Source organism: Peromyscus leucopus, chromosome 6, assembly GCF_004664715.2.
Source record: "Peromyscus leucopus breed LL Stock chromosome 6, UCI_PerLeu_2.1, whole genome shotgun sequence".
Lineage (NCBI taxonomy): Eukaryota > Metazoa > Chordata > Mammalia > Rodentia > Cricetidae > Peromyscus > Peromyscus leucopus.
In genome coordinates, this window is record NC_051068.1 from 128,850,972 (window position 1) to 128,995,150 (window position 144,179).

The 144,179-nt window shown below is 42.1% G+C and overlaps 2 protein-coding genes across 3 annotated transcripts; one reads left to right on the top strand and one right to left on the bottom strand.

The window, feature by feature from the left end:
* Window positions 1-11,578: 11,578 nt before the first annotated feature.
* Window positions 11,579-12,199, bottom strand: LOC114707612 (ubiquitin-conjugating enzyme E2 variant 2-like). Its single transcript, XM_037207249.1, has one exon. It carries the CDS (start codon window positions 12,136-12,138, stop codon window positions 11,701-11,703), a length of 438 nt encoding a protein of 145 aa, XP_037063144.1. The 5' UTR covers window positions 12,139-12,199; the 3' UTR covers window positions 11,579-11,700.
* A 6,898-nt stretch (window positions 12,200-19,097) lies between these two features.
* On the top strand, window positions 19,098-87,504 carry Ptger3 (prostaglandin E receptor 3). Of its 2 annotated transcripts, XM_028890370.2 has the most exons (5): window positions 19,098-20,104; window positions 49,420-49,599; window positions 81,118-81,206; window positions 81,996-82,120; window positions 84,566-87,504. In XM_028890370.2, the coding sequence occupies exons 1-4, from the start codon at window positions 19,286-19,288 to the stop codon at window positions 82,072-82,074; spliced, it is 1,167 nt and encodes a 388-aa protein (XP_028746203.1). In that variant the 5' UTR covers window positions 19,098-19,285; the 3' UTR covers window positions 82,075-82,120; window positions 84,566-87,504. The 2 variants fall into 2 exon arrangements, with proteins under 2 accessions (XP_028746203.1, XP_037063146.1); XM_037207251.1 differs by lacking the exon at window positions 81,996-82,120 and having other exon boundaries at window positions 19,101-20,104.
* Window positions 87,505-144,179: the final 56,675 nt, after the last annotated feature.

Sequence of the window (144,179 nt, forward strand, 5' to 3'; positions counted from 1 at the left end):
CTTCAATATGCTGAGCATTTAACTGTTCTTCTACCAGCTCTTCTAAAGCCTGGAGTTTCTCTGCTGTTAAAGGCCATTGTTGGACCCATACAGGCTTGTCTGTTAACCATTTTAAAGGTAGAGCTGTTGGTGTCTTTGGAAGATCATCAGTTATTGTGCCCTGTTCTTGTATAATATGGATGGCTGGTGACCACTCATTAGAATAATATCTTCTAATATTTCTCTCAGTAACATGTGCTAGTTTATGATTTGTTTCTGAGATTGGAGGGATGTTAATCTGAGTATTCCATTGTTGCAACAAGTCTCGACCCCACAGGTTCATAGTTATGTTAGCCACATATGGTTTTAATTTTCCTCTCTGTCCTTCTGGACCTATACATTCGAGCCATCTTGCACTCTGTTTCACCTGAGATAATGTCCCAATTCCTAACAGTTGAACGTTTACCTCCTGAAGAGGCCAAGTTGGATGCCAAAATTCTGGTGCAATTATGGTAACGTCCGCACCTGTGTCTACCAGACCAGACAACAAAACACCATTTATTTTTATCGTTAATTTTGGTCTTTGTTCATTAATAGAAGTTTGCCAAAAAATTTTCTTTATGTTTTCTCCTGAATTTTCTATTCTCTCTGTTTCATCAACCTGACCAGCATGATTTATTCCAATAGGCATTTGGTTATTTAATTGCTCAGAGCAGGGATTTCCTCTATGGCTGCAGGAAAGGTTTGAACTGGATTTGCAATGGGGGCCTGCGCGAGGCCCCTCTGGGAGTTTCCCGAAGACTGAGGCAAAGGATTACCCTGTCTGTCCTTTGTTGATCTACATTCGTTGGTCCAGTGTTTTCCCTTACCACACCTTCTGCATACTCCAGAAGGAAGGGGCATTCTGTTGCCATTGTTCCTTGAAGAAACATTGTTTCTATGAATGACCTGTCTACAGTCCCTTTTCAAATGTCCTTGCTTTCCACATCCAAAACATCTAACACTCCTCAAACCTTTTGAAATTACTTCTCCTACCCACGTATCATCATGCTCATCAGCCTCAACATTAATTGTTTCTCTAATCCAATCTTCCATAGGTGCAGATCTTGCCCTTAATGGCCTGATTATTCTTTTGCATGCTGCATTCGCATTCTCAAAGGCCAAAGATTCAATTATTGCCTTACCAGCTTCTGAATCCGAGACCATTCTCTTTACTGCTGAAGCCAGTCTTTGTAAAAAATCTGTAAAAGACTCTTTTGGGCCTTGCATCACCTTTGTAAATGACTCAGATTTTTTTCCTGGTTCCTCAACTCTGTCCCATGCATTCAAGGCTGCCGTTCGACATAAAATTAGGGTTTGGACATCATATAAACATTGTGTTTGTACTGAAGCATATTGGCCTTCTCCAATAAGCTGATCCTGGCAAACTTGTATTCCTTTATCCCTCCATTGTTTTTCTATGTTTTTAGCCTCCTCCTTAAACCAGGTCAGAAATTGAAGTCTCTGGCTGGGTTCCAGAACACCTTGTGCAAGGTCCCGCCAGTCCTGTGGTACTATCCTATTATATGTTGACCAAGAGTTTAACATTTGCTTTACATATGGGGAATGCATGCCATAAGATACTATTGCCTCCTTAAACCTTTTTAAATCCAACATTTCAATTGGAGCCCAAATATTTTGTGTAGCCATTTGATCAGGCATCTGCTGTACGGTTACAGGATAAATTAAGGGTGACTGTGTGAAAACAGGCTTTCTTTCTGTAACCTTATGATCCAGACTTGAAACAACTTCACTGTTAGTTTCTTCTGTCTGAATTTTTGCAGGTTTAACAAGTTCTTCTAAAGCTGTTATCCTGGCACTTAAATTGACTATCTTTTTAAATATTAAAATGAGGATTAGCATAGTGATAAGGTGCATAATTCCACCAATACTAATATTATATAGTTGTTCCATTGTCAGACTGCCTAAAATTTTGAACAAAAACCAATTTTCTTCCAATGTACACATAAAACCCATTTTTTTAATGTGGAAAAAAATTCTCTTTTAGATAGTTTCCTTTAAAATATCTGATATGTTATGACTTACCAAATCTGCGTAGAACAGTAGAAATCCGAGGGGATTTTCAAAACAGCCACCTAGTGTCCCAGGTGTAAATCCAAAGAGAAAGAGAGAGAGAGAGAGAGAGAGAGAGAGAGAGAGAGAGAGAGAACAAGAAAGCGTAGCTGGCTAAAGTTTAAATGCAGCCACGTGTTCCCTCTTGTGCCGAGTCAAGGCTTGGGTCTGGCTTCCTTAAGCTCTGACCACGTGTGTTGGCTTTACAGGCAGGGCCCTGTTCGGCAGGGCAGGTCTGAGTTGTTTGTAGCACCGGCTTTAAGCAAGCAGGATTTAAGCAAGCAGCTCACTGATAGTCCAGCCTGAGGTCAAGCAGACCTAGACCCAGGCTAAGAAGCTGACCACCGCCTGCCGCACCCTGCCGCCGGCTACGCGGCCGCCTGCCGCCCTTGCGGGGAAAGCAGACCTGCCGCCAAGCCAAGTGGTTTTTAATGGATTCTTGTCACGTTGGGCGCCAGATGTTGATGTAACTAACCATCTTATTAAATAAGAAACACAGAAACAATGTAAAAGAGAAAGCCGAGAGGTCAGAGCTCAGAGCTAAAATCTCACCCTTCCGCCTGCGGTGTCCCAGCTTCCCGAAAGAGGGCTACTTCCTGTCTGTAGTCCTTTTTTATAGTATTATTGTTCTGCCTTCTCATTGGTTGTAAACCCAAACACGTGACTGCCTCGTCACTGTCTGAATGTACAGCCCCCTAGGTCTTAAAGGCATATGTCTCCAATGCTGGCTGTATCCCTGAACACACAGAGATCTATGGGATTAAAGGTGTGTGCCACCACCGCCACACTCTGTCTATGGCTCTAATAGCTCTGACCCCCGGGCAACTTTATTTATTAACATACAATCAAAATCACATTTCAGTACAATTAGAATACCACCACAGTCCAACATTCTCTCAGGATAAGATTGGTGCTGTCAGGAGCAATCATGTTGCAGGTCAACAGAATTCTAATTTATCAAAACATTTAAATGCCATATTCTCTAGGTCTATGAAATATTTGAAGATTACCTGTTTATCTAACATATGTTTCTATAAATCTAGACAACCTATCATAACTATAGAAATGACAAGCATGAGTGACTATATGTCAGTAAGTCTTCTCTACTAAAATAACTTAAGGACTAAGGCTTCATAATAACAAGATAAACAGTTTGTAAGTAGATGTACTGTAAAGGACAATGGCCTCAAAACTGTGACAATATACAAAATAGCTTAAACAGAGGTAGGCATGTATAGTGCAATATGCAATATGACAATAATCCTAAATATGTATCAATATACAAAATATCCTAAACAGAGGTAGAACATACATACAGTATGAAAAATATAATATTACATTTGTATCAATATACAAAATATTTCAAACAGGAGTAGGAATGTGTGTACAATATAATAAATATATTTTTAAATTTGTATTTTGCATTTTGAATAGGAATATAAGAATAGTTTACATTTGTATCAATATACAAGAATCCATATCAGTGCAAATTGTCTAAGGCTGATATTTTACTGAATAAGTTTACTAGTAAATACAAAAATCTACCTTAATATCCTATACCTATCCATTCCTCTTTTTCTTTTCTAAAAAAGAATACTGAGTTCAAATTTTATTGTTCTATCCCCAACCCTACAACCATCCATCCATAACCCTGAGAAAAATGAAACATTTGGGAAAGGGGTGTTGTTTTCTTATAATTACTTCCTGACGTTTAGGGGACAACAGTATCTCTGTGGGGTCTTGTAAGAAAGCTTAGATTGTTAGTCTCAATAGGGCTAGCCATAGAGTCTGCAGCAAGTCTCAGAAATGGATAGATTGTCTGAGATGCTGGCTAGAAGTGTAGTATAATGAACCATCTCACCTTAGAACTGTCCGGAAGAGTTTTTAGTCCAAAACTGATCATTGAGTAGTGTTCTTAGGTACCATGGCATCTTCCTAGACTGAGTAGAGTAATTGTTGTGGGGTCCCATCTTCCTTTTGGAGACTTCAGAGATTGCTATTGGAAAAACTTATTTTTTATTGTGGAAACAAACATTTTTAATATCAAAATGGAAAGTTTGGATTTATTCTGGGAAGAGAAAGGATCCTCTGAAAGCAAAGACACGCATGGAAAGAAATAGAATCTTGATGACAATGGTCTCTTTTTATTGGTTCTCTTCTGTACCACACCAGGCAGCACTTCTGATATGAGACGGAATCTCTTAACTTTTTCTTTTAGCAATATGCTTGGGTTTAGAGAAGGAGGGAGCCAAATTCCAACTCCAAAGCCAGCTTGATTTATAATTGAATTTGGACCACAACTATTCTAGAGTTAAATAGATACTGATATTAGGCAGTGAGATATTACCTTGTAGAGTATATTAGTACCAATAAGTTCTTCTCTTCTGCTGTAGACTTCTGGGTGTCTAAGGCCTTATGATTTCTTGAAGATGGGTATTCCTATTATCCTGAAAAGACAAAAAAAAACCCAGAACCCTGCCCCAACCCTTGCTTGTTAAATATTTCTTAACAACTTGTAAAGATGTTACATCAGTGGTTGAGCTTTTCTCTTCATCAAGGAGTTTCTCCTGTTCAAATAGAATTTTTATTAATTTTTATTGGTATCCATAGCTTTTCTTCTCCTGCAGAAACAAAAACAAAACCCCTTCCCCTGTGGTGGTATTGTGTTCCCCAAAATATTGTGCATGCTAATAAACTTATCTGGGGTCAGAGACAGAACAGCAACAATATTAAACATAGAGGATAGGCAGTGGTAGCACATGCCTTTAATCCTAACATTCCAGAGGCAGAAATCCATGTGTTCAAGGATACAGCCAAGCATGACACACACCTTTAATCCCAGGGAGTGATGGTAGAAAGCAGAAAGGTATATAAGGCATGAGTACAATAAACTAGAAACATTTGGCTGGTTAAGCTTTTAGGTTTTGAACAGCACAGTTCAGCTGAGATTTATTCTGGATGAGGACTCAGAAGCTTCCTGTCTGAGGAAACAGGATCAGCTGAGGCATTGTTGAGGTGAGGTAGCTGTGGCTTGTTCTGTTTCTCTGATCTTCCAGCATTCACCCCAATAATTGGCCTCAGGTTTGTTTTTATTAATAAAACCTTTTAAGATTCATGCTACATTCCCCAATATAGGACATATCCTGGTTTCCATTCTGAGGTCAACACATCTTTAAAATAAACCAGTTGGTTTAGCTCAGAAGTTTTTTTCTATTGTCCAGTGTCTCTCCACAGCTGTTGTTCTTTTCTAATCAGCATTGAGAAATTTCAAGGTTAATAAAGCATTATACAATCTATTTCTAGGAGTCATTGTTACCTGTTGCTGTTTATTTAGCATATCCTTTAAAGTTCAAATTGGATCTTTCTATGACTGCTTGGCCTGTGGGATTGTGTGGTATACCTGTAACATGCTTTATATTGTAATAAGCAAAAAATTGTCTCATTTTATTTGAGACATATGCTGGGGCATTATCAGTCTTAATTTGTACAGGTATTCCCATGGTGGTCATAACTTCTAATAGGTGTGTTATCACAGAATCAGCCTTTTCAGATCTCATAGGAATTGCCCACTGAAATCCTGAATAGGTGTTAATGGTATGGTATACATACTTTAATCTTTCAAATTCTGTGAAATGAAATACATCCATCTACCTAATTTCATTTCTTTGTATACCTTTTGGATTGCTTCCTGTGGGTAATGGAGTTTGGTTTTAGAAGGAACAAGTAGGACATTTTCTTGCAATTTTCTTGTCTTGTTGCCAAGTGATGGAGAAATCCTTCTTCAAACCCCTGCTATTTACATGATGTTTCTTATGAAATTCTGAGGCTTGTAGCATGTTTCCAGGCAGACACATATGAGATCTAATGTGTGTTAAATATATAGGATGTTCCCTATTTCTGATGATTTCTTGTAATTGTGTAAACAATGAGGTTAATTATGTATTATCAGGAATTAATTCAGCACCTTCAATATACAAAACAACTCTGCATATTGAGAGTCAGTGACTATATTGAGGGGTTCTGTGAAGTCCATCAGTACCATAAGCATGGCATACAGTTCTGCTTTTTGTGCAGAGCTGTATGGACTTTGAACCACTTTACTTAAGTCTCCTGATTTCTATCCTGCTTTCCCTGATTTATTTGCATCAGTCCAGAATGTGGGAACTTCAGAAATTGGCTTTTGTCATACAATGTGAAGAAGGACCCATTAACTCCTCTTTAAGAATGCTATTCTCTTGCTTTTGGGATAATGGTTGTTAATCTCTCCCAAAAAGTCATTGCAGGCTCTTTTCCAGTATTCATTATCTTTTCATAGTGTGGAAATTTCCTCATTAGTTACTACAATTTCTACTGGGTACATTCCTGTCAACTGGTGAAGTCTTAATTTTCCTTTTTGAATCAAATCAGAGATCTTTTCTACATAATTCTTTAATTTCTTACTTGGTTTACATGGTAGAAATATCCATTCTAATATAATATCTTCCCTCTGCATCAAAATCTCTGTGGGGAAGTGTCTGGAGATGAGTATGACCAGAATGCAGTTAAGTTCTGGATTTACATGATCCATGTGTGCTTCTTGTATTGTCTCTTCTACTAGAACCAATTCCTTCTCATCTTTGATAATTCTCTTGGACTGTTTAAGTCCTTGTCCCCTTTTAGGGTATTAGCCATTATTTTTAGTCCATCTTTAGGTATTCCAATGATACTCTGTAAGTTGGAAATGGTTCCTAACAATTTTTGAAAATCATTAAGAGTCTGCAATTGATCTCTCCTGAGTTGTACCTTTTGGAGTCTAACTTTTTGTAGCTCTATCTTATATCCTAAGTATTTAATAGAATCTCCTTTTTGTATTTTTTCAGGAGCAATTTGTAGTACCCAGGGAGGCAAAACGTTTTTTTTAACTTCTTCAAACACACTTTCTAAGGTACCTAACTTTGGATCAGCTAATAAAATATCATCCACATAATGATAAATTATGGGTTGTAGAAATTTCGCACAAATTATCTGCAATAGTTTTTGCACAAAATATTGGCACAGGGTAGAGCTGTTTAACATTCCCTATGGGAGGACCTTCCATTGATATCTCTTGACTGGCTGGGAATTGATATAATTAGGTACTGTGAAGGCAAATTTTTCTCTATCCTTTTCTTGTAAAGGCATGGTAAAGAAACAATCTTTTAAGTCAATAACTATTATAGACCATTCTTTGGGTAGCATCCCATTCTGTAGGGAGCCCATAGGTCAAATTACTTTATTAATAGCTCTCAGACCTGTCAGTATTCTTTAATTACTGGACTTTTTTCTAGTAACAAATACAGGAGAATTCCAAGGGCTGATAGATTCTTCAATATGTTGAGCATTTAACTACTCTTGAACCAGCTGTTCTAAAGCTTGTAGCTTTCCTGTTATCAAAGGCCATTGTCTAACCCAGACAATGTTATCAGTTAGCCATTTTAAAGGTGAGGCTGTTGGTACTTCTGAGAGTTCAACAGCAGTTGTGCTTTGTTCATGTACAGCCTGAATGGTTAGTGGCTGTTTTTTTTATAGCATGTTATGATATTATTCCTAGAAACATGCATTGGTCTGCATTCTCTTTCTGAGATTTTGGGAATTTTAATCTGGGCATTCCACTACTGTAACAGCCCCAAAGAGTCTTTGTTACATTTGCCACATGTGGCTTCAGCCTTTCTCTCTGTCCTTCTGGCCCTATGCATTCAATCCATTTCAAACTCTGTTTTACCTGAGATAGGGTTCCAATCCCTAGAAACTGGACATCTACCTCTTGAAGAGGCCAATTTGAATGCCATGATTTTGGTGTAATTATAGTCACATCCACACCTGTGTCTACCAGGCCCTCTAGAGCAATGCCATTAATTTGAAGTCTGAGCTTTGGTCTTTGTTCATTTATGGAAGTCTGCCAAACTTTGTTTTATTGTGTTCTTTGAAACTTTTGATTCATCTATCAGGGCTGTTCTATATTCCAGTGTAGTATTATTCTTTACATTAGTCACTGGGCTATCTAATTGTCCTGAAGAGGAATTTCTTCCACAGTGGCTGGAAATGTTTGTACCGTGTTTGATTTGGGGGCCTACAAGAGGCCCCTTAAGGTGTTTCCCACTGGTAAAGGGTTGCCTTAGATATCAATTGTTGATCTGCACTCATTGGTCCAATGTTGGCCTTAGCCAAATCTTCTACATAATCCAGAAGGTTGGGGGTCTCCTGTTTGGGTTATTTCTATAATGAATACTGCTTCTAGGAGTACCCATGTACAGTTTCTACTTATATGGCTTGGTGTACCACAGTTAAAACATTTGGTACCCTGAAGCCTTCTTCTACTTCTGAAAATTATCTCTCCTATGCAAGCCTCATTACTATAGTTAAGAGACTCAACACCATTAGTATACTGAATTCATTCTTCCAAAGGAGTTGATCTGACTTTTAATGGCATAAGTATTCTTTTGCATTCTGTATTAGCATTGTTAAATGCCAGGGACTCAGTTAATACTTGACTTATTTGTTATCTGACACAGCTTTTTTTGTAGCTGTGGTCAGCCTTTGTAAAAAAAAAATCAGTGAAAGGTTCTTATGGTCCTTGGAATTTCTTTGTGTATAACTCAGTTGGTTTTCCTGGTTCTGGAATTTTTCCCAAGCATTTAGAGCTGCTATATGGCATAGGGATACTGTATGTATATCATAAGTGGCTTGTATATTTCTATCAGCAAATCATCCCTCACCAAGAATCTGGTCTTGGGAGATCTCAAAACCTCTGGTCTTACCCTGTTGTTCTAGAACCCTTACTTCCTCTCTCAACCAGCTTTTCCATTGTAACTGCTGGCTATATTCTAGAACAGCTGAGATTAACTGATTTCAATGATCTGGTATGATTCTATTTGTAGTAGACCACATATTTAACATCTGTTTTACATATGTTGAGTGTATACCATAGGTGACCACCCATTCCTTATTTTTTTTTTTAAATCTCTCATAGGAATAGATTGCAACATATATTTCACATAGGGCTCAGGATGCCTATCATCTGCTGGCCTCTCACAGATGATGATAGGATAAGCCATTGTATGAGAGCCATCTGGAGATGTTATGACTTATATAGCCTTTCCCTTCTGCCTATAAGTCCCTTGTCATCTTTACTGAGAGTTTTTTCTAGGGCTTGCAGAACTTGTAAGAAATTCCAGAGATTTCATGGAATCATGCAACCTTTTATGTTCTTATGAAACACATGATTCCATAGACTTTTTTTTTCAGTTAATGATAATCTTTCTTCCTTATAAAGTGTCTGAGTAGCGACTTCACCCTGGAGAGAGCTATTGTTCAATTCATTAAGTATTCATATTTATTATCAATAAAATCAAATGTTTGTACATTTATTATTATTGGACTGAAGTTCTTGTAGTAAGTTAGCATATTCCAAACTAAGGAGCCTGTTATGTAAGTCTTTATTCCTACCTTATAAATCCTGGTTAGCAGATTCCAGAGAAAGAATCTTTTTATGTAAGTCTTTATTGCTACCTTGTAAAGCCTGTATCAGTCCCAATAATGACTCATCTTTGTTATTACTATCAAACTAGTTTTTCAATGCTATGTGAATTATATCCCAGGAAGGTCGTATATGTCCTGTAAAAGCAAAAAAGTTTTTAAATCCATGTGAAGTAATATTTTCTACCATGTTTTGAGAAATATTCAAAATTTATAAGGACAATTTTATTAATTTGTTTATTTATTAATCAATATTAAGGTGTAAAATTATTAAGTACTCTTACCTGGAATGAAATTCTTGCTTGCTTGTGTTTCAGTCCTTGTGATTTTTTTGGGGGGGGTGTGTAGTAGTGCTGTTAGCCAGTAGGTGTTCCTGGCGTAGCTCTCAAGCAGGTCTGGTGCAAGATGACTGAGATCTCTGAATGGCTCCTATGAATTAAACACTTACCCAGCCACTAGGTAGGGTTGCTGGGAGCACAGCACATTGTATACAACAATGAGGCAATAAAGCAACAGGCTGGAAGTGCTCAGGCACACACCTGGCAGAAGCTGCCTGTCTGGTTGGTGCTATAGGGTTGGTGATGGCAGGTGAGGGCATGGTGCTGAAGTCAACTGGAGTGGTGGAAGCTGGTGGGCAGGTGGGTGGGCAGGTGCACTCTCAAAGGCATGGCATGGCATCCCAGGGTGTCTGTCCTGGAATTGGCAGCTGTTACACTGAACAATTTTAAAGGTAAAGGAACAGTATGCTGGTGATCTCTAAACGAGTGGAAAGCTGTGACTCGATCCTGTTGCTAATAGCATGGAACTAAAAGGCACCTAGTGCTGCCTTACAATTCACATGGCCAGAATGATTGACCCCTGTGCTGCATGAGCTGCCTCATCTACTGGCTCCCCACTGGGCTGCTATATGCAGCTGGTCACCTGTGCAAGGGTCAGGCCCTTCCTGGGGGGTTTGGGCTGTCTGGGCTCTGCAGCATGGATAAACTCACCAGCAGCCTCTTGCGTGTGTTACAGTTTGGTCGCGAAAGTAGTGGGTATGTGGGGCTCAGATCCATGTGGTTGGGACCGAGTGGCTGGGGGTGCTAGCAAGGCTGACCTGCAGCAAGCACACAAGCCTCTGAGCCAACCTGCTGCCACTGCTGCCAACGCTGCGGGCAGGAGCTACAGGGAGTGTGGGGTCTTTTTGTCATGTGGGCACTATTTATTCTGATCAATCCACATGAATCTATTAAATGGGTAACAGAATTCATTAAGATATAAATTGAAAAAATACACTCACAATTACAGAACACAGTAGACAACAGACCTCTGATCTGACTGTGAGTGAATCCACCTTGCAGGAAGAAGCATGAAGAAGGGTCATGTGACCGTTCTCCAATCTTTTTTTTTTTTTTGAGGACACATTCCGTATTTTATTTACATTTCAAGACTAACTTTAATCTCAAAATCACATATCCATACACCTATTTCTTTTTTGTTGACTTCACTTAAAACTTCTAAGCATGTTTTATTAAACAAAGACTGTAAACAAATATTTATCAGGTCTGTTACATGTAACAAACGGGAACAGCTTTTAACAGAGATTCATCAATACCCCCCAAACATCTTTTTATTATAAATATAGGTATCAAAACAATCCTGAAGCTATTTTTGATGCTATAGCAGTCAGCACCCACACCCGCACCGCTTCAAGAGTGAACACAATTGTGACTACTCATTATACCTGCTACTTTAAACAGTTCACTGTGGTCTAAGGACGATGGATAAAGCATGCCAGTTCTGTTCCTCCTTCTTGAGACAAAGGTTTCACTGCCATCTGACACTCCTTTGTCATGCTTTTGTCTTGAAAACCTGAATTCATTTTGAATACTTCAGGCTCATGTTTAAATGACAGTGCTTTAAGAAGAGAAAGAAAAATTGTGCTGCACTTCTCTTGTTACCTGAAAACATAATAGGTGTACATATATTAAATATATTCTTACAACTGTCCAGGTCATGTTTACCAGCTGGAATTCTTTTACTTAATGTGTGGGTATTTTGCATGGTGATATTTAATCAAGACATTAACATGAGTAGAAGGTTGTTGATTTAAGACAAGTTTGAGATCCACTAAAATCAGTTGTTGTACGTCTGTCCTTCCGGTGGCTGTAGAAGCTTCATATTTTCTTTGGACATCATTAGACATCTTAGCTCTTGGAGTACAACTTTAATGCTATAGGAATTTTGCCATTTTGCTAAAACTGGTATGCTTCGTGCATCCACCATTCCACTAGAATTATTGATTCCATTCATATTAATTTTTGTTACAAATCTAACTGATGGAGGAGCTTCTGAGTATTTAGATCCACATTCTACTTTCAGGCTATATATTCTGTTTTCATAGTTTGTCCTTGGTGGCCCAATAATCATGCCTGTCCACCTTGTAAGTGTCATGTTTTCATCATCTTCAAGGCCCCAGCTAACCGTACCATCACCTACTCCTTTCTGTCCTTCTTCAAGTTCTTCCAACAAGCGAAAATTCTGAGGAACTTTAACTCCTGTGGAAACCGCCATCTTCTCCTGCTACCAGACACAGCCGCCGTATGCAGCCATTCTCCAATCCTTATAAGAGGTCACATGCAACGGCAGGAAGCACAGCCTCCTTTAGGTTGTATAGCCTAAAGTCATGGGCATAGCAAATACCACTACAGGATACTAAGGCAAGACACTTGGAAATTCAAAGCCTGCCTGGAGAGCTTAGGGATACAGATAGCTCAGCAACAGACCACTTGCCTGATGTTTGAGATTTGAGGCTCCAAGTTCATTCCTAATACTTGGGGATTAAGACGTGAATATTGGAGAAAAAATCAAAAGTAAGTTTCATATAAAAATTCAGGCATCACCTTACATAGGAATCCTCAAAATCACAAAGGAAAAGGTGAAGAGCAGGGCAGGTAGATGAGAAACAGGCATTTCTCTATTGCAGAATTTCTACAGATAAGGACAGTGACAGTCCCATGAGGAATTCCTCAGGGAGCAAAGGAAAACCTCTTTTAGCTCAAAGCCACCATAAAGTATACTTCACAGATTAAAGTTAGTGTTTTCAACACTAGAAAAGCAGAAGCATAATTTTTTGTTTGTTTGTTTTTCAAGACAGGGTTTCTCTTTGTAGCTTTATGCCTTTCCTGGAACTCACTTGATAGCCCAGGCTGGCCTCGAACTCACAGAGATCCACCTGGCTCTGCCTCCCGAGTGCTGGGATTAAAGGCATGCGCCACCACCGCCCATTTTAAAGGAGAAATATCTTCATAATGAAAAGGAAATGACCCAATCTCTTCATGTTAATTTGGAAGTGAAATACAGGTTGAAAAATTTAAATTCCCTTTAGGTTTGCTTAATTTGTTTAAATGGTTTTAATAAAATCAAGACAATTTTTAAAACAATAAGATTCTGAAATTATTTAAACCAGGGTGGTGGCTAAAGAGATTGAGACAAGTGAATGTGTGTGAGATCTGTTTTGAACTTAGAATTAATATTACTGGATGATGGAAGAGTAAAGAATGACCACTGGATATATGGTTATTAACATTCACTGAAACAGGGACATCTCAAACACAGGACTGCAAAAGAATCTTAAAGGTCTATTTGAGCACTGTCAGTGTTAAAGGCAAAGCAGATGCTGTAAAGACTAATCTAGGAGACATTAGCCCAGAGCAGCCTACTCACTAGTGGAAGTTGACCACATGAGACAATCCCACGAATACACCAGTGTGTATTGCTGAAACATTGTTTTCCTTAGCAAAATGAAGAAATAACCTTTATTGTTTTTCTCATTGCTGTTACAAAACAATTAACAAAAGGAACTTAAGGAAGGAAGGGTTTGTTTTGGCTGACAGTTTGAGGGGATACAGTATCATGGAAGTTAAGGCAACAGGACTTAAGGTATCTGGTCACATTGCAGCCAGAGAGATGAATGCTGATGCTCAGCTGGCTTTCTTTTCTCTTACTCCAGACCCCTGGCCCATGAAACAATACTGCCAACACTCATCATGGGGTTTCTTTGCCCATACTTCTCTGGAAGCACCCCCATAGACACACCCAGAGGTACTTTTCCTAGGTGATTCTACATGAAGTCAAGTTGACAAGATTAACCATAACGAGTCCACCCCTTGTCATCTTGACATCCAAATACATAAAACACCCCCTGTCTCCTCATGTTCATCTCATAATGTAAAGTGCATTTAGTTTTTAAAAGTCCCCAGTCTCAACTGTTGTTGGGTTGTTCCGATGTTCTTTCTGTCTGCTCTGAGATTCAATACAATGTCTTGACTGTGATCTGCTATGTCTTAGAGTTTCTGTTGCTGCGAAGAGATACTATGACTACAGCAACTCTTTGTGGTGATGTATTGTGTCCCCCTATATACTGTGTCTCCCAATAAAACTTGCCTGGAGATCAGAGAAAAAAGCCACCTACTATATAGAAGTCAAGCAATGTTAGCATACACCTTTAATCCTATCACTTGGCAGGCAGGGATCTTTCTGGATCTCTGTGAGTTCAAGGCCACACTGGGAACAGAGCCAGGTGTGGTGGCACACACCTTAAATTCCAACACTAGTTAACCATGGAGGTCTGTAGGTCTGTACAGACAGACAGGAAGTGACAGAGCAGGGCAGCAAGAGGAAGTGATGTAGCTGGACAGAGAGAGCAAGTCAGATGGCAGAACAACAAGGCATATAGACATGGGTAGACAGGAAGTAAATTGCTTTTGAAAGCTGTGGAGTTGGTGAGGTGAGGTTAGCTGTGGCTATTCCTATTTCCCTGATCTCTCAGGTTTTCACCCCTATTTCTGGCTCCATGTTTTTATTTATTTATTATTTATTTATTTATTTATTCATTTATTTATTTAATAAGACCATTTAGAAATTCATCTAAACACTTATAAAGGTAAACATTTAATTGGGGCTTACCTACAGTTTCAGAGGTCTAGTCCATTATCATCATGGCAGCATGTAGGCAGACATGGTTCTGGAGAAGGAACTATGAGTTTTATATCTTGATCCACAGGCAGCAGAGGTGAAAGTGACACTAGGCCTAGCTTGAGTATCTCGGACCTCAAAGCTTGGCCCCACAGTAACACATTTCCTCCAACAAGGCCACACCTCCTAATAGGGCTGCTTCCTATGGACCAAACATTCAAACATGAGTCTATTAGAGCCATTCCTATTCAAATCACCATACCCTACAAAAATCAAAATGTAAGTGTAATATTTCTAATATTCAGCACAGAATAAACATTCATATTCTAAAAGGGAGGAATGGGACATATCATGGGAAAACTGGGAAAAAGTGGGACCAAAACCCAGCAGGGTAAACAGCAAATCTTAGCATCTAGAATCTGAGGGATTTGTCTTATCTGGCCTCCAACAGGATTGGACAGACCCACCCTCCAGTTCTGCCACCCCAGCACACAACAGCTTTGGGCCTGTAGATAGTCATGGTAATGTCCCCACTTCTCAGTACCAATTTTCTGTATCAGTTACTTTTCATTGTTATAACAAATTACTTGACAAAAGCAACTCAAGTGTTTACTTTGTTTTACAGTTTGGGGTGGGGTGAGGAAACAGCCCATTGTGCAATGCAGTCATCATGGCAGATGTGCAAGGCAGTTGGTCACATTGGATCCACAGTCAGGAAACAGACTATGCTGGTGATCTCCTGGCTCCCTCCTTTCCCTTTTCTGTCAGGGTCCTAAGCCCAGTAGGTGGAGCTGCCCACACTCAGAGTCTGTGTTCCTTCCCTAGTTAATTCTCTGGAAACACCCTACAGACCAAAGGTGTTTCTCCTAGGCAACTAAATACAGCCAATTGGCAGTAAAGATAAACTACCAAACAATCCAAACATTCAGAAATAACTGATTAGATTACTAGCATTCAAGAAGGATGAAAGATTTCCATGTGTGTTGACCAAAAATGGTGATCATGTTACTAAACAAAATATGCTGCAGTGATATTCCTAGTAGAGTCAGAGAAAAATGTTCTATTTTAGTCTAGATTTATAGTTCAAACATACATCTAAATCTTTATTCACTCTATGTGTGGTGAGGGTCATGTTTATTTCAGACATGATCTGTCATGTGGCCTTCACAAGGGTCCTCAAACTCAAGGAAATTTTCCTATCTCAGCCTCACAAGTGCTAAGATTACAATTATGTAGCACCATAATCAGCTTCATAACAGCATTTGTTGGAGACTCTTCTTTTTAGCATCTGTGACAAAAACAATTGAATTTGCAAATATGTACTGTGGTGTGTGTATATTAATAAATAGTTCATACATATCTACTTCATATGTATAATTCTAGAACATTCTCTTTCATTGACTTTTGTATTAATCTTAGTTCTTTCCATGTACCTGTGATAGAATAGAAGAGGTTGAAGGATATACATACAAGCTCTACTTCTAAAACCATCACAAGAAATTTTGATGCTTGAATTTTCAAAAGGACACTTTAAAAACAGCAATGCCTATGTATGCCGATATCACACTGCCAATAAATGTTAGTCTTTAAATACCAAAAACATTTAAATTTTGTTAAAGTATTAATCTCAGTAGAAAACATTAAAAAGCATGAAGAAACCAAAGGGGTTAATTTTAAAAGAAAAAGGGAAACCTGGAACTGAGAGCTGTTATTGGAATGAGGCTACTACTCAACCTTCAGAAAAACACTAAAAAGCAGGGATGAGGAAGGCACAGAGTTACAGATGAAAAGTGCCAGTGATTGAAGTCAAGTGTGGAAAGTCACAGGTCAACAAGAGATTCTCACAAATGGGCCCACAGTAGAGGTGCAAAAGAATCAACCCTGATCCACGTTTCACAGCTGAACTTTGCCCAAGGAGCAGAGATCCTGTGAAGAAGAAACACAAGTACTGAGCAGATAGAAGTCAGTTCCAAAATGGTTAAATTGTTGAATATGTCTATAGCATGAATGCTTCTAAAGGAGTGCCTACCCACCATGGGCAATTCAGGACACAGCAGGAGCTTGAAAGAAGTACCCTTAGAATCAGAACCAGGGAGTGTGATCCCCATCACTGACCAGCAAATTACAGAAGCACAGAGGAAGTCCATGTACAGTGAACACAGCCATAAAAGCAGGCCTGAGAGAGGGAAAGAAATAGCAACAGGTGTGACCCTCAGGACAGGAATTGTCTAGTGGGACAGTCAAGTGTCAGGTGGGGGGAATGCAATCCAGAGTCACCACAGTGTATAATTTTCACTAAGTTATAGGATGCCACCTCCAAAGCAAATCATTCTACAAAGACAAAGCCTCTGGGATCTGTATCCTTCCCTCTATGGGGCTTTTGAAAATCAAAGGTTTAATATTAAATTCAATAACTGTAGAGACTTCAATGTGTTAATTGGTATCTCTAAGGCTAAGACAATGTCTAACAGACGAGGTGCCCAGTGAGTGCTCAGCAAATGGGTGAAGAATGAAAAACACACTTCACAACTAATTGCAGGTTCTTCACAAGGCAACAATGGGTCTAGTTCTGAGACTAGAGTCCCTGCGGAAGTTCAACACAGTGAAATAAATTCCTATGCATTAGCTAAATATTGAAATGTGGTGAATTGAGCCGGGCAGTGGTGGCGCACGCCTTTAATCCCAGCACTCGGGAGGCAGAAGCAGGCAGGTGGATCTCTGTGAGTTCAAAGCCAGCCTGTGCTACAGAGTGAGTTCCAGGACAGGCTCCAAAGCTACACAGAGAAACCCTGTCTCGAAAAACCAAAAAAAAAAAAAAAAAAAAAAAAAAAAAAAAAGAAAGAAAGAAAAGAAAGAAATAGAAATAAATGTGGTGAATTGAAAACCACATTACAAGTGAGATAAATTAGTTGTATATTAAAATATTTTAGAGCAGAATTTAAAATATGAAGGTAGGTGAATATAAGCTTTAAACTTTTTGAAACTTGACATGGCCCTTTAATTTCAGTTTCTACTGGTTTATTAGCTAATCAGAGATGCAAGTTTGTGAACTCAAGTAGGGGGCAGTGATTATTGTTACTAATGACTGTATTTCTAAGAAAGAAATCATATTCCCTAAGCAAAGCAGAGAGTGACCATTGGGAAACTGTCTTTAATGAGGAAAGGGGGATGGTTTTCTTTCAAGTACAGGGCTGAACTCAATCCCCAAAGCCCATGTGGAAATGCTCTGTCTAGTGGTGTAGGGTTATAATCCCAGCATTGGGGGATGGGAGACAAGAATCCCTGAGGCTCACTGACTAGTCATTCTAGCCCAATTGGTGAGCTCCAGGCAATGAGAGACCCAGTTTCAAAGGAAGTGAACAGCATTCCTAGGGATGATACCCCAGATTGTCCCTAAGCCTCCACAATCATGGGCATCCACACACACATGAACACATTCACACACATACCCACACAAGGTTAAAATTTTTAAAAGAGAAATTCTGTTTAGTACGAGATAGTGCATGTTAGCCTTTTAGTCACTAGAGGGGAGTGTTGTTTCAGACCAAGTCTTGGAGCTAGAAAAAACTGCCAACAGGAAACCAACCATTCCAGCCTCAAAGTTTCTTATTTGCAAGGTGAACAGCTAAAAAGTAGATAACTAGGGATGGAAAAATTCTGTAACAGGAAAGGGTTACTGAAACTCAGTTAAGGTGAGGAAGAGACTAATCACCTTGGCCAACACATATTCTCACTGTAAGCTTTAGGGTCTGGGAAAATGGCTCAGTGAATTGAGGGCTACCATGCAAACATGAAGACCTGAGTCGGGATTCCCAACACACACACACACACAAACACAGAGTGGGGTGGGGTATAGAGAGGGAGATGTTGATATAAATATTATAGATAGTAAATATTATAAATTAATAATAGAATTTAATTTATAATATATCAATTATCCATGAATAGAAAATTTTGATACAACTATAGGGTGGCATTATTTTCTTTGATGAATGAATTCTGAAATGCTCTTAAAATTTTTATACTAGAATTTCTCTCATTGCTAAAACGTGAATTTAGTATGTACTCTCATCCATGTACTTGCTTGCTTTTACATCCTAGAATGAATGTCAACTGTTGTTAAACTTTTAAACTGACATTATCCTAGAAATACACTTTCCCAATATGAATTTGGAATTAGTTCAAAGTAAAGAAGGAAATAATTTGAAGAAGATTTAAAATACAAGCTCATCCTTATTCTTTCCCAGCTGTGGGTCTCATTGTAAGTATTATATCTTTTTCCTAAATAAAACAAATACAAAAAAAAAAATTCAATGGCAGCCAAACATGATCAGAAATCAGCATTGTGATTCACGCAGATAATAATATGTGCAATTTCGCCTTTACTTTTCCTAGTTGTCACACATGGAATCCGTCGAGCACTTTACAGAGTCCGACGCGGGAAGTGCCCCAGAGTTAGTGAGTGCGGGCCGAGGGGGGCGCTGCACCAGGTGATCCCGGCCGACCCCGCCCTTAGCCTTCCCACGCCCGGCACCGCCCCTCGGGCTCCCAGCTGCGGGAGGAGCCTCGCGCGGCGTCGGGCGGCGCCTGCCGGGACCCCGCAGCCTGGCGCGGGCAGCGGCGGCGGGCGATGGAGAGCAGAACCCAGACCCGCGCCATCCTTCCGCGCACGAAGCTGCCCAACACCTGAGTCGGAAGGCCTCCGCCCCGCGCGCCTTTCCGCGGCACTGCCACTCTGGCCGGCATGTGGGCGCCGGGGCGCTCCGCTGAAGCGCGCAGCAACCTGTCGAGCGCAGCGGAGGACTGCGGCTCGGTGTCCGTGGCCTTCCCCATCACCATGATGGTTACCGGCTTCGTGGGCAACGCGCTGGCCATGCTGCTTGTATCGCGCAGCTACCGGCGCCGTGAGAGCAAGCGCAAGAAGTCTTTCTTGCTGTGCATTGGCTGGCTGGCCCTTACTGACTTGGTGGGGCAGCTCTTGACCAGCCCGGTGGTCATCCTCGTGTACCTGTCTCAGCGGCGCTGGGAGCAGCTCGACCCATCGGGGCGCCTATGCACCTTCTTCGGACTGGCCATGACGGTGTTCGGTCTGTCCTCGCTCCTGGTGGCCAGTGCCATGGCCGTGGAGCGCGCGCTGGCCATTCGCGCGCCTCACTGGTATGCTAGCCACATGAAGACTCGCGCCACGCGCGCTGTGCTGCTAGGCGTGTGGCTGGCAGTGCTTGCCTTCGCACTGCTGCCGGTGCTGGGGGTGGGCCGCTACAGCGTGCAGTGGCCCGGCACGTGGTGCTTCATCAGCACCGGGCCCGCGGGCAACGAGACCGACCCTGCGCGAGAGCCGGGCAGCGTGGCTTTTGCCTCCGCCTTCGCCTGCCTGGGGTTGCTGGCTCTGGTGGTCACCTTTGCTTGCAACCTGGCTACCATCAAAGCCCTAGTGTCCCGCTGCCGCGCCAAGGCCGCCGCCTCTCAGTCTAGCGCCCAGTGGGGTCGGATCACCACCGAGACAGCCATCCAACTCATGGGGATCATGTGTGTGCTGTCTGTCTGCTGGTCTCCGCTATTGGTAAGTAATTGTGAGGGTGGGGCATTTGTAGCTAGCGATAAATGGAAACTTTTTGGAAGTGTCTGGCACCCGAGTGCTCAGCAGGCCGCTGCTCCTGCAGCTTCGGGTTGCAGCCTCCAGCTGAACTTCTCAGCCGCTTGTGGATCTTGCAAGAACCAGCCTGACAGGGCCTGCCAGGTGCAGGTGAAAGTGTGGACAGCCTGGGGGCGAAAGTTCGGTACCCAAGAGCCTGACAGATCCCAGCTCTTAAGGCTTCAGCCACCCTGCAGTGGCTTCACTCCACAGCTAACCTTGACACCTTGTTGCCCTGCTCAGAGGCTAAAGGTTCTCAGCTAGCTACTGTCTGAGGGAAGAGCAGGAAGGCACAGTTGCCTCAGCCCCTGGAAAGCTAGTAGATAATGTGCACACTGCAGTGGAAGTCTCAGCCCAGTGACACCCTCCATAGTAACAGCACCACCCTTTGGCGAGCGATCACTGGGGTCTTGTTGCCCTCCATAAGGGCAAGTCCATGCGATTCTGGAGGCAGGAGGTAAGGCTACCCCAGTCCCTGGCTCCCCACACCATCCATCAAAGAACTACCCAGAGGAAGCAGAGCTTCCGCATGATCCCTATCCCCTACTCTCACATGGTGTTTTTGAGGTTTTCTTCTGTGGCACTTGTAGCTAGAAACTTCTGTGGTTAAATGCGGTTTGCTAATTTTCGAAAAATGGATGCTTACTTAGGATGCAGGCAGCTTGGCTTAATAGATGTTCAGAGCAGCAGCCCCACGGTGTGGGCAGTTGCCGCCCATTATACACACATACGCACAGCTTTTAACAAATTTTAGCATGTCAACCATTTAATATGTACAGTTCAGTGAAGTCAGGAACATCATATTGCTGTGTGACCTGAGGTTAGCTTTCCCTTGAAACAGTTGTGTGGTTCTTCTTTTCCTCCACCCTCTCCTCATCCGTGATCATGACAAAGCAAGCCTTTGAGAACCCCATGGTGACTGTCCTGGGGCTGTGCAGACAAGACAGTGCTGCTGGGACCTAACTGGCCACAAGTGACGGAGTGGTCAGTGTTCTCTAGGAGCTGGAACACAGGCTGATGTCATCATCATGTTTACCAGAACCAGCACCAATTTTAGACATTTACTGCCTTGGTTGAGGAATGAGGTGTAGGTGGCCAAGAAGAGGGAAATGAAGCTCTCAGAATAAACACTTCACTGAACTAGCATGGCTTTAAAGGCAAACAGTTTCCCAACCTATCACAATGGTCAGGAATCAGGAATCCCGCTGCCCTATGGTCCAGAGCATAGAGAGATGCCCTTAAAACACAAGAATGGGATGACTGACCACTGGATGATTCTAATTTGCTGCATTTAACTAACACTTTATAAGTTCATTTCTCAACATGATTAAAGTGAATTCAACATGAGATCGTACCAGAGGGGAAATTCAGTTTCAAAATACGTAATTTTGTTTATTTCTGCATGTGTATGTGTGCTATTTTTCACGTGTATGTGAGTGAGAGCACACATGTGGTGGTGTACACATGCACTGTTGGGTGCCTTTGCATGTGGAGACTATAGACTGATGTCTTCTTTGGTCTTGTTTCACCTTATGTATGAGGCAAGGTCTTCTACTAGAACTCAGAGCTCTCTTATTCCATTAGTTAAGCTTGCTGGCTTGCTCCAGGGATCCCCTTCTCTGCTTCCCATGCACTTGGGTTACCATGGCCACCACACCTGCCCAACACATTGTCTGGATGCTGGTGATCCAAACTCTGGTCCCCATACTGTGACTAGTACTTTACCCATAGAATCATCCTCCCAGCCCCAGAATAGGCACATTAAAAAATCGGTTTCAATTTCTTTGGTGTACCATCAAAATACATATCAACACATTGTCAGAAAGAGCTATGGTGTAAACAGAATTTTTTTGGCAGGTTAGAAGGTTACAAGAACCCCATGAATTATGTTTTCACCTGTAAATGTCAACATGAGAAATTGTCTGCATATTTTCTAACTAGGAGTACAGTGGAGATTTCCTACTGTCTTTGGAGAAGTTGGGCATAGGATACTGACCTAGTTACCCATATTCTGCTTGGCTGTAAATTTACCTTGTTTCAAAGTTTCTCTTATAATAATTATTACTGTTACAAAATGTAGTAGAACCAACATCTGTAAAAAAAAAAAAAAAAAAAAAAAAAAGAACACCCTGTTTCTCCCCATAGAATAAATTACAGCTTCTGTTCCTTACCATCACACATGTACTGTGTGTGTGTGTGTGTGTGTTATAGAGCTTCTCTCTCCTAGAAGCCTTGCAGATTACAAGATGTGAAGCTGTCAAGATGATGAGATCAGTAAGAAGTGGCCTGCTGGGTAACTGGTCTGTGTTTAGTCTGTGTTATTAGATATCAAATTGCCATTTCATTGACATCAGCCAGTTGACTCCACAACCTACTGACTTATGGTTTTTTTTTTTTTAAATCTCTCCAGGCCCACCAAATAGTCCAGTGATTTGACATAATCATCAGATTCCTAGACACAGGAACCCTTAGGATGCTGTTTAGACAAGGCCAGGAAGACACTTTGTATTTGTGTAGCCTGGTACCCCCAAAGAGATGTGACTGATACTATAGCCACTAAAGAACAATAAATCTGAAGCTATGGATACTATGAAGGGTGAGGTCTGATGGGCAGGCCACTGCTCATCCTCAGCCTTGGGACTCGACACAAGAGCCTGGAAGAATTTGTCCTCATTCCTGAGATAGCCACATCCCTGCTCAGTGCCCACACATCCTCATAGGGATACTTCAGTGGAAATATATTTTAAGTGGCATTTGCTTTAATAAGACACATGAGATAGATAGACTTGGTAGATTATTTTAGGGGGCAATGTGATTCTACAGCATGTAAAATATTTTGCCCCAACCCCTAATTATCTCTAACTGTAGCTCCTGCCATGTTTGGATGGTGCTCAAGGAGAAATTAAAATTCAGATATGCACCTTAGGAAGATTTGGCTATAACTTGTTTTATGAAGCAAGAGTATTCAGAATTCATTACATTTTAGAGTTTACTTCAATATAATATATTGTGTAGCGTGAATCTTAAAAGTTCTTTTAAAATCAAACCGAGCGAGTTATCGGTCCATGCTGTAATCAGAAGACAGCCACAGCTATCTCACCTCGAGCTCAGCTGGTCTTGCTCAGAACTGGAGGGTCCTCATGCACTATAATACTCTCAAAGCTGCTAAACCAGATCTTCTATCACGCAATAACCTGAGTCAAAGAGGTGGCTGGGATTAAGCGTGTTCACCATGCTGCTGTCAATGTGCTTGAACTCACAGAGACCAGAGGATTCTATCTCGAATGCTAGATTAAAGGTGAGTGCACCATTTTAGCCTGTATCTAGTGTCTGCTCTGACCCAGAAATATAGAGTACACAATATTTGGAACACAATACACCAAATATGTTTCCTTTCCTCCGTCCTCTTTCTTATTCTGAGCACTGTTAGAACTGAGGCCATGCACTAAATCAACTCTAAATAACTTATAGAAAATGAGTCAAAGACTAGAGGTGGTCAGCAGGAGCATAGCTGCTCGCAGCACTGGTGCTACCACAGCACTCAGTGTCTGTGATCGTTCAGTGCTTCTGATATATGACGCAGGCATGCACATGCTACACAGGTGTGTGTGTGTGTGTATGTGTGTGTGTGTATGTTTACAGACAGAATACCCATACACATAAGAAGTTGTTTTTTGTTTTTATTCAGAACAGTAGAACTTCCACACTTATGTGTGAAACAATTAAAAAAAAAACACAATGCAAGATAGGCTGGAACTCATGCCTTTGACTCTCAGAGGAATTCCCTCCTGAAAGAGGTCCCATGGCATGGCTTAACCTCGTGACTGACTTTAGTGTGTCCAGAAGCACAGCCAGTGAGGACAGTGTGAACAGTGAATCACAGAGATGCATGTGAAATCTCCATAGAGCCAAACGTACTAATTTGTCCCCAAATGGCAGAATGAAGACTTCTCTTTGGGTGGCAGGCAGCAGAACCCTCTGTATAGAGATTGAGAAAACAATCATTAGGAGGACTCTGGTGTATGCGGGCTGGGAAATGGTGAGGCTGGCTGCTACTTTATTTTGAGGTCAGTTTGTTGTTAGGGACGCTGGTTATCGAAAAGGAAGGAAGAGTCTGCTATCTGGGTGGAATCCTGTGTTGTTGCAGTGCTTTACGAGCAGCCTCTCATTTACCTGAGTCCTCTAAGACTGTCACCAGCACCCACAACACCAAAATTCAATCTTCCATGGAATTAGAACCAGAGTTGTGACCCAGGACACCCACGTCTGACTTTACTTTCAGTTTTGGTTGTGGTTTGCTTGCTACTTACTTTGCCTAAAGGCTGGGAATTCTAGCTTTAATCACAGCATGGGAAGCCTTGTGCCTTCTGATCTGCAGTGCACAGAGGTGGTACTTCTACTGGGATAGTGTCATTGGATATCACCTGACATCACCATTCAGTGCATTCAAGCCTGCAATTTGGACAAGGGACAGTTTGGTCCATGCTGTGTACTGATGGGGCTGAGTATGTAGGTGGGAGTGGAGTTACTGACTGATACAGCTGAAAGTCAATATAACCTAAAGATTAATGAGATAAATCATAACTAAAAGATGTAGACATTTAAATTTGGGGTCTGTGAGAATGCAAATAATTCAGCACTTCTTGAGCATTTGAAGGGAGTCAGCTTGTCTACAGAATAACAGAACTGTGAGCCACCGGCCTTTCTCATTTTGAAAAGCAGCAAAAGTCACCCACACCGGACTAATACTTGGGAACATGTATCACAAACATTTATAACAGCCTGTAACTGCCCTTCAGTACTGCAGGGTGTTGTGGAATCATCCAGGGCAGAGCTTCCCTTCTTGGCCCTTACACTGTCCTCCAGGGCAGTAGGAAGCCACCCAGACTCTCAGCAGGTATAGTGTCTTTAACCATGCAAGGTTCTGCTATGTCTCCATCTTGGCCCTGAGGCCCATAGCTGCAGTGTGTTGGAAGCTTCCTCCTCCCTCATCATGGAGGTAAGAGGGCAGATTAGACTTACCTCCCACCAGCCACAACTCTTAAACTCTCACTTTCTCCCAGAGATGACAACTTCCATAGATAAAGATGGGAAGTGGTTTTCCTGAGTTCTCTGCCTAGGTGTACCACAATAATGCAGATAAATACAGTCATTCATTCTTTGAAGATGTGGCAGATGGACAGCATGCGGCGGCTTCTTCGGTGAGGAGAACATCGGGGTAGCAGGACAGCTTGAAAACTTACTGTGACCCAGACCTGCTGTTGTCTTCCCACAGAACCCTGTCCTCTCTGTTCTTGCACTTGTCACTCACCCCTCAACTCCACAGCCCCTCTTGGGCTGCTAAGCCAGCCAGTGAGAGGCCCACTGTCAAAAGAGCTCTCCCTTATCTTGGTTTCATGCTCCATCCTCTGCCCCCTTCAGGCAAGTGATTGACACCTACCTGTGAGACTATTTTCTTTTTTACCATGAAACAGTGATTAAAAAATGCCAGCCCATCTCACAGGGTCCTAATGAAAAGCTAGGCAGGTGCATGTGAAAGTAACAGGCATACAGTGCTTGATGCTTTACTTCTGAGCTTGGCAAGCTGGTGGCTTTCCTCCATAAAGGAATATCACCACAATGCCTTGTGAATGGCAGTATTCACTTTAATCTGCCTTCTAGGACATCATCATCATCATCATCATCATCATTATTACAAAACTGAAAAGATGGAAGTCATGTTTTACAGCTCAAAACAAAACAGAAAACATGGTGAAAAATCTACCATTTCCAAAAAGAGACAAAAGTAAGAAAAGCACCAAATTATATGTACACATGTTGCATTTATAATTCATCGTCCCTTTCCTCTCACCACATCCAGGGCTGCTAGCCACTTTAATACTCTCATCCTTGGACAGCTGTCAGGGGCTGCCTTTCTTTAAAGCTTGCTAGATTCCACTCCCCTCTCTTGTGGGACAGGGGTAGCCACAGCCTTGTGCTCTGGAGCCTGCCCAGCGCCTGTGACAGCAGGAAGACTCATCATCTGTAGCCAGCCCCCTGCTTCAGCAGTCCCTCTCTGGGCTGGAGGTGAGCTTCCGTGTCCTCTGCTCCCACACCTTGTAGGGCTCTTTTCTAGTCTGGATTCTTTACACACACAGAGCAGACTTCACTTTTTACAGTTGTTGTCTAGGCCAGGTTCTTCTGCAGACTTCACAAGGTGGATCCTATAGAATTATCTCTTCAGGTAGTCACAGACAGCAGGGCCACACTGAGCCTCCACCATTGACGCAAACCAGAACTGAGTTTGCATGAGCCTTAAATCCAACCAAGTGTGGGGAGCTCAAGTTTTACAGTTTCTTGTGCTGACCAGGCACTTGCAGCACAGGATATTATTTTCAGAGTGGAGATAGCATGTTCTGTGGTGTGCCCAGATAGTCCCTGGATGATGACCTGGAGGAGAGATTCTTAGGGATGGGTCCCTGCACTTACTCAAAGTTCACACATTGCTTCAGCAATGCAAACTTCATGGCCGTTAACTGAAGGACTAAGAATGAAAGATAGAAGCAGACACAGAAAGGGAAACATGACCATTCACCACCTAATTCTGCAAGAAAAAAAGAAAGGTGGTTATTAATTTAGGCAAAAGCCATGTCATAAAACACGGGTTATGTTTGAGTTGGAAGCCCATTGTGTTCAATAATTATTAATGGAAAAAAAACAAGTATAGTTTTAAAAATACACCCTCTGTTATTTTGTAATGTTTCTTAAAAGTAGATTTCATATGATTGTCATGTTTTATGTGTCTTCCTGAACACTAAATAAATTTCACAGTTAAGGATATATTGCTGTTACTGGCGTGAGGCATCAAAACTTAAAGCAGATATCTTGGCTCACACTTGGGAGGTGAAGGCAAGAATGGTACTGTGAGTTCCAAACCAGCCTGAGCTAAGGAGATAAAATAAAGACAAGAAAACTCTCAAAATCAATAAATAAGAAACAAATAGAAAGTTTTTTTTTTTTTTGGTCGGGGGTGGGAGAGGGGGGAGAGGCACATTGTTCAAGTTGAGAATGAGAGATTTGAAAGGCAAGATGCCTTGATGGGAGTTATCACAATAAAGACTATCTTGGACTATGGAATTCCCTGGTAGCTCTTGTTGCCTGCTACTTTATCTGAGCTAGGCTCCTGGCAGATCACAGAGTTCTCATCTCCCCTGCAGCCCCCCAGGCCAGTGTCCAATGTAGGGCCACTCATCTGATTCCTTTGTCATGTGTCGGAAGTCACTTTATCTTGCTGCTCTTCCCTCTTCTCCTCAGTAAGACAAAATCGCTGCCCATTCTAACCTTTTCAGTTCTGACTTCCTGTGGCACTAAACAGACAAATGTGTCCCTGCTTTGGACACAGTGTTGGGCACAAAGGAGAAGGCGTCTGGCAAATTCCTGAGGGAGAAGCACTGAAGCCTACATGTAATGGACAGGACTGCACATTCTTTTATCTAGTCTCTCTGTAAGTATTCATGAATACTTACTACCATCCCCCCACACTGATGGTTCTGGTGATACACAGCCAGGAGGCCTCCTCATATAGGCAATGGTGAGGCAGCCACACAGCTCTAGGGGACATTATTATCTTGTATTCCACACAAAGACACTATGGTGTTTAAGTGCAACCTGCCCAGCTTCTTCATAGCCATGATGGTAAAGCTAAGTAGGCACATCATCTTCCTTCATGAAGCTTTTGGTAGACAGTATACTTATTCCCATACCTTTCATACCCAGCCTTGTAGGCAGTGATGTGATCTGAGGACTGAGAAGACCCTGGTGGATTAGAGGCTGACATAAGAGCCCTTGAGTCTGATGACAGAGAGATGTAGACAAACCAATTAGAGGAATCCCTTTCCCCTTAAGAGTTTCTGTAAAAGATGAGAGGCAAGTCAGTTAGCACAGTATTGATGACAGGGAGGCTGGCAGTGGGGAAACCAAGTTATGAAATGTGGTCAAGTTGGACTAAAGAGGCAGGTACCTTGGCAGGTGGCTGTAGAGTTAGGAATAAGAATTCCCATTGCTTCCTGGGTAAGCTATCCACAAACGGCTTTCCCCACTCCCTGAAAGGGAAGTGGCTGCTCTCAGTTCTAGCTCATGGGTGCAAAGTCTTTGGGTATTTGGTGGGGGGGATGATGTTCCCCTTCGGAGACCTGACTCAGAACAGTCCCACAGAGACACATAGGCTAGCAAAGTTTACTTATAAAACATACCCTGTCTATGACACTTGTTCCTCCACATAAGGTCCAGACTGAGCTCATCTGCAAGCCAGACCTCAGTGGAGGAAGCTGCTCATTGCGTTTGTGATTAAACTAGCTCTCAGGATCATCCACTTTCTTCCAAATGGGAAGCAATTCACAAGTTCATATTCCATACATTCAAATCAGGATTGTCACACAACAGAAGCTTATTTAAATCCACGTTAGGCAAAAATGACAAACTTAGGGGCCAGGGCACATGCTTGGCTCCGGTAACAGCCAGGGTTGTCAGTTGCTGAAGTGGCTGGAGACAGCCTTCCTCTTGTATCTCTGACTTTGGTGTCCTGCCAAGTGTCCAAATCCCCAGTTCAGGCCCTGCTTCTCAGAAGCCAACTTCAGCTTTGCTTACAGCTTCAAGTCGCTAGGTTTATATTTACAGTCTGCAAGTGGGGCTTTTTTTTTTTTCCACAGCAATACAATATTTCAGTAACGATGTCATCTTTAGGCACCATTTAAACACCATAGATCTCTCTCTTCTGTTTTGCTCTTTTACAAGGAACAGCTAGAGATGACAAAAAGTCTCACTACCCTGCGTCATCTTCAAAGACTTATGGGAGTTTTTGCAAAGCTGTGATGAAGGAGTTCAGCTTGAGAATCTTCCTGAAGTGAATGGAGAGTATATTGAGAGGTCTGCAGCAAGACTCTAAATGCTCAAAACTGATCCTTAAGTGCCATGGGGAGGAGGTCATTAAAAGAGAGAAGTTCTTGATTTTTCCACAAAAGGAAACCTGTAGTCTTTATTCTCTTATTAAGTTAGCGGTTGTGCTGAGGCCTACATTCAATAATTTAAAATTATTTAAGGATAGTGGCCTCCTCTAAGATTAACCCGGATCCAAAAGTAAATTTCTTAACATTAGCTTTTGTTTTACAAAAGACAGGAGGGAAATTCTGAATCCCTTTCCTCTGGCATCCACTTCTAATTAAATTAAGCTATTGATCAATGTCAGGAAACAGAAGAATGTTCTGACTTCAGAGCTCTAGTCTCCTTCCTAGATTTGGCTTTAGCTAGCAAACAGCAGAATCTTGAGACAATGTGGAACTCGGGGCTCAGTGAGAAGCTGGAGGCTTGACTGCTGTCGGCCATGTAGGCTCCCTTGGCAGAAAACGTTTTCTGCACACTGCTGATGAACAAGCGTTCCTGAAGATTTGGGGTAGACATACCTGTGTTAAGGGGTCAGGAGAAGCACCAGGCACCCTGCCTCTGTTTTTGGAATGGAGAAAAAGGAAATCTCCTAGAGGTTGTTTATTAAAATAAAAGACAGAGTTCATTTCTTCCATCGAATCCATGCTCAGAAACGTTAGCACATAGTATGGATGTCTTTGAGCTGTGTGTTGCTGGGGACATTAAGTAGCAGAGGACAGTGAAGACACACAGCCAGGAAAAAAATGGACTCCTGTGTGGTGAGTGACTCTGTCAGTCTTAAGAGAGTTTCCCTTCATGGTATCTGATTTAACCTTCACAAAGACAAGTTCAGAGTTTCCATTCCCATGGTTTTCAGCTGACTTCATGAAGTTTCAGATTACAGACCTTTCTGGATCAAACTTCTAATAGTTAGTAGACCAGACCCTTCTACACACTCTGTCTCATCAGTCCATTTTTGATTAGCTTGCTTAAACCCTTTCAAATCACTTCATCAAGAAGAATAAAGTGAAATAAAATCACAAATCCTGTGCAGCCCAGCAAACCACCGTGATTAAAGACCTCATGGGATATGCAGCAATTTATTAATCAACTAGTATTCTTAGCAACACAGGTTTCTCAGGAACATATTTTGAAAATCCCTGTAGAGGGTGATAGAAGTTTTATCTATCTACCAGTAGTCTGTTAAAAGGTTCCATTTCCCCATGATACCTCACAATGTAGAGAGACTTCTCCACGTGTGCTTTAGGCTTCGGACAGTCACAGAGTGACAAAGTCTTGCTAGGCCAGTACTTTTCAGCTGGTGGAGTCTCCAGTATTCTTCTCACTAAAATATGCATAAAGCTGGTTACTGGGGGGACCCTTTGGTTAGTGGGAAGGTATTTGACTATAGTCAAAATTAGGATGGCTTTTTGATACGTATGGTCTTCGAGCATGATGCAGCACAGCTGGCATTCCATTGTTTTCTTTTGTTGTGGAGAAGAGAAACTGTCAGAGAACCCCAGGGTGATCCCAGTGACTGCAGCTGGGGATCTGGGCATGTTGTTTTTAGCACCCTCTTAGCCACAGTAAGAAGCTTTTGGATTCTTTAACCCCAGAGCCTTGGCCACACCATGTCCCCTGCTTCTCTTGCACACCCACTACATTCATAAGACTTGGAATTCCAAGAATGACTCACACATCTTCACACACAGACATATGGACTCTTCCTCTTCCAAAATTTTCCAAACCATCAGCTGTTTTCCTCCCTTCTGTAAGCAGGGCACTTTCCTAAACCTGGGGAATGATTGGCGTGCCCTCCCCCTCTACTCCTTAGATGCAGGTTTATTTACTTTGACAATGAGGAGAGTGCCTTGCACTGACTCTAAAACACTCACTTTAGAGGGCCAGAACTATGCATGTTGGACACTGTTTCACTTGTCTTGCCAACCACACCATGTATACAGATGAAGATACAGCTTTTTGATACTAAGTCACTTTTCCATGTTACAAAGCTAAAAAAAAAAATGCAAATCCAGCCTCTATACCAAATCTGTCTGGCTTTATTGCCTGTGCAATTAACAAGCAACCTATATAGTCTCCCTCTTGTCAATATTCTTGTGTTTATCTGGCTCATTATAAAGTATAAATTGCTTAAGAGTGAAGATCATGCATAATTGATAATGTATCTGTGTGGCCATAGCAGCCACTCCATAAACAACTGTGGAATAAATGAAGAAGGGGGTTGTAATATATTGAAAGGAGGCAAGGGTTTAGAATCAGAGATTATCCACAAATCCCCATTTAAAGTTTTACATGTACTAGGTGGTTTTTAATATTGGTATTAATCCTGAAACATGGTTGGTAGCAATACTTTGATTTTTTTTAAAATTTTCTTACTAAACAACATGCCTTAAGGCCTACACCCAATAAATGGTATTTAGTGAACCAAACCAAAATTTTTATTCCAAAGCAATAATTGGACTTGCACTAATGAATGACTGTCCAATTGCCACAGCAAGGCTCATGAGCTCTTTAACAATATTATACCTTTTTTGTAGTGGTTAATAGTGTTTCCAATTTGTTGCATGTAATAGAAACTCTTAGAAAGACAAAAATACCTTTAGGATAGATAAGAAGGGTAGAAACAACGTTGCTTTTGTAATAGAGAGCACTTAATTAGAAGCAGCTGTGAGAACAATAGAAAGCAGCTGTTCCAATGCCTGGAATCCACAGAATGAAAAATGAAGAGATCTGGGAAGGTGCTCTGGGGATAACCAAATAATGGGAGACTCAGTAACAGAGAAACAGTGAAGATAGCAAACGGAGAACAGTGCTGGGAGGACACTGCTGAGATTCTCTGTATGCTGCTCCCTTCACAATCTGCTTCATCCGCGGCCTTCCGTGGGCAGAAGGTTGCTAGCACAGGCTTCTCGGTTAACCTCCCCAACTGAATAATCTGTGCTGGAAAGATGGTTCATGGCACAAGAACATTGCTGTGCAAGCTTGGGGATCTGCGGTCAGCTCCTCAGAACTCTGTGAAAGGCCCAATGTGACTGTATCTGTGACCCCAGGGCTAGGGGAGGGGTTGGGAGACAGGAGGATGGCTGAGGCTCTCCGGACACCAGCCCAGCAGAAATTAGCAAACTTCAGGGTTGGTGAAGGACATTATCTCCATGGATAAGGTGGAGACACACCCATGATCATGCAAGCAGCCCTAATAAAACTCGGAGGGCCATTTAAAAAACGACATGAAGCCAGGTGGTGGTGGCACACACTGTTAATCTCAGCACTTGGGAGGCAGAGGCAGGCAGATCTCTGTGAGTTCAAGGCCAGCTTGGTCTACAGAGCAAGTTCTGGGGCAGCCAGGGCTACAGAGAAACTCTGTCTCAAAAAATCAAAAACTAAAATAAAATAACAAGACATGAAATCAGGACAGAGACTTGTTGGAATGAAGGCTCGGAATGAGTTTGTAGCTGAGAGAGGACAATGGGGTGAATACAATAAAATGCATTAAGTACATATATGAATTGTCAAAGAATGAATTAAACTATTTTTTTAAAGTTTTGAAAGGTAAGGGGTTCTTTCTTTCATTTTCCTCTCCCTTTTTAGACAGGGTCTATTCTGACTTTCCTAGAGCTTGCTACATATTAGATCAGAGTGGCCTCTAACCCACAGGAGTCTTCCTGCCTCTGCCTGCCAAGTGCTGCAATTCAAGGCATGAACCATGACAGCTCACCACTTAAGAGGATTTTGTTGTTAATGTTCATTCCTGACCTAAATACATTCCCATGACCAGGATACAAAAAAGCAGAATGTAAAACATCTCGGTACATTTTAAAATCAACATTTAGGTACATTGAATAAAATTACATATTTTTCAAGATCAAATCTATGAGTTTTTTTTTTTATCATTTGAAAATGAGTCTACTAGAAGGCTGAAATGCATAATATGGCTCACATTTGTTGCTTGAATTCTATTCCTATTTCCATAGTACTGCATTAGGCTGATGGTTTTGTACTTACTTTATTTTAACAGAGAAAACTTCTTTAATAAGTCTCTTTAGAGAAACAAAATTCTGCTTGAATAGGATCTTCTAGTCCTGCAAATTCCTGAAAATACTGACATTACAACTTAAAACAAATTCACCAAAAGCATTTTCCTTGAGATAATAGTGAGAATAACTTTGTAATTGCATACTTAAGCTCTGTCCTGGGAGGCTAAGTGCTGTGGTGAGAATTGGTTGCACAGTTCACCTTTAAGGAGAGACAGAGATAATGCATCCGAGTGATGAATCTTTGCTTTCATGGGAGCCTTAGGAAGTCAGAGTTTGGGAGACTAGGTTTCTCCCTCTTGTGCCTCCTTCTGTGGCTATGTTGCTGTTGAACAAATTATATTAATTCCTGAAAATCAATGGACCAGAGAGAGACTCACCAAGACAGCAAACTTAGATGAAGAATCATTGAAAATGTCCATCTTCTAATGTTTTAATCTTTCTTGAGTATCTCAAGACTGGTATAAAATCACTAAGTGCTGACCACAATTTAAGTGCCAAATGACACTTGGCTTCCACCTGCCACCCGTGTAGTGAACAGAAGGAAAGAGTGATCGTAAGGCCACTTAGAGGAGGATGACTGGAAAAGCACGGGCACCCATGAGGAACACAGCAATGTTCATTCATTGTGTGTCATGGCCCTCTCCCTCCTCACTTGGGTTTGTACACCTAAATGATGACAATGAAGAGATGTTTGTGCATTTCTCATAATATACAAGCACAATGAAACAGCAACCAGCACGTGGGTCTTACCCAAAGTCTATGACTGAGACTCAATTTACCAAATACTCCCAACCTATAAGTAAAGCAGGTTGAAAAATTGGCATCTTTGAGGCTTGTATCCCCAAAGGACTGTCTTCATTTCTGATGTCCCCAAAAGGAGACAGGGCACTAGAAACATTTGTCAGCAGCTATGGTATGGGTGAGAACTCCATTCAATTAACAGAGTGAGGGAAGCACTAGAAAGTGAGTGTCCCCTCGTGTCATACAGCCACTGAGACACTTTCAGCCCCTTAAGCTGTGGATTTGACCTTGAAGGATAACTCAGCCCCTGCTTACAGTCAACAGGACTGAAGTTAATATGAGCAAAGTGGTGAACTCCACAAGGGTGTTTGGTGTTGGGAAAAAGAAAATTAATTAACATGGAGTCTAGAAGTTCTGATACCTTTGATGACTATAAGCCTAACTCTGGCAGGAAGATTTGCAAGCCAGTTGCATTGTGAGGGTGGATATTGTGGTATGAATGCCCCTCTAAAGTCTGTGTTCAGGTGGGATTACAGGGGATGAGGTCTGAGGGGACCACCCTCCTATGGATTAAAGCTGTATCATGTCATTAGCGTTCCTGATGAAAAGGAACAGGGCAGCTGGTTTCCTCTCTGACTGGAATGACTTCATTTGCCTTTCTGCCATCTTCCCTAGATTTTCGCCCAGTGCTCTTGAACTTCCTAGCCCCAAAGCACAGGCCAGCAGGCTAGTGCTTATGAGTGGCCGTTTTGGTTACTTTTCTTTTGCTGTGATGAAACACCATGACCAAGGCAAGTTATGAAAGGAAGAACTTAACTGGGGACTTGCTTACAGTTTCAGTGTTCTAGTCCATGGTCATCACAGTGAGGAGCACAGCAGCATACAAGCAGGCATGATGCTAGAGCAGCAGCTGAGAGCTCACATCTGATCCACAAGCAGGGGGCAGGGGTGGGTGGAGATTGAGAGAGAGACTGGGACTCTTGATGTGGGGTTTTAAACCTTAAGGCCTCCCCCCAGTGAAACACCTCCACAGCCATAGTTCCTAACCTTCCCTTAACAGCTCCACCAACTGGGAACCGAACATTCAAACACATGAGCCTTTGAGGTCCATTGACATTCAAACCACCCCAATGACCCAAGCTGTGAGATTTCTGTTTAGTAACAGAAAACAGACAGAGGCAATGTGGCACTTCTCAGATTCTGTGGGCACGTCACTATTTGTTGTAACACTGGTCTTGTTTGAAGTGGGGAGTGTTGTGACTCATGCCTGGCACGCTCGTGGCAATAGGATGCTGTCATGGAGTACTAAGATTTGACAGCAAGTATCCATAGCAAGGACAGTATCATACTCACTGTGTCTTCTGCTTTTTCCTGGGGGGGGTGTGTTTTGGAGAAAATGCTAATAAATAAGCAGAATATAGAAATTTTTCTAATGACTCAAGATATTTTATTTTAAGCATACACTTTTTTCTTATTCTTCAAGCTGAACCCATCAGGTTCAAGTCAAATCACAGTTGCTGTGATTTGAATTTCAGAAAATTCTATTTAAAATTATGAGTGATAGGAAGAGGTGCTTATAGTCCATCTGAATCTTGATTAAATGCCACTCAGAAAGAAAGGAGGAAGGGAAAAAGAGAGAGGGAAGCTAAATTTGAGATTGGTTCTTAGACTAAAGACTCCAGGCTCTTTACCACAAAATGGAGAACACACACTGTGCCCTTGGTTATCATTCATTTGTAAATTTAAAGGTATTTATTGTTTACAAAGTATGCTGTTGTGTGGGTCCTTGCCATGATACATGTACAAGGTGGCGTTTTCTCCCTCTCCTTCTCCTCCTCCTCCTCTTCCTCTTCCTCCTCCTCCCTCCTCCTCTCCCCACCCCTCCTTCTTCCCCCTCCTCCTTTTCGATTTTTGTTTGTTTGTTTTTCTTTCTTTTTTTATTTTTTTTTTTCGAGACAGGGTTTCTCTGTATAGCTTTGCGCCTTTTCCTGGAACTCACTTGGTAGCCCAGGCTGGCCTCGAACTCACAGAGATCTGCCTGGCTCTGCCTCCCGAGTGCTGGGATTAAAGGCGTGCGCCACCATCGCCCGGTTTGTTTGTTTTTCAAGACAGGGTTTTTCTGTGTATCCCAGGCTGTTCTGGAACTTGCTTTGTAGATCAGGTTGGCCTCGAACTCACAGAAATTCAACTGCTTCTGCCTCCCTGGGATTAACATCGTGAACCACTACCACTTGCCTAAGGCTTCTAAATATTGTATTTCATTCCTTAAGCAGGGATTTAGCTATTCAAAGTATAGAGAGTGAAGACTGTCAGGAGAATATGTAAAGTGTCATAATTTTGAAAACTGTGAGAACTCTTGAAAATACTGAATCATTGTTCCTTAATCTCAAAGACTCACATGCCAGGAATCTGTAAACATTGTTGATGAACAAATGTTTTTAAAATTAAAATAGACAAGTTTAAAAAAAAAAGCAAGCAACATCAGAAAATGTTAAAAGTGGAAAGGGAAATAGAGTTAAAGGGATTTATATCAGACTATGCCTGGGTTATAGCAAGGCTGGCTTTTGACCTACCAGATAAATTGGTGTTTCACATCCTTACAAAAATGAGGCAAAATTAGTCAAGCAAATCAGGAGGATGGACTTCCCAGAATTAGGGACCCATGCTTGTAAAGGTCCAAAGACAAGAAAAAGCCAGCAGAAATTTAGACATGTTGAAATGGTAGCTAAAACCCCAAAATAGAGTGAAATTGTTTGTAACTGAGAGACTTAGAAAGTTGGATGAAATGTTCTGAAATTCCAGATGGAGTTGTTCCAGAGGCAAAGACAGGAAACTGGCCCTGCAGGGGAAACAGGGTCACAGATGCTGTGTCTTCTGAGAGGGGATTTAAAGCTGTGAACAGCATGTGAAACGCCCTGGAGAATGGGCATGGAGAAGCTGAAGGGGTCGTGGGGTGCAGGTGGGACTGTGAACGTACAGGTGACTCTGTGTCAGTCTACATCGTCCTATAAGATGAAGGTGTTCCACAGTGCAGACCCAGAGCTGTCTTTTTGACACACTGCAAAGTTAAATAATGATATTGTCCAAATCAGGTTAGAAAAAACAGTTTTGGAAAATGCCATAAGGAAACTTATTGTTTTCTATGCTAACTTAAAAAGTCAATTAAAAAGCAGTACCAAAGGCTGAGAAGACAGCTCAAGTTGGTAAAACGCTTGCTGTCCCAGCAAGAGGACCTGAGTTCAGATCTCCAACACTTACATAACAGCTGGGCACAGCAGCCTGGGCCTGTATGTGGCTCCAGTGCTGGGGAGGGAGAGACAGGAGGATCTCTGGAACTTGCTGACCAGCCAGCCTAGCCTAAACAATTTATAAAGTAAAAGAAATCTGATCATTAATCTATACTGTGTGCTGACTACAGTACAGGAAAAGATGTATTAGTATGCTGTGACAGTAACAGAAGCCAACATTTACCACAAAAGTCCTTTGCCTTTAGTGAACCCTAATGAATATGTTGGTTAAGCCAATTTTTTTTTTGACAAACTAAAAACTGTTTTCCTGTTAGTTGTTAAATTATACAGACATTGGTTGAATAGAATTCAAACCCAAATGATCACATGAGGGTTTTATGCTGGATCGAGCATTAATATTTCACCAGGTTACTAGACTGTTTTGAAGAGCTAAGTAATCCAACAATATTCTAAATTGAATGCTTCTATTCTAAATATAAAACTAATATGTTTGTGGTGGAGAATTTGGGAAACAGAAAAGATAATAGAAATTGTCTTTATTCTTGCTCACTGGTAACTGCTTCTAATATTCTGCATATATACACAGAAATTTATTTTTATTTATTTTGTTTTCTTTTTATTTTATAATACCATTCAGTTCTACATATCAGCCACGGATTCCCTTGTTCTCTCCCCTCCTGCCCCCCTCCCCTTTCCCGCAGCCCACCCCCCATTCCCACCTCCTCCAGGGCAAAGCCTTCCCCGAGGACTGAGATCAACCTGGTAGACTCAGTCCAGGCAGGTCCAGTTCCCTCCTTCCAGACTGAGCCAAGTGTCCCTGCATAAGTTCCAGGTTTCAAACAGCCAACTCATACACTGAGCACAGGACCTGGTACCACTGCCTAGATGCCTCCCAAACAGATCAAGCCAATCAACTATCTCACCTATTCAGAGGGTCTGATCCAGTTGGGGGTCCCTCAGCCTTTGGTTCATAGTTCATGTGTTTCCATTTGTTTGGCTATTTGTCCCTGTGCTTTATCCAACCTTAGTTTCAACAATTCTCACCCATATAAACCCTCCTCTTTCTCGCTAATCAGACTCCCAGAGCTCCACCCGGGGCCTAGCCGTGGATCTCTGCATCCAGATCCCTCAGTTGTTGGATGGGGTTTCTAGCACGACTATTAGGGTGTTTGGCCATCCCATCACCAGAGTAGGTCAGGTCAGGCTGTCTCTCGACCATTGCCAGCAGTCTATCGTGGGGCTATCTTTGTGGATTTCTGTGGGCCTCAATATGGCGCTTTCTTAGAAAATTGGGAATTAATCTCCCCGAAGATCCAGCTATACCATTCTTGGGCATATACCCAAGGAATGCTCAATCATACCACAAGAGCACTTGCTCAGCTATGTTCATATCAGCATTGTTTGTAATAGCCAAAACCTGGAAACAACCTAGATGCCCTTCAACTGAAGAATGGATAAATAAAATGTGGCACATATACACAATGGAATACTACTCAGCAGAGAAAAACAATGACATCATGAGGTTTGCAGGCAAATGGATGGATCTAGAAAACATCATCCTGAGTGAGGTAACCCAGACTCAGAAAGACAAATATGGTATGTACTCACTCATAGGAGGATACTAGATGTGGAACAAGGATGACTGGACTGCTACTCACATCACCAGGGAGGCTACCTGGAAAACAGGACCCCAAGAAAGACACAGGGATTGCCCAATGATGGAGAAATGGCTGAGATCTACATGAACAGCCTGGACATGAGTGGGAGTAATGAAGGGCGAGGGTCGAGGGAAAGAGAGTCTGTGGGAGCGGGAGATCCCAGCTGGATCAAGAACAGAGAGGGAGAACAAGGAATAGGAGACCATGGTAAATGAAGACCACATGAGAATAGGAAGAAGCAAAGAGCTAGAGAGGCCCACAGAAATTATTTTTAATTAATTACATTTGCAGTATTTCTTTTGTTTCCACACCCTGGATATTTCTTCATGTTATTTGTTCTTCAAAAGTATGATTTTATGTATCCCACTTCTGACAACACTTACTTTGCCAAGCGGTGGTGGCACACGCCTTTAATCCCAGCCCTCGGGAGGCAGAGGCAGGCGGATCTCTATGAGTTCGAGGCCAGCCTGGACTACCAAGTGAGTCCCAGGAAAGGTGCAAAGCTACACAGAGAAACCCTGTCTCGAAACCTGCCCCCCCCCCAAAAAAAGTATGATTTTAAATGGCAGTGTTGGAATACATATACATTATGTAGTCAATGAAAGCCATTTTTAGGACTGGAGAGATGGCTCATGGGCCTTCTAAGCATGGGAACTTGAGTTCAATTTCCCAGAATCCATGTAAAGGCAAGCACCATAGCCTGTGGGCTCAACCCCAGTACTCCCACGGTGAGATGGGAGGCAGAGATGGAGAATTTCTGGAAGCTCACAAGAAGCTGGCCTGGGATACATAATGTTTATCAACAAAGAGCCCTGTCTGAAACAAGATAGGAAGAAAGGACCAATGCCCAGAGTTGTCCTCTGACCTCCACATGCACACCATGACATATCTGAACCTACACACACACACACACACACACACACACACACACGTCCATTTTTTACAAAGTTAGGCTTTTAAATTATGTATTTTTATGTTGATATTAACACTTCAAATATTAAATTAACCCATATTTCAATTCTTTCCTTTAAGCTCAACTTAAGGTTCTTCCAGTGGGCAGTGGTAGAGTTGAACAATTTTTGGTTTTATTTAAATTATATTTAAAGAAATGAAAAAGCAAGAACCTGGAGGCAGGACCTGAAGTGGTGGCCACAGAAGAGAATTGCATGGATTTCTGCCTTGAGCTCCTCTTCTGGTTTCCCTTGATGATGGGCTGGGACCTGTAAGCCAGATAAACCCTTTCCTCCCCAAGCCAGTTTTGGTCAGTGTTTTGTCACAGCAATAAAAAAGGAACTAGGACATGAGGACATGTTTGTTCCTGTGTGGAAGACCCACTCCCACTTTTACCCCAGGGCACTCTTGAGGAGGGAGGAGTGAGAAATGTTTAGATAGAAATATAGAGGGGAGAAAGACAGAAACATATGATAGCTCGGGAGGGCCTGGATCCTTATCCACTGGTCCTCCTGTCTCTTCTATAGGGCTATTTATAGGAATGCCAAGGGGTGGAGCAAAAACCTCCCCCTAGCTCAGCCAGGTGTAGACCTTTCCAATCACCTAGTAACCATGCACATGGTCAAGTAATCCTCTAATACAGCTCAGATCCCACTAGCAAACCTTTGTTGGCCTCCACATTCCTGCACTGTCCTGTCTGTGAATGTCAAGGATTCTGCTGTGGAAGCCTGTGCTGTTGAGGGACAGATCCAGGGCTGGAAGCAGGTGCCTTGTGCAGACTGAAGGTCAGTACTCGTCCCTGCTGTCACCTTTGCAAGTTTACTACCAGGAGACGATGTCAGCCCTGCTTCAGAGAAGGGAATTGTGAGATTCAAATTAATTGCCTGTCTCAAACTGCTATCAGAACTGAGTCCAACTTATAAAAGGACTTTAACTCTTGGGCAGCCTACAGCCTACATTTTTGCTCATGAGACCTCCTTTCCCTGAGCTTCCTGAATCCTCATGCATGAATCTCCGAACTTCGTATTTTTTCTTTATTTACACCAAAGATGTGAAGTTTCCCTTGTGAGGAATGACTTTCACTTCATAGCTTCTTCCTTTGTGCTTATTTTATTTTCCTCCTTTGTCTTCCAACTTTATTCCAGAATTAACCAGAGAAAGCTCAACCATATGGCTGTACACAGGGCCTCTAGTCCAGCTGGTGGTTGGCAAAACCCAAAGAACAGGGGATGCCCCTGAAGCTATGAGTGATGCCAAAGCTGGCAGGAGGAGAGGGCCATGGCCAGCCTTGTTTTCAGTGTTTTTCAGCTGTGTGTCACCTTGTGTGTATATCAGATAAGCAAGGGGAGCCTCAGAAACAGCAGAGTGGGACCCAGCAGTGACCTGATAACTAACTACAGAACAGAGCAGCAGTTTGGAGAGGCAGCCATCCTTCCCTAATCCTCTAGCAATCCCTCACATCATGCAATTATGTGCTCGAAAGGGCCCAAACTGGTTTCAGTGTATTATAGTGCAATGTGTTCATCAAAGGACTGGGACTTCCAGTGGAGCAGGTTGCTCTGCTGCAGCCCAACGGAATCCAGAGCAAAACATCATAGATAAAATTTGGCTTATGAAGAAATTTCTCTTAAAGAATTACATTAGGAATGAAGTAAGGATGTGTAAATGTCTCATCATGGCGCCTGAGAGCAGCTTGTCAGTTTTAATCTCTGCTACACAAATTAGTTTGTCTGGCTGTACTCATCTGTCATCTTCAGTGGTACAATTGGCCAACAACTCAAGGCAAGGCACTATTGAACCACAAAGGTTAGTTCTGAAATTTTCTAAGTGTGTGAAGTCCAAGTTTGCTGCCACAGAGGAAAATCCAAGTGCAGAATATGAAAACTTGCTCTTGTGTTCACATACATAGAAGAGCAGGGCCATGGGGTAAGAGGATTTGCTTTCCCTTGAGAATGCTGTAAGGCTCTCACCTGGCTGTGGCCAGGGAGAACATAAAAGCCACTGTTTCATTCCATTCTGTTCCTGTTTACCTGTAGTGTAGTGATTTCTCCTTCCAGCTGACATTTGGGAGAGGCAAAACACTCGGGATGCTGTCTCATGAGTCTCTTGACTAGATCCCGTGTTTTATGTAGCTGCTCAGAAGGAACAATAATCAATAATCATGGTATATATACACATTTGGTTAAAAACAAAGAGAAAATCCCTTCTATACAAGCTGGATATGCTTTCTGTGTTCCTTCTCCCCTGTACAAAGAGCAGAACTGCATCAATTCATTCTACCAGAAGTTGTAGACTCATGCTCAAAGTTTTCTTTCAAAGTCTGAACAGCTTGAGAAAAATATTTGCAGACTCACACAAAAATCATCATCACAGATTAGCTTCTTGAGTATAAGGAAATCCACAGGCAGATGCCAACTTGCATTCATATTCAGGACAAGATGGCAATCTGAGATCCACAGGCAGATGCCAACTTGCATTCTTACTCAAGATGAGATGGCAGGCTGAGGCCCTGCTTCCTTGTCTGCAGTCAGTGGAAATGGAGCATTATGGGTGCTTCCTCCAACTCCAATTATCTGTGTGTGTTCCAGCTCATGATTTCTGGGAAGAGCTGGTGTGGCAGCCTGGGTGCCAGCTATTACTTAGAGAGCTTATTCATAATTTTATAATCACTGCACTGCCAGTGGGAAATTACCAACCACTAACCAGTTTAAGGCACATGGAACCTATGTTAGCTTTATGAAAATAATTTAAAATTATTAGTCTCATAAAATTAATTTAAAAATAATCAAAGACTTTGCAAAAATGACTAAAATCTCATTTTAATAAGTCATCTTGTGAATATTCATGGCTATGAAGAATTAAAGAAATGCAATATTCACTTTTATAAATGAAAATGAAAATATAATTGCAAGCAATTTTAAGTAACATGGCCAGAACAATTTCTGAAAGACAGATAGTGGCCAAATACATTTGGATTTTAGATGATTATACTTTAGAAGATTCTTTAAGAAGTAGGTAAAAGTTTTGCAAGTGCTTAAAATAAGGGGAAAGAGGATTGATTAGCATGTTTGTCACAAAAATCCCTGAGCTTAAAAGAACAGTTTTAAAGCTTTTAATCAAATACAGTGAGTACCCACACACCATTGAATAGCACACATTCATCTATGTCTGTTGTCAACACAGAAGCCGAGGTCACTCAGGCAGGTGTTGCTGGATGTTTTACCTTTGTAGTTCTTAAAAATGGTCCCAAGAAAGTGAAGACTGTAAACAAGCTTTATCCTTGAATGAGAATAGCATTTTTACTCCCCAGTTTCCTTATCTGTTATTGGAGCTCAGTCTGGTGGAGGTATTAATTTTCTACTGTGACTATAACAAATTATTAGACACTCGGTAGCTCAAAAGCCACAGAACTTTGTCTCAGAGCTCTGCAGGTTAATCTGACATGGGCATCCCAGGACTGCAGCCAGTGTGTCCGGGAGGCCACATTGTTGCCTGATTTTTCCATGCGCAGTGACCAAAGCAAGTGGTATCCTCATCAATAAGCTCTTATCCTCAAGCTTTTCTGGATAACCAGGGGATAGCAATTGTTTGGGGGTTTCTGGGACACCCCTTCCCCAGCAACAACTCAAAGGGAAGTATCCTGCACTTGGTGCAGGACTCTTTGTTTGGTAACTGTGGCTTCTGGGACCAGTATTGTACCCTGGCCCCTCGTGTAGGTAGCTCTGATTACACCCTTTCCTCTATACATACATATTTTAGGAAACTTTGTTGTAGAATATTATTTTAAGATGTGTTGCTTTTGTTTATGTTGCATTTGTTAAACTCTGTGAAGCTGTTACTGTGCTTATTTAAAACACCTGATCATCTAATAAAGAACTGAACAGCCAATAGCAAGGCAGGAGAAAGGACAGACAGGGCTGTCAGGCATAGAAATAAAATAGAAGAAGAAATCTGGGAGAAGGAGAAAGGAGATCTAGGAGCGAGAGAAGGAGGAGGAACCAGGGGCCAGCCAGCCACACAGCAAGCCATGGAGTAAGAGTAAGATGTACAGAAGTAAAAAAATGGGAAAAGCCCAGAGGCAAAAGATAGACAGGGTAATTTAAGTTAAGGAAAGCTAGCAAGAAACTAAACAAAGCTAAGGCCGGTCATTCATAATTAGGAATAAGCCTCTGTGTGTGATTTATTTGGGAGCTGGGTGGTGGGTCCCCCAAAAGAGCAGAAATTGAACAACAAAACTTACAGTTTTTCCCAAACATCCTTAGTTTGTGTATCCCCCCCCTTCCTTTGCCCTGCCTTCCCATCCTCCTCCGCAAGCCTTCCCTCCACATTATTCCCTTCTCCTGTTCATATCACTTGTGTTTTAGTCCCTGCTCCCTCCGTGGCTCCTTTCCAGTTACTGGTACTTACCGACACTCCATGTTAAACACATAAACATAAAGATTCGAACCTGGGACCCTCATGTAAGATAGAAGATGCATCATTTGCCTTTCTGGGCCTGGTTGACCTCACTTGATATGTTTTCCATTTCAATCCATTTACCTGCAAATTTAATAACTTACTCATTATAGCTAAATAAAATTCCATCATGTGTATTTAACACGTTTTCACTGTATGTTCATCAGTTGATGGACACATAGGCTGTTTTTATTCCCTTGCTATTGTGAGTAGAACAGTAATGAACACAGATAAGTAGGTGTCTGCAGGTGTCTATATAGCAGGATACTGAGTCCTTTGGGTGCATGCCTAGGCTTGGTACAGCTGGGCCATAAGGCAAAAGTATTAATGACTTATTGAAGAATCTCCACACTTATTTCCTAATTCAAGAAATCCACAGGATCAAATTCCCATAACAATTTCTAATGTCTGCACCAGTTTTCATTCCCATCAACAGTGAAGAATGAGGGTCCGCTTTTCTGGTATTCGAACTAGCATTTGTTACCATTTGTTTTCTTACTCTTACTGATGCTGACTACATTAAGATGAAATCTTAAAGTTTTGATTTGCATTTCTCTGGTTAATAGGATGTAGAACACTTTAAAAAACATTTTCTTGGCCTATTTGTAAACTCCGTTTAACTTTCAAGCCCACATTTTTGTTGAGTTGTTTGTTTTCTCGATGCTTTGGTTTTTGAGTTCTCTGTGTTTTCTAGTTATTAATCTGCCATGGGATCTACCATGGGATCTACCATGGGATCTGCCGTGGGATCTGCCATGGAGCTATATCTGCCAAAGATCTCCTCTCATTCCTTTGACTCTTTCTTCCACAATATGGATACTTTTAGGTTCAATCAGAGATTTATTTTTAATCCCAAACATTATAACACAGTTCAGAACCAAAGATATAGTTACCTACCAGGAGAGGCAGTCAGAAAACAGTAAAAGTCTATTTCTGTAAGAAAACTGTATGTGCAGGAAAAACCCTGTAGTTCCCAACACAGTAGTCCCAAGTCTGAGCTGAGGTGTTTTAAGACACTGTGTGTAGGCCTCACGTGGTGTGACAGTGTACATAGTCTAGAGCACATCTGTTACATGTTCCAAGCCAAGGCTGCAACCCAGTACTAGAGACAACCCGGGCCAGCACATTTGGAAATACCTGGAACTCACTCATTTTTGGTCATTGCACATGCAACAGCCTTTTACTATTGCTGTATTTTTATTTTAATACTTTTTTTTACAATTTCTACATTCAGTGACACAACCTCATATGGGGTCACAACCGCACAGTTTAAGATGCTTCCCCTTAAATGTCAGGCATGTATTTCCACAGTTCTGGAGACTGGTGACTCCAAGGTCCAGGGGCTGCCTGGCTTAGTTCCTCCTGAAAGTCAGTTTTCTGTCTTACAGATGGCTGTCTTCAGGCTGCATCCTCACAGCTAGGACAGGACCTGGTATCTCTCACTCTCCTTATAAAGACCCTAATCCCATCCCAGGGGCTCCACCCTCTTGATTTCATCTAAGAACTGAGTTACCTCTCAGGTCCAGCAACATAACAGCAGGTGTTAGGGCTTCAGACATGAGGTCTAGAAAACATGAACATTCACTGCATGGCGGGACCAGACTTGGTGACTGTTGCTGCTCCAACTCAAAAGTGTGTGGGAGGGTCTGGACCAGGGTGAGACTGTGGCCAGAGTGAAAGGCACGGCACAGGGTGAGGCAACAGTGTATGGTGACTCTGAAGTGTTGTGAAAGAGAATGTATGGCTAGGAGTCTTTTGATTTTTAAGGAATGTTGAATTAAATCTGGGACGTTTCAGCAGAACACCCACAGGAAGATGAACCTCAAGAGAGGTTGTTTCCACAGACTTGTCCTGTTAGCAGAAAACACAAGCCACATGTTTATGATTTCCACAGGCACATTTTAAATTTTTTTTATTCTTTGTATCTTTTACATCATGCATTTCTATCCCATTCATTTCCTTATCCCTTTGTATAACCCTCTCTCCTTGTGACCTCTCTCCCCACCACCAAATAAAATGAAATTTAAGAGAAAAAGAAAAAAAGAGAAGGAAAAAAATCAATCTCATCATGGAATCTGTAGAGTGACACAGTGAGTCATGCTATAAACCATTCTGTCCACACATCTTTACTTGCAAGTGTTCATTGCAGAGTCATTGGTCTAGTTCAAGGCCTCTAGTTTCTGCTACACTGTTGATGCTGGTCCCTCACTGGAACTCCTCTTGGATATCCTGATGTTACCCTGTGTTATAGAAATCCTGTGGCTTTGGGTCTACAGGACTGGTCCCTTCACATGCTCCAGCAGATCACAGATGGGGTGGATGTTGGGGTGGGCCAACACACAGCCTGGTTCTGGGCCTGGGTAGTTGCAGGGTTGGTCAGCTTGCCAGCTCCCTTGTCCTCACTACCAGGGTGGGCTCTCCCGAATTGTCCTGGCTGGTTCACCCCTTGCAGCAATGAGCAAGGGGCGGGTCCAGTTCTTCTTCTTTCATGTCCTTAGGGTCAGATCTCCCACACATACACCTTCACGATCAGCTCTACTGTGTTGTGCAGGCATGGGTACTGCAGCTGATGAGGGGCAAGGCCAGCTCTCCAACCTGCCTCAGGTGTTGGTCCCCGCCCATGCTGCCATATGTCCACATCCACATTTTATGATGCCAAAAGAAGGGCCAGCTAGATGGCTCAGTGGGTAAAGATGCTTGCCACGAAACCTGATGACCTGAGTTTGATTCCTGGAACCCATGTGATCCTCTGACCACTGCACATATGCTGTAGCATATCCTCACCCACAAAATTAATAAAAATTCCTTAAAAGAATATAAGAAAAAAAGTGACAATTTTTTCTTTATTTTATTAATTAATTTTTTTTCATTTATTTTACATCCCGACCATAGTTTCCCCTCCTTCCCCCACCTCCCATCTGCCCCCATCTGCTCCTCCTCTGTTTCTGTCCAGAAAGGGGCAGGTCTCCCATGGGTGTCAACAAAGCATGGCATATCAAGTTGAGGTAGGACTAAGCTCCTCCCTTTGAATTAAGGCTGGGCAAGGCAACCCAGTATGGGGAACAATGACAATTTTAATAGTGTTTTATGTAACACAGTTTATCCATGGTTCTATCCTCTATCAAAGAGTCAGCATAGCTCAGTCTAACCTCTCCAGGTGCATGCCTTGTGTGCTGGCTAATATTATGTCAACTTGACACAGACTATAGTCATCTGGGAGGAGGGAACCCCAATTGAGAAAATGCTTCCATAAGATTGAGCTGCACTCAAGCAAGCCTGTAAAGCATTTTCTTCATTAGTGATTGATGTGGGAGGGCCCAGACCATTGTTAGTGGGGTCATCCCTGTGCTGGTGGTTCTGAGTTCTATAAGAAAGTAGGCTGAGCAAGCCATGGGGGGAAAAAGCCGATAAGCAGCATGGCTCTGTGTGTGTGTGTGTTGTGTGTGTGTGTGTGTTGTGTGTGTGTGTGTGTGTGTTGTAAAAAAATGAATGTTGGCTTATGTGTGCTACCACTCAAATGTGGATGTCAGAGGCCTCTGCATCAGCTCCAGCCTCCAGGTTCTTGCCCTGTTTGAGTTCCTTCAATGACGTACTATGAGGTGGAAGTGTAGGCCAAATTAACCCTTTCCGCTCCAGCTTTTGGTCATGGTGTTTTATTAAAGCAATAGAAATCCTAACTAAGACACCTTGTGAGGACATGATCAGTAGTTATATAGGCCTAGGTAGGTGAAGTCAGCCCTTGTCTTTGCCTATGTTAATAAACTGGAGTCTGGGTCATTCCTGCCTCTCATTATCATTTGAATGTAAACAGCACTGTCAGGGATGGTGACACACACCACTTGTGCTCAGAAAGACCCAATGGTGAGGTTAGTATTGCTGGGATGTAGAAATGAAGCAAATTGCATTCTCTGTGCTTGCTCCAAAGTTCATTCCTGATACCCCTGTGTGGGGCTCCCCTTTGCCCCACCTCTCAGTAACACTTCTGGTGGCCACAGTTCCTCATTTACATCTTGTGGATATGAAATGTTTTCCCCCTCTGTTTGTGTTTTTCTGATGATCAATGATTTTGAAGATCTTTTCATGTGCCTAAGAACCCTTATATTTTTCTTCATATGAAAATAACAGATACTCACCCATGTATACCTAATTCAAATATAAATATATTTGCATATGCCACATAGTGTTGTATTCATGTATGTATCATATAATATAGCCCTTCAAATATAAACATTTGCTAGATGTCTGTCTGCTATGTGCTAAATATTTGTCTAGACTCTAGTCACTGGGACTATACTAGTCAAGAAATAGCCCCAAATGCCCACTATCCTGGAGTTTGTTTTAACATGTAGACTGACCATCCCCCACCTCCACCCCCCATGCCCCCCCCAAAGAAAAAAAAACAGATACCATGTATCATGAAGTTTTTTTTTATATCTACTTTATGTGAACAAGTCTCTTGTCTGCATATATGTATGTACACCACATGTGTGTAGTGCCTGCAGAGACCAGAAAAAAGAACATTGAATTCTCTAGAACTGGAGTTACAGATGGTTATGAGCTGCTATATGGGTGCTGGGAATCAAACCCAAGTCTTCTGGAAGAGCAGCCAGCATTCTTAACCTCTGAGCCATCTCTGCAACCCCATAGCGAGTAGTTTTCTGAAACTTAAATTTGAGTTTGGCTCAGCCACTTCACATCATTAAATCATGTTTTTTGTAATTGTAAAAGGGAAGTGGTAATAATCACAGCTTTATAAGTTTACTAAGTGCATATGAATAACTTCACACAGTATCTATATTAGAGAAACAAAAACAATGATGGAAATCACAATAATGTGGTTGCATTTTTCCCTTCTGCTTTTTTTTCAATGATAGATTTTAGTTAGAATTATTGGAATTTATACTTAATGTGTCTTCATTATTGCTAAAGTATTAGGTCTCATTTGGCTGCCAGCCTACTGTGATTTTGGCTGATTTTGAGATGTGTTATATCCAGATTTTTTAAATTTCAAAAGCCAAGAGCCCAAGATCCCACATGTTTTACAAAACTACATTGTGACAAATTGCCCAAAATGTGGGAAAATCCACAGAACAGTCTGAACTCAGTGTTATGTTACTGTGTCTGGACTGACACTCAGTTTAGCAGTGTGGTTATGAAGACAGTCTAAGCCTGGTCCTCGGCAAAGATGCCTGTGACTTTGTCAAGCTTTGCAACAACTGTTTGTCCTTCTTTCTTAGATAATGATGTTGAAAATGATCTTCAATCAGACATCCGTTGAGCAATGCAAAACACAGATGGGAAAGGAGAAGGAGTGCAACTCCTTCCTGATTGCAGTTCGCCTGGCTTCGCTGAACCAGATCTTGGACCCCTGGGTTTATCTGCTGCTAAGAAAGATCCTTCTTCGGAAGTTCTGTCAGGTAGCAAATGCTGTCTCCAGCTGCTCTAGTGGTGAACAGAAAGGGCAGCCCATCTCATTATCTAACGAAATAGTACAGCCAGGGCCGTGAATGTGAACATAACCAATGAGCATACTCAAGCTTTTGCAGCCAATATCCCTTACGGTCTGAGGCATCTCTGGTATGCTGCTGTTTATGCATTGGAATGGAATTTTGTGATATAAAGCTAGAGGGTCTGAGAAGCATAGATAATCCCTTCTGTGCCAAAATCCTGAAATACAAACAGAGGAAAATCTGTTACTAACAGTCTAGCAGTTTGAGTCTCTGCCATTTGTAGCTGTATATGGAGTTATTTATGTGATGAAACACTTATGATAAATGACCTTGAGCTACTTGGAGTATGGATGGTTGCTGTCCCAGCACACTGTGTGTGTGGGGCGTTTGGAGTTTAAACCCTCGGGCAAGGGACCAGGCCATAGAGATTTGTTTTGTCCAAGGACATTGGTTGTGTTTTCTTTCATCGTTTCTGTTACTTTTGCTTCCTCCTTTTTTTCCACTCAAAATTTAAAGAATCTACTTGAGTTTTTAAAAATGTATAAGCTATCCACATATTTGTTGTCTTGATGCTATTTAAATATTAAATATTGCTCAATAGATTGCTAACTCATAACCTCACAAACTTAACTTTTGGTTGGGTTGGTAAGGAAGTTTACTCCTTAACTAAATAAGATCCAATTCCACTTTTTTCAAATATGACAGTTTATGTCTACCCACTGCTGCTAAATGTTCTTTCCTTAGAATACATGTTGCCTTCTTAGAAGCCTTGGGGAGAAGCATAACTGAGCTATGGGAGTCATGAAGCAGTGTTTCTGAATGCTACCTAAAGACTGGATTGAGAACTGTGGGCAGTCCTGTTCCCACCAGTGTTCTCTGGTCTTTAAATGCCAATTCTGACTCTAGAACAAACAGAAATTTAGAAATTGAATAAAGATTTTCCATGTTTGGCTTTCTTATAAGATAGGGATAGTAATGATGACTTCTCTTCAGCCTTTGTCCTGCCCTTGGGTGAGCGCTTTTACACAGCTCTGCTGCTTGATTGGCTTTTCACAGCCTATAAGGGCACAAGACTTGAGGCTTTGGTTTAATGTCTTCTTGTGGCACAGATAAATTACAACCAGAAGCTTTGGGATTTGAGGGGTTAAAAGTTACCCCACAAAAACTGTGCTCCTTCAGGACCATCCCAAATAATGCCCTTATTCTTTGGCACCCCATTCTGTCAGTTCATTAATATTTAATGTGAAGATTTTGATTTGTACTTTATGGCTCCCTAGTTCCTTCAAAGCTTGAGATTTCTTTCTGCTTCTTGCATAATGACATTTTCTTTGTGATTTAGTATCAGTTTGGGTGAGAGTAGATTGTAACTGTTACACTGTATCTGTTAGGTTAATTATGCTCACTGACCTAGGTGAGTTAGGATAATCAGTTTAAATGATCACATCAAAGTGAGTCAGAATATAAGGTCTAGCGCAGGTGCTGACACCATCCAGGATGGCTTCATAATCCAGATGTTAAAATAAAGACAATAATATAGGGCTATATTATACTAGCCCTGTTACAAAAATTTCCTACTGATATGTTTCATAGAGTATAAGACAACATTGTCCTCCCTCATACTTAAACAAGTTATCAAAAAGAGGCTTTGCTTTTGGGGTGCTTCCTGAGCCCTTCTGTGATCAGGTAGACACACACTGCTGGATTTGAGTGGCGAAGGATAATTTTGTTACTTCTTCCCACACTTACTGTAGCATCTGGAATATAGGACTTTCCAATAAACATTGTACCCTGGACAAGTAAATGAGATTCAGCCCAAACTTCTGTTCTCTCCTGGGGCAGTTGACAAATCTGTTACAGTTCGTCCAGCCCATAAGGCAAATGACTTCTTACTTAGTTGATTAAACAGAGCTCTGCCTTTAGAGAAGTTTGCCATGTTGTTGTACAGTATGGTGTAATCTGTATTAATAGTCTAGAGGATGTATCTTCAGCTGGTAAGAGAGGTTACTATAAAAAAGATATCACTTTTCATCAAGATGCAAAAACAGAACAGGCTAAAACGTATCCTTGACTACAAAACCAGTTCCTGCCCAGGGGTTCCGTGGTAGGAGTGAATGAATGGCTGTTTTTGAACAAGCTTGAAAAGGAGCCAGAAAGGGAAGAAACTGTGAGTTTGTTACCTCAGAAGCCATTGGTTAGTCGGGCAAAACATGGTAGGAAGTAAAAGTTCCCCACAGTCTCAGCTTGGGAATGGTGGGAGTTCAGTTGTGTGCTGTGGAGAAAGTGGACTACTACAAACAGAAGGGGGCATCTCCATTTCTGAGTTTGATTCACTGGCCTTGAATTTCACTCCCAGACAGCTGATTTATCCATGCATACACATGCACAAGAAGCAGAATGCATGCATAGATTATAGCCCTTTCCTGAACTTGAAAGTAACGTGGAAAGAACAAGTAAAAAAGATGTAGAAATACATGTAAAATTAGTAAGTGTCTATGGTTTTCAAATGAATCTAGGCTTCATGTTATGCCATAGATGGAAGAGATAATAAGTTGTCAAAAACAGAGAGTTGATGTTTCAAATAAAATAGACTTAGTGAATATCTTAAAAATACTTTTCATTTGGAGAAACAAAATGTGTCACTTTTACTTCAGAGCAAGGCACGGTAGTTCCCAGACTACAAAGTAGAGGCCACTCCGACTTACAGAGTGTTTTTCCAACAGCCAGGTAACACAGAACAATAACAACAACAGAACAGTAAGCTTTATCAAATTTGCCTAATGTTGTATACCAAGATATTTTAAATAAATACGTTTAATCACAATAGTTTAAACTATTCTGAAATGAAAGGGATACATATATTTCTGCTTAATTCTTCTTTATCTTATAAAGGATCTCTTGACAGAGTTACAGAAAAATATTATAAAATGTCCCATATGTGAAGGGCCAGACTGTAGCTGAAAGTTTTCCTGTGTCCTGCCTGGCCCACAGTCAGGACAAATCTCCCAAGTAAATACACAAGAGGCCTATATTATTTTTAAACTGTGGCCCTGGCAGGCTTTCTGTTAGCTAGCTCTTATATCTTAAATTAGCCCATAACTATTAATCAATGTATCACCACATGTTCCATGGCTTTACCTGCCTCCCATTACATGTTGCTCACTGGCGTCTCTCCCTGCCTTCTTCCTGTCTCTCTCTTTGTTTGCTGCCTGCCTCTACGCTGCCTTGGCATAGGCCAAACGGCTTTATTTATCAACCAATCAGAACAACACATATTTGCAGCGTACAGAAAGATATCCCCCATCACCAGACTAAAATCTCACAGGCAGGACCCAAAGTGGTGGCACCTTGGCTATATCCTGATGCTTGAACTTTAGATGGATTTGATCCTTTATTTTATCAATGGTTTTCACAGTGTTATTGGTTGGGGCCCAAAATTAGTGACTGGCTTTCAGGCTCCCCAGCATAAAAATTATCCAATTATTCAATAGTTCTTTGGGGTTGAGATCATATCAGAGCTGGAAATAGAAAAACTTTGCTCTTCTGTTTGTTGGTGTGTTGTTGCCAGTTACTCCAAAAGTACCTCAAGCTGCACACAATGTAGGGAAATGTGTCAAGACTCCTTGCAAAGTATTTGTTGTGTAAATATAGAAAAAACTTAACTAGAGTAATTAAAATGTTAGTGTTTTATCTACCCAGTCACAGGCTGTGACAGATTTTCACAGGTCCTTATTTAATATTTATTTTCTGATTTTTATTTTGGTTCTAATATGTCAAAATTGAAATCTAAATAAATGTAAAAAAAAATGTGCATCTTTGGTTAAACCCAGAGATTTTTGTTGTTGTTGCAATGAAGAGTTAAACTTCAGCTGACATTTTCACAGTATTGTGTATGAAAGTATTTCAAAATTTAAAAGCCATTGTAAGGAAACAGTTGCAATGGCAAAAGAAGCATGAACCAGGGAATTAAGGAAACTTTTTACTTTATGTATCATGTTTTTGGTCCCTAAGGTAAAGATCATGTGACTACCCATGAACATTTAACTCCCACCATTACACTGTGACACCATAAGCAGAGAACATTCTCTGCAAAGACAACTCCACCACATACATCATAATCACCTACATGTCTGAGTTCCACTGAGTCAAAGACCATTATTTTCAGGGGTTTCTCACTGGCCAGGTATGTGTTCTAAACATTAAACAGCAGGTGCCCCGGCTTCTCCTCTATCTTTGGAACTAATTTACCAATACCGCCTGCCTCATCCTGCTTGTCTGTCCTCTCCGGTAGAGCAGGGGACAGAAACATTTGCTGTCAGTGAGGCTTTGGTTGTTTCTAGTTAGCTTCAACGGATCAATTTTACTATGGAAGTAAAGAGAGAGAGGAAAGAAAAAAATCTCCCAGAACAAAATTAGCCTTTGTGTGTGTGTGGTTTTGTTTTTGTTTTTTTGTTTTGTTTTGTTTTTTTGTTTTTTAGTATCTTGGAGATAATTCCATATCTAATGTCCTTTTTAAATGTGAAGCTTTAGATTCTGGTATGAAATACTTTAGATTTAAAGTATATTGCTCTTTTAAAGTAATCAGGACTTGGGACAGTGTGTAGCCAGTCACAAGAATTGAGCAATCATTTAAAAATAGTTTCCTTGTATAGTTTTCAGATTCTGGGGGAAAAAAATCAAGATTTATTGAGAATGGAGGGGAGATGTATGCAGTTTACATACTCTTCAAGATTCTTGGTGCTTTAGAAAGAATAGTCAGTGGGAGGGGGCTGGAGAACATGGGAACAGCAGAGAGACTTGTCCACTGCAACCCATTGAAATCCTTGGTCTTCTAAGGCAGAATTCAGAAGCAGAGACAGGGAGGGACTTCATTTAACTTTACACATTGCTCATTCTGAAGACAGAGAGGTGTGGCCTGGGCTTGCTTTTTTAAAAGAAAATGATAAACTCATTCACTCAGATAATCAGTAAATGAGAGGAGGGGGAACTTAACCTATTGCCACATAATTACTGTGGTCTGCTCACAGCCAACAGACACAATGCCCACTATCTGGCATGGCGTACTGGCTACATTGCACTTTGAGCCCCACTGAAGAGCTCAGACAGGGGGTTCCCCACCTCTCCTCACTGCCTCCTCCCCACATGCTTGGCAATGCAAAAACAATGTGTTCTACCACCTTATGTAAAGCTTTTTGGGTATTTCTCTGCATTGTGTTTAAATCTACATACCGTGTGTTTTATAGCTGATACTTGAGACTGTGTAGATAGAAAACGAATGTATGAGATGTACATCAGAATTCTGACTGCGTTCAAGGACAGCTTGTCTGTGTATTTAATAAATGTCTGTTATTTGTGTAGTCTGTCAATGGAAAATAAAGCAAATGATCTGAAATGTCCCTGTCTTTATTTCCTAATCTCAGCAATGTTTTCTTGTCGGGGATATCTTCTTGACTGTAGTATCTTGCTGATTTCCTACTTGCTCTGCTTGATCAAATAAAAGCCCAGTGTCCTGAAACAGCCATGTCCTGATGGAACAACTGGACTGTTTGGGTTCTGATTCCATAACCCTGTGTAGAACGTCACCAATTCTTTCCATGTTGGAGAGGTGCTCTGTCCGCATTTTCAGCATGCTGCTTCTCCCTGTTATAATCCCCAGATTGCTGTTTTTAACACAAAACCTCATTCATAAATTAAAGTCCTTCCTTGATCTTGTAGATTGCAGTGTAAACACTGGCCCCTGACATGAGAATGGTCCTTGTGCATATCACAGCCTTTTTACCAACAGTACCCAGTGTTGGTCAGAACTGGATTCCTCAAGGGGACCGTGACCAGGCCCCACCTTTCCCCTGCTCTGGAAATTCAGACATATTACAACTAGTGCCCTGAACTCTCTGCCTTCCTCCTAAGAAAAGGCTTCTAAGATGCTCTGTCCCCCGTTTCTCCCACACAGAGGTTGTAGGGCCAGGTCCCTTACTCTTCACTATGCACAGCCTCGGGGAACATCTATATGGCCACAGTGGGTATGGTTGGCTAGAAATCCCTGGCACAGTGATGGGGAACATGCTGGCCATGGGAAGTGATGCCCCTGTGTTTGTGTTCTGGGCATGCAGGGACCACGTGTTCTTAGTCCTCTGGTGCTTGTTAATAACTGTCAACCATTTCATGCTTTTTGTGAATCTGGCACAGGGTGTAAAGGGTCTGAGCCAGTTTCTCAAGTCCGTTCTTCTCTCTGCAACTTTGTGTACCTGTCTCATATTAAGCCTGTTGGTAATAAAATACCAGGATTAATTTTTTAAAAACTCAAGTTGGGAGGTGGGCAGTGGGATGACTGAGCAGGTGGAGGCACCTGCTGCTAAGCTTAATAACCTGAGTTGGGTCCTGGAGATCCACATGATAGATGGAGGAACCAACTCCAGGAGGTTGTCCTCAGATCTCCACATGCAGCCCTGTACACACACATACACACACACACACATACACACACACACACACACAGACATAGACACAGAGAACATACACAGATACACACACATAGACTCACAGACATATACATAGAAACACACAGAGACACCTACACAGACATCCACACAAGACACTCATGCATGGACACAGAGACATGTTTATACATACACAGAGACATACATACATACACACACAGAGACTCATACACAGACACACACACACACACACACACATACTCACACATAGACACACACACAAAAGCACACATACAAAGACACAGACACCCACACACAGACACTCATGCATAGACACACACGGAGACTCACACACAGAGATGCACATACACATACACACATATACTAAACAAATAATATGTAGTTCAGACTTTGCAGTTATAATCTGGTGGGAGGAAGGGAGTGAATTTGACCAGAGTGACAAAAATCAGTGACATGTGAGCACTGTGAACCAATGGGCAATGTTTCATTGTGTTTGTAGAAGGAGACTGCTAACCTGGAGAGAAGATTTAGAGAACTTTTCACCTCACTTTCCCCAGAACCTTACAGCTTTTAACTAGTCCCACCCACTTCTCTCCAACTCTCACACAGAAGTGACCAGGCCACCCAGCCTGGGCACGGCAGACACTGGGGCAGATTACTACACAGCATCCCTGGCCTTTACTCACTCCATGTCAGCAAAATGTCCCTAAGAAGACAAGAAAAATTATTCCCAGACTATGCCAGTTAGACCATGAGGACATGTTGGTCCTCAGTAGAAACCTGTGCCTTGAGGAAGGGGCCGTGGATGCAGGTGGGTCTGTGTCCCTGGTAGTGGTGTTTTCTGAAGCCAGGCAGCACTGGAATATGTGCGTGTGACTGCACAAAAATGCAGCACCACCATGTCAACAATGCCTGGGTCATAGTGGTCTGACCGGCTTCTGTAAGCTCACAAGCCTACTCACAGAAGAAGAGGTGCACGTTCTCAGGAGTATTGTCTTTCTATTGACGCCCCAACATCTATTCTGACATCTTACAAGGGATTGCTAATGTGAGTCTCTGTAATTAAGGACACATTTCCTGACAGGTCCTTGTAGAGCCATTCTTTAAGGGGTCTTTCATCTGCTGGTGCACATGACAGAACTACAGAACATGCATTTCCTCAGAAGATGATTTCATCACAGGCAGTGAATATTGAGGAAATGTCTGTAAGTGAGTTAACCAGTCTGGGTCCCTCAGACACAGAATTATTACCAAATGCTTTGATTGCAAGTTTGATGCCCTCCTTGTGCACAGTAAGAGGATTTCTGAGATGTGTCATATAAAATGCAGCCCTCACCCTACCACCACAGCCAAGTCTGCTCATGGACTTCTTTGGGAGTTAGTGGGTACAGGTTAAAGAGTATCCCTGAGTTACTCATGAGTCAGGGGCTGAGTGAGCATCCCTGTTTCATAAAGAAGCTGAAAGCTAAAGCTGTAATCAAGTCAACATGTTTACTTCCCGGTTAACACAGACACCCTGACCTCTCCATCCGTACCCATGGGAGCAGATAGGAGCACACGGGGTAAAGTGACTTCCCCACACTACTGTCACTTTAAAAACTGCCACTGTGTGAGGACAAGACAGAATGTGACCCAACCAAGGGAGTGGTAACATGCACTTCTCACTATGAACAGGACCACGTTTCCTCTCTTTCTTGTTTCTGGTGCCGGGAACCAAACACAGGGCCCTGGGCTCATCTGGCAAGCATTGCACTAAATTGGTAATTCCTTGAAACAATTTTTTGAAATAAAAATTATCCAGTGACTAATTTGCCTTAACACAAAGATAATTATTTTGCTTCACCTTGTGTTGATCCAGCAAGAATGACTTAAAACAATATTCAGAATTCAACAAGAAGCCCAGTTCTAATCCTGAGTACAGTCTACATACAAGCTAATGACTAGAATGCAACTTCATGTTACTAAGATGTAGAAGTAGACACAAAGCTATTTATAGCTCTGTGTGAACCCTGGCTGTACATTGCTGTTTAAAATGCTGGCAGCAGGGATGACCTAGCTGCTTGAATCTTTGCATAGGCACATACCCACAGATTTCCTTGCAAATGTAAAATGGATCATGCTCTGAGCCGACTTTTCACACTGAGCTGTTTCCTTCAGTAGAGTGTTGCACCATAGTTTATGGTCTGAGTTTCTCTGGGGAAAAGCATGGAGTGCTTTGTGAAATTTATCTCTGCATTGCTCTTGTTTCATAAATGAAAATGGAAATGAAATCTTAGAACTTTAAAAAATCCATCAATTAGAAATTGCTCTCTAATATGGAAGTGGGCTGCATTCAGGATGTGTGTGCAGACTTGTACAGCTGTAGAAGTATGTGTACGTCATCACATGGGAATTCTCAAGGGTCGGTGGTTTCCAAAAGATTCACCAAAGGTAATTTTTGGAGAAAAATGATTGCCTGTTGTGACCCATTTTTTCCATTTCATGGCCATTTAAAAATATCCCCTAACATGATAATTTTCCAAATTATAGCGACATGGTAACAAAAGTAATTCTTACTGAAAATCATTGTGGAAATGTTAATATGTGGCCAAGAGTGATTACTAACTTAAGTGCTGTACATCCTTAATTAGGGCTTGTTCATCAGCAGGTTTTCCTGTGCCATGGTTGTTTTGGTATTCCTAATACAATCTGTTTAGAAGATTAATAATTTAAAGTATTCTATTCTTCAAATAAAGCCATTTCACAAAAATGCTTTCTAAGTTTTTGTGAACAGTAGTAAAAGAGGAAGTCTTCCACACTGGGCAGGAGTTAGAGTCAAGTCTAATCACTGGACTTGTTATTTACTTATTGATAACAAATCTTTCTGAACCCGAGTTTTCCAGCCACCCCAGCATTACTAGGGTAAGTGAAATGCTAAAGTCTCAGGTACCAGTGAGAGTGGTACCCTGGTGGCTGCTGCTGCTGGGTCATCCTCATCTCACTGTAGAGCACCATCCGAGAACTAACTGCAGCCGTTCCCATCTCAAGCTAGCCAGACAGCTTCTCCTGTCAGTGTTATGCACTCACACTGTCATCCGAACACTCAAGTGCTCTTCGGAGGCTGGCCCTGACCCAGATGAATCACATGGTTTAGGAAAGATGCTTCATTTCTTTTGGATTTATCTGTAAAATTGGGGCTTGATACATGTATGAACCATATTCACACCAAAAAATTAGGAATCTCTTAGGGTGTGTGTGTGTGTGTGTGTGTGTGTGTGTGTGTGTGTGTGTGTGTATGTGTTTATGCCTGAAGAAATGCTGTCTCAAAGACTAGGTCATGGAGATTTTCATGCACCACATTTGTCTGTGTGTATCTCTCTCTGTGTGATCTGTCAATCATAACTCAATTGAGTACCTTTTCTAGATAAGTTTTTCTTAAACAAGTTTTTAGTAAATGTATAAATTCTTAAAAAAAAACAAAGAGAAAAGGGAGGATGTTGTGAGATAAATATGATCAAAGTACATGATGTACCTGAAATTATGTTTCTAAAGCTCTTCACTGTGTGCAACAAATGTGTCAATAAAATATTGTTTCCAAAAGTCAAATAATGCCAAAGGCTCACCACAAGACCCGAGGTCCTCACTCTAACCATGTAACTCTACACCACTTGGGGGCTGTTGCCCTCAGCTTCCTTTTTGAACTCTGTGCTGGCATATTTCTAACTGATGTGTATGTTGCTTGCCTTGTTCTGACATTATCAAGTGCCACATGCTGACCTAGGCTCTCTCCTAATCCATTCTCTCTTTGTAGTACAGTTTTAATCCATCCTTTTATCTTTCTTTTTAAGAATACAATTTTAATCCATCCTTTCATCTCCCTTTATTGAATTTCCTGTTCTCTAGACCACATGTCTTAATTTTTTAATTATTCGCTATTTTAATCAATCACATTTGCTTTCAAAATGGGCTTCTTATTAGGAAAATGTGTCAAGAGCCAAACTCTCAGCTGGGTGTTGTGGCATATGAGTGTCATCCCAACATTTGGAAGGCTAAGGTATGTGGATTTGAAGTTAAAGCCAGCCTGGACTGTGAGATTCTGTCACAAAGCTAAACATGAGTGAGCAAAATTTAGGACTCCTGGGAATCTTTAAATGAATGTGAGCAAATCAATCACCAGTGATAATGGTAGTGTAGACTTTATTTCATGATCCTGTTATTCATGGGCCTACATACCCTGTGCCTATACTACAAGGTAAGTCTATTACCAGGATTTGTTGAAGGGGACTCTGAGGGTCACTAGAGGTGAATCTCCAACCATGACCACAGATGGAATGTAAGCAATGCTGGGGTCCACATCTATTCTCAGCTTAAATATCACATAATCCCTCACCAAAAATTTGCAGGTGTAGGCATTTTCTGAAGCTCTGAATTCACCTCAGAAGCTCTGCTGAAGGAAGGCTTTGGCTCTTTTGAGGCTGAGACATTTTGAAAAGTCAGACCCATCTTCTGCAGCCACAAGGAGCCAGCTTTTCCAACAGGTTGATTAGACTAACAAGATTCTCATAAAAAATTGGTATGCCAATATGTCTAATCTGTTCTGTGCATAGCGCTGCAAACTGCCAGACCCTTTCTTGCCAGACGAGTGAGCAGTGGAGGGGAGCCCTGCTCCGAGGTGTCGGGTGGTTGGCAGAAGTGGCAGGCATTTCCTGCCTAGGCCTGTGGGTTTTGCGGAAGCAAAAGTTTGTCACATCATTTGTCACATTATTCAGGATCACATCTCCCAACCCCTTTGTTCTTTGCTTCTCCAGTTTTTAGCATGGGAGCAGGCTTGCTGAGGAGCTGAAAAGCAAAGGGCTTTGGCTCCCATTTGCAGGGTGACTCTGGGGAAAACTTGTAGCTTTCAGGATTGAAGATGGGTGAGCAGGTCCCTGTAAGCAGTAAAATTCTCTTCTGCCTAATTTTGAAACTTGCTCTAGCTTCTTCCTGCAAGATGCACTTTTGGATGCAGACTGTACTTAGTCTTTGAGAAAGAAAAGTAACCCCTGACTCTCTTTTTGGGGTTTTCTTCTCCTGTTGCTTAACAGGGAAAATTTACTTGGTACATTTAGCTTTTTATTCTCCAGCACTGCTCTCTGGTCCCTGGTCAGACTGACTAGACCAGTGGCAAACATTTTTTCTTCTCAAGGGAATAAAATTTTAACATCTCCAAACTCAGATTCTGCTGTTATTGCTAAGTGAATTCTGAAGGCAATCCATCCAGAGTGTAGGGAGTTGAAAATTGGTACATATTGGAATCTATATTTGATCTCATTTTTGTGATATCTTTTGGCTATTTCAACATAAATGTAGTTCTCAGACATCTTGGAAATCCAGTGAAGTTTATTCAGAATGGCTTGAACACATTTCTTATTTTTATTTAAAAGTTTGTTTTTACTAGCCTAGAGTTAATTAAACCAAATTAAATGAATTGCTTAGGGAGAAATGAGTGATGATTTCCCTCTGCTGGCCAGCTTCTATACAGTTTGCATTGGATGTGGCGTCTAGAAGTCTTCATAATAGTTATCAGTAATTATATAATTTTAAAATTATATAATAATTGATGGACTTCATCTTATGGGAGCAGGGTTTAATAAGACGATGGTTAAAAAGTTGAAGAGGCAAGGAAAGACTGAATCTCATGCTTTCGCTGCAGAAAGTACAGTCTTCCATCTCTCCGACTGAAGAAAGGCCCACTCAGAGTTGACATTGTTCACATTTTCCCATCACAACCATTGGAAAGAGAAGGATATCCTAGAGATAAGAGGCAAGCAGGATACCAACTTGATTGGTAGGATTGGTAGGGACTGTGTTTGGAAGGGAAGTGTCTTGACCAGAGAACCTTCATGGCTATGAGAACATGTGTTTAGGAGTAACCTAGGATCCAGCTTTGAGTTGATAACAGTGGGATTTGAAAGAAACTGTAAATGCTCATAAGATTTTTGTATGAAAAAGTGAGATACTTACATTTACCTTATAGGACATCCATGATGGTTAAAGAAAACATTATAAACCTTTCAAAAGAGTGAGGGGCCAACATGTGTGCCAACAGATTTGCCTCTCCAAAATATTTACAGTCCTATAAACTAGAATTCATGAACCTAGTGGCCCTTGGCAGGAGAGGAGGTTGAAGTGTGTGTAGGGGTGTCATGCCAGTCTACCCAGCTATTATTGAGAAAAAGTGAACCAACCGGACAGGAGAGATCAGTGTGTCTCAGACGGGAAAGGCCAACCTGAGTTCTGCAAAGGGAAGCTGATACAGGGACTTCTTAAATGACCACTTTTGAATTGCTACATAGTTTCTTATCTCACAAAGACAGATTGAAATTAATTATAGACCAAGCATGGTGGTTCATGTTCAGCACTTAGGAGGCTGAGTGGGAGGGCCACCAGTACCAGTCAGCCTGGTTTAGATAGCAATGGACTGTTAAGTAAAATAAAATAAAGATATCAGATATGCATGTTTTGCTGTTTTCTATAATTTCTCCTACTTCCTATAGAGCTGGCCTACATCCTTCCTCTCCTCTCTTATCCTGAGGTGGGCTGTTAGGACAGATTTTATATAGTGGTGACACAGGAGTGTCACATGGAATCAGGTGTGTTTCAACACCAAGGTGGAAAGAAGCTACAGAGAGTTTGACTTGATGATAAAAGAAAAGAAAAAGGAAAAGCCATACCAATGCGGCCCGAGGACACATCTGAAGACACAGTGAACCTCTGCCCCATCTGTGTCCTGCAAACACTGGGCAAATAGAGGGGATCCAGGATGGGATGTAAGCACTTCTCTAAGGTTTCTTCCAAATCAGAACTCTGGGATCCTAGGAAACAAACCAGTTATAGAGTGGCTGCCAAATCTGAATTGGTATGAATGAAAAAGATTTATCAGAGTTTAACTGTTGAACTTAGCAGTGCTTTTCACCAAACCTCTTCACCCAAGGCACAACTTCTGCTCTGTGTAATGCTAAACTCATTGTATTGGGGCCAAATCTTAAAGCTAGTCTAGCCACATGGCTATGATTGTTTCTTCAGTTTGTAGTTTTGTTTGAAAACTTTATTCATACAAACAGGAGAGAAAAAATTTTAAAGAGCCACATGATTATTTTCCAGCAGTTAATGAGAACATCTAGTGATCATCAATTTAAGGAATAAATTCTCTTCCCTAAAAAATGCCCATAACAATATGGACTTGGTCCTACCCAGTTAATTGTCTATTCTGATCATTTTTATTATACATGTTATTCATATAGTTAATAGAATAAACCCATTGGGAACATTTCTCACCAAATTTTTGTACAGTATTACCAAGTCTGTGAAGCGTTTTTAAGTTTGAAAAATAAGAAAAAAGAGAAATAGGTTTTAAATATAGAAAGATATGAATCATTAGATTTAAATCTTTGGGGAAGCACTGGAAGTTTGAAATAATATAAGGAACCGATACCATTACATAATCAGAGTGGGTTTTTGTCTTTGTTTTTCAAATCAGCAATAGGATTGTTCTCTTTCTGTGCATATGTGGGTGTGCATGTGCATATATCCTGTTGCATCTGTGTGGGGCATGCATTCACATACATCTGCACGTGCAATCTCAGCTGTTGTCTTCAGATGCTGTCAACTTTGGTTTTGATAGAAGGTCTTTCACTTGGCATGGATCTTGCTGATTTGGCAAGGATCTGCCTACCTCCCCAAGTGCTGGGGTTAAAGGTGCCATCAGCTCTTTCATGTGAGCCCTGAGATCGAACTGAGATCCTCATACTTAGAGAGGTGAAATAAGCCTTTATTTTCAGATTAGTCAAGCCTCAGAAGCAATTCTACTTAACTATTCAACATCTCATTACACCACAGAATCTGGTGCTGATGGCCACGTTAAGTGTTGATGTCTGTGGTGTCACTAAGCATTCCCTGAAGACAGCATCTCCATGCAGTGTGCCATGCACTCTGTGAGGTCCTAACATCAGCAAAGAAAGCAAAGGAGCCCCCTCACTCTTTTGAAAGACTTATAATGCTTTCTTTAACCATCATGGCTGTCCTATAAGGTAAACATAAGTATCTCACTTTTTCATACAAAAATCTTATGAGCATTTACAGTTTCTTTCAAATCCCACTGTTATCAACTCAAAGCTGGATCCTAGGTTACTCCTAAACACATGTTCTCATAGCCATGAAGGTTCTCTGGTCAAGACACTTCCCTTCCAAACACAATACAATATATATTGGCACATGCATATGAAGGATTTTTTTTAAATAAATGTACTATTTGTTATTAATTCTTTCAGTATGTCATTCATGTACACAATATATTGTCATTATAATCACCCTATTCCCTCTAACTCCTCCAAGATCAAGCACTCACACTCTCATTCCTTCCAAACTTCATCACACACACACACACACACACACACACACACACACACACACACACACTATCCAACATGGGTGTGGACTCATGAACCACTTCTCAGTCCATGCTATAATATTAGCTGGGTAGATCTTGTTTAGATCTTGTTCAGGCAACCACAGCTGCTGGGAGTTCATGAGGACAATGGTTCTGATTCAATCTTTCTGCCCTCTTTTCCCAGATGGTCCCCTGAGCCTGAGAGGAGTATGTGTATAGATGTTCCATTTGTGGCTAAGCATCCAATAGACACTGATTCTCTGTACTTTGATTTGTGAGTTTCTGTGTTAACCACTGTGGGAGGCCAGCTGGGAGACCAGCTTCCACATTTTACCCCAGGGTACTCTTGAGGAGAGAGGGATAAGAGATTTAAATAGGAGGATAGAGAGGAGAGAAACAGATAGAAACACAGGATAGCCTCAAGAGGGCCTGGATCCTTATCTACCAGCCCCTCTGTTTCTTCTAAAGGGCTATTTATAGCAATGCCCAGGGGTGGAACAAAAGACCTCCTCCCCCTACTACAGCCAAGTGCAGACCCTTTCCAGTCACCTGGTAACCACACATGTGGTCAACCAATCCTCTAATGCAGTCCTGCTGGATGAAGCAAGCTCAGATCTCACTAGGAAACCTTTATGGACTCCACAAACCACCATCTACTACACAGAGATGTCACTGATGATGTCTGTGGGCTGCACTAATCTGTGGGCAGAGAGGTGAGAATTTAGAGGGCAGTTTGATGTTACGCCTGTTTACCAGAATAATCATAGTAGATTCAACCCTGGAGCCTGTGAGCCCCCGAGCCATGGGTTCTTGACCAGATTTGCAGTACCCACAGAGAGGACCTTAAATCTAATCAGGATGTATTTGTTTACTCCCATGATATTTGTGTGTCTATGGGCACATCTTGCCACACCAGTCATTGTTTTAGCTACAGGGTCTACATCCAGGTAAGACTGCTGATAACTTTCCACTTAGCAGTCTTCATAGTACCATTGGTTATGAAAGATAGATATATATATATATATATCTATAGACTATATATATATAGTGCGACTGGGTAACTGTCAGCCTCCACTTGTGGCTATATGTTAGAGATAATAATCTATTTCCCAAGGTTGTCAAAGGAATGAGCTAATACATGTGGGAAGCTTGGTAAGACCCCAATTCCTTATGACCAGCGTTCACACTAAATAACACCAATACCTTTGCTGAAATGCCCTCATGGTAATTTCAGGAGTAATGTTAGTGAATTATGAATTATGATAATAGTGAAATAACAAGGTACTAATCATTTTTGGTCATAGAACTCATAGTTTTAAGATATTTAAACATCTATAATTTCATTTCATCAGATGTTTTAGGTAAATAGAAAAAATTATTCTGAATTTTAGAGATAAATAAATTAAGAGGAAGATTAATATATCAATCCACTGAATATACCATACATATGTAACATTATTACTTGACCATTAAAATAAATCAGTTATAAAGGAGAATCCCACCAACAGAGGGTGAAGTGTTTGAGTCAGACTTTCCTCAAATCCCTCTCCCCATTTGCTGGAGTGAGTGTCTCTCCCCTCTCAGCCTCTTTTCTCATCTGGAGAGAAGAGATAGTAGTTCCCTCAAAAGCCTTTGTTGTTTCCCCTATGCCCCAAACTGGAATGTTGTATTTTATCCAAAGCTACCAGGACTTGGGCTCAACCTCCCACTCCTGGGGTGTCCAGAAGTAGGAGTCCCAACCTCTCTAGAATCTTGGCAAACTCAATGTTCCTTCATTTACATGTTCCCCTCGACTGGAGACTCTTTCCTTTTTCATGAAGATGCAGGTCATCAATGCTTGGGCTAAGAGTTCTCTTCCTTCTGACTGATTCAGAGTCAATGGCTCTCCCCTCTGTGCTCAGTCTCTTAGTTGTGTCTGTGATGGTTTCTTATTACCTTCACATGGATACCACAGCTGTACCTGCCTCTCACCCACCTCTCTCTAGCCTCTCGAATGACAAACTACATCTTTAAGTTTGCTGTTCAGGCCTGTCCTCCTTCCTCTCCTCCCCACACTCCCAGCATCTATGTCAGTGATGACTTTGAAGTAGAAATTCTTAGCAGATATAGAAAATTTCACTGAATCGAAGGATCACAATAGTGTTACCCATCAATAAGTACAAGAATATTTGAGATGCTTAGCAGAAAAAATTAGAGTTCACAGCAGTTACTAGTGCTGGGAAGAATCCTAGCCTATTCAACAAGTAACTGCTAAGAAGAACAGCTATGAGTCGTAACAACAGACCCCCAATGGTATGGCTGTCACCCAGGACGTCTTCCAGTCCTGCTCATGGCACTGCCATTGACAGAAGTTTAAATTGAATGAGCACAGCTATGCTCAAACCTTCAAATCACATTTCTGAGGTAGGGTTAGGGGAGAACGCTGTCAGGACTGACTCAGTGTCCATAAAAGAGCCTCAGATGGGAAGTAGATGACTAGCAGGAGAGTGACCCGTCAGGCAGAGAAGGGTGCTGGTGGTGAGTTAGAACCTTGGCTACACTGTCTCTGCCCACTGAGCTCTGAACTCAGTATCCTTGCTTCTCACCCACACAGTGGCTCAGGTGTGAAGACAAGTCTGATAAGGGTTGAGAAGTCATTTCCCTTCCAGGAACCAAGAGCCATTTATGAAAATACCCATGTGGTGAGGCTGTGATAGGCAGACACTGAGGGGTTTCCTGATTCTGTTGATAATGGCTCCCATCAGTTCCCAGATCTTAGTCCTTCATTCACAGATCCAGTTCACACTGGGCGTCATACTGCCTACCACTTACTGCTCTACAAAGCATACAGGTAACATGCACCAGATTGCAAAGCCTGGAAGCCACCTGAACAGCCGCCCCCCCCCGCCCCCCGCCCCCAGTCCTCAGCCACAGGCTTTCCTGTACTCCTCAGCCTTGACCTTATACAGGGGCTGTAGCCATGAAGAGTCGGACATGGCTGATGTCATAGCCTAGCTGCACAAAACGTTACCAGTTCACTCTTCAGCACATAGTAGATTCCTCAGAGAAGAGGTGTAGCACAAGGGTCTCCTGCCCAAGTATCACTTTATACAACAGACTTCCCTTGTGCCCCTTGGAGCTTCCCTTTTAGAAGGACTGTCAGCGACACACAGGTGAGCTTGACACAAGCAAGGCGAAGATACAGTAAAGATATCAGAAGCCAAGTAAATTCAAGATGTGTGCCACGATGGAGAAAGGGAGGGTGGGGATCTTAAAGAATATTTGGTTTGGGGAAGAAAAAGTATATCTAGAGCTAAGATCCACATTCAATGTTAGAAGAGGAAAGTATTCAATTTGGGGGCCTCTGGTGTCCTTAGTTAAGTAAGGACAGACAAGGCTGATCCGCCATGCAGGGTGGAAACTGGTGAAAAAAAATGAAGCAAGTTTCCTTACTCACTGAAAGGTTGTCTCTTTTCTGAGGACTTCAGATCTTTTTCACTTCAGTGTAGTGTGGAGAGGAGGGCAGACCTTGGGATCTTGCTGTGGGATGTGTCCACAGGGTTAAACACAGACTTCTGCAGCTGCATGGGGCACTGGAAATTCCCAGGTGAAGGATGCTGTGCTCGAGTCATCTATAGGATTGCGGCAAGCTCGTGCTCTTTAGAGTTGAGTTTTCCTAAGTCATATTGGCGAGGGGAGTGTGTGTGTGTGTGTGTGTGTGTGTGTGTGTGTGTGTGTGTGTGTCTGTGTCTGTGTGTGTGTGTGTGTATGTATTTATGTATGTGTTTCTATGTGTCTCTGTGTGTGTGCACTTGTCTGTGTGTATCTATGTGTGTGTGCCTCTGTGTGTGTTTGTGTACATATCTGTATGTCTTTGTATATATATGTGTGTGTGTATTTATGTATGTGTTTCTATGTGTTTCTGTGTGTGTGCACTTGTCTGTGTGTATCTATGTGTGTGTGCCTCTGTGTGTGTTTGTGTACATATCTGTATGTCTTTGTATATATGTGTGTGTGTGTGTGTGTGTGTGTGTGTGTGTGTGCCTATGTATGTGCATGTGTATATCTGTGTGTGTGTGCCTGTGTGTGTGTGTCTGAGTGGGTATGAGTGAGTAGATAGAGGGGATTAAGTAGAGTTTCAGTTAGGTGACTTTCATAATTAAGGTCAATTCCAAGGCAGTTGGGCCACCTAGGTGCCTGTTGGAAGGGAGAGGTCTCCATCATAGACTTCAATATTCTGCTTCCTACTGAGTCAGATTTTCTTCTTACCTTCACTGTCTGTGGAGGGGAATTGCATTATGACTTGTTCTGCTAGAGGCAAACTCCTCAGGGACAAAGGATTGTGTGTCCTCACCAGCTCCCTATTGACTGACTGTGGGTGGTACCTATCAATGGTTTCAGTAATTCAGATCCATTCACTGGCAACAGAAGGCCCTTCAAGATTTCATAGGTCTAGATCTTTTTAATAACAGTTGATAATTACTCAATGCTACAAAATGAATTCTGTTCTCTGAAATGCCTGGATGTTTGATTCTGAGTTGAAAGGAATTTTTTATGTCTGGTATCACTAAGTCACATATTTCAATTAAGTAATTTTTCATTTGTCTAAATAAATGATTGTGTGAGACAACTATTCGTTGCCAACCATAATATCTCAGTTTAGATAGTTCTACACACACTACTCTTAAAAACACATCCTACAAACGAAACTTCTCTACAAATTCATAAAAGTGAGAGAGGAAGGAAAAAAATGACTGAACTATGTTTCCCTGATGCACAGATCAATGCTGGTTATACGTAGCCCAGGACTGATCTGGCCCTCCCCTGGTCATCGAGGATGACAGCGGTTTCTGCGCCATTCTCAGTCACTGCCTCACGGTCTGAACAGCTGCTCGAGTGCCAGCCATCAGTCTACCGCCTTGTGGGGAGGAGGAAGTGAAGGAAAGCATGCCTCTTCTCTTTAGGATTTCGCAGAAGTCTCACCACTTCTGCTTACATATAATTGGCCAGAATTTCCTCACATGGCCACACCTAATACAGCGAGATCTGGGAATGCAATGTGTCAACTGGTGTCCAGCTAGTAATGGGCAGTTACAGGAGCCACAGTCCCTACATGCTGTGCGGGATTGGGAGTGGCCTTGTGATGTCTGTTCTCTGTGTGAGTTATATAATGTCAAGGAATCTGCTCAGACTCTGCCTGAGGGTTATAGTTATTGTGACATTCAGACTAGGATATGCCAGGCAATGATGATTTACTGCATTGTTTTGTATTTAAATCTGATAAATTACTCTTCTGGGCCAGATTCCAGACATCCATGCTGGAGCTGATGCTGTGTTGGTCATTCTTTGGCTGACTCTGTCACCCTGGAGAAATGGGGTGCACCAAGTTTAGATTCATCATAACCATTCAACCCATAGGATGTATATTGCATAATGATCACTTTAAATCATGTACAGTTTATAGCAATTTTCTTGTTATTGAGTCAAGATGTTTTTACAGCTTGAACAACATCTTTTGCATAAAGTACATTATCAGCAAGAGCTGATTGAGTTGACCTTCATCATGAGGCTGAAGTAATTTGTCTTGTGCATAAAAGAGAGCATCTGCTGGGATCCACACATTGTCCCAGTGTGTCAACTTAATCTGGTCGTTGAATGGCTGTGGGTAATTGTGATGCACGGGGAGTCACTTCTTCAGTGGAAATATTTTGTAGACAGCAGTGCCTACATCAGGGACTAGGAAACCCTCCAGCATACAGAAGTGCCTAGGTATTAATCGAACCTTCTCCGACCTAAAGATAAGGATTGATTTATCATGAAATCAATGGCTCTCACACATTACCACGTTCACAGCAGCCTTTAATCTTCCTGGAGCCTCTCAGCTACCGATTTGGTGATAAGTAAGAGCCTTCAACTCTTACTTGTTGTTTACTTTTTGTCTGAGCTGAATTTCCTGTCATCTATTTGCCATAGGAAATTGCAACGAGATCCTCAATCAATACTTGGATGACAATTGATTCAAAAAAGCAGAATGTATACCTTCTGTCAGACTTAATTTGTCTTTATATCTACATTCCCAGCTTATTTGGAAATAGGATGGCCTTTTTTTATTTTTCATTTAGTGCAGAATATTTCCATTATGTTTTAGATTTCTTTCTGATCATTTTTGTGATGTATTAGATTGGAGCAGAAAGGCCAATGTTCACATATTTATAAGGGCAGCTGCTGTATTTATTCAGAGTTGATGGCATATGTTTCTCCCTTTTTGCTAACTGAGGGAGGCAGGGTGATGCGTGAATCTTCCACAACTTAGAGTTTACTGGGACTGTAACAACACTATAAAATTTGTGTGATTTTAGGACTTTTTAAATGTCTGTTTTAATGTTTGTTGTGTAGAACACAGCACCACCACTAATCACCACTAATCCTTGTTCTCTGCTGATATGGTAGGGCCCAGGAGGCAGGAAAGCAGCACAGCGGGTCCCCAAACTTACAGTTGAAGGTTCTGTCTCCCTCTCTCCTCCTTGTTTCTCCCATTCTTCCCTTCCCTTACTAGATGGTACCAGTGTGAAGGAGCAGGTTATTACATACTCTACACTACCTGGTATAAGAGAGAAAGCTACCCACATGTAGACTGGGTGCAGCTAGTCAGACCAGCACAACCTACTCACAGGTGATTCCTGTTTGTGAAAACAAGGGAGTTGCTGGTAAACTGAGGGACACTTCCTCACACATCGGGAGTCCCTGGTCCTGAGGATTCAGCCCTGACTACTATCCTCCTTTTAGCATAGAAGACAATACAGGCATGGTCATTTCCTTCTAGAATCTAGATACTGCTTTGGGTTCTTTACCTGTAGCAACTACAGCCTCTGCTGGGACAAGTCCTTGACCCTAACCGCAGCATCTCTATGCTGGTCTCTCTATCAACCAGCTTTCTGTCCCTTCCCTTAATCCCAAAGGAGTCCAAGGAAGCCAGAAGAAATAAGAACATCCTCACCAGCTTCCCCTTTACATCACACACATGCACCAAGACACCTTGCTGTGTGTCCTCAGTGGCTTAGCCCCTTCCTTCCTCTTCTTTGGGGTCCCTGTTCTTGCCTCCCCCACATATTCATGTAGTTGATGTTGAGGCACCCGTACTGAATGGAGGACATCACTGCCCTGATTCTCACTCAGCATGATCTCCTTGAATCATGAGCAGGTCTTCTGCAATCTCTCCCTTCCCACACCAGCTGCACTCACTTTCTCATTTCCCACTGGTTACAATCCAAAAGTGTTTACATGTGGGAGAGCAGGGAACAGTAATTTTCTTCTTTTTTTAATTGAAAAAATTTTCCATACAGTATATTCTGATCATGATTTCTCCTCACCCAGCTCCTCCCAGATCCTACCCACCCACCCAACTCCATGTCTTTTCTTTCTCTCTCTCTTTAGAAAACAAATAAGCAGACAAACAGAACAGAATTTAAAAAGCAAAAACAAGAAACACACAAAAAACAAAACCCATAGAAATACAAAAATGGAAAACATAAAAGCAAAAGACCAGTAAGACCAAAAAGAAAAAAAAAATCCAAACAAAGCACCATAAGACAAAATTACAAAAAAAAAAAAAAAAAAATGGAGTTTGTTTTGTGTTGGCGTCTACTGCTGACATGAGGTCTACTCTTAAGTGTGGTTTATATACCCCGTGTGACTCCATTGGAGAAAGTTAATTTTTCTCCTTCGCAAGCTGTTGTCGGTTAGAGATAGGTTCTTGGTTAAGCAGTCACATCCACTTCCTCCTCCAGCACTGGCACCGTCTGGCTCGAACCTGTGCAGGCCCTGTGTATGCTGCCAGTCTCTCTGTCAGTTCACACATGTGTCGTCCTGTTGTGTCCTTGGCGTCACCCATCATCGCTGGCTCTTACAGTCTTTCTCCCTCCTCTTCTGTAAGGGGAGAAGTTTACTGAAGACATCCCATTTGGGCCAAGTGCTCCAAAGTCTCTCCCTCTCTGCACACTTTTGTGGGTCTCTGTATCAATTGCCATCTGCTGTAGGAGACTGATGATGTCTAAGTAAGACACTGATCTATAAGTATAGCACAATGTCCTTAGGAGTCATCTTATCCTATGTCCCTTTAGCAGAAAAAGAGAATTCCGTGTTAGGGGGACAGTATTTTTGCCGATCCCAGAAAGCAATTTTTCCTAATATATTTCATGTATTTGTAGATTTATTTAAAGATATGGAAGTATTTGTGTTGTCACCAAAACCTTTCCAACTTTTTTAATCTGTACAACTTCTTTTTTAGCTATCTTTTACAAAAAAAAAAAAATACTTCCTTTTAAAAATAGTTTTCCATTTAAGTGAATGTTATTAAATGGGAAGTATCCCAAACAGCTCCTGTATTTGAAAAAGTGGTCCTTGATTTGTGGCACTGTTATAGAAGGCTATATAACCTTTTGGGCCAGGTACTTACTTGCAGATTGGGGCGTTGGGCCAACAAGGCATATCCCCATTTCCAGCCTGAGTCCTTTACTTCCTGGTTTGCCAAGAAAAGTAACTCATAAAGTTGATAGCCAGGCTGTGAATCCCAGGCACTCTCATCAGTTACTTCCCTTGTTTTGTGACCAAAACCTAATAGAAGCAGCTCATGGAAAGGAGTAGTTTGGGCTCATGGTTTGAGAGGACTTGACACCTACCTCCATGACATGCCTTCCTCCTAAAGGTTCCTCAGGCTCCCAAAACCGATGCTGGGACCAAAGATTCTAACACCTGAGCCCCAGGTAGACATTTCACATCCAAACCATGACAGTACCCTTCCAGGCTCAGATCTTCAAGACAGGAAATCTTGGCCTTGTCAGCTGTGTTAGTCTCTTGCCTCCTGGCTGTGTCAGAGTGCCTGACATGGACAGTGTTAGCAATGCAGGGTTGATTTTGGCTCACAGTCCAAGGGTATAATCCACTATGGCAAAAAAGTCACAGTGGCGGGGATCTGAGGTCACATTGCATCCACAGTCAGCTTGCTTTTTTCTTGTCATTCATTCCTGTACCCCAGCCCATGGATGGCACCACTCACAGCCAAAATGGGTCCCCCCACCTTAATTTATCTGATCTAGAAACTCCCCCATAGACCTGACAGAGTTTGATTTCTTTGTTCAAGTTGACAATCAATATGAACCATCAAATCAACAATTTGCTGCTTGATTGACAAGGTCATAGGTCACTGGCTAACCTATGACTTGGATGTGCATACCTGTATAGTCAGATTTGACTGCAGTGGACAGAATCCTTATACAAAATATATGTACACAGGCCCATGGTTATCCCTTCAGCTGAGGTGATGGCTGTGGGCATTCCCTGACAGGATCCTAGAATTGTGGACAGGCTAATAAAAACCATAACCAATCCAACTGAAAGGGATCTGCTAACACTCCTGAGCACTTACATTGGGCCACACTGTCAGTTTTGTTCAAGCAGTTCAGACACACTAACCCTTCCAGTCTTACCCACAGTCATATAGGGTGGTTTAGATTCTTGCCTGCTATTGTGAGGAAACGCTCTGACAAACAACAATTCTGGGAGGAGAAGGTTTATTTGGCTCACACTTCCAGGTCACACTCCAGCACTGAGAGGAATCAAGGTGGGATCCACAGAGGAAACACCTCTTGCTGGCTTTTTTATACAGGAGCCAGATGTGGGCAGTTATAACAAAGACCAGAGGCAAGAAAGCCACTTTCTAAAGGAACCTGTGTCCACATGATGGCACAGGAATGATAAAGGAGGAACTGAAAAAGTGCCATGGCTTATGGAGGAAGAAATTCCCCAGCAGCTTTTATGTTTGTTTGTTTGTTTGTTTTAAAGAATTGATACTGGAGAGAGAATTCGTCAGCTAAGAACACTGGCTGCTCTTGCAGAGGACCCGAGTTCTGTTCTCAGGACCCATATGGAGGCTCACAACTGTAACTCCAGTTCTAGGGCATCTGACACCCTCTCTGACCTCCATGGGCAACAGGCACATATGTGAATATGTGATGCACAGATCTCTCTCTCTCTCTCTCTCTCTCTCTCTCTCTCTCTCTCTCTCTCTCTCTCTCATACACATATACACATACATACACACAAATAAATACTTTAAAATTAAGAATCATTTCAACTTGCCAGCTGTAATACAGATTTTTTTCTGTTTTATATTTTACCTGTTGGCATTTTAAAAATTAGGATAATGTTTGAACATTGATTTCTTCATTTTTTTTTAAATTTACATTATTACATTATAGCAAGTTTGCTCTAGATTCTGTCTTAAATTTTTGTTATTGGTTTTGAAATTAAAGTATAATTTTTCTTTTTCTCCCTCTAAGCCTTAACTATTTCCCCCTCCTTGCATGCTCTTAAATCATGACCTCTTTTTCTTTAATTATTATTATTAAATATATATGTGTATGAATATATACACCTGAATATATAAATACAACCTGTTCAGTCTGTTTAGAGTCACTTGTATGTATATAATTTCAGGCTAACTACTTTGAATAAGGATTTTTATTGTTCTTACTTTTTTCTTACACTATTTTGGAATACGAATTTTTAAATTATTTAATGTTCAAATAATGCATGCATATTCTCCTGGAAAATAACCACTTGAAGAGGAAATGAAACTCATCGCCCTACAGAGATGACTGGCAATGTGGAAGTATGGTGTCTAAAGATTTTTATCCAGCTCTCTGGGAAGAACTGTTTACTCCTTCAAAGAGAACCCACTACCTCTGTGCAGTCCCACACGGGGCTGCTTACACTTTAGGGCATTTACAAGCAGCTTCCTTTGCTTTCTGCAATGGTGCTGTGGTTTGAAAGGAAAACACGAGTCTCTTACTCATAATGTGAGTAAAGACCACTCTGGCATGAGGCCATGCTCAGCACTCAGGTTCTATGGAGCCTGGTGTGAAAGCAGATAGTCCAGGTATGGGCACAGAGGCTGAGAGGTGAGGATCCTCTTTCTCAGCCTTTCCTCCCTCTCGCAGGGGGCTCCTCCTACAAGAGAATTGACTTCACCCTGGACTTTCTTCCTTCTCAGGCTTTGACAGCTAATTATGACATGTGACCCTCAAAATGTGCATGAAAGTCTTGGGTGCACACTGAGGGGAGGTGTTGTGCTTCACCAGACACCATCCGCATCACTCAGTCTTAGCACACTGTGAAATGCCTCCTGTGGCAGGCAGTGTTGGCCTTTAAGAACTTAGTCCTCCTTATGCAGTCCTCCTCCCAATGCTTCTTTCCATACCCCAGGAAACCCCAGATCTCCTAAATCACTTTTATACATCCCCTTCAGTTCTCAGGGCATCATGAAACCATGTTAATGCAAGATGAGCAGTGTAGTGGTGATTTATTCTGTTTAGAATACACGTTAGTGTTTTGGAAAAGCCCAGAATACCATTGAATACACCCAGATTCAAGCAGAAATATTGGAGTCACAAGGGAAGCATTTTGGACAGTGTGAAGAGGCTACGACCTCTCAGACACTGTGTGATGGAGAGAAATGTTGATCTGTCTGGACTCAGGCTTACAGTAGCCAGGGCCCTTTCCTGGGAGGTCCTCTTCCTCCCTCTCAGGGTGACTTGGGTTCTGAGAAGAACCGGAAGGAGCAGGGAAGCTCTAGGGTTGGAAGTGGTTTCACTGAAGGGTGGGCCAGAGTGATCCCTCAATCCAGAGAGACCAGGACTGAGTCAACAAACTTGCCAAGAGCCTGCTCCTTTGCTGGGGTGACTTGTTGTCCTTCTCACTATGGAATAATCCACTGCCTTAAACTCTCCAGAGAGCAACATAGCACACGAGGGACCAGTCTGGTTTCTGGTTGTGGTTCTGATCTAGATTTGAGCAAGTCACTTACTTCAGTGAAGCATCATGATCAACATTAGTCTGTGATGGAGCTAGTCTCTACTTACAGATACTAGGTATAAACACAAGACCACTCATTCGAATACCCTGGAGTAATTAGGTTGTACTGTGCCAGAGGGCATCAACAAACGAAAACTGATGAACATCTGGGGCTTATGACAAGCAGATTGGCCAGGTCCCCTGTCAGCTTTCATTCTGGTCATGAATTCACATTCTTTTTCCCTTACCTCCCCTCCCGTTTCTTCTCCTCCCCTCTCTCCCTCCCCTCCCCTGCTCTCTCCTTTCTCTTTTTTGCTGGACAATTTATGCTCTGGGCTGTTTATAAGTAGATGAAATCTGCTAATCTATTCTTGGGCCTCATGTGGGACAAAAATGAGGAAACTGGATTCCAGACAAAACTTTACCAAAATCCAGCTTTGTTACCATAAAAACAACTTGGCTTCACATCCCCATGTGTAAATGAGTTGGGTCCCATGATCCCCAAGGCTCCTTCTGTTTACTCACAAGATCACCACCCTGTTTCGAGTAGACGGTCCTGTGCCTAAGAGCAGACCCACCCTCTGGATGAGCTGTGAGTGCCAACACTGGGTGATGACAAACTCCATTGTGCTGTCTTCTCTTGCAACCAGATCCCCTTTCTACTGTTTCTTGTTATCCCAACTTTCTTCAAGGCAACAATCAGGCAGTATAGTCTGCATATTATTGTCTGCATTATGAAAAGCCACTGGCCATGGGGGTTTTGGATTCCCATTTCAACATCCTAAAATATCTACATTTCTTTTCAATTCCATCTCTATCATGTATGTTTAGTTATTAATTATTAATTGATCAAATGGTTAATTTCTCTTTTCATGTCATGTTAAATAAAATTTACCCTATTCCCTTATCGGAACAATGTGTTAGTTCCAGATAATAAAGTTTTGTTATTTCTATATAGAAAGGAAGAGCCAAGTTTATAAATGTTAGAGCTCAATCCACAAAACAGGTATACTTAGCTTAACAACTGCAGTACCAGAAATGGCAATAAATACTTAAAGTTACTAACAGCGTGATTTTTTTATTAACATTGGGTGAAATTCAGTGACAGGAGTTAGTGGAAGCAATGTATCCGTGATTTATTAGCTATACACTAGTAATGTATACATGTGCAGTTTGAATCAAACTCTATCACATCCTGTAAGCTGACCCTGGGCTACTTATCTGTGTTTCGGTTTCCTCCGATCTCAAGGGAAGAAGGTGATAATTAAATGAATTAAGATTGGTAAAATGTTTAGAACAACACTTGCCAGAGGAAAAGTACATTATAATTGTGGTTGTTTTTTAGGGAAGGAATCAAAGAGCATAATTCATATTCAGAACAGGTTGAAAGGGAACAGTGAATAGGAGGTAGAAGAGGGATAGACAGCTATGGGAGAAGCACGTCTGTAATAAGAACACAGGAGACTAGAGAGGGTGGGAGAGAATTCTACAAGTTTCCTCTCAGTGCTCTTCAAAACATGAAGTTAATGTTTATACTGACTGAGTCCTGAGCCCTCGGTGTAGACTGCCCGGGCCGGAGCTGCGGACCAGGCAGTGGATGGAATAAGTCAATTAGCTGATGAGTGTGCGCAGACAGGGACCTCTAACTATACAGCACCTCACAGACAGACCGGCACAGGGGTCAGCCCACAGAGGTGTCAATCACCCTCAGCCAAGGGTCCACTAGCTGTGTCAAGGGGTCCGCAAGGGACTGGTGGTCGACGCACTTGCCACAGTTGCCCCCACCCCCCACCCCTGCCGCTTGCTTGTATGTACATGGGTAGATAGTATTCAGTGTCTCACCTGGATTCCTAAAAATGTCCTTGATATATCTTCGTGAGTTGCACTTTACTGAAACCTTTGCACTCTCATACTCAAAGAGAAATGGGTAGATTACATTTAATGATGTGGGAAACACTTTGTCATCCTAGGAGCTTACCGGAAGCCAGGGTGAGGGACTTAGTTCTGAGAAGTCCTCTGTCAGCACAAAGGCTGAGCTCCATGTTGGAGAGTTGAGGTCTCTAAGAAATCTATTAGAAGTGGACTGTAGCATTTTGGAGGTGCTGTGGGGGGCAGTGCATTTGAGGAGTTAAACATGGAATCATATTAAAAGCAAGAGTCTGGCACCACTGAGGTAAGGTATGCTTCAAGCAAATGTTTCCACCAATAATTCTCCCCTACCCTAAGTAAATCCCAGACTGGCCATGCACTTCTGATCTCCAGTCTCTGCCTGCCAAGTGCTAAAGAACTTTTGAATACTGTTTCTCAACATGATCTAAAAGCTTAACTCCTAGCTAAGGGGAATGGATCACAGTGGTCCGAGAAGGCTGTTTTTCACGAGACACCCTTCCCAGAGTGCCCATCCATAAAACAGGCAGCCTTTCCACTGGCAGCGAAGCATAACTTGCCACACGGTGCATCTGGTGCTGACTGACGGCTTACTTCCTTTCTGGAGTTCTTCCTGTTGCTGCAGAGCCTCCCCAGTGTCACCGCTAACTGCTTACAGTTGGACTTTCAGAAGCTTAATGCCAGGTACAGCTAGGGAAACCATAAATACTGATGGGTGTGGGAGCAAAAAGGCCCAGAACCTTTGTCTCAATGTGGGACAAGCTTTGAGGATCATTCACAGTCCAGAGCTGTCCTAAAGGTCAGAGAGGAGACTCAGCTGAGTTTCAAACACTGCTGGTATCTTTGTCATGCTGTTCCCTTCCTGGTTTCTCCCAAGATACATCCTTCGTCCTTAGCTCATACACAATCTTATGACAGGTTGGGGAGTGGAGCAGGGATAGCCAGAGCCTATCTGGTTACAACAAAAACTGACAGATCTTTATGACTTACTGATATTTGTCTTAGAAATGGTATAGAGGGTGTGTTTGAGAGGAGAAAAATGTAGGTAATAAACCATTACCAGAAAAACCATTTATTAGGTTAAACCATCTATTATTCAAATATAGAACCATTTGAAAGCCAGACTTATTTTTGTGGGAGTTTATAGCAGAATTGAGAAGAAGTGGAATTTTTTAGCCATCCTCCCTCACTCATGATAGTATCCATGATTGCTGTCCTAACCAAGGAGATGCACGTTACAATTGATGTGTTCACATTGATACCTCACAGTTCCAAGTCTGTGGCTTGTGTTAGGTTCATGCTTGGTGCATGAGCTGTGAGCCCGGGTGGATGGGCAGGGACTGGTACATTCTTCACAGCCCCACACGGCTGTGTTCCCATTCTGCTGTTAGATACCAAATTCTGAAACTTTGTCCACTGTTAGGATGGTAGTCAACAAATGTGGTAGGCTCAATGCGTTCACACCATGAAACAGGTCTCTAATCAAGCTCCCATTATTCTACTGGCAACAGGAGGATCAAGGTCAGCTAAGACCAGAGCCTACTCCAGCCAGAAGGGCTTTCTTTGGCTACAAGAATAAAAGGGGATCTGAGGATTTTGCAGAAGAAATGGGGAAACATGCTGCTTGTTCCCTAGTCTGACCCCTGACCCAGGGTTGTGTTTGAATGAAAAGTGCCACTAATCTTCTGTTTTCTCTGGAATTGTAAGAAAGATGTCATGCCATTGGTATCCAGACTCACTTTCCTGATGATCATCCATGTCCTTAACATAGCCAGAGTGGAAAGGCTCAGAGTTCACCTGACAAGCTAAGCGATGTCACGTGTTTTGCACATGTGCTGCCCTAGCTGGTCTTGACTTTATTGAGACTAAACCAGTGCTCTGGGCAGCAAAACAACTTCATTTCTATATGGATTTTTTTCTTGCAGCAATTTTATTTCATTCTGCTTTTCCTTGTAAGAAAATTACTGATAAATATATTAAGGAGAAATATGTTTTCAGAGTGAAGAGTCTTTTCTTAGTTCCTCAGCAGTGTCCAATGAATCAGGGTTCACTTGGGCACTGCTACTGAGGGAATGCACTTGTGACCAATTTGCCAGCATCATTTGAGCCACAAACCCATACTGTCATGGCCTGCAGGTTAGAGACACAGCAGCAAATAAAAGCAGACAGGTCCCTTCTGTGTGAACCTTCTCCCTTAGACAGTACTGAACACATACTCATAAAGCTCATTGGTGTCCAACAACGAATTCCTAAAGAGACAATAAGCAAGCATTAAATAATGAGAAAAGTCCTACAGTGTGCCACGAGGAAGGAATCTTCAAATTGAGATATGTGAGATGAGCAGGAGTTAGCCAGGTAAAGGGGGCATGGATGAACCAACTGGGCAGGGAAGCTGAGGGAGGAGAAAGGATGACCCCATTTGTACCACTCAAGGATGGCCAGTGGGGACTGAGGGTGCAGGAACAGGAGGAGGTTTAAAGTGAGGATAGTCTTCCAGCTAGAGGCCAAACCAAACAGGGTTCTTGACGTCTAGTTAAGAATTCTGGCCTTTTCCTAAGCGTGATGAGTAATGAAAATTATAGAGTGGAGAGAGCAGACAGGCCTTAGAACATTGTATTGCATTTTTATTCAGGGTTGAACAAGTGCTGAGGTAACCACTCTAGAAACAGTCATTTCAAGTGTGGACACCGAGGGAGCAGAGTGTGGGTCTCTAGTTTTTAGCATGATAGTAGGAGTATGCTGGTCTTGGGAAGATAATCTAAAGTACATTTCTTCTTTTGCCATGACCAGTGTGAGTCAATGTGTGGACATTGGTTTTCTTTCAACATGTTTGAGGGAACGTCATCTGATGAAAAGAACCAAAGTCGGTAGCTCTGTCCTCTGACACCGCTGTCTGTCTGTTCACAGATCAGGCCCCACTCCAACTACGCTTCCAGCTCCACCTCCCTGCCCTGCCCAGGCTCCTCAGCTCTGATGTGGAATGACCAGCTGGAAAGGTGAGATGAAAGTCTGCCTGCTTGACAGAGAAGCCTTCGTCCTTGGCTTAGGTCCATCTACTGATACCAAGACAAAAATATCTCTGAGAATCAAAATGTAAGAGCTGAGGAGATGGCTCAGTCTGTAAGTGCTTGCCTCAAGCATGAGGACCTCCATTCAACACCCAGAACCAAAGGCCAGGTGTGATGGCACCTGTAATCTCAGTCATGAAGGGATAGCAGGAAGAGACAGGGGAATCCCTGGAGTTCACTGGCCAGTTAGCCAATGAGAGGCACTGTCTCAATCAAAAAGGGGAAAGTCACTTGAGGACCAGCACTCAAGATTGTCCACTGACCTACACACACACACACACACACACACACACACACACACACACACACACACACACGTCACCACACTCATTTTAATCCAGGAAAGCCAAACTGGACAGGGTAGCTTTCTTTTGTAAAACCCTTCAGACACTTCCTCCCACCGAGACTGATTCTAGCTTGATTTTGTGACAAATTAGCTCCTCATCCATGTCGCTGAGTGCTTATAATAAGATGCATAATAAGTGTTTTACAACTGAGCCAGTGTTTTAATCAGACACCAGAGCCCAATGTCTTTGCCACATGGCCAGCACACTCTCAGTTCCCCTTTGGATTTGATTTAATTTGTATGAAATGTGTCCTTCGGTGAATAAACACTCTGGAAAACAGAGCACAATGAAGAGTGAGATGCATGGTTGACTCTGTTAAATTTAGAACATCAGTTCTTACCCTTAACACTGTCTTCAATGTGTCTGCTAGGGACTCCAGAGCCATGGGTGGACTGGGCGAAGTCTGCCAGCTTGTGTTCTGTAACCTATATCCAAAAGGGAGGATGTGAAGAAAAGGGTTTCACTGTTTTTAAGACAGCACACTCAGCTTATCAAGTAAGTGGAAAGCCAGTGTGCCCAGTTTATTTCATTCTCTGGTTTTCCAGGTGTGAAAAGTACCTCTTCTCAGTACACAGTATTACTATGAATGTGGATGTTCAAGAGCTTAATATCTTTGCCATTTATCATCTCCTGGTTGTGGTGACTGAGAGAGAATCAATTCAGACTTTCAAAGAAAGTGAATATGTTTTTCTATGAAGTTGGAAACTAGACCATCAAGAATATGCTGGTGGACTCTGGAAAAGCTTGAAAATCATAAGGCTGGAGCTGGGGAGAAGGCTTGGTTAAGAGCACTGGCAGGACCTGGGTTCAGTTCTCAGCACCCATGTGAGGAGACTCACAACTACCTGTAATTCCACCTGCAGGGATCTGACTCCCTCTTCTGGACTCTAAGGGCACCACACTTATGCATGTATGTCCCTCATTTAGCATCTGTAAGATTAAATGTGTATACCTAGGCATACTGTGGCTCAGCTCTCCCTTGTTACAGAGCATGAAGGGAAGACAGAGGGTAACTTACTTCTACCTCTTTTTTGTTAGTTTCACCCTACGGCTTTTTAAAAAACATTTATTTTATAAACGTGTTTATATGTCTGTGCATGTGTCTCTGTGAATATAAGTACAGGGGTCTGTGTGCGCATATATGTGTGTCTGTTTGTCTGTCTGTGTGCCTGTCTGTCTGTATATGCATGTAGAAACCAAAAAAAGGTATTGAGTGTCCTTCTCTATCACTCCACTTATTCCTTTGAGGCAGGATTTCTCCCTGAACTTACGGCTCTTGTCCTCTTGGCTAGGCTGAAATCAGCAAAGCCTAGCAAGGACACAGGTATGCATAGTATGCCTACTTGTTCTGTGTGTATGCTGAGTTCTAGACTCCAGTCATGTGCTTGCACAGCAAGAAATCTTAACCCCAGATAAGTTCTCCAGCACCTTGTCTTTCATTTTTAAAATAAATTTGACTATAGTTTTTCCTCATTAAATAGAAAAAAATTAAGACAGGCTCTGCATAGAGACTTTGAAAAGTGGGGGGAAAGTGAGAAGCTCTGGGGATGTGCCACAATGGTGGAGTGCTGGCCTAGCATGCTCAAGGGTGGGTTCCCTCCCCAGCAGCAACAAACAAGCCAATAAACCAGGAGAGGGTGCTTACTGCTATCTAGTCCCTCCCTCAACTCCAAAAAGCCATCACTGTCTTACAATACCTTTTCATTCTTTCCACTCTACTTTTCTCCTTTAAGCATTTTTCAAACCGTGTGTGTGTGTGTGTGTGTGTGTGTGTGTCTGTGTCTGTGTCTGTGTCTGTGTCTCTGTGTCTGTGTGTGTGCATGCATGTGAGCACAGATTCCTGCAAAGGCCAGTAGAGGACATAAGATCCCCTGGAGCTGGAGTCACAGGCAGTGGTGAGCCACCAAATATCAGTGCTGGGAACTGAATTCAGGTCATCTGCTACAGCAGAAAATGTTCTTAATGGCTGAGCCAACTCTCTAGTCTCTCTCTGTACCTTAAAAAATTGTCTGGTACATTTATTGCATGGATTTTTAGGCATTTGTTACTTGTGCCTTTTTTTTTTATCTTGTTCTTATTTCTTTAATGTAGAATATGCACTTCTTAGACTGTTTGCAAACACTTTAGAAAATCAATATATTGCATACTCAAGAGTTTATGAAGGAGCAAACTGCAGGTCCCTCAACCCAGGATCTGCAGTCACGTTGGGTGCTATGGCAAGCATTGGCGCTGTAGTTGGAAGACCAAACGTGGGGGGATTTGTTGTTGCTGTTGTTGTCACTATTTGTTCAGGTGGGTTGGGTTTTGTCGTTGCTGTTGTTATTTGTTTGACAGGTTTTTTTTTGCAGTCCTGGCTAGCCTCAAACTCTTATGGAACCAAGGGTTGCTTTGAACTCTGGATTCTCTTTTCTCAGACTCCTGAGTGCTGGAATTACAGGCATGAGTCATCACACCCAGCTACAAGATTGCTTTTCCTTATACTTGTATTTTATTTTAGCTTAAGAAGACTTTAAATGAGCTTGTGATGTGTGTTCTATAATGCTCTTGAAAACTTTGTGCCATCAAAATGCTTTCTAAAAGAATTAGAGATTTGAAATTCTGTCAGTGAGAAACTGACTTGCTTCACTATAACCAACATGGCATATTACCTTAAAATCAGGCAGAAGAGTGAGTTGGTTTGATATGAGAAAGGCTGCATTTCACAGGGTGCTCAATGGCTCTCTTCCTTATTTTAAAATTACAATTATATACTTATTAGGAATTATTGTACGCAAGACAATCTGTGGATGTACCTGTAAGTGACTTTATTTATAAAGCACACCTAATTTCTACACACATGTGCTTTGGCTATAGATGGTATGTGTTACTTTTATTCTAAACACAAACATGTAAAAATTATTCCTACTATACTTACAGGTCTTTCTCTCTGTATTTTAACAGATGACAAACACCCTGAGGTGGATTTTCATTGCAGTTCCTGCTTCCCTGGGTCTGTGAGTCCCCCCCCCCCACCCCTGAGAAAGATACCTGAATATTTTGGGTTGTATCTTCTTTTGGCTCCATGTTTTAATTTTTTCTTACCAATAAACAACTGAGACAAGCTTTCTTATGATAACCGGAACTTCTGGATGCTGATTGACTTCTGTGAAGGACTGGGACTTTGCACTTGGGAAGTAGGGCAGAACTGCATAGACAAGGCTTGTAAGAAGCACAGACTAACTTGTTACAGCACCGTCTCCAGCTCCAGCCTTGACAGAACATCTTCACATGTTTTTGTAGTTTGATTCTTCTACATAGATTTGAAAAAGCAGCAAAGCTTTTAAACAGTGAAACATCAACATGTTGAGTATGAGCTTAACAAGACAAAAAGCTGTGTGGGAATCAGAGGACAGTGAGCAAAGGGTGTTTGTGCCAAGCAGGCATGGGACACCACAGAGTTGTGTCCTTTGATCAACGAGGCTGGGAAATAAAGGTTCTAACTTAATTCTGGTATAGGCCCCTCAGTAATTCAGGAATCACCTATTGTTTCTCTGCTCTTAAAGGGAGCAGTTCGGCTAAGGGGGCCTTCCAAGTGTGTGGGAGGCTGTGAGACCTTTCCCACCTTTTCTAGGGTTCTTAGGAAGAGGAGAGAGGGCTAAAAAAATATCAGATAAAAAGAGAGATCTAGCCAACGAGAAGACAGAAACACAGATAGCTTCGGGAGGGCCTGGATCAATACGCAACAGCCTCAAAGGTTTATTGAAAAAGACTTTTTATAACATGCCAAGGGGAGAGGCAAAAGAGCTCCCCCTTGCTAGATCAAAGCACACCATACAGCTAAGTATAGACCCTTCCAAACACCTGGTAAACATGCTGGTGGTCAAATCCTCTCCTTATACAGCCCTGTGGGGTAAAGCAAGCTCAGATTCTCTGACCCTGAGTAATTTGAGCTCCCACACAAATGTCACTAACAATTCCAAGGCTAGATGACTAGATGTTCAGTTAAAACCATAAAAAGGAAAACCAGATACAGCCAGCTAATTATGGTTCCAGTTCAATCTTATTTCTGAATCACTGTCAACTTAAGACTTCTCATAATTTGTGCTCAGGCAGCACACACACACAAAGGGCAAAAATAATAAGTGACAATCATTCTATATCAAGTCTGTGACTTTTTATGAAATAAAATGATTTTGTCTGTGCTGAAATAGTGAACTTTAAAAAATATTTGAGTTCTTTAATAGCTTCCATCTGGTACACATTTGCCTGCTTGTAAATCCAACAACCTGTTTTCCTTCTTCAGTCTGCCCTTTGGATTCCTCCCCACCCCCCAGTTCACCTAGTTCAGTAGATGTTCAGTGTCTGCCTAGGCAGTCACTATCTCACACTGTCACCTCTGTGGGTGTCTTGAGAAGAGATGAGAATCTGGGATCTGTTGTTTCACCCTGGGAGCCTGTATCAGGAGTCCATTGTCACTCTGTCCACCTATAACTAAATGATGTGGTCCGTGAATCAGCTGTCAACTCCCATTGCTCTATTTTGACTGTTTTTACAATGGACTGAACTAGTCCTTAGCTGATCACTCATACTACCCACTTCTCAGATTTAAGTTCAGTGACCATTACTGAGCACAGGTAAAGATCACCATCAGAGCAATGTCCATCGCTCACCTTCATGGCTATTGAGTGGTCATCTACTATTTATTTTCACAAGACAGAGCTCTGTACAGGGTTCTCCGTTAGTACCATCACTTAAGATTTGCTGCAGTGACACCCACTTAAAGGACCAGGTGATGTAGCATGAGCATGGGTTTTGAAGCAAAGTTGGATTTGACTCTCAATACATCACACACAGGCCCTATGCCCTTGAGAAAGCTTCAGTACATGCCACTGGGTCTCAAATTAACCTACCTATAAGATGAAAACAGTACTTCCCATAGAGTTATTGTGAGGATCTCTGTGAAGTGTGTGCAATGTGCTAGACCAGTAAACATTGACGGTGTTTAACTCCTTGTTCAGAATTATTTCCAAGTACTTGATATGAGCTCTCAGTTTCAACTACAAACTGACTTTCTTACTGCAGGGGGTTGAATGTCATGGGCAGAATCCACTTCAAACCCATGTGTTAGTGTCTGTACCATGTAACCATTGCAGAACTTCCCACTTCCTATGTGTTCTCTCCTTGTCTTAGGCCTTGGACAATTCATACCTATGTGTGTCCTCATCTGTACTATCACTCTGACATTACATGGACCCCACAGTATCATACCATACTGTTCCTTAGACACTTACACTCTGTGTCCTTTTTTCCCTTGAAAAACAATGGCTAGATCCCTTTTTGTTATATTCTCTTATCTATCTCAACAGTGTGTTATCCTGTCTGACACCTAGAAAGTTGCCACTGATTTAGTAAATTATCAGCAGGGGTGACATCTATATAGAGGACTACCAGCCTTTAATTGGAAGGAATTCAGTGGGAAGCTGCTCCCATACCATTACCATTCAGGTGAGGAAATTTCTTGTTAATTTCTTGATTTGTGTGTCTGTCTCCAAGGAATCTAATCATACAACACAAGAGTGTAAGGCTCCTTTGTAATAATAATAATAATGCAACTGGAGAAGCTTGAAAAGGTGATTTTCAGACACCAGATCAGACCTTTTGTGATCCATCCAAACTCTGATGAGAAAGTGTGTGTTTCTGTAAAATACTTCTGGTGCTGTTTTTAAAAACAGGCTTTAGTTTTTAGCCTAGTTTTAGGTTCTCAACAAAACTGAGTGGAATTCAAAGAATGCTTTGCCTTTTAGTTCAGAGAAATCATCTACTGAAGATCAGATGTAGCTAGAAGTTTTCTTGTGTCCTGCCCAGCCCTGAGGTCCCTCAGCTGCTTATAAAATAATCATTCAGAGGCTTATATTAATTAACAACTATATGGCCTATGGCAGGCTTCTTGCTACCTAGCTCTTATAACTTAACTCAACCCATAACTATTAATCTATGTATCGCCACATGTTCCATGGCTTTACCTGTGTCCCATTACATGTTGCTCCATGGATGGTAGTTTGGGGTCTCCCCTTACTCTTCTTTCTCCTTTCGCTGTCTCTCTTGGATTTTCCCACCTGGCTCCATCCTGCCCTGCCATCAGCCAATGTAGCTTTATTTATTAGCCAATGGGAGTAACACATATTCACAGCACACAGAAAGACATCCCACAGCAACCAGATTCATCCAAAATGCCAGTTTCTGCTGTAAGGTGCACTTGTGTTGTGATTCTGACATGTGAATTAACTTTTGAGGTTCCCACCATCAGTATCATCAGTAAACACTCTTGTCATTGGATAATGAGGCTGAAACAAAGGCTAATCCTCCAAATAAAACAAGTCCCATGGAGTTGCTGCCCAAACACACAGCATGTAGATAAGTGGAGTTGATCAGTAGTTTTAAACCAATTATAAGACCAACCATAAAGCTTATGGGTTAAGCACATAAAACTGTGTATCATTAATGTGCTAAATGGATGTGTAGGCATGAGTTCTTGCTCTTTTTCACATATATGCAATAGAGTCTTTGTAATACAGTACATATTAGCTATATGTAAGATGTTTGTGTAAGGTATTACATGTATTGTGTGTGGTTCTTTATAACATATGACAAATATATAAGCTACTATGTGTGACATATCACATGTTACATCTAACGTGTCCTGTGTAGTATATTGCATGTAATATGTTCCATGTCCTCTTAGGCCTCTGACATTTGCACTGGAGGAAATGAGCTCATGCAGGGCTCTCCAGGGCTGTCCTCTGGCAGCAGCACCAATCGGTGTGAATGAAAATGGGTGAAGAAAGGTCCACTAGACTGCTTCTTGGATGTGAGGCCAGGATGATGGGAAAGGCCTCCAAAACTGCTGTGAGAGCCAGGCCCTGAGAAAGCAGCTGTGCTGGTGTTTGGAGGCTGTGTTTGTTCCACTCTCCCCAGGAGGGAAGAGAAAGGTAGATCCATTGCCTTGTACAGGAACATGTAGTTATGTGTCTTGTAAGAGTAGTCTATAAGATGTAGAAAATTCAGACTTTAATTGGCCTGCTATTTTATTATTTATAAGAAAAGCCTAAAATTTAAAAAAAATGAAATGAAAGTTACAAAAAGCTATAGAATGTATTTAAAATAACACAGCCTTCCCACACCCTCAATAGTTAGGAATACCTTTGAGGCATGCTAAGGTGGCTGTCACAGTGTGGGCATCTTAAGGCTCTGTTCACTATGCTTTACTCACTATAATGATGCAACTATCTCCTTTTTGTCTTGATTTGTGCTTATGTTTCAGAAATCTGGGGTTTACTAAATATTTTGTTGATTTTTAATGTCTACACACAGACTGTAAATGAAAGTGGTTCTTGTTTTCTTCCATGTCCTAAGGCTTGGTTTTCATTATATGATGTATTCTTTATATCAAAGTAATCTGTGTGAAACTCATTCTAATATCCTTTATAGCTGCTTTTGAATACTGGCCACACTGTGAGTTTCCAGGACCTGGACTTCATGAAACTTGTGATCCTATGGAACCAGCACTGCTGGGGCCAAGACACAGAAGTAACCGATGAAGACACAGTCATCCGTGTCTTCGGATCCTACTTGGCACATGTGAGTGGGGCTGAAGCGCCTAGGCTGTCACCATGTGTCATGTAATTGGCACTAAGTTCTACGTGCTTCCTGTCTACCCAGCTCAGAGAATGATCTACAAGACCTGTGCTTGAGGTTTTGAATGAATCAGCCTATTCAGCATATAGCAAGAAAAGGTAACAGAGTAACTAGTGAGTAGCATGTAGAGAGAAGCAGCAGACGCAGAACATCAGATGCAGTGCTCACAGCGCCCAGCAGAAATTACAGGAGGAGCACAGTTGAGACAGCAAGAACAGGAGGAGACATCCTCAAACTGGGGCTGAGAACACCCAGCAGAAGGAGCTGAAGAAGCCCTGCTGAGACAGCCAGATGGAATTCCCAAGTGAGTTCTAGGAGGAGCAGAGTGTCCCCTCGGGTGAGACTTCAAGTGGAACAGCAAACATCAGCAGAAAGATACTGTGACTAAACTGGATGGTTATCAAGCACCGACTGGGAAACTGAGGCAGTCAACTGGAGTTCCTAATTGAGCTTTCTCTCCATGGATGAGCTTCCCATTCTCACTCTAGACAATTTTATATTATGGGATAGACAACACTAACCTTGGCTGGAAATGAAGTTTTTAAGGGCACAGTGTTTTTAATACTTGAAACCACTGGCTGGTTTTCCCTCTCCCTATCATAGAGCCAGGGACCAGCTTGACACAGGACAGGGAGTGTTGGAGGATCCTTGACATAAACAAGCTTGGGTCTGCATGGAGAGAACAAGCAGCTGTGCAGCCTGCTTCGGAGTGACTATGTAGCACATGACAACTTACCAACATAGTGTGCATTACATATGCCCTCTTTGACCTTGGGCCATTTGGGCAGGCTTTATTTAGGTTTGAGCAAACTGATGACATTATCATTAGACTTCTCATAGAAAGCAATTATAAATATGTTTTAATAAAGGGTGACTAGTCTAATAGAAAGTGAAATAAAGTAAGCCTACGTGTAGGAGAATGTTTACCCAGGTTTATGCTTTCCCTTGGCATGGGTGAATTTTAGCCACACCTACAGGCCACAAAAGGCAGAGGACACAAGGTGTAGAAGATAAACAGAGCATAATTTGCATCTAATGAGAGAAAATGCACATTTGAAAAGGGTTTAGGTGTAGTGGTTTATTCTCAGAAATAAGCACATCAATGAGTGTCACTGTTTGGTTTATTTCTTTGACAATAATGCTCTCAGACTGCTTATCGATTTAACTTTGGGCTGAAATGCCAAATCCATTTCAGTGCCTTTGAGTTACCCATGAAATATGTGTGAAGCAATACTTCGGAAAACAAATAAAATTCTACCTACACATTAAAAGCAAGAGCTGAGAATCAAGCACTGAACTGCTGCAGCCCAGGGAGAGGAGAGGAAATGAAATGTGCCCTAAAACCCACATCACTGAAATCTCAGCATGAAGCCAAGCACAGGCTCCCAATAACAGTGAAGATTAAATCGAGGAGGATGATAAAAAGTGGAAGACTTACAAGTGTGGCCTGACACTATGTCTCCATCAATAACTCGATCCGTGATCTCAGGTGGGTGGGAGGGTGCTGGGGCTCTGTCAGTGAAGGATGTGAAACAGATTTTTAAGCAATATTAATAAATGTCATACTAAGGAAATGTGGGGGGAAAGGTAGAAGGTCTTAGAAAAAGGAAGAAAAGATCAAACTCATTTGTGTTTTCTCAAGCTTGCCGAATACTCTGTTTTACACATTTATCTCAATTCTGTCTTCACCACAGGATCCAATCTAAGCTTTGTTCATTCCCCACCTGAATTTCAAGGGCCAGTTTTGATCGAGGACCCTCAGATCATCTTATATGTCTGCTACCAGAGTCACATTTGCCCATAAATTGAAAACCTGCTTGTTATTTCCTTTCTTAACGCTTGCATTGTTCTCCCATGAGATTCAGGATAAAATTCAAAGCAGGAATGTAGTCCATGGTGGTTTCTACCATCTTATGTCTTCCATCTCCATCTTGTTTTCTACTGAGGGTAACTTGTACCCACTATCCCTACACACTGGGAGCTCCCACCTCATCTCTGTGTGAAAACCCTAACTCACATTTCAGCTAAGGAACCACTCCCTCAAGGAAACGTTTTCTTTTTTGGTTGTGAGCCTAGCCTTTAATGGCTGAGCCATCTCTCCAGTCCACCCTTTTCTTTTTCTTTTTTTTTTTTTTTCCACTTACTGAAATCAAACCCAGAGCCTCCCGATTGCTAATTAGGCAAACACTCTACCACTGCATACTCTTACTCAGCTTCTTTTTTTGAAAATATCTCTGTATTCTGATTTGTTGATTGATCTGTCCATCATTTTTGCACTCAAGGGAAAATCACCTTCTTCCAGCTGTCAGATGTGTCTGTCACAGTGTATAACAAAGAGCTACCACTCCACAAACCCTTGCTAGTAAACAAAAGAGCAGAATGTTGTACAGCAATTAAATATGAAAATGTGAGCAGAAATAATAATCCCAGCTGTCTTGAGGACCAAACCATTCTTCTGCCATTCATGTACAACAGAGGATCACTCACAGTTTCTGGACCACACCACCACCATACCGCAAGCCACAATGGTACCAAGAAAAAAAAGATAGATGTTAGAGGGAGCTCATAGGGATCTGGTGTGGTACCACCAAACGTCTACCACTCACACAAGTCACCCGGGGCTAGTTAGACAAGAGTATCCTGGCTTCTTCTCTTGATGTTGTGAGTCAGTTTGGTATGGTATCTGAGATTTTATGTTTTATCAAATGAATTCTCACCAGGTGGTTTTTCCCACTGGGCAGATTTGACATAATAATTACAGTAGGTTTTGGTTTTTGTTTTTCAAGACAGGGTTTCTCTGAGTAACAGCCCTAATTGTCCTGGAACTTGCCTTGTTGACCAGGCTGGCCTCAAACACAGAGATCCACCAGCCTCTGCCTCCAGAATGCTGGGATTAAAGGCATGCATGACCACCACCTGGCCTACAGTAGGTTCTTCATCATCATTTAGCCAGCAACTCGGTGCTGGCAGGAAGGTCCCACTTCAGAGCTACTGAGTAAGAGCGTCTCACAGTGGTCGTCAGCAACCTGTGTGTGAGAAGCTCTGGGTGACCATTAGGGTGGTGGGGTAGCCATCAGCAGCCTTGCATGAAAACCTCCTCAAATCCACTCCATTGTCAAATATGACCCAGAGAGTAGAAAGCTAGGTGTTGTTGGTTGTTTTTTGACTCTTTAGCTCTTTGCTCTTTTGGGAGGTTCCACCACCCAGCTCCCAAATAAATACACATGGAGACTTAGTATTACTTATAAATGCCCAGCCTTTGCTTGGCTTGTTTCTAGCCAGTTTTTCTTAAATTATCCCATCTATCTTTTGCCTCTGGGCTTTTACCTTTCTCATTTCTGTCTATCTTTTCTTTCCTTCTTATTCTGTGTCTGACTGTGTGGCTGGCCCCTTGTATCTCCTCTCCTCCTTTCCTTGTTCCTTGATCCTTTTCTCTCAGATTTCTTCTTCTATTTACTCTCTGTGCCTGCCAGCCCCACCTATCCTTTCTTTGTCTTGCTATTGGCCATTCAGCTCTTTATTAGACCACCAGGTGCTTTAGGCAGGCAAAGTAACACAGCTTCACAGAGTGAAACAAATGCAATATAAAAAATTCAACACATCTTTGCATCATTAAACAAATGTTGAGAGCATACACAAATGTAACACATCTTTAACTAATATTCTACAACAGCTAAGAGTAGCCACAGATCCCCCAGAAAAGGCCTCATGGCAAGGTACTGCACGGTGCCTCTGGCCTCAATGCCTGCCTTTCTGTTTTCTAAGGAGTGGCTTGACTTCTGCGTATCTCTTTTAATTCACTTGTAACAGCCTCTCTCACCTCCATATCAAAGAGACCTCTTACTTCCCTACGCACATTCTCCAGCTGACATCCTGTGATGGCACTGGAGCACCTACTGGCTCTGGTCACTCAAGGCACGGGCTCTCACCTCCATCACATGGGTCTCAGTGTTGGATTGCATACATGGCACAGCGACAACATCCTTCTGAGGGGTTTCCGGGGAGGAGAAGCTATCTTGTCCTCCTTCCTTCACCTTAGGAAGGTCCAGGCCAGGAGGAACAATGTCCTGTTGTAAAATGGCCCTCAGTTTTCAGGATGACTCTTGAGGCCACTCACAGCAAACATTCCGGTTTAGAGTACAGCGGAATAGAAAGGGACCCACAATGTAGCAGGAGTCTCTGCCAGCCTCAGAGGAAAAGATATTTAGTCTTCTCATGGCTGCTGGGACAAAGGAGGGCAGAATAGTTTAGACAAAGACAACATAGCATCACAGTATTGGACACCAAAAGTCCAAGACCAAGGTTCTGGCATAGTTGACTCCTACCCTGGGCCATGAGAAAGAATATGTTCTGTGGCCTGTTCCAGCCTGGGAAACGTGCTGTGAAGTTCTTAGCTTACAAGTACATCACACTCTGCCTTTATGTATCACATCGCACAGTGTCCCTGCTCAAAGGTCCCCTTGTTACATAGCCTCAGCAAGACTGGGTCAAGGCCTTCCCTTCCTCATCCTTGTATATGCACTTACAACTTCATCAGGCCTCAAGAAAGGAGAATGAAGCTCATCACTGAAAGGCCAACTGTGTTTCATAGCCCTTGCCATCAAGATTGGATGCATAATATAATGATTGCAGGAGTGGAATAAAAACCAGCAATCTATATCATCCCTGGTTGCAATTTAGACAGACAATTCAAAAGTAATCAGACATCTGAATCCAAAATACTCGGAATATTACTCTTTAAAAAATAAGTAATACACATTTCATAAACATGTGATAGAAAGATGTTTATGTTGTTTGTGCCAGATTTTAAATGACAGAATTAAACTGAGTGCTCCATGCCAGGGAAGATGGGAAGCTCTAGAAATTCTTAGAGTTAAGTTTTCAACTCAAGTTGATCTCACAACTTGAAATGTCAGATTTCTGCCTGATAGGTTCCAAGTCAGAGCCATATACTCACATAGGGGCTGAAGTTGAAAGGGAAACTGATGTCACATACTTCAAAGAGGACAACTAAAGGTTTGGTTTGTATCAACCTTTTACACAGGGCTCTGGTGTGGGGGTGTAGAGGCTGTAGAGACCTGTTATAGCTTTTTCTCTAGCTTGTTAGGGTTATAATTTACATTTCTGCACCTCTTCACACCTGAACTGCATTCGCAGGTCCATGTCTCTTGTTGAGTTTGATCAGTCCCTCTCTCTGCCCCTCTGGCCTCCAACAACAGTTCCTCCTGGGGCTGTGGCAGCCTCTGAGAACCATTGACAGCCACACAGAAAGCAGCTCTCCGTGTCTAATGCACACACTGCTAATCTCACCTGACTCATAGTTTGTGGCTGTAAAGCTTTCTGTTCTCCATTTCAGCACAGTATTTACAGACTCCACTCCCCACTTTCAAAAGAAAAATAGAGGCTGGAAAGGCATGTACTGTGTTCTAAGAATGGATGCAAGTGTTTATGGAAAACAGTGACACGTAAAGCGCATTTGTAAAGTTCTTTCTATATCTGCATGTCCTCTGTGTTCCCAGTCACCACTGTGTTTGCCCAGTACCAGCCGGCAATAATCTGATACCGGGCTGAGCAAATAGTTGGAGCTGTAGCTGCCACTCAGTAGTAGAGCACTTGCCTAGCATGTGGAAGGCCCTGGGTTCAATTTCCAGCACCACATACTACAAAGCAAAAGATGAGCAAATCAATTCTTCAGAAAGGCCTTCTCCAAAGCGTGGGGGAGGCTGCGCACTCAGTGTCATGAAAATCCCTCTTTTAGATGTCAAAAACAGCAAACACCTACTTAATACCCTTCCCAGAGGAGGTGTTGGAAAAGGCCCCCTCCCTCTTTCCCTCACATCTCCTCTGCCTTTCTTCTCCATATCCATTTATTCCTTTTTCCTTTCTTTTCCATCTCCCTTTCTCTCTTTCTCTCTTTCTCTCTTTCTCTCTTTCTCTCTTTCTCTCTTTCTTTCTTTCTTTCTTTCTTTCTTTCTTTCTTTCTTTCTCTCTCTCTCCCTTCCTTCCTTCCTTCCTTCCTTCTTTCCTTCCTTCCTTCCTTCCTTCCTTCCTTCCTTCCTTCCTTCCTTCCTTCCACTATTAAATGAATGAAATCCAATCTGTTCTACATTCCTTGAGAACAGGGACTCTAAAACCATGTGACTCAGCATTTTAAATCACCTTGAACAAATGTTTCATGGCCACTCTCACTAGTTGTCACTTTTCTAGGAGATTGTTACTGGAAACTTCCATTTCAGGATCTGTCTCTAACTCGGGGTTTGATTCATTCACTCTCCCAAGGTCAGTAGCTTTACATGATCAAGTTAAAACTCAAGCCCACTTGCCTGGCTACAAACTCTGTCTGTCTGTCTGTCTGTCTGTCAGTTTGTTTTGAGGCAAGGTCTCACTGTGTAGCTCATACTGCTCATGAACTCAAGATTCTTTGCCCCAGCCCCTGGGTACTAAGATCACAGGGGTACCACTCCCATGCCCCAGCTCAAGGCCTGTTTTGAATGTAACTTTCAAGGTGTCTGTAATATTTAAAGCTTGTCAACTTTTAATTAGTTTTCATGCTGTTTTACTTCCTGTTTTAGCCATTATGGATTGCATCAGTCATAAGAACCCACTGATAATTTCTTAAACAAATGGTGAGGTTTTGAACAGACTTCTCCCTCTCTATCTCTCCCTTCTCTTAGGCAGAGGTGAGAGTTCCATGGCAATTTGTTATTTTGGGCCAGAATATAGATCCCTGCTGGACACTACCACCTTCATATCATTTTAAGAGAGTATTTATAGTTTATTTTCTCCCTTTGTTCATTTGTTGTTGTTTTTTTAAGTCATTGGATAAATATAGAAAGCAGAATTACACTCTCCCACTACATGACTAACAAGAACTGTCTTTGCTCTCTGAGAGTAAAATACTTTCCAGACAATATTGAATTTTCTTGTCTAGACACAAAGAAAATTCAATAGCAAGGGTAAAGAGAGGATAATAGGGTTGACAGTAGAGGTGCTAGTTTGGGACTGAACTTCTCCACTTACTCTGTGTGAGGTGGGTGATTGAAAAGCTTTGAGCTGCCATCCATTTTTTTGCAAGAGAGATTGCATGGCCTCTGCAGATGGCTGTGAGGATCACTATGAAGGTGTTACCTCTCAGGAGCCTCACAGCCACATGGCAATAGCATCCCCTCCCCTCATGGCTCCTTGAAGTCCCTGTCAACATCTCATGGCACTTGTAGCAAAATCAACAAGTCTCCTCAATTCTTTATAAAAGCCTGCCTCGCCGGGCGGTGGTGGCGCACGCCTTTAATCCCAGCACTCGGGAGGCAGAGCCAGGCGGATCTCTGTGAGTTCGAGGCCAGTCTGGGCTACCAAGTGAGTTCCAGGAAAGGCACAAAGCTACACAGAGAAACCCTGTCTCGAAAATAAATAAATAAATAAATAAATAAATAAATAAATAAATAAATAAAATAAAATAAAAGCCTTCCTCAAAAGGCCTGCACAATCGAGTGGCCTGACAGTTTCACAAATGAGAAGATTCAGTTCAGAGGGCAAGAGAGGCATAAGGACATATAAACCAGGGTCATTCAAACCTAACCGGAATCCTCACTTTCTGTCACTCTATTGATGTAGCATTTCCTCCATATGCAAATCAGTGTGTCCTTCCTATCCTGAACGAGAAGGGGCCTGTGCTGACAAGACCAGGTTACAAGTGGCAGAGGCTGTAACACACACAGCAGAACTGAGATGTTCCTGTTTTCAAATGATGCAAGTACTCAGGTCCTATGTGAGCATATGCTGGGATTGGGTGGACAGGCTGAAGTCACACAAGAAGCGCCCTCAGATCCCGACAGGCATCCTCACATGGCAAGGAGAGACTCCAGAGTGGATCAGCACCATACCCACTGTACCCTGCCAACTTGAGAGGACGTATGTGCCAGATGAGAAAGACAAAAATCTCGTGGGCTGAGGAAAAGGGCTGAGGAAATGTAATGTCCTGAGCAGTGTGAACCCATACCTTAATCTCACCAGAAACAGAATAAAGATGAGTAGCACTGACTCCAAGCCCAATTATCTCAGGGCTAAATGACTTAGCAAAGGTCAGTGTATCAGCAACCAGGGCTGTTTTAAACAGCAGCAGATCTGGACATATTTTTAGCAAAGCTGCAAAAACAAGGTGGTTACTTACAACCCAATTCAGGCCTAGGGCAGGAGCAGTGTGGGTTCAGAGTTGCCAAGATGTCTGCATAGGCAGCAGGAAAGTGTTCAGATACACAGTGACACTGCAGCCCCGGGTGGAAGAAATTCAGGAATACTTTGATTTATTTTGTGTGTAGAAGAAATGTATCTGGAGTGCTTGTGCAACTTGTTGACTCTTACAATAAACCAAGGCCATGATTTTTTTAAACTACGTATCTAAATTTTTCAGGCATGTATAGCATTTTCTAACTCTAAATCTTATAGTTGCAAAATAGTTGTATTTCCAAAATTCTATAACGCCTATGTTAGCAAAGATAAGGAGACTATTATCATGGAAAGTGCTGCCCTAGCAGTGATGACTTTGAAACTCACCAGTAACTACAAAGGATTATTTTCAAATGAACAGTTAAAAGCTAAACAAAAGAGTTAAATTCAAAGATCACTTTCTAAAGGAAAAAGGGGGATATGATATAGAAATGATAGGGGGAAAGGCTAAAATATCAAATCTACTTTAATCTAAAACAACTACTAATCTCAAAATATTTTACATTGGTATGGATTTTGATTTATTGATACAAATTTAAAGTTATTTTTGCTATACTATATGTTTCTACTCTTGTTTGGGGTATTGTGCTTATGCAATTCATTAAAAATGTAATGTATAATTAAAAAAATACAGGTTTGTAGTCATCTATAATAATCAAACTTATAGTTATATTAGGTATGTTTTCAAGGTTAAACAGATATATTTAGACAGATAGATGATCTTCAAACACCTATAGAATATGGCATTTAAGGTGTGTAATAACCTAAGGCTTTTCATGACAGTGAGACACATCTACTCATGACAGCACCAATCTACTTCAAGAAAGGATGGTGGGCATCGAAGAACCTCTGTATGGAGTTTGCTTCCTTTATGGCAAAAGCTAGCCATTTGGGCAAAGAAACTGCCCTTGCTTCAATTGCTGGCAGTATACTGTCCAAACTGGACCAACAGGACACAAAAGAAAGTGACTGCCAAACTTTGCCAAGACAAAGTAGGATGGTTCTTCAAAATTCCCTGCTTCTCAAAAATGTCTGTCAGATATACTAGGCCTGTAAGACAAATGCCCTGACGTTACAGAACTTTGGGAGACTGTTTAGGCAGCAGCCAAATATCCCTGTCATTAGGTAACATTACACCCTTCTGGGATGTTTGATGGAGTTAAAGACTAAATAATTAAAGTTTGCATTAGTTATGATAAAAGGTAAATTAGGTATAAAACTTTAGACTCACAAAGATAGATCGATAATAAAATATTTTCTCTAAATTTGCCAAATACAAATGGAATGGATATTGTAACTGTAATTCTTACTTGATAACTGTTTTTGTTGTTTATAATTTTACTATGTTCAAGTTAAAGTCTTCCCTTTTAATTAGACAAGAAGGGGGAAATGCTGTGGAACAATCTTTGTATACTATAAATATGCTCATTCTCATAAAGAGCTGACTGGCCTATAGCTGGGTAGGAGAGCCAGACTAGGAGGATGTGAAGAAGAAGAAGAAGAAGAAGAAGAAGAAGAAGAAGAAGAAGAAGAAGAAGAAGAAGAAGAAGGGGAAGGGAAAGGAGAAGGAGAAGGAGAAGGAGAACAAGAACAAGAAGAACAAGAACAAGAACAAGAAGAACAAGAACAAGAAGAACAAGAAGAACAAGAAGAACAAGAACAAGAACAAGAACAAGAACAAGAACAAGAACAAGAGTGGAGTCTGAGGAATTGAGAGTCAGATGCAGAGGAAGCAGGATGTGTACAAAATAAGGTAACAAGCCATGAGACAGGTGGCAACAAGTAAAAGAATAGTAATTTAAAATGTAAGAGCTAGTTAGTAACAAGCCTAAGCATTTATAATTAATAATAAGTCTCTGTGTGGTTATTTGGGAACTGACGGGTAGAACAGAAAAATCCACCTACAGTTGTTCCTCTACCTGAAGAGGCAGACTCCAAATAAAGCAGTAATGAATGAAGAGTTTAGCAAGACTATATGACTACTTCTAACCTTTCCCATTCACAAGTTTCTCATTGTAAACCCATTAAGCAGATTTTTCCCACTCTGGGAATTGGTAATCACTGCTTTCCAACAAAATCAAAATCAGACTTAAAGCATGTAAGAACATCAAATACACAAGATCACAAGCTAATCTCTGTTCCACTAAGAGCTAAAACATTTAAATTTCATAAGTGTGGCTCAACTTTTGGACATGACACCTGATGATAAATCCTAACAGTTTATGATATTTATTAAATTTGTTTTTCCTCTGTTATAGAATATTATTTTAGGATGCATTACATTTGTTTATGTTGTGGAACATTTGTTTAATGATGCAAAGATGTGTTGCATTCTTTTATTTTATATTTGTTTAACTCTGTGAATCTATGTTACTTTGCCTGTCTAAAGCACCTAGTGGTCTAATAAAGAGCTGAATGACCAATAGCAAGGCAAGATAAAGGATAGATGGGGCTGGCAGGCAGACAGAAAAAATAGAAGGAGAAATCTCGGAGGAAAAGAATAAAGAACAAGAGAACAAGGGGAGGAGGATGCTAGGGGTCAACCACCCAGCCACACAGCCAGCCATAGAGTAAGAGTGAAAGTAAGATTATAGAAGTAAGAAAAGAAAAAAGCCCAGAGGCAAAAGATAGATGGGATAATTTAAAGTTAAGAAAGGCTGGCAAGAAACAAGCCAAGCTAAGGCTGGACATTTATAATAAGGATAAGCCTCTGTGTGTGATTTAGTTGGGAGCCGGATAGTGTGCCCCAAAAGAGAAAAAAAAAAAAAACTTTCTCTTTGTAAATCAAGACACTACCTATCAGTTGATTCTTCTGTGTCTAAAATTATTATGTATTAACTCTTCATTGCAAGTTTAATATTTTTGCCAGAACTTTAATTGCATTTTTGGATTCTGGATTTTTATCAGCAGTTTCTTCAGTTTATATATTCATTTCCCAGCCATCCTACATAGTAAGCAAAAAATATTGACAAACTGACTCTAATCTGACTTTCCCAGATTAGAGTGTGCCAGGGTCAGTAAAACTCCTTGGCAAATGTATGGAACTAGAAAATATCATCTTGAGTGAGGTAACCCAGTATCAGAAGGACAAACATGGTATGTACCCACTCATAAGTGGATACTAGATATAAAGCAAAGGATAACTAGACAAAAACCCACAACTCTAGAGAAGCTAGCTAACAAGGAGAACCCTAAGAGGGATGCACGGATTGCCCTGTGAAGGGAAAATAGATGAGATCTCCATGAGTAAGCTGGGAATGAGGGGTGGGCAATGGAGAGTAGGGGATGGGGGATGAGAACATAAGGGAATGGGATGGTCAAGCTGGAACAGGGATGGAATGGGAAAGCAATGAGAGAGATATCTGGATGGAGGAAGATATAATGGGGAGAGAGAGAAACCCGGTGCTAGGGAAGTTGCCAGGAATCCCCAAGGATGACCCCAGCTTGGACTACTAGAAATAGTGGAGAGGTTGCCTGAACTGAACTGGCTTACTCTAGTGATCACATCAGTGAATACCCTAACTATCATCACAGAGCTTTTATCCAATGACTGATGGAGGCAGATGCAGAGATCCACAGCCAAACACCAGGTAGAGTTCCAGGAGTCCAGTAGGAGAGAGTGGGGGGGGCGGATTCTATGAGCAAATGCATCATGACCATGATGGGGAAACCTACAGAGATAACCAAACCAAACTAGTGGGAACTCATGAAAGTTGGATCAATGGCTGTGGAGCCCACATGGGACTGGAGTAGGCCCTCTGCATGGCGAGACAGTTGTGTAGCTTGATCTACTTGGAGGGACCCCTGGCGGTAGAATCAGAATCCATCCCTGGTGCATGAGGGGGCTTTTTGGAGCCCACTACCTATGATGGGACACCTTGTGCAGCCTTGGGGCAGGGAGAAGAGCTTGGACTTGCTTCTACTGGATGTGCCTCCCCATGGGAGGCCTTGCCTTCTTGTGGGGGGTGTGGAGGGTGGGTTGGGAGGGGGAACCTGGGGGGCAGGAGGAGGGAAGAGGGGGATCTTTGATTGGTATGTAAAATGAATGAAAAAATTTCTTAATTAAAAAAAAAAACTCCTTAGCAAGTCTTGGTACCAATGTCATTGGCAGTTTTTCAGCCTTAAAATCCACTCCAGCCTTTAGCATTCATCCAACTCCATGATTCCCCTGAACTTTCTCCTCAACCACCCCCATTTCCTGACTCCAGTTTGGAGTCTCCTGCTGCTTTGTCTGGAATAGTCTTCTCTCCTCAGTGTTTCAATTCTGGTTTTATGGGACATTTCAAGAGGAGGCCCTTAACCCCTTTGGGAAACACAGAGGTGTGCGGCTTGTTTAATGCTGGTTGGATATTTACATAACTTAACATCAGAAAACAATTTGGAGCAGAGGGGAAGTGTTGGGTGTACTTTATACACAGGACATTACGAAATACTTCATAAGGAAAGACAGCTGAACCCTGGGGAATGATGCTGTTCCCAGGATTTTGCAAGAATTCAGTCTTCTGTATTTCTTTTTCTAAATTTTTATTTTATAGTTTAATTTAATTTTACATATCAACCACGAATTCCCTTGATCTTCCCCCTCCCACCTACATCGTCTGTATTTCTATCTGTAGATGTGTGTATGTGTATATGCATGTGTGTGTATATATGTGTGTGTATATTTGTATGCATGTGTGTGTGTGTGTGTGTGTGTGTGTGTGTGTGTGTGTGTAAAAAACTCTCCCACATGGAAAACTTTTCTCTCCACATTTACTCCACATAAAAGAAACCATAGAACAACTCCACAAACAAACTAGAGACGCTTTTGAAGTTACTCTGAGAAATTGTTTTAATTCAAGCATGCAGCTCTATCCACACAACGAAAATAACATGCCAGTCCTCTATATGTGAATGAAGGACTGCTCAAGGACACAGAGAAAAATCACTCTGAAAATCAATAAAGTACAGCAAGTCTGGAAAAACAAGACATGTGACCATGCACACTTGAGTACTGAAGACAGGCAGGACCCCAGCCAAATGAGCTGGAGGTGGGTCTGGGACATACCACTGAAAACAGCAAGTGGAAAATTCATAGCAGAGGTCCAGGTGTGTAAACAGCCTTAGAAGGTCATGTTGGCATAACAGACCCACCCATGAGCACCTAGGTCCTACCTGATAGCCAGTCTTGGGGCCCAGGATGGACCCTTCTGCCTGTTCCCATGTAAGATGCTTTACATGAACTATCTGAATTAAGTGACCCATAGACAGGAGGAGGTACAATTATTTGATTATCGTCATGGTTTAGCATAGCAGGCTGTGTAAGGACAAGGGGCACACACTCTGGAATGGAGCTGCCTGGTCTGCCTGCCACTCCTTCTATATCTACTCATTTGTCAGCTAAGAGACATGCATAGTGCTCCTTCTTTCCTTCTTTCCTTCTTTCCTCCCTCCCTTCTTTCCTTCCTTCCTTTCTTTTTTTCTTTCTTTCTTTTCAGGTTAAACAAGTTCCAAACAGTGCCTGGCTCAAGAATTTCCTAGGTTCATGCCTGGCAAACAGAAAAGGAAATGAGCAACTGTCTGGTGTAAAAGTAGTGTGTGGTGGAAATGAGGGCTTAGATCCTCATAGCACAAAACCAGGGATCATGCTCATAGCTCAGGTTGTACAGTGTGGGCTTTGAAGGGGAAGAGTCAAGTAGAGGCATCTGTCTGCAAGTGAGAGATCTCAGGAATCTTCCCTTCTCTGAGAAGGGGCCAGGGAAAGCACAAGTCAATGCCTATCCCAAGATTTCTCATTTCTTTTACCTCAGTTTGACCACTGGCTCCGTAGAAATATGGGCTAACTGAAGGTCTTTTCATGATGTTCCTCCTATAAACCCACGCCAGTATTCACCATATGCTTGAAATCTCTGACTTTGCATTACTGAACCCATATCCACCTTATAAAGTAAGATTTGTGTTTTTAAGATTTATTTTATTTTTATGTATGTGAAGGTTTTACCTGCAGGTATGTATGTGCACCATGTGTGTGCAGTGCCCATGGCTGTCAGAAGAGGGTGTCAAACCCCTAGGAACTGGAGTTACAAATGGTTGTTAGCCACCACGTGGGTGCTGTGAACAGAACTGTTTCGCTGGAAGAGCAGCCATTGCTTTTAACTTCCAACCCATCTTTCCAGGATTTGTTTGTGTGTGTGTGTGTGTGTGTGTGTGTGTGTGTGTGTGTGTGTGTGTCCCTCAGAGGACAGAAATCATCCAATTCATTGGAATTAGAGCTGTAGGTAGTGTTGAGCCACCAGACAGGGTACTGGGACACCGGCTGCTAGCAACTGAGTTTGGGTTCTGGACAAGCAAGAAGCACTCCTAACAGAGGGGCCAACTTCCCAGCCTCCTCCACCTCCATCTCAATAAAGATTTAGTGCTCTGCAGTTTCCAAGAAATCAACAATGATAAATATACAGTAGATTTTCAGTAAAAATATGAAGAATACTAATAGTCTATGCCATGAATTCCTTCTGCATGAAGAGAAGCACATTACACATGTACCAAGGAATGGGATTTTCAAAGAGTACTAAGCCTTTTCTTCCATAAATGCTGCCTCAAATGGCAACTCAAATGATGAAGATGGGTCTTTCCATTAGGAATTTTTCTTGCTTGTGACTTTTTCTTTTCAAATTGTCATGGAACAGACATCATAGCAAGACTTAGCAAAGCCTGCTTGCTATCACCAGGACTTGAGAATGCAAAGTTTCATTATTTTTTTTAAATGTGTGCCAAGTCAAATCATATAAAGCTACTATGTGTGAATCTGTAGTAAAGATCACTTCCTAAAAAGCATAATGCAACACGAATCATAAAAGGTTTTATTTAAAAAAATCCAGGAGCCAGGCATTGGGGTGAATTCTGAAAGATCAGAGAAGCAGAACAAGCCACAGCTAACCTCAACTCAACAACTCCTCATCCGATTGTTTCCACAAATCCTCAGCCTGAAAGCCTCTGAGTCCTCATCCAAATGGATCTCAGCTGAACTGCTGCTAAAAAGTCTAAAGGCTTAAAAGCCTTATATACCTTTCTGTTCTGCCAAGTCATCTCCTCTCTCTGCCTAGCTACACCACTTCCTCTTCCTGCCCAGCTCTGTCACTTCCTGTCTGTCTGTACAGACCTCCAGACCTCTATGGTTAACTACCACTGGGATTAAATGAATGTGCCACCACACCTGGCTCTGTCCCAGTGTGGCCTTGAACTCAGAGATCCATCTGGATCTCTGCCTCCAGAATGCTAGGACTAAAGGCATGTGTTACCACTGCCTAAACTCTATGTTTAATATAGTGGCTGTTCTGTTCTCTGACCCCAGATAAGTTTATCGGGGTGCACAATATATCAAACACAGCACAATGTGTGGCTTTTCACAAAGCTGCAATGGCCTGGGGACATAGTGTGCAAGGAATGTCTGGGTGTGCATTTCTAGGAACAGGTATCAGTCTTCACTGTGATCAGTCCCTCCAAGTCAGAGGATGCTGTGATTGTCTTGCTTTTCAGCTAGAGTCGTGTGAATTAAACATGGAGTGACACACAGGTATCAACACTGGAAAAAGATGAAGGAAATCAGGTCCCTGCTCCAGGCTGTCACCCTGACCACTGAAGCAGTTTCAGAAGGATTTCCACTTGTCACAGTTCCTCAGTACTTCCTCTAAATGTTACTGATGAAAATGTTGATTCAGCATGGGCCATAAATCCTTTGTGAGGTGATCACTCGCCCCAGCTTTGGTCTTGGTGAACCTTGTGGTCTAAAATGAAGTGACTTAAAAAGAACATCTGAAATTCGGTTATCAGACTCCTGGGAGAATTCATCAGGTGTTCAGATGTCTCAGATGTCAGCTATACCAAACAATGGACTTAAGCCAGTAATGGAAATCCATCGAAGTAGCTTAAAGCAAAGTGAGATTTGTTCGAAGAATCTGGTGGAATCTGAGAGCAGGAAGTGTGATGCCTAAGAACAAAAGTGAGTCCCCCCTTTTCTTCTCCCTCACCCATCGGTGTTATTTCTGCACTTTCTCTGCAGAGGGAGATGCATGGCTCCCGTCAGTCAGCACCACTGCCTCTCAAATGCTCACAACTGCTCCACCATCCTGGAGAGGTTGTTGTTAGCTTCTCTAGCTCTCAAGTCAAATTTTGTGGAATAGAATTTAATTAGGCAAACCACCCAAATGGGGCACAGAGCTTGAGGTAAAGCAATCCCTGGGTGTGGAAGTTCCGGCTCAGGGTATGCTCACCATAGACTTTCTACCCAGATAACAGAATGTTGGACAAAACATGAAGAAGCAACTGACTACAACAACCAACACCTCTACTAGAACTTGCTGCTAGGAAGCTGACCTTTGTCTCCTTGACTCGGGAAGTGTGTAGAAGTTTAGGAGGAAAAGCTTTAAAGAGGCAGGCCAGAGACTCCAACGTAGCCACTGATTGTCAAATCTGTACTGTCTGGCACCCAGGCCAGATTTACAGGTGGGGTAGACGGTGAGAGGGACCTGAACACTGAGTGTCCTCCTTGGTCAGGGCTTACGGAAGCTTTTCCCACAGCTACAGTACAGTCAGGGAGGCAGACAAGGACACCGTTGAGTGGAAAACACTTACAGTGAATGGTAACAGGGAAGTTTGGAACACTGAGCTGCAGAGAAGGATCCATCCTGCCCCCTGGAGGTATGGGAGCTAACGTAGCAGCAGCACAGAAACCCACAGGCCAGGTGCTCCACTCCACTGGGGAGGCTGACGTCTAAGATCAAATGTCCACATGTCCAGTTCCCTCTGTGAATTGCCCTTGGTTTGGAGGGTTGTCTTCTCTTCATACCCTGTGCCTGTCCATCTTTGATGTGTCACTGTGTCTAAATTTTCTTTTTATGAGGACAGAAGTCAGACCCTTGTACTAGCCAAAAACCTCATTTAACTTCAGTTACTTCCTTGAAGGACTTATCTCCAAATGTAGTCACACTCAGAGATACTTGGGGTTGACTTCCCACCCATGTACCCCACAGCTGACTGGACACTACACTCAGCTACACCCTGAACATGATCCCCAAGGCCTTCTCCTTCCCTGAGAGGCCTAGGTAACATCTGAAGAATCTTCTGTCACATGTCACATGTGAATCTCTTCAGGCCTCAGGCCTATCTAACTACACCTCCGTTAGTTCAAGCCACCCTTTTTATAGTTCAGTCTAGTGCTTTCTTTCTTTTCTTTTCTTCTTCTTTTTTTTTGTTTTTTGTTTGTTTGTTTGTTTTGTTTTTTTTTTTGTTTTTCGAGACAGGGTTTCTCTGTGTAGCTTTGCGCCTTTCCTGGAACTCACTTGGTAGCCCAGGCTGGCCTCGAACTCACAGAGATCCGCCTGCCTCTTCCTCCTGAGTGCTGGGATTAAAGGCGTGTGCCACCACCGCCCAGCTAGTGCTTTCTTTCATGGTATGAATTTTAGGAGGGAGATAGAGTTTAGCCTAAATGAGGGATGAAGGGAAATTTCCAGAGTAGTAATCTTGAAGGGTCATGCAGGGAGAGTGTGTTCCCATAGGCAGAAGAGCAAAAACAGAGGCATAAAAACAAGAGCATGCACGGCTGGGCTCGGAATGCTGCCTGGTAATTGAGGCAGTTGTTGAATTATCAGCAAGTTTTATGAAGATAGGCTTTCCTCCTCCCCAGCTTCTGAGTGGTGCTTGGATTGCCGACAGGCATGAAGGTGCTACACCTGGCTCCATTTTAATCTTAAAATGTATTGCTGCTAGCACTTTGGAGAAAGGTTCATAGAACAAGATTCAAAGCAGAGACATGATCTTCAGAGATGGCTTTGTTAATTCTGAACCAGAGCAAGGCTAACTGATAGGGAGGGAGTGATGGAGCAGAGAAACTGGCATTCGGAAGGAGAGTCCTTGGGGTCACTACTGATGTCTTAGGAGGAGGTGGGGGAAAGGAAGATTCTAGAAGCCCACAGTTTCTGGCTGGGGTGTCACAATTTTGGCAATGTTACTGAAGAGGAACGGTTGGGGAAGGGCTCAGTGTAGAACACAGCGAGCTTGAGGCCTTGTGGGATCCAGATGGCACATCCAAAGAGTTGTGAATACAGAATCAGATTTTTCAGGAAAGAAAAAATAAAATTTACAGTCACTAGAAGAGTGAGAAGGGTTGTGTATTTCATATGGGGATGGTGTCTTCCACGGCGCCCACAGACTCTGAGAGTAGCAGAAGAGCACTGCCTCAAAATTCCATTCTAAGGCAAAGCAGAATGTCGCTTAAGTGAACAGTTTACAGCTGCCTAATCACAAGTCAGTGTTTTAGATATTTTGCAATTATTTAATGTCAAAAATGAAAAAAAATGCATGCCCTCAAAGATCTGAGATTCAAATACTATAACAAGGTAAGTCATTATAGAGAGTTTTCTTACTGTCTGTTCAGTGCTGTCATGTGCAGATGTCATCAGGATGTGCATGTCTAAGCAGTAAACCTGCTCTTAGAAGAACTCATTGAAAAGGAAAAAGAAAACAGAGAAATGAAAAACAAAAGGAAAGGAAACAGAAAAAGGATTCTAAAATGAAAAAACAGTAAGTACACTAACAAAGAAGAGGTGGCTATGGCCTCCCTTCACATAAAGATGGCCTCTTCCTCCCTCCACATAGAGATGGCCTCTTCCTCCCTCCACATAAAGATGGCCACTTCCTCCCTCCACAGAGAGATGACCACTTCCTCCCTCCACATAGAGATGGCCTCTTCCTCCCTCCACAGAGAGATGGCCACTTCCTCCCTCCACAGAGAGATGACCACTTCCTCCCTCCACAGAGAGATGGACACTTCCTCCCTCCACATAGAGGAGACCACTTCCTCCCTCCACAGAGAGATGGACACTTCCTCCCTCTACATAGAGGAGACCACTTCCTCCCTCCACAGAGAGGTGGACACTTCCTCCCTCTACATAGAGGAGACCACTTCCTCCCTCCACAGAGAGATGGACACTTCCTCCACAGAGAGATGGACACTTCCTCCCTCCACATAGAGGAGACCACTTCCTCCCTCCACAGAGAGATGGACACTTCCTGTCTCCGCATAGAGATGGACACTTCCTGCCTCCACTTAGAGGAGACCACTTCCTCCCTCCACAGAGAGATGGACACTTCCTCCCTCCACATAGAGGAGACCACTTCCTCCCTCCACAGAGAGATGGACACTTCCTCCCTCTACATAGAGGAGACCACTTCCTCCCTCCACAGAGAGGTGGACACTTCCTCCCTCTACATAGAGGAGACCACTTCCTCCCTCCACAGAGAGATGGACACTTCCTCCACAGAGAGATGGACACTTCCTGTCTCCGCATAGAGATGGACACTTCCTGCCTCCACTTAGAGGAGACCACTTCCTCCCTCCACAGAGAGATGGACACTTCCTCCCTCCACATAGAGGAGACCACTTCCTCCCTCCACAGAGAGATGGACACTTCCTCCCTCCACATAGAGGAGACCACTTCCTCCCTCCACAGAGAGATGGACACTTCCTGCCTCCACTTAGAGGAGGCCACTTTCCCCCTCTTTGGCTTCCTGGATAGCAGCAGCTTCTTTCTTGAAGCCATGAGCAACTTAAACGTGCACTTTCCTTAACCTGCTCAAGTGAGGGCAGGAGAAAGATATTGCCAGAATAAAGAGTCATGTGTCCATGAAGACAGCCATGTGATCCAAAGAATGGTCATGAGTGAATATGGTGATATTTTATTTGTACTAAAATGTGATTTTATTTGTATGTTAATAAATAAAGTTGCCTGGGGGTCAGAGCTAATAGCAAGCCATAGCAGAAGCCGGGTGGTGGTGGTGGTGGTGGTGGTGGTGGTGGTGGTGGCTCACACCTTTAATCCTGATCACATGGCAGGCAGAGTCTGTGTGTTCAAGGATACAGCCAGCATGGAGCCACACGCCTTTAATCTCAATACCAACCATAGAAGACCTGGAGGTCTGTAGAGACAGGCAGTGACGAGGAGGTCATGTGGTTGGGTTTACAACTAATGAGAAGGCAGAACAGAAAGTCAATAAAAAGACAGATACACAGGAAGTAGGTTTCTTGCTGAGGGGAAGGACGGCAGCGGCAGGAAGGGTAAGAAGGCAGTTTTAAGTCTCAGCTCTTAACTACTGCTCTGACCTCTTGGGCTTTTAACTCTGCATTTGGCTCTGTGTTTTTTATTTAATAAGACTGTTCATCTACAAGTGATTGTTAAGAAAAATACCAAATCTCTAAATACTGTCCCAATGTTAGAGGAAGTTTGACTTTTTAGATGATGTTAATACAAAGAAATGTAAATATTTTAAAATAGTACTGTTGTCAAGTATTTCCCCAAATAATTATTTTAGAGAGGATTATTATGGTAAATTATGTAAACCATCATAACTTAGCAAACATCACCTACAAATTATATTTGCACTGTGATGAAAGCCCCTGTGGTCATTGCATTTCTTACTCATCTAACCTGACATCAGTTCTGAGATGTTTGGGAATTGATTCTTGGGTATTAACTCTTTCACTCTTCTGAGTTTTGATTTTTTATTTTTAATACCATAAAGTATTTTAAATAAGGCAATTTTTAAACCTGGGGTGTAGCTCAGTGGTAGAGGGCTTGCCTAGTATGCACAGACCTTGGGTTTAATCTCCAGTAACTTCCACAGTTGGATGTGCTGGCACAAGTCTGTAATCCCAGCACCTGGGAGTGTGAGGAAGAGGACCAGAGCTTCACGCTCATCTTTTGCTATAGGGAGTTTGTAGCAGGAACCTTAAAGAGACTTATTAATAAAATCAAACCTGTGAGCCAGGTATTGGGGTGAAGCTGGAAGATCAGAGATACAGAACAAGCCACAGCTACCTCACCTCGCCGAATCCTCAGCTGATCCTGTTTCCTCAGACTGGAGGCCTCTGAGTCCTCATCCAGAATGGGTCTCAGCTGAACTGTGCTGCTAGAAGCCTGAAAGCTTAACCAGCCAAATGCTTCTAGTTCCTGGTCCTCACGCCTTATACACCTTTCTGCTTTCTACCACCACTCCCTGGGATTAAAGGCTTGCTTTCTGGAATTAAAGGTGTGTGTCACCATGCCTGGCTGTTTCCAATGTGGCCTTGAACTCACAAAGATCCAGAGGGATTTCTACCTCTGGAGTGCTAGGATTAAAGGTGTGAGTACTACCATTTTCTAGCCTTTGTATCTAGTGGCTGTTCTGTCTCTAACCCCAGATAAGTTTATTGGGGTGCACAATATTTTGGGGAACACAATACCACCACAGGAGTTTAAGGCCAGCCTGAGCAACATAATACTGTCTTAAAAATAAAATAAGAAAGCTTAAAATATTCTTTATAATCCTTCTCTACTCTATTTTGCTTCAAAGAAAAAAAGTATAAATAGTTTTTCAAAATAATCTATCCTGTGTAGCATTTGAGTTGTAGGTTTGGAGTTTGGCTCTGAAATGTCACACTTCATCTCATGTTTAAAGGCCCATGTCCTACATACAAACTAACATTTATTTACCCCATGTGCTCCTGTGTTTCTCATTGCTGTAACCAATGACTGGCATGGACAGCTTAGGGGTGGGAAGGGCTGTTTGTCTCACTGCGTCAGAGCAGCACGGGTGAGGTGTGCAGGTGTAGCTGGCTGTGTGTGTGGTGGATGAAGCAGGTTTTTTTTTTCACGTGATGGCTGGACTAAAGCCAAGGACTAGACTCTACCCTTGAAAGGGCTTCCCTCCACAAAAGAGGGGCCTGTGGGGAGCACTTCAGATTCATTCTATAGCACCCCACATGGTGGGAACGAAATCATAAAATTAACTTTCTAGTCTCTAAGGTAAGAGAAAACAGAACACTTGCTGGAAGGTTGAATCAGCAGGCAAAAGCCCTTGTTGTGTGTCTCTACATGGACATTAGGGGCTGAGAATTCTGTGAAATTGTTTGAGGTACAAGTTTGTGATTGACTTTTTGTTAAGAACAGAGTCCATAAATACTGTCATGGTCTCAAGGATGTCTGTAAAAACCTCCAGTCTCATCCACCAGAAACAAAGTCAAAGTGTGTTGAAGCAAAACACAGTCTACCAAGTTCAAGTGTTTCATTTGATCATAAAACTAAGCAGGGATGTAGATAGACAAGGTGCCTGTCTTCTGCTGAAATCCTTGTGCGGTATTGTTTCCTGGCCCTGATCCAGTGCACGGGAAATGTCTCTGCTCCATGCACCTTCTCCCAGACCTCTCTTTTACCAACTAGAAAGTGACTATTAAATCTCTTTTTTTCCATAAAGAAAAATTGAGACAATAACACCCATTTTATTGTTACCAAGAATAACTCAGTGCCTTAAAGAAATTGTCCAAACAATAACCAGAACCTGCTAGGAAGTCTGCCAATAAATTTGTTCTTTTTCTCTTTTACAAAACAGAAAACAAGTGAAAAATCTGACTTAGAAAGTTTTGAGAGATGGAAGGGAAAAGCAAGAAGGCTTCCTCCAGTCCTGTTCTGTCCTGATGTCTGAGGAAACAACCATCATCCCCTCCTAAGGACCAAGATCTGAGAAAAGTAAAGTCACTCAGAAAGAAATTCTCCTGCAAGAGAAATCTCCTCCTCATCCTCTTTCTCCCTCCTTTCCCCTCCTCTTACTCCCCCTCTTCTTCCTCCCCCTCCCTTCCTTCCCCTCCTCTTTCTCCTCCTCACCTTCTCTTTCTATTCTCTCCCCTCCCCCCTCTTCCCTCGTTCCAGTTTGTGTGTGTTTGGGAGTGTTTTAGAGTAAGCATGGTTGGTGGTGACTTACTTAGAGACGTGATGGCTTGACACTATCCTAAGCTCATGAGTGATGACTGCCTCAGAATCTCCTTCAGTCCTGGTGATTCATGTGGCATTGTAAATACTAACTTAAGTTGCAGACATTAAAATACTTCTTAATGGCATGTAAATAAGTGATGTTCTGCAGTTTATTAGGAACATTGCATTCTATGTTAAAAATAGAGTTTAAGGTGTCTTTAGTGATAATAAATAAACCCCATAACAGCTTAGTGCATACCGATTCCAGCCTCAGCTTGCAACTACCATATTGTACCCAATAATCCTCCCTCCTCTGAACCTTACTGTGTATATAATAACAGTCATTTCAGTTCTACTCTGATGGCAATATCAATCACTAACTTTAAACTATGTCATTAAAACTTGTTTGGGGCCAAAGGAGCCCTAGTCAAACATGTAAAATGGGAAGATGCATCTTGGACAAGATCTTCTGAAAGTGGTGTTTTATTGTATTTCATTTCATTTGCTTTGGTCATTTATTCTCTTTCCTGATGGAGATGTTGCTTTCAACTAGTTGTCAGTTATCAACTTTCTTAGATTTTAGTTGATAGAGGACTTGTTACCCCAGTAATCCATGTGAGACAAGTCCACACATGACACTGCCATGGTGTAATTTTGAGGACTAAGCTAAGTATAAAGTATATATTCCTGGAAGGTGGGGTCTTCACTGACACCTTTCAAATAACACAGTCTCACTATGACAAGTATGGCTTAATACTCAAGATATTTTAACTCAATACTTACTACCTGAGAAGACACTAAGCTTCCTTTGTTCTTTCTGTCAAGTGGTTTGAAACCATAGCTTCCTAAAATCCTATAGACTGGTTTCTTTCTACTGTCCAGCTAAAGAATCTACAAAGGGATTGCTACTTGTGGCTACTTTGGAGTAAATCTTCTCCTCCTGTTTCTCCATTGGATTTTACCTACTCAGTCTCTCTTCTTCTGCTATGAGAAGTATACAGTTTAAATGTTTTGAATTCTGGAATTATACTATGGGATTAAGGTCCCTAGGTAGAGCTACTAGCCACAGTTAATGGTCTACTGTTAAATTGTTTAATTCAATCATGAGTCATTAGGGAATGGAGCACCATTGTACCTGTTCTCCACACTGCCCTGCTCTCCCTGCCGTTATCCAGAACACCAGATAATACCCATCGAGAACACACATCCAGAAGACCAGAGAACACCCATCCAGAACACCAGAGAACACTCATTCAGAATACCAGAGAACACCCATCCAGAACACCAGAGAATGCCCATCTAGAACACCAGAGAATGCCCATCTAGAATATCAGAGAGCACCCATTAAGAATTCTTGAGAACACTGGACAACATGATTCAAGATACAACTTGTTCTGACATTACTGCTACCACCCTTTTCTTTTTTTTAAAATATTTTTCTTTATTAAGAAATTTTCTGCTCACTCCACATACCATCCACAAATCCCACCTCCTCCCTCCTTCCACCCCCCAGGCCTCTTTCCCAAGCCATCCCACATCCCCACATCCCCCAAATCAAGGTCTTCCATGGGGAGTCAGCAGAGCCCAGCACACTGAGCCTTGGCAGGTCCAAGCCCCTTCCCACTGCACCAAGGCTGTGCAAGGCGACACACCACAGGCACTGGATTCCCAGAAGCCTGCCCATAAACCAGGGACAGATCCTGATCCCCCTGCCTGGGTGCCCCCCAAACAGTTCTATCCAAACAACCGTCTTCCATATCCAGAGGGCCTAGTCCAGACCACAGTTCACGTATCATCCTTTTCTTGACAGACACACACGTTGGAGACTTCATTTTTCCTCTTCCTAGCTTGCTTTCTTTCCTTCTCAGCCTGATAAAAACTGAAGCCTTAGCTGTGCTTTCCTTCTAAAGGTTTCCTCAAATGTCCTGGATGTCATTCATTCATCCCATGGCTTTACTCCCCTCCATCACTATGCTCATCAACACCACTGAAAACATCTGTGCAGGTAGATTCTGAATGACCAAAGGTGGGAAACAGGGTAGAATAATACTTTTATCCTGAGTACCAATATTATGCCTCACTAATGTTGTCTTCTAATGCCCCACTTATTTGTAAAATATAATGACAAGATAAAAACAAAACAGACAATAAAATCAAGGACAAACATTACCAACAAGGACATGCTCTGCACAGAACTTACTTGTGTTTCACATTCAATGTTAAAAATCAATTCAACTAATCCAGACAATCCTCCCACTAAGGCACAGGTCCAGGTTCTATTTCCAACTTAAGCTAAAATACACTAAATAGCTGGATGATATATTTATTGCTATTTCTGTTTATAAGAACTGAGCAGAAAGAGAAAGAGCAGGCAAAAAGGACAAAGACACATTGCTGGAGTCCACATATAAGACAAAGCAAAAGGAGGTTAATGAGAAGAGGTTTGGGCAGTTGGACAATGAATGATTTCTTTAATGTGCTTTTCCTCAATCACTGTTTAAATTCTTGGCCTCAAATCTGCTGTATTTTAAGACTGGGGCATTTTGGTGGCTTTACTGTAGGCAGTTTTCTCCTTTTATTTCTAAAATATAAACCACATTTAACTTTGATGTTTTGTGTGTAAGATAGGTCTATTTGGTCTAGTGATCAAAATGCATCTAGAAAAAGTCTAGATCTGTTAGGCTTGAGGAAGCCAATCAGAGAGAGCCTTCATTTCAACAGCTGAGATAACAGCTTAACAGCAGTTCTCAACCTGTAAGTCACGACCCTTTAGGGGTCAACAACCCTTTCACAGGGGTTGCCTAATACCACCAGAAAACACAGATATTGACATTATGATTTATTACAGTAGCAAAATTACAGTTATGAATAAACAACAAAAATAAAATTTTATGCTTAGGGGTCACCACAACATGAGGAACTGTACTAATGGGTCACAGCCTTAGGAAGGGTGACAACCACTGGCTTATAAGAAACTCCACCAATTTCTCCTGTGGACGTTTTCTTGTTAGTAGCATCCCAGACAGTGTTTGGCAAAGCTTACTTTATAAGTTTTGGGTGATAAACTATCTTATGTAATGATCACACTTGTGTCTATCCTCACATCAGTGAGCATGTGGCCTGCAATCACACACCTGTAAAGAAACCTGTGTTTCCTTACACTTGATCACCAGTATGGTTGTAGTTTGTAGTTGTAAAGTTATGTTGGGGTAAACAGGTGCTTTGCTGATATGGAAACTAAGCACCAAGTTTCCCAATTGCAGAATTGAGGTAGAAAAGTGGAGCTGGAGGATCTGGCAGATTAAAGGAAGGCTGGCTTTGCCAAACTGTATTTCCTCAGCATAAGTGGCCCTGAAGGGAAGCTCAAAACATCAAGATGTGTGTTTTATTTATGATGCAACATGTCAACATTGATATTCGTCCTTGTGGTTACTATACTCAGAGGTGCAGGAGGGCAGAATACAGATGGAAGATAATTCAATGGGGTAATTTTGCAGCTTTGGTCAGTGTTGACTGGGGTTAGCTAGTTACCTTGTTTTGTGGTTAGTTCAGTGTGTGGTCTCATAAGTTACCTTTCTAGATAATTAAGGGTTGGTTGCACATATTTTTTCTGGCTGGATGAATTAAAGCAAATAAAGTCATGTTTTTAAGCCACTGTGACAAGTGTGGGTCACTTCACAGTAGGTCCTTGAAAGGAGTTGATTTTTCCATTGTGAGCCTCAATCAGGATCAAACTGTGCCTGTGATAATACCCAATGTAGTGTCAACTGTGATGCTGTGATAACTACTCAGTATTGGGCAAATTACTGAAAATTTCTGTGCCTTACTTTTCCCACCTATAGGAAGCATTCTGTGATACTTGGTTCATGGTGTTGTGAAGTGAAATAAACTAGAATTTCTGTGAGAGTGGCCTGAGTCTAGAACATAGAAGTTTTCCTTAGAAAGTGAAGTTGTTATCATTGGGAGGAAGATGAAATACTTAAAGGTTTGATTCTCAGTGACTAGAGCCATAATACTCTTCCATTTGGCCATTGACTTCAACACTCAGAACCTGTTTTAAATGTTCAATCATCTATCAAAGATGCTGCCTCAGCTGTTTCCAGTATCTGGAAATATTGTCCCCTTTAGGAGTGTGGGTGGGGTAATGCATCATCACATTAACCAAAAGAAGCCAGACTCATAAACATAATCATCAAATGTTTCCTACTATTCATGGATTACAGATTTTCATAAAGATGCATAAAAATCATATATATGATAGTTCATGAAAGCAAGCAGGTGATGGGGAAGAAGGAAACATGAAAGAATAGGAACGGGGATGTTTGGAAGAGTATGAGAAGGGTTGTTACAGCTGAGAGAAACTATCTTATGAAATCCTGTACTGTGTTCAATATATATATGCCATCTCATCTTGTAAGAGTTCAGCAAAGGCTTGATGGAGCATAGATGGATGGATGCCCACTGTCCTTCAGGAAACCTGTGAATCTCCTTTATATATATATATATATATATACCAAAACTGAACTCATCCCTAAGTACTGAGTTAAAAACAAAAGAGCTGTCAAAGCCACCACCCTTTCTGAAATTATTATTTCCAGAAGACCCTGAAGGCAAGAAAATGAAGAGTATCTGTTAAAAATCAGGAAGCACCCCCTGAGCTCTCGTGCCTCTCCGCTGCTAACCCTTCCTGTACCTAAAACTTGTCTATTTTGCCTCTGCAAATATGAATGGGTCTCAAGCCACCTCTGGATTGCTGACTGTCTACTGGTGGGGGAGAAAGTCAAACATGTAGTTATTCCAACAAGAGACCTTTATAAAACACAGAAGTACAATGACAAGGAAGCCAGAGTCTTTTCATAACAGGATAGATGCAATTAAACCAAGTAATAGGAAAGTCGATGGCAGCAACAAGCAGTAAATGAAACACGAGAGCTGAGAGAGGGGAGGATTACTCCCATTTTAGACTAATGCCATTCAAGGCTTTGCAGAGGCAACGGAGATTCACAGGTTTCCTGAAGGACAGTGGGCATCCATCCATCTATGCTCCATCAAGCCTTTGCTGAACTCTTACAAGATGAGATGGCAAGGATCAGAGGCACAAGAACACATCTCTGCCTCCTAGGAGTTCATGATTCAATGATAGGATACATATACATGGAAGTAAATAATAATGTGATGGAATGATGGCATTAAATATAAGACATGATTAATGAAACACACATACAATATGATTGGTGAGTGCTTGGGTATTAAGGAAGCGGGGAGGAGATGGGTGAATGAGGATTAAAGCTTGGCTTATGGGTTAGACATAAAACAGAGAAAGCTTAGGATGGGTACAATGCCCAAGGAGGCACTCTGGTGGTTGAGGCTGGCTGAGGTAGGGCCTTGCAAGGTGAGCTTGACCCAGATGTGGAGTCAGCTCTGTCTCTCCTGCTCAGACACGTCTTCCCAGCTACAACATGACTGAGTGTATTGAACAACTGGCTTCATCTTTGGATAAAAATGTTGTGATTAGGTTCAAAAGTCAGAAGATGTAAAAAAGGTCAATACAGGGAGAAAAGAGATATTTCTTGGACAGCAGCTGAAGGGGAAGGGAAGACAGCGTCTTCCACACTGCATAAGAAGTCAGCATCCTTGCTTCTTGCCCACATTTCATTGTGATTCAACCATCTGCTCCCTGGTAGAGAAATTCATACAAATACCTTCCCTTCTCTTTCTACTGGAGTTCTTGAAGACCAAATAAAGCTCCAGGAATGGGAAGCATAATTTATTTCTCAGTTACCAGTAATTTAAAGGGCAGCTGAGATAAGAACGCTTCCTTGGGACTTCTGGGAACTCGGAGGGAATTATCTCCTTACTCATTTCCCAGCTCACCACTGGACTGTAAACAGAAAGACCTGGCTGAGCATGAGAGATGCTATTTCAATACCATACATGTCACAGGGTGTTTAATTAACCAGGGTACCCAAGACTAAGTTAATGATGTGGTCAATATTTCACTAGGTTTCCATTATTTGTCATTTAATTTTAATTACTTTATTTTCCTCCTCTCCCCACCTACACTTTTGACGTTTTACCTAAATTATGAGGTCAACCCCAAAGACCAGAATGAGAATCAAATGATATTTTTTCAGAAACCTATACCTAGTCTCATTCTTTTTGAGACATGGGTATAAGAGTGTGTGAGAGAGGTGGGGGGGGGAGTATGAAGGAGAGAAGGATGAAAGGGAGAGAGGAAGTGAAAGAGAGGGAGGAGGGGAGGAGGAGAAAGAGGGTGAAGAGGAGGAGTATGGGGAGAGGAGGTGGGGGGCAGAGAGAAGTGCAGGACCTGAAGGAAAAGCTAATAGACCTAACGTCACAGTGCCTTTAACATTCATCTTTCCTGAGTCCTCACAGCAGACAGCAGAAAGGTGGATATGAGTGACAGTTCTTGTTGTTCAAAGGCGAATGGGAAAGCCCCCCTCAAAGTGGATGTCACTGAAGAGGCTAGGGATAAAAACACAGCAAGAGGTGCCAGTCCTTACTGCTGCTGACCTTGGACTAGCCATTAAAAATGTCAGAGAGACTGCTTCCAGACCCTCTGTGTCCCAGAACACGGAATGTATATTTCTAATCGTGTGTGTGTGTGTGTGTGTGTGTGTGTGTGTGTGTGTGTGTGTGTGTATACACATATACATATACATATATAATATACATATATATGTATATGTATATTACATCCCAGCCACAGTTTCCCCTCCATCCTCTCTCCCAGTCTCTTCCTCCTACCCCCTCTCCCAGTCCCCATCCCTCAATCCACTCCTCCTCTGTTTCTCTTTAGGAAGGGGCAGATCACCCATGAATATCAACAAAACACAGCATATCAAGTTGCAGTAAGACTAAGTACCTCCCCATGTATTAAAACTGGGCAAGTATGAGGAGTAGGGTCCCAAAAGCCAATAAAAGAGTCAGAGACAGTCCCGGTTCCCACCGTTAGGAGTCCCACAAGAGGACTAAGCTACACAACTGTAACACATATGCAGAGTGCCTAGGTCAGTACCATGCAGGCTCCCTGGTTTTCTGTTCAGTGTCTGTGAGTCCAGGTGAGCTGATTCTGTGATGACCTTTTACAAAACAATTTGCTGTATTAATCAAAATTTGATGTCCTTAAATTAGGCCAATTTGACTTAAAACTGGGGAATTATAACAGTATTTTCTTTCTTTATATTATTATTATTATTATTATTATTATTATTATTACTATTATCATTTTGACTTCTTTGAGACAGGGTCTTACTATGCCACTCTGGTTGTCCCTGAACTCACTATGTAGACCAGGCTAACCTCTAGTTCATAGAAATTCATCTGCCTTCGCTTCCCAAGTGCTGGGATTAAAGGTGTGTGCCACTACACCTGGCCAACCTTTCTCCATCGAAAGTACAGCAGTCTCTACAGCCTGTTACTGTTCCATGTAGTATAATGTGGCACACTACTACATAGGCTGAGGCTAATTCATAGAATTAAAATTATTAAGGTAATTTATCATGTTTATTTGGAAACAGACTCTGAGACATGGGTCCAAATACAAATGGTTATTTGGGTGCTAAAGGAGAGTCTAGTATGGGAAGGCAGATGAGACAGGGCAGGGGACACAGTGCAGGGCACATTGTCATGTCAGTTATCCTTGGGGGTGCTCACTGACTGATGGAAGTCTCAAGGCGCAGTGACACTGAGGGCAGAGCAGAGGCACAGCTGCTTGCACACCTTGTTATAGAATAGTCCTCCTCTTAGGAGCAGACCTGTGCAAAAGTGGGTTGTATTGGCCAGAGTAGCAGCCACACGGGCACTAAGCAGCTGGAAGCCAGTGGGAGAGGACACAGTCAGACCACTAGGTGCATCTGCAGGATTGGAATCCACCCAACTCACTGTCTGCACACAGCCAGGGGGGCTTCCTGAAACTCTTCCCACATGTCAGCTTCCCCTATCTGCTGTCTTTCATGACCACCAGTGACGGGGACTGTTTGTTTTAAGAAGTCTGCTTTCAACTCAGAAACTGGCAATCTATGAAACTGCTCTGTGATTTTTATTCCTGACAGATGTTTATGGGAACCCTCTGTGAGGTCATAGGTGTGTCCTGAGGGAGAAACATTGCTGTAACAAGTTAGGTAATGGGTGGAGCTGGGTGGCAGCTGACATAATTTAGTTGTCCCCTCAAGGCATGCCTGGGCATACTTCTGGCTGGTCACAAGCTTGGCACCCACTGTATAATGGGTTATTGCCGTGCCTGCACAACTTAATGGCTTGGAGGACTTGACAGCAAAGAGCTCGTGGTGGGCCACCTAGTCACATAATCCTTTGGTACTCCATCCCAGGCTGCATTCTGAGTGCTCATATCACATCCTGATTGGTACCTTGTCATATTTTCTTCTCAATATATTGGTGACATTAAGAGCCACCAGTCAGCTCCACTATCCATATGGTTCTCACCACATCCTTAATGCTCATATTCTGGGCATGTTGTATAAGTTGGTGTCAAGTGTCCTGCAGTTCAACAGGTGACTGTATCTGGAAACCAGGCCACACAGAAAGCTAAGGGCACCAGGTCCAGGCTGGGCATGGAGAGTTTCTGCTACCACGTGGCTGAGTTGCCCCACCCTGTATCCTGCATCTTTCTCAGTGTACCACCAGACACTAGGTCACTGGGACTCAGAGGGGTTGAAACACTTCATGTTTCTCTTGCTTGTATAAAATTGCATATATTATCACTTGGATGAAAAACACTGACAGGCTTCTCACTGTATACGTTAATTGGCAATATTGACTGTTCTTTCTACCTAGTTGGCCATTTTTTCGAATGTTTTTAAATTTTTCTCTCTACTCAGGAAACAACTCTAATGACTTATAAGTTGCTTTTCCATTTCCATCTTTGTCTTGTTTGGTGTTTATGGATCTTTTTGCTTCTCTGAACAATTTCTTTCATATAGCTTCAACTTAAGTCTTCTTTTAAAACTTCTATTTTTAATGATGTTCATTAAAATATCCCCATTAATACCATTATAAAAATAATTCTGTTTCCTCCACTACCCTATTTTATTTTCATTATTTACCTATATTCTTATAAGTAAATTAAATTTTAATCAAATTTACAGGAATAAGTACTTGCTTCCTCCCATCTGCCTTCCAATTTTACCTGTCATAAAGACAGTTATAAAAACCTCAATACACAGTGAAGTGCCTAGTACACAGTAGGCACTTGTACCATTCTTGCCTTCTCTGAGAACAAACACATTGCATAAACTTACTTTTATTTTTAAACAAATTTTAGAACTGTTTTTAATTTTCAGAGCTCTCTCATCATACAGGCTTTCATTGAAGTGGTACAGTTGCTACAGTTAGAAGCCAGAACTGATGTGTCATAATTAGCTGAGACTGCACTTCATTCAAGCATCCTCAAATCTTCTGACCTATGCTCTCTTCCTGCTCCACAATTCCAGCCAGAACATTGCATTACATTCTGTCATCATGTTTTCTCTAGGCAGTGACAGTTTCTATTTTTTAACTGTTTGATAATTTCATACATGCATATAATGTGTTTGAACAAATCTACTCCCTATTGCTTCCTCTCCAATTTCTCCCCATCCCTCATACCATTTTTGTCTCCCAACTTTGTGTGTGTGTTGGTGGTGGTGGTGGTGGTGGTGTGTGTCTTCAAACCCACTGAATCCATTTAGTGATGCCTGTGTGCATATGGGTACAGGACAATCTTCTGGAATGTGGGTAGCCTTTCATGGGTCACATCCTTGCAGAAAACTTATTCTCCACCCTGTAACAACCATAACTTTGCAATAGTTCCTCAGTTAGGGGTGGGACTTCATGAGGCTCTCTCCATTCAGGCTAGGGTTTTGACTGGCTTGTTCAAGTGAATGCCTTATGTATGCAGTATATTCATGAGTAGGAGAGCACTGTCATGTCTGGGAAATACTGTCTGTCTACAGAAGAACACTACCACTGGCCTTTACAAAGTTTCTGCTCCCTCTTCTGTCATGATCCCTGAGCCACTGGGGAAGGAGATGTGACATAAATGGCCCATTTAGAGCTGGGCAATTTGACCAGTCATGGGTCTCTGTACCTACAATCTACTATAGAAAGAGGCTTTTGTGGTGAGGGTTGAGAGATACAGTTGAACCATCCTTACAATTTCTTGAATCCCTTATTTTTTATAACACTAGAATTTTACAGAAGATTTGTATATGTTTTTATAATGTTCTTTTCTTTGAATTGTCTCATGCTGTCCCATTATTATACTATGGCTGTGGATCTTTGGAGGAAGATCACAAAGGCAGAGGACCATTTTCATCTTGTCAGTGGAGGGGCATGCTATCAGTGTGGCCTATCACAACAGATGTGAATAGATCCTGATCAGCTATTCATGTGTCTTCATTAATTTCTCTTTCTTCCCATCCAAACTGCCCTCTGAGGGAAGCCACTGTGCAAAGTTAAAGAGTGGGGAGCAATGCCCACTTCCTTGGGATTTAAAGTTCTGCTCAACAGATTGTCTTTTTTACCCATTGGTGTATCTGTTTATATAAATATGGATATTCGGATGTTCCGTTTGCACTTTGGTCATATCTAATATTACTTTTATTGCCCACAGTGACCCTCCCCCCTTGATTGGCTTCTGTGACCCTTTGACACCAGTCAGACAGAAAAAAAAAATCCCTGGAAATCAGTATTTCCTATATGATATTTACATAGACTTGAGTGCCCTCTTATTAACTCTAAGTACAAATTAGATTGTTACAATATGGCTCATTATGTACATGACACGAGGCTTCTTGGAGTTGGGTAAATGTCTACCAAAGCTGGTCAGAAATTCCTTAGAAAAAATAAGCAGTTTTTCTAATTCTTTGCAGACTAGAGAACAAAAGCAAAAATGAGATGCCCTGCAAGATCAAGTTAATCTTTCATATCTGAAAATAAGAAGTGCTGATATCCAATACCTGAACTTCTCCACCACTGGACCTTGATTCTTCAGGGACCTAGCTCTCCATGACCACAAACGTCCTTGACGATGAAAGTGGTATCTTGTGACTTTAATCAAATCTAGTTTTCATGCACAGGAAACAGTTGGCATTCTCCTAGGGCACTGATTAATGCAGAAACACTTAGGCTCTTAGCTAATGTGAATAATTATAAGAGAACCTATTTGACTTTATAAGAAATCAATTATATGTGATTGGTGTCTACACTCAACACAAGAGCCACACCTCCTAAGACTTCACCTCTGAGAAAATGTAACACAGGGTTGATATTCAGATGCATAAGGGGCTAAGCACAGGCCCCAGTTCCCAGCTTTCTGGTGGGCCAGATGTAAGAAATGTGTACAAAACAATGCCAGCATGAGCTCACCCTCCCACATGCACATACCTTTAAATCAGTCCTTAGAACTGCATGGTGAGTTAGCAGGTCCTTTTACTGGGTGTGGATTGAGCATATATGAGACCTCAAAGCCCACTTCCACAGTAACACACTTCCTCCATCAAGGCTATCCCACATCCAACAAAGCCACACCTCCTAATAGTACCACACCCTATGAGCTTATGGGGGCCAATTACATTTAAACTACCACAGTCCAATCCCTGGCACCCATAATCTTCTAACAATATCATAATACAAAATGCATTTAGTCAAACTTCAAAAGTCCCCATAGTCTAACATAGTCTCAATAATGTTTAAAAGTCCAAAGTTCAAAGTCTCTTCTGAGATTCATACAACCTCTTAACTGTAATCCCTTATAAAATAAAAAAAAAAATAAGAAAACAGATCTCATTCTTCCAACATATAATGTCACAGAATATACATTACCATTCCAAAACATAGGGAAGGGATCATAGTAAGAAAACACTGGAACAAAGCAAGACCAAAAACCAGCTGGGCAAACTCCAAACTCTGTATCTCCATGTCCAATGACAAAATGCTCTTCAAATCGCCAACTCCTTTCAGCTTTGTTGACTGCAACATAGTTCCTTCTCTTGGGCTGGCTCACTCCCTGTTTGCAGCTCTCATCAACAGGTATCCCACAACTCTGGCATCTCCAACATTGTGGGGTCTCCAAGGCAAACCATGCTTCAACTTCACAGCTTCATATAATGACCTCTCTGGGCCTCCATTCCAGGATACCCCTGATATTTGCATAGCTTCAGCATCTTTCTTAGAAGAAGGTTCCATAATGCCTTTCTTCTGTCCTTGACTCTAAAGCCAGAACCACATGGCCCAAACTGCCAAGTTCTGCTCCTTGCTGGAGCTAGAACATAGCCCCCTCATTCAATAATATCTTTGCCAACTTTCTGTGTTCAATGGTTTCTTTCACTGTCTAGGCTTGGTTGTCCTGAAACTGGATCTGTATCCCAGGCTGGCCTCAAACTCAGAGATCCACCAGCCTCTGCCTTCAGAAAACTGGGATTAAAGGTGTGCAGCACCACACCTAGCTTTAAGCTTTTCTTTAATTCCTTTTTACAAGTTGGAAGCTTAGCTGAGTGGAATCTTGCCTTGAAGTCACCACTCCCTTTATTCCATTTCTTAATCCATTTATCTTCTTGAAAACACAACTTAACTTCATTCTACTTCCTGGTGCTCCTTTTCTACTCAAATTGTACATTTTATATTTTTCCTTGCCCAGCATGTTCCTTTTCATTATAAATCTTCATTAGTGTTGCTACTAAGTCTACACAACAAAGTCTACACTAAGCTGTTTTGAGATTTTTTTAGCCAATGCAACTAATCTGAAAGTCTTCACTTTAGCCACAGGCAGACTCTTCAGACAAGGGGGGAGAAAAGAAAAGAAAAAAACAGGTACATTCTTCACCAAAATACCACAAGTCATTCTCCTCTTGATCCAGGTACCCATGGTTCAAATTCCCACCACTGTCTTTCATGCTTCTACTAGTATGGCCCATTAAGCAGCACTTAAAGTGTTCAACTGCTTTTCTAATCCACAGTCCTAAGGTCCATATTCCTTCAAACAAGAGCATGGTCAGGCCTATCAGAGCAATACCCCAGTCCCTAGTACCAACTGCTGTCTTAGTTAGGGTTTCTATTGCTGTGAAGAGACACCATGACCAGTCTGGCCTCGAAATCAGAGATTCACCTGCTTCTGCCTCCCAAGTGCTGGAATTAAAGAGTGGAGCTGGGATTAAAACTGAACTATATTATACTTTTTAATCCCAGCACCCAGACGACAGAGACAGGTGGATCTCTGAGTTTTAGGCCAGCCTAGTTACAGAGTGAGTTCCAGAATAGCTATACAGAGAAACCCTATCTTGAAAAATCAAATTAAAAAAAGCAGCTAGCTAGTCTTGTTTCCATTTCAAAGTTACAGAAACAGAGATTTGAAGAAGTTTGTATTAATAAGTTTTTTCATTGTGACAACTTAAAGGAGGAATGTTTATTTTAACTCACAGTTTTAGGGTACAACCTATGAACCAGGGAAGGTTCCGAGTCAGGATTGTGAGGTATCTGGTCATACTGCATCCACAGTCAGGAAGCAGAGAGAAATAAGTGTTTATGTTCAGCTCACTTTCTCCTTTGTATTCAGTCTGAACCCCAGCTCCTGGAATGTGCCACCCACAATCAAGATGGATTTTCCCTGGTATGGTGGTACATGCCTTTAATTTCAGTACTCAGGAGGCAAGGCCATGTAAAGCTCTGTGAGTCCAAGGCTAGCTTGGTCTACAAAGCAAGTTCTGAGCCAGTCAAAGCCATATAGTGAGACCCAGTCTCAAAAAATAACAATAAAATAGGTGAGTTTTCTCTACTCAGTTGAATCTTTTTGAAAACACCCTTATAGACCTACCCAGAGATACACAGTGATCCCAATTCCTATCAAGTTGATAAACAAGATTAACTCACAAGTAATTGTTGTTTTCCTCATATCACTCAATTTACAGAGTGGAAATTTCTGTTGTTTTGTGGGAGTCATTCCTGGATCTGAGATGTGTATGTAGGGGAGAAATGTGTGTGTAGAAGAGAGGTGTCAGTAAAGAGAGATGTATGGAGAGGAGATGTAGCTGTTGAAAGAGATGTGCACAGAGAGAGATAAGTAGAGAGATAAGTAGCTATGTAGAAGAGAGGGCTGTGTAGAGATATGGAAGAGTAGCTGTGCGTAGAGAGAGATATGTAGAAGAGAGATGTGTAGCTATGTAGAAAAGAGATGTAGCTGTGAGTAGAGATGTGTGACTTGATAGAAGAGAGATGTGTGGAGAGAAGGTATGTAGCTGCTGAGGAAGGATGTGTGGATAGGAGAGAGAGCTATGCAGAAGAGATGTATAGCTGTGTAGAAGAGGTGTGTGGAAAATGTAGCTGCATGGGGAATGTAGCCGTGTGGAGACAGAGAGGTTTCCAGATGCCATTCAGAACTATTAATAGTACAGATGGATGTTGAGAAAGAGGAGCTTGAAGACAGATTCATTAGTAAGGAAATATGAGTTAGGAATAAAAAAATAGAAGAGATAGAAGAAAAATCTTAAGAAGTGGTTTTATTTCCTTAAATCTCAGGTTCCTGGACATCGCAGACCTATGCCACTGTTTTATCATCAGAATAAGATCATGCCCCATAGGAGTTCTGCAAGTTGGAGGGTGTTGTGCCCATGTAAGCCATTGCTGTTTCTCTTGTATCAAGTTTGAGGGTTGTGGTAACCTCAGGGTTGCAACAAGCTCCCACAGCTTTGGTACTTAGAATGGTGGAAAAATCTTCTCATCCAGTTTTGGAAAGCCAAAGCTGAACTCAAGGTGTGAACGGGGCCACACCTCACTGAGGACTGGAGAAAAGAAGTTCCCTGACTCTTCCAGCTCAGACCTCCTGTCTTTTGGCGGCACCACTCCGGCCTCTACCTTTTTGTTTCCTTATTTCCCTCAACTCTTACATCTTCTCTGCTTTTCTGTTTTAAGGTCATGTGTGGATGGAGTAGTAACCACCTGGGCAATTCTCTCAGACCCTGGTTGCTTAGATCTTTACAATTGCAAAAATGCTACTTACAAGTGCCGTGGCATCAACTTCTCTGGAAATAAGGATGCAGGCACATCTTTTGGGGACCAACCTTTAACTCATTGCATATCTGAGTCACTGACCACTCCTTGCATATAGATTGTCCCAAATCGTTACCACGGTGGCTGAAATCTCTGGTCGACCTATCAGCCCTCCCATGTCTGTCAGCGTAGGTCTTTGCAGATTTCAGAATACTCCCCACACTCTCCCAACCTTTTCCTTTATGTTTCCCATCTCCCGCTTGCTTTCCCTCCTTCTGGGTTGTGCTAGTTTTCACCATTTCCTGTTGCACTCAGCAGTCATTGTGAAATTGCTTCTTTTCTTCCCAAGTCTTTTGGTCTCTTGACTTGAGCCTGTGTCAACTGACCTCACAGTCACAGCTGAATGCCTGTCTGCATTGGACAGTGACTCATTTATCTCCCTGCTGGCCACTGCCTAGGTCATAGCCACATTTTCAGCATGCAAGGTTCTCACAAGAGCTGAAGTGAAGTGCCTTACAGAATGACTGAAAGGGATTTACCCCAGGTCTCTCCCTCACGATCAGGTAGCCAAAAACGCCTTCCTCCAGTACCATTGATTTGTCTCATACTCTTCATTAAGGCATTTCTTTCTCACCACTACCATACCAATTTCTTTTCCTGTTCCTGTAGTAAAAGTGCCAATGCAAAAGCAACTAAAAAAGGGTTTGGTGTGTCTCACAACTGTAAGGTGCTGTGCACCCTGGTGGAGAAGGCACAGTGGCAGGAGCACGGGGTGGCTGCTCATTGCACCTGTGGTCACAAGGTGGAGAGGCTCATTTCACTTTCTTCTTTACACTCAGCTCAGACCCTTGCTTCTTCGAATGGCCATGCCCATATTTAGGTGGATGTCACCACCTCCACTAATCTAATCTGGACAATCCTCATAGCACGCCCAGAGGCTTGTTTCCTGGGTGACTCCAGGTTCTGTCATGTGGAGTCTACATTAAGCGTCACATTCACTATTTGTCATCATTGGCTTGTGGGCCATTTTTCTTATTTTCTCACTCTGAGCTTAGTTAGTGGTGATTAAATTCCACATCCATGACTTTCTTCAGTTATTTTCCTGGTGAAGAGCTTGTAGCCAGCTGTCATAATGCTACCAAGTTGTTAAATTCGCCTTCTCCCTAACACTCTGGGCATGGTGGCCACATTAACCTGAGTTGCTATTCATGACCAGCAACCCACTTCACTAATGAAGAGTGCATTGCTGATTTTCAGATAGATTTGGGGAAAGGAAACAGTAAGCAGATATTTCATTTCTATATCACTTATTCTTTTATGTTACTTGTCATTTCGTTTCCAAATTTTATCCTTTGTATTCAATGTTTATAAGTCAAAGAATAAGTTGAGAGAATGTTAATGATGTCATACCATAGCTGGAAGACTGGATGTAGGTGGCCACTGGTGGGGAGAGAATGCTTGAACACCACAATCCTAGTTTCATTGCCTACAGAAGGGGTCAACAGTGTCTGCAACACTGAGGTACAATCAGCAATCTCTGCTGGTGGCAGGAGGGGCTTGGAGGGGAAAGCACCAAGAAACAAATAGAAACCTAAATATACGTCTGCCAATGGGAAAGGGTGGTCCACAGCCCACGGGAATCCTCATCTGTGACAGCATTTTATTAAAACATTCTAATTTTGATTTGAGCAACTACATAACATACTTTTTAAAGGAAAAAAGTTATTTTCCCTTTAGAATCGTAAGAAACAACCAGCTACTCATCATAGCAGACACCCAGAAGCTTCTGTGAAGTTACACCAGTCAAGGTCATTTAGGAAGCTAAGAATTGGATATCATTTTCTGGCAGACTTGCAGAATCAAAATGCCATTTGTTAGTTAACAGAGTTAAACTGATGATAATCTCAAAACTACATAAGAAAATCAAATTTATCTAGCTCTTCAGAGCATTATTTTTCATTTTGATCAAAAGCAAAGTGTGCTTCTTGGTATAGACAATTTCATTTTTAAACTGGGCAAATGATGTGTACCAATTTTCCCATTACATATAGATTATCTTTATTTTAAGAATAAAACTGCTTGATTTAAGAAATTTGAAGAACATAAAAAATACTATTCAAATACTAGGGAGCATCAAATTCTCTTCTGTAGTACTTTTATACTCAGAATCTGTCAGGGACAAGGACAGAATCTCTAGTTAGTGGAAAAATACAGACCCCCAATAAGACAGGGAACTAGATCAGCTTACAGTCAGGTTGCCTAGCAACAGGACATTGAGTCAGAGCCCTTGACCCTCTCACCCTGTAAACATCCTATACAAACATCCTGTTAGCTTGCCCCACCTTATGCAGACAGCAGCTTCTTGCTCCCCCCCCCACCCTGTGGAACTATATAAACCTTTCTGGAAGAGAAATAAAGTGGCACCTTGATCAGAATCTAGACTTGGTGTCTTTCCTTTGTATCTCCTGTCCCTACATTCCCTCCTTAGGGTGGTCAAGAACCCGTTGAAGCCCTGTAGGTGGGGCAAGAATCAGAGGGATTTGGGAAGAGTTAAAGAATTTTATTGCAACAGTAGTTCTTAAAATTTTTTCTTGAATTATTTTAACATTTTGTACAATAAAATTTTAATTATTCATGAGAAAGTACTATTTAGATACTAGTTCTTAGTCATGTACAAAGCATTTCTTGTATCCTCAAAAATCATTGAATACAAACACTACCATAGAAACATATGAAGCTGAATTAAGCTGTTATTATTATAATAATTATCGTCTTAGGGTTTCTATTGCTATGAAGAGACCCCATGATCATGGCAACTCTTATAAGGGAAAACATTTAATTGAAGTGGCAGCTTATAGTTCAGAGGTTTCATCTATTATCATCATGGCAGGAGCATGGTAGCATGTAGGCAGACATGGTGCTGGCTACATCTTGATCAGAAGGCAACAGGAAGTGGACTGAAACACTGGATGCAGATTGAGCATATATGAGACCTCAAAGTCCACCAGTGACACACTTCCTCCAACAAGACCACACCTACTCCAACTAGGCCACACCTCCTAATAGTGCCACTCCCCTTGGGGGCCATTTTTTTCAAACCACCACAATTATCATTTTTACAGGTTCTCAAATAGCCCCATCTGGATTCAGGCTTTCTATTTAGTCAAAGACAATCTTGAGATCCTTCTTCCTTCACCTCCCAAATGCTGGGACTATACATATGCCACTGTGCCCAGCTGGATTAAACTCTTATTAAAATATTGGTTTCTCTCTGTGGTCTTGTCACCTGCTAAATGAGGCAGACTGGAGACAGCCCTCATCAGCAATCACAAGAAAACAGTGTATATGTAGCAGATCTAGGTAGGCCTGCGCCGACATCCCAGAACACAGGTCTCTCTCAATACCTTCATTACCACTTCTGCCTTACACTAAAGCCAGGCAGTGCTGTAGGCTGGGGAGAAAGTGGCCCTGAATCCCAGAACTCCTGACTTGAATCAGTGACTTAGAAGATCATCTGAGCTACCCACAGACTATCATGAAGATTGTTTAGCATATAAGGAACCTGCCACACAGTGGGGAAATCACCAACTCCTGCCCTCAGGTCACTGAATTAAATCATGGAGTGCAAGGCAGACAACATTCTGAGATGCTGTGTGTTGTGGTTGTTTTCTTTTTGGCGGGTTCCACCACCCAGCTCCCAAATAAATCACACATGGAAGCTTATTCTTAATTATAAATGCCTGGCCTTAGCTTGCTTATTTCTAGCCAGCTATTCTTAACTTTAAAGTATCCTGTCTATCTTTTGCTTTTGGGCTTTTCCTTTTCTATTCCTGTATACCTTCCTTTGTTTCTCCATTGCTGATGGGTGGCTGCCCCCTAACGTTCTCCTCCTTCTCTGGCTACTTCTTTTTTCTTTCTCCCAGATTTCTCCTATATATTCTCTCTGCCTGCCAGCCCCACCTATCCTTTCTCCTTCCTTGGCTATTGGCCATTCACTCTATTACACCATCAGGTGTTTTAGACAGGCACAGTAACACAGCTTCACAGAGTTAAAAAAATGCAGCATAAACAAAAGTAACACACCTAAAAATAATACTCTATTATTACAGCTGTGGGCTTGAGGCTGTAGACTAGATGCTGTTTGAGAGGCTTGGTTCTGTTCTTTGTTCGAATCTAGTTGGTACGCACCAGGAAGGGAACATTATTTAAAGTTAAGTATGGTTTCTGCTTTCCAGGAGTAGTCATCTCACCAATGTTTATCTCAGGATCTGAAGTGGATGTGGCATAATACTGCCTTCTAGAAAGACACAAAGATGAACTAAATCCAGGGAGGCTTCAGCTTACAGAGGGAGAAAGCAAGAGTAAGAATATACTTTTGCCTGGGACTAGTATAACATGTCCAGGTAACCACAGGAGATGGTCCTTCCTTCCTGGTTTTCTCTTCAGCCTTCTCACTCAGCACTAATCAGATCTAGTGCAGGTGTGCTAAACAAATGTCAGCAAGTGGAAACCGCCCTGCACCAGGTGTCCTTCTGTGGCAGGCACTGTTTGGGGAACTTATCTTGCTCAAACTGGTGAGAGGGTTATTGGGAACACCACAGGTGAGGAATCACACGTGTGATATAACCAAGCCAAAGACTACGAGTGATGGAGTTGAGAATAAAATACAAGTCTGTCTTCCCCAAGGCTTCTCCCCCAGAAACTCATGCTTGCTACCTCACCTCCGAGCATTTATTTCCATGTCAGCCTTGTTGCTGTGCAAAAATATCCAACAAAATCAACTCATGGCAGGGAGTGGGAATGGGGGTGGGCATAGAACTTACAGGTTCAGCTGGATGTTGACTGGCTTCATGTTGTGGGCCTGTGATAAGCACATCACAGCAGCAGGAAGACAAGGGAGAGCCTAGACTCTCACCTCATGGAAGATAGGAAGCTGCAGAAGAACTGGAAAAGGGATAGATGAGGACAGGATATTCTCTTCAAAGGCACAACTCTAAGAGGCAATAGCACATTTTGCTATAAACTTAGCAAATTGTGTCAGTCAACCCACTGGTATCAGTACCCCTGTGACCCAGGTATTTCAGGACCACAAGCCAGGGAGCAGCTTTAACACATCAGCTTTAGGGGATGTTTCAGATCCAAACTGTAACCCATACTGAAGGTCACACATACTAAAGGGAACCCTAAATTATTCATAGATGATCTGAAAAACAATGCCTGGCCTACGAAGCTCTTGTCAGGACTGACCCTGGTCTGTTTTGATTTTCCCTGCTCAGTGAGTGAGACTCTGAATCACAGACCACGCAACATGTGTCAGTGCCAATCAGCTGCCACTCAGATGCCCTTTCCCAAGACCGTGCTGCAACTGCATGCCCTTTCCACCTCCTTTACAACATTTTTCATGTTGAATAAAGCATCTGCTAACAACCTGGACCTTCTGTGATCTCCTTTGGTTATCTAACATTGGCATAATTTTGCACCTTTCCTTTCTTGGGCTACATCCTTGCTATTTTTATGGCTGCTGTAGTTAGAGCTAAAGAATGCTATGCAAGCCTGCAAGTGCCCAAACAAGGAGGCTGTGCCAAGCATACAGTTCACCCCTGAGGGCCAATGGTCCAGCAGCCATTCCTTCCTTGTGGATGATCACAGACCACTGTGGGTGTTCCTGTTTTTAAAAAATGAAGAGGTTTTGTCTTCTTGTTTTCTCTTTAAAATTCATTTTTATCAATTAACTAGAGGATGAAAGTGAGAGAATATCTACAAAAACAAACAAACAAACAAAACAAAACAAAAAACAGGAAAGAGCAAAGTAGTGGAGCATAAGCCTTGAGGTCACCAAGATGCATCTGCCGACCTCATATCTACAGTGTCTGCCATATTTGACTGTAAGTCTGTCCCGGCTGACTGCAGGTCTGTCCTGGCTGACTGTAGGTCTGTCCCAGATGACTGTAGGTCTGTCCCGGCTGACTGCAGGTCTGTCACAGCTGACTACAGGTCTGTCCCAGCTGACTGCAGGTCTGTCACAGTTGACTGCAGGTCTGTCCCAGCTGACTGTAGGTCTGTCACAGCTGACTGTAGGTCTGTCACGGCTGACTGTAGGTCTCCTATATCTGACTATTATCTGCCACAGTTGACTGTGTCTGCCAAAACTGTTTGTTCTTACTGCTGGTCTTTTGTATCTTATTACAGGCCTGCCATAGAAGAAGCTAGGTATACAATCTCTGACTGTAGGTTGTTTCTCACTATAGGTCTGTCTTATATTATAGGTCACAACTTGCTGTGGCCTATCAAATCTCACCATAGGTCTGTCACATTTACCTGTAGGCATTGGGTGGCATTTTCAGTTTATGGGTGCATGTGTAACCATTCCAAAATGTGGAAACAGTAGAGAAGTTCCTTTACTTCTCATTAATTAATCATTACTTGGGTGCTGGTATGATGTGTGATAGTCCCTGCCTGCTGGATGCTTATGGTCTAGAGTTAGGAATGGAGAAAGGACTTCTGGTTGTCATGGAAGAGACTGCTTTGCTGACAAAATTGCAGACTGTACTTAGAATTCAAAGGAGTATCTCAATATAGCTAGGTGAGGACAACTAAGGAAACCCAGAGAGGAGGAAAAGATGTGGACAGAATCCACTGTGGCAAGGCATGTTCCAGAGATACTGGCAAGCAAATAAGTATAAGAAAGCACAGGGGCTTGTTAAGCTCATGGAATCAAAGAAAGGAAAATTGTCCCTCAGAAGGTATATTTGTCCTTCAGATCGTGTAGTGGGTCTTTCTTTAAACCACCCGCTCCCAAATAATGATACAGAGACTTATTATTAAGTATGAAAGCTTGGCCTTAGATTAGGCTTGTTCCCAACTAGCTCTATTACCTTAATTTAACCCATTTATATTAATGTACATCCTGCCACATGGCTCATTACCTCCCCTCCATTCTGTACATCCGACTTCTTCTATGTCTGGTTGATAAATCCCCCAGTCAGATTCTTTCCCAGAGTTCCTATCTCTGCCTAGAAGTCCTGCCTATTCTCTCCTGCCTAGCTGTTGGTCATTTAGCTCTTTATTAAACCAATCAGAAAGTGTCTTAGGCAGGCAAGAAAGGACAGAGACACATCTTCACACTCTGTGATCAATATCTCACAACATTTCCCTCTTTTTGTCTAAATAAAAAGAAAAGGTTTTAACGCTAATACAGTAAAACTATATATAATAATTATTAGGTAAGAATTATATTCACAATTTCCAGCCCATTTGTATTTAGCAACTTAGGAAAAAGTACTCTATTATTTATCCTCTCTTGTTGAGCCCAAAGTTTTGTACCTAAATCACTTTCTGCCATAGCTTGTATTATCAACCTAAAAATATCTTTTTAGACCTTAAAACATTTTTTAGATAAACAACTTAAGCTTTTATGTTTCTCAACTTTTATAAAGTTTACATCTCTTTTGTGAGTTCCTTTTCTAAGTTTGGTAGCAAGGAAAACTGTAAAACTATAAACCATCTAGTCTTCAACCCCATCAAAGACCTGAGAAGGATAAAAGTGCAAAGCAAGCAACTTCCAAAACTATAGAAATGACAGAGACAGCTGGTTGCTTGAATAGTCACTCAAGTTTCCTCTGCAACACTGGGACATCCATCTTCAGTCTACAGGCCTAGAGTACCTGTCAGACTTTTCTGTGAACCAGGAATTTTGAAGGACTGCCCTGCTTCATCTTGGCAAAGTTCTGCAGTCTGCAAGCAACAGCATCTTCAGGTGACCCTGAGAAAATTGGGATAATGGTCAAGTCTGGGAGATTTCGCTCTATTGTTTGTTGTCCAGGGATAAGAAAGTTCCGGGCTTAACTCAAGTCCTGGATAGAGTAGTCTGTGAGTCTGGACCATATTAGCTACCTGCTTTGAAGTTGTCCTAGATGCAAATGCTTGAGGAAACTGCAGCAGAGGCATTCTTAGAGGCTGAATCACCTGAGCTACTTGTCTCCATTTGTGTCTGGTTCTTTTTCTCTGAAAACACACAAACTTTTAAAGGTAACATACATATCTGCATTAACACAAGTATGGAATTGCAGTGTGCACAAATCAGCTAAAGATGATTCTCTGTTCTATGTTTGAGCAGGTAAAAGACATCTGTCAACTTTATAAGTCTATTTGGACTGCATATTTAAACTCTCATGAGGACTCTGCAGCCAACACTCAGCATATATGTCACCTGTCTTATAGTTTTTCTTGGTTTCTTTCTTCATGTCTGCAGCCAAGATTTCCAGGAGGTCTCTTCTATTCAAATCTGATCTTTATTAATTTTGAAGAAATCCATAGTTTTTGTTTCCTGTGGAAACAAAGGCATAACCTCTCCCCAATGCAACACATTTCCTGACTTCCATCCTGAAGTTCTTAAAATAGACAGGCTGGTTTAATTCAGCAGTTTCTTCCAAAATCCAATATCTCTCAGCAACTACCATTTTTTATTTTTTTTTTTTATTTTACAACATCATTTATTTCAACATAATAGCCACAGATTCCCCTGTTCTCCCACTCTCGCCCCCCTCCCCCTCCCCCATACCACCCCCCATTCCCACCTCCTCCAGATCAAGGTCTCCCCCGAGGACCGGGATCGACCTGGTAGACTCAGTCCAGCCAGGACCAGTCCCCCCCTCCCAGACCGAGCCAAGTGTCCCTGCATATGTCCCAGGATTCAAACAGTCAACTCATGCAACAAGCCCAGGAACCGGCACCAACACACGGCTGCCTCCCAAACAGATCAAGCCAAATGACTGTCTCATCCGTTCAGGGGCCTGATGCAGTTGGGGGCCCCTCAGCCTTTGGTTCATAGATCCTGTGCTTCCATTCGTTTGGCTATTTGTCCCTGTGCTTTATCCAACCCTGGCTTCAACAATTCTCGCTCATATAAACCCTCTTCTTTCTCACTAATTAGACTCCCAGTGCTCCACCAGGGGCCCAGCCATGGATGTCTGCATCCAGATTCCTCAGACCTTCCTTGGATGGGGTTTATGGCACAACTAACAGGGTGTCTGGCCATCCCATCACCGGAGTAGGTCAGTTCCTGCCGTCTCTCGTCCATTGCCAGCAGTCTTTTCTGGCAGTATCTTTGTGGATCTCCGTGGGCCTCCCTAGCTCTCTGCTTCCTCCCCTTCTTATGTGGTCTTCATTTACCATGGTCTCCTATTCATTGTTCTCCCTCTCTTTTCTTGATCCAGCTAGGATCTCCCACTCTCTTTCCCTCGACCGTCGCTCTTCATTGTTCCCACTCATGACCAGGCTGTTCATGTAGATCTCATCCATTTCTCCATGTCTTTTTTGGGGTCCCGTTTTCCAGGTAGCCTCACTGGTGATGTGAGTAGCAGTTCAGTCATCCTTGTTCCACATCTAGTATCTTCCTATGAGTGGGTACATACCATATTTGTCTTTCTGAGTCTGGGTCACCTCACTCAGGATGATTTTTTCTAGATCCATCCATTTGTCTGCAAACCGTATGATGTCATTGTTTTTCTCTGCTGAGTAGTATTCCATTGTGTATATGTGCCACAATTTCTTTATCCATTCTTCAGTTGAAGGGCATCTAGGTTGTTTCCAGGTTTTGGCTATTACAAACAATGCTGATATGAACATAGCTGAGCAAGTGCTCTTGTGGTATGATTGAGCATTTCTTGGGTATATGCCCAAAAGTGGTATAGCTGGATCTTGGGGGAGATTGATTCCCAATTTTCTAAGAAAGCGCCATATTGATTTCCAAAGTGGTTGTACAAGCTTGCATTCCCACCAGCAGTGGAGGAGAGTTCCTCTAGCTCCACAACCTCTCCAGCATAAAGTGTCTTCAGTGTTTTTGATCTTAGCCATTCTGACAGGCGTAAGGTGGTATCTCAGAGTTGTTTTGATTTGCATTTCCCTGATGATTAGGGATGTTGAGCAGTTCCTTAAATGTCTTTCAGCCATTTGGGTTTCCTCTGTTGAGAATTCTCTGTTTAATTCTAAAGCCCATTTCTCAATTGGACTGTTGGTCGTTTTGATGTCTAATTTCTTGAGTTCCTTATATATTCTGGATATCAGTCCTCTGTCACCTGTGGGGTTGGTGAAGATCTTTTCCCATTCAGTAGGCTGTCGCTTTGCCTTGTTGACCGTATCCTTTGCTCTACAAAAGCTTCTCAGTTTCAGGAGGTCCCATTGATTGATTGTTTGTCTCAGTGTCTGCGCTACTGGTGTTATATTTAGGAAGTGATCTCCTATGCCGATGCGTTCAAGATTACTTCCTACTTTCTCTTCTAGCAGGTTTAGAGTAGCTGGATTTATGTTGAGGTCTTTGATCCACTTGGACTTAAGTTTTGTGCACGGTGACAGATATGGATCTATTTGCAGCCTTCTACACGTTGATATCCAGTTATGCCAGCACCATTTGTTGAAGATGCTTTCTTTTTTCCATTGTACACTTTTGGCTTCTTTGTCAAAAATTATATGTCCATAGGTGTGTGGGTTAATGTCAGGGTCTTCAATTCGATTCCATTGGTCCACATGTCGGTTTTTATGCCAATACCAAGCTGTTTTTATTACTGTAGCTCTATAGTAGAGCTTGAAGTTAGGGATTGTGATGCCTCCAGAAGTTGTTTTATTGTATAGGTTTCTTTTAGCTATTCTGGGTTTTTTGTTTTTCCATATGAAGTTGAGTATTATTCTTTCCAGGTCTGTGAAGAATTGTGTTGGTATTTTGATGGGGATTGCATTGAATCTGTATATTGCTTTTGGTAAGATTGCCATTTTTACTATGTTAACCCTGCCTATCCATGAGCATGGGAGATCCTTCCATTTTCTGACATCTTCTTCAATTTCTTTTTTCAGGGACTTAAAGTTCTTGTCATATAGGTCCTTCACTTGCTTGGTTAGTGTTACCCCAAGGTATTTTATGTCATTTTTGGCTATTGTAAAGGGTGATGTATCTCTAATTGCCTTCTCATCTTCTTTGTCCATTGTATATAGGAAGGCTACTGATTTTTTTGAGTTGATCTTGTATCCTGCTATGTTGCTGAAGGTGTTTATAAGCTTTATCAATTCCTGGGTGGAATCTTTGGGGTCACTCAAGTATACTATCATGTCATCTGCAAATAGGGAAAGCTTGACTTCTTCCTTTCCAATTTGTATCCCCTTAATCTCCTTATGTTGTCTTATTGCTCTGGCTAGAACTTCAAGTACTATATTGAATAAGTATGGGGAGAGTGGACAGCCTTGCCTCGTTCCTGATTTTAGTGGAATTGCTTTGAGTTTCTCTCCATTTAATTTGATGTTGGCTGTTGGTTTGCTATATATTGCCTTTATTATGTTTAGGTATGTTCCCCGTATTCCTGATCGCTCCAAGACTTTTATCATGAAGGGGTGCTGGATTTTGTCAAATGCCTTTTCTGCATCTAGTGAGATGATCATGTGGTTTTTTTCTTTGAGTTTGTTTATATGGTGTATTACATTGATGGACTTTCGTATGTTGAACCACCCTTGCATCCCTGGGATGAAGCCTACTTGATCATGGTGGATAATTGTTCTGATGTGTTCTTGGAGTCTGTTTGCCAATATTTTATTGAGTATTTTTGCATCAATGTTCATGAGGGAGATCGGTCTGTAGTTCTCTTTCTTTGTTGTATCCTTGTTTGGTTTAGGAATCAGGGTAATTGTAGCCTCATAAAAGGAGTTTGGTAATGTTCCTTCTGTTTCTATTATGTGGAACAATTTAGAGAGTATTGGTATTAACTCTTCTTTGAAGATCTGGTAGAATTCTGCACTGAAACCATCTGGTCCTGGGCTTTTTTTGGTTGGGAGACTTTTAATGACTGTTTCTATTTCCTTAGGGGTTATTGGGCTATTTAAATAGTTTATCTGGTCTTGATTTAACTTAGGTATGTGGTACTTATCCAGGAAAATGTCCATTTCTTTTAGGTTTTCCAGTTTTGTGGAGTAGAGGTTTTTGAAATATGACCTTATAATTCTCTGGATTTCCTCAATGTCTGTTGTTATGTCCCCCTTTTCATTTCTGATTTTGTTGATTTGGATTCTCTCTCTCTGTCTTTTGGTTAGTTTGGATAAGGGCTTGTCTATCTTGTTGATTTTCTCAAAGAACCAACTCTTTGTTTCATTAATTTTTTGTATTATTCTCTTAGTTTCTAATTTATTAATTTCCCCTCTCACTTTGATAATTTCCTGGCGTCTATTCTTCCTGGGAGACTTTGCTTCTTCTTGTTCTAGAGCTTTCAGGTGTGCTGTTAAGTCACTAGTGTGAGATTTCTCCAACTTCTTTATGTGTGCATTTAGTGCTATGAATTTCCCTCTTAGCACTGCTTTCATTGTGTCCATAAGTTTGGGTATGTGGTGTCTTCATTTTCATTGATCTCGAGGAAGTCTTTAATTTCTTTCTTTATTTCTTCCTTAACCCATTGGTGATTCAGTTGAGCATTATTCAGTTTCCATGAGAAAGTAGGTTTTCTGTAGTTTTTGTTGTTGTTGAGATCTAACTTTAACCCATGGTGGTCTGATAGAACACAGGAGGTTATTCTAATTGTTTTGTATCTGTTGAGATATGCTTTGTGGCCAAGTATGTGGTCAATTTTAGAGAAAGTTCCATGGGGTGCTGAGAAGAATGTATATTCTTTCTTGTTAGGATGGAATGTTCTGTAGATATCTATTAGGTCCAATTGGGTCATGATATCAGTTAAGTCCTTTATTTCTCTGTTAAGTTTCGATTTGGGAGATCTGTCCAGTGGTGAAAGTGGGGTGTTGAGATCTCCCACTATTAATGTGTGGGGTTTTATATGTGGTTTAAGTTTTAGTAATGTTTCTTTTACATATGTGGGTGCCCTTGTGTTTGGGGCATAAATGTTTAGAATTGAAACTTCATCTTGGTGGATCTTTCCTGTGATGAATATGTAATGTCCTTCTTTATCTCTTTTGATTGATTTTAGTTTGAAGTCTATTTTGTTGGATATCAGTATGGCTACCCCTGCTTGTTTCTTAAGACCATTTGATTGGAAAGTCTTTTCCCAGCCTTTTATTCTTAGGTAGTGTCTGTCTTTGAATTTGAGATGTGTTTCTTGTATGCAGCAGAAAGTTGGGTTCTGCTTTCGTATCCATTCTGTAAGTCTATGTCTTTTTATAGGTGAATTAAGTCCGTTGATATTAAGGGATATTAACGACCAGTGATTGTTCATCCCTGTCATTTTTGGTGGTAGTGTGTGTGTACTTCCCTTCTTTGGGGTTTACTGTTGTGGCTTTATCTATTGCCTGTGTTTTCGAGTGTGTATCTGACTTCCTTAGGTTGGAATTTTCCTTCTAGTGCTTTCTGTAGGGCTGGGTTTGTGGATAGGTATTGTTTAAATCTGGCTTTGTCTTCGAATGTCTTGTTCCTTCCGTCTATGATGATTGAAAGTTTTGCTGGGTATATTAGTCTGGGCTGACATCCATGGTTTCTTAGTGTCTGCATTACATCTGTCCAGGTCCTTCTGGCTTTCAAAGTCTCCATTGAGAAATCGGGTGTTATTCTGATGGGTTTACCTTTATAGGTCACTTGGCCTTTTTCCTTGGCTGCTCTTAATATTCTTTCTTTATTCTGTACATTTAGTTGTTTAATTATTATGTGTCGAGGGGACTTTTTTTGGGGGTCTAGTCTGTTTGGTGTTCTATAGGCTTCTTGTATCTTCATAGGCATTTCCTTCTTTAAGTTGGGAAAGTTTTCTTCTATAATTTTGTTGAATATATTTTCTGTGCCTTTGAGTTGGTATTCTTCACCTTCTTCTATCCCTATAATTCGTAGGTTTGGTCTTTTCATGGTGTCCCAGATTTCTTGGACATTTTGGTTCATGACTTTGTTGGCTTTAGTGTTTCCTTCGACTGATGAAACTATTTCTTCTACTGTATCTTCAATGCCAGAAATCCTCTCTTCCACCTCTTGTATTCTGTTGGTTATACTTGCATCCGAAGTTCCTGATCTTTTACTCAGGGTTTCTATTTCCAGCATTCCCTCTGTTTGTGTCTTCTTTATTTTTTCAATTTCCTTTTTCAGTTCTTGGCCTGTTTCCTTTGTTTGTTTCATTGCTTTTTCATGATTTTCTTTCAGTGTTTTATTGTTTTCTTCCAGGACTTTAATGTTTTCTTCCAGGACTTTAATGTTTTCTTCAGGAATTTATTTTTTTCTTGGAGGGCTTTATTGTTTTCTTCTAATTTGTTTGCTCTTTCTCTAGTTGTTTATAGCGTTCTTCCAATTTCCTTGTCTTTTCCTCTACACAAGCCTCTACCTTCTTCATGAAGTTACTCATAAGGCTACTTTCTTCTGCTTCTTCCAATTTTTGGTGTTCAGTTAGATGTTGGAGGCGGGCTAGGTTCTGGTGATGCTGTATTGCTCTTCATTTTGCTGTATGTACTTCTGCCTTGACGTCTGCCCATCTCCTTGTGGTTCTTCTTCGTCTTATCAGTGTACTTGTTTCAGAAAGAGCTGACAGATTCAGGAAGACTCTCTTTTTGTCCAAAAGGGAGTTCTCTTGTCCTACTCTCTGGTCCAGAAGGGAAGTCCGGGGCGGGCTCTGGTCCAGAGTGGCAATCGGGAGCAGGCTGGGAGCTGGGGGCCGGTCTCTAAGTCTCAGGAAGTGGCTGCAGTCGCGGGCAGATGGGCGTGGGGGCAGGGCGCGGAGATTGCAGGGGCTGCCGGGGGGCTTGGAAAAGGGGATCCCTCCCGATGGGGCTAGAAGGGGAGCTGTCCAGTGGCCAGAACCTGGTGCCAAGTTGGGCAGGTCTTCCCGGAGTGGCTGGTGTCCAGGGATTGGGTCCGGGTTGGATCCGGGTACTCACCTCTGGACCAGAAGGGAAGTCGGGGGCAGGCTGGGAGCTGGGGGCCGGTCTCTAAGTCTCAGGAAGTGGCTGGAGTCGCGGGCAGATGGGCGTGGGGGCAGGGCGCGGAGATTGCAGGGGCTGCCGGGGGGCTTGGAAAAGGGGATCCCTCCCGGTGGGGCTAGAAGGGGAGCTGCCCGGTAGCCAGAACCTGGTGCCAAGTTGGGCAGGTCTTCCTGGAGTGGCTGGTGCCCAGGGATTGGGTCCGGGTTGGACCCGGGTACTCACCTCTGGACCAGAAGGGAAGTCTGGGGCAGGCCGCAACTACCATTTTTTGTTCATTCGTATTTTTTGGTTTTTTATTAAGAACTTTTTTATTCATTTTACATACCAACCACAGACCCCCCTCTCTTCCCTCCTCCTGCTCCCCCCACAGTCTCCTTCCCAACCCACTCCCTATCCCCTCCTCCAAAAAGGTAGGGCCTCCCATGGGGAGTCAGCAGAGCCTGGTGCATTCAGCTGAGGCAGGACCAAAGCTCCTCTCCTTATATCAAGGCTGTACAAGGTGTCCCACCACAGGTAATGGGCTCCAAAAAGACAGCTCATGCACCAAGAATAGCTCTGATCCCACTGCCAGGGGCCCCTTAAACAGACCAAGCTACACAACTGTCTCTCTTACACAGAGGGCCTAGTCTGGTCCCATGGAGGCTCCACAGCTCTCAGTCTAAAGTTCATGAGTTCTCACTAGCTTGGTTCAGTTGTCTCTGTGGATTTCCCCATCATGATCTTGATGCCCCTTGCTCATAGAATCCCTCTTCCCTCTCTTTGACTGGACTCCTGGAGCTATACCTGGTGCTTGGCTGTGGATCTCTGCATCTGCTTGCATCAGTTACTGGATGGAGGCTTCATGATGACACAGTATTTACCAATCTGAATATTTAAAGTTAATAAAGCACTATACAGGGTCCAAATGTCCCATGTTATATTTCCCATCCTTACATGGCTTATTCTTTTTATATAACTTTACTATCTCTTTAAAGAATTTGCTTTATTATTTTCAAACAACTTTTTCTATGACTATCTTTATCCATTATCTTTTCTTTCTTCAGCACCTATACACATTTTCAAGCATACATTTCCTGTTCAGATGTTTTCTCAGTCTGAACTTGGCTTTCTATGCAGTATAGCTCTGGGAAAATGTTCTTTTTGCCCTTCTGTGTGTCTGCAGGATCCTTTTGAGGCTCTGTTTAGCACACGGTGCAGGCAGCTGGCTCCCACTCCTTCAGGTCCCTGAGAGCCAAGCCTCACTCCTTTAAGCACCAGCCGGGAGCTGCGCCTATCTTCTCTGGCTCTGGGAAGTTTTTGGATCTACCTAGTCTCCTGGCAGCTACTCACAGGCCCTACACTTGGATATATGTGCCTCCACGTTGGATGCCAAATATAATGGGTCTTTCTTTGAACTGTCTCCTTTTGAATAATGACATGGAGAGTTATTAAGTATGAAAACTTGGCCTTAGCTTAGGCTTGTTCCCAACTAGCTCTTATAACTTAACTTGTTTGTATTACTCTACATTCTGCCATGTGGCTAGTTACCTGTCCTCCTTACTGTACACCTGACTTCCTCTGTGTCTGGCTGGCAAAACCCCAGCCAGATTCTTTCCCAGAGTTCCTATGTCTGCCTGGAAGTCCCACCCATCCCCCTCCACCTAGCCATTGGCCATTCAGCTCTTTATTAAACCAATCAGAAGGTGCCTTAGGCAGGCAAGGAAAGACAGAAACACATCTTCACGCAGTGTGATCAAATCTACTGCAATAAAGTCACTCTAGAGGCAAAGCCAGAGAGAGAATCAAGAGCCAGGGTGTGAAAACAGGTTTTCTCTGTAAGACTGGGGAGTTTGGGCTTGTGCCATTTACCAATGTGACATATGTACAGGGGAATCTGGCAGGGTAGTACTCAAAATCAACTGAGGCATGCATGCCTCTGTGGATCTGAGTTTAGGGTCAGTTTGTGTGCACTTCTCTTATCACTGTCCCTAGTTTCTTGGACTTAGAAAATAGATCAGGGGAGTCATTTAGAATCTCAA

Coding starts and splice junctions, on each gene's coding strand:
- Ptger3 (XM_028890370.2), top strand. CDS start 19,286: ATGTGGGCGCCGGGGCGCTCCGCTGAAGCGCGCAGCAACCTGTCGAGC. Junction 20,105..49,419: donor TCTGCTGGTCTCCGCTATTG/GTAAGTAATTGT, acceptor CTTCTTTCTTAG/ATAATGATGTTGAAAATGAT. Junction 81,207..81,995: donor TGGAATGACCAGCTGGAAAG/GTGAGATGAAAG, acceptor TGTGTCTGCTAG/GGACTCCAGAGCCATGGGTG.
- LOC114707612 (XM_037207249.1), bottom strand. CDS start 12,138: ATGGCGGTTTCCACAGGAGTTAAAGTTCCTCAGAATTTTCGCTTGTTG.